The 144,179-nt window shown below is 40.8% G+C and overlaps 2 long non-coding RNA genes across 2 annotated transcripts; both read left to right on the forward strand.

Annotated features, from left to right (window-relative positions):
• Positions 1-3,420: 3,420 nt before the first annotated feature.
• LOC129534667 (uncharacterized) lies at positions 3,421-42,220 on the forward strand. Its single transcript, XR_008681336.2, has 4 exons — positions 3,421-3,525; positions 36,289-36,687; positions 38,186-41,060; positions 41,902-42,220. It is a non-coding gene; the product is annotated as an uncharacterized lncRNA (long non-coding RNA).
• Positions 42,221-50,763: 8,543 nt separating this feature from the next.
• On the forward strand, positions 50,764-116,610 carry LOC134758966 (uncharacterized). The gene is made up of 3 exons (XR_010134786.1): positions 50,764-50,813; positions 57,810-57,919; positions 116,508-116,610. It is a non-coding gene; the product is annotated as an uncharacterized lncRNA (long non-coding RNA).
• The last annotated feature ends 27,569 nt before the right edge of the window (positions 116,611-144,179 follow it).

The following is a 144,179-nucleotide window of genomic DNA, read 5'->3' on the forward strand; positions in this document are numbered from 1 at the left end:
TGACTCATCTCACTGCTTCCCACTGGTGCCCGCATGCAATATGTTCTCCTCACCAGTCAGTGACCTTTTAAAAATGCAAATCCGATGACAGTGCTCTGTGCAATACCCTTTAATAGCTTCCTATTGCAGTCCTAATAAAATCCAAAGTCCTGCCATGGCCTCCAGAGTCCTGCCTATCTGGCCTCATCTTCTACTACCTTTTCTCCCTACTCCAGCCATGCTGGCCCTTTCCGTCCTCTTGGACTGGCCTAAGCTTGTGCTTGCCTTGTGCTTTTGCCTGTTGTGCTCTCCCTCTGGATCTTTGTGTGGCTGGCATCTTCATGTAATTCTGATCTCATCTCCAATATCAACTCTTCAGGAAAGCCTTTGCTGACCCTCCATTCTAAATTTCTGTGCCCACTGCTGCATTGCATTAATCATGTTTTTATTTTCTGTGCTTTATGATGTTTTGACATCTTGGGGCTTTGCTCATCCTAGAGAAACTGCCCCTCCAGGGCTGGCTCCTAGGGATAGGAAACAACTTGCCTGCAAGAATGCTCTTTTCTTTTCTTTTCTTTTTTTTCTTTTCTTTTCCTTTCCTTTTCATTCCATTCCATTCCTTTCCTTTCCTCTTTTCTCTTTTCTTTTCTTTCAGATGGAGTCTTGCTCTGTTGCCCACGCTGGATTGCAAGTGGCACAATCTTGATCTCGGCTCACTGCAACCTCCACCTCCTGGATTCAAGTGAGTCTCGCGCCTCAGACTCCCTAGTAGCTGGAATTACAGGCATGTGCCGCCATGCCCGGCTAATTTTTGTGTTTTTAGTAGTGATGGGGTTTCACCATGTTAAGCATGCCTTTCACATGCAAACCAACCAATCCAAAGCCCATGCCTCAACAACTTCCTTTATCTCACTCACACACCAAGCCAATATTCCTCCTGCCCTAAATCATCCCAGGGCCAGGTACCAGACAACTCAGGACTGTTGCTATAGTCAAAAGCCCACTGAAATTAGCCAAAGTATCCAATCCTAAATTTGCACTGCCTGCCCAGTCTGTCCCCCTCATTCTTTCTTGTGAAATCTAAAATAATGGCTCTTGCCCATGCTTTCTCCTTGCTTGCACTGCCTCCTGGCCAACCCTGGTGCTTCCCCATGTGGCACTGCAGGGCATGGTATCCCCCTCCTGTAGGGAACTGTGAGTATAAACTCTTTTTTCAAGGCAGTTGTCTCCATGTCTGTCATCTTACCACACTGATTAAAACAAAATCCCAAGAACATTTAAACACATACTTTACCCCATGTGGCCTTATCCTCCATCATTTCATCCTAGTTTTGTTTTTTGGGACTCTTAGCCCCTGAAACTTGCAAATATAAGCTGCTTTTCCTTGGATACAGGAAAAATGAGTGCAGGGGTCTTTTCTCTGTTCACCACTACATCCCTAGCACCCAGACCAGAGCCTGGCAAAATGGGAAATCAGCTAATATTTCCTGACTGAATGAAGCTTATAGACACTGAAAGAAGAGCACTAAGAAAATCAAATGAAAGAATGAGAAATCATTTTGAAAGTTCTGAAGTACTACACAATTAAAATGGTTTACTGATATATTCCCCTGGTCTCTAAAATTAAATATTATAAATAACATCACTGCCAGGTTCTGGAAAGGCATTATGGAAGTACTTTTACACATTTTTTCTGCACAGAAGTCCAGGATATCCATAGTGGCCTCAGAAAAATTTACTAGGGAAAATTATACCAAAGTGACCATGTGACTTCTTCTGAGACTGCCTTGAGTTGGCTCCCTCCTTCTGGGCAGTCGGACTACATCTCCCAGAATCCCTTGCAGTTAGGTCTGGTCATATGACTGCTCTCTAGCCAATAGAATGCGAGTGAAATTGACATGCGCCACTTCTGGGCCTGGCCCATCCAGGCATCCCCTGGGCAATTATTCGTGTTCTTTTACCTTCCCAGGTGAATTCTGAAACTGTGGGTGGTAACTGAAAGTGACATAGAATGGAAGGAATCTTGATTTATAAAGTATCACTTCAAGCAACGTCACTCAATGACCGGCAACATTCCTTTTGGACTTTACCTGGGTGAGAAACTTTCAATGAGTTAGACCACTGAAGTTTCATGGGTGAGCTGCTTAGCAGCTGCTGTTGTCTTAATTAACATAGGTACCTCTGGGGCCAGGTGAAATATAACTGGTTCCAAACTCTGGTGATGACAAGGGATTGAAAGCCCTCTTCACACAGGGAGATGTACTTCTTGAAGACCCAAGTTCGTGAAAGTAGAGCAAACTCTTTCTGATTAGGCTTGGCGTCCACTTCGTGTATGGTCCAGGTCCACTGCTCTGTGCTCCTCTCTGCAAATGCTGCGATTCAGGTTCTGCCATGACTCAGCATCTTCCCTTGATTGGGTTAGAAGGGGCAATCCTGAAGAAAAGAAATTCATATCTGTCAATTTGGTGGAGTTTGCAAAAGTCTGCTAAAATGAAATTGTCTGATATTAATTCTCTGGGCCACAGGCAAATGGCCAGAAGGTAGACATCTGATTTCCTCCCAAGACAGGACTTGCTGCCTGAGGCCTGGCTGTCAGCAAAAGGTAAAGGCCTGGAACTCAGCTGTCACTGTGCAGTGTTCATCCCTTTTCTAACTATCTGTTCTCCATCCTGGGAGGGAGGACTTCTGTGCTTTCCCGTCATTGAAGCCACTCTCCTGCATAACCCCTTATCCCTCCCTCTGCCCTCTGGGTAGATGAATTCCCTCCTTCACCCTCAGAATTGCCCCTCTGAGCCCTTCCCTCAGAGCTGTAGTTTGTCCTCAGCTGTTTCAAGGTCTCCATAGTGATCCAGTGATGGAGAAGAATAGGAAAATTTGGGGCTGTTGTCAGGTGGCAGAGGCTTTTCTCCACAGACTCACCGAAGGCAAAGACCAAAGGGAAGGAATGCCTGTAAGTTTCCTTTTCTGTGTCTGGGAGGGTGCGGCAGTAAGAACCCAGGCTGGGTTTCTGGAGACCTTAGAAAAAGACCTGTGGGTGGCCGGGTGCGGTGGCTCATGCCTGTAATCCCAGCACTTTGGGAGGCTGAGGTGGGCAGATCACGACGTCAAGAGTTCAAGACCAGCCTGGCCAAGATGATGAAACCCCGTCTCTGCTAAAAAAAACTACAAAAATTAGCCAGGTGCGGTGGCAAGCGCCTGTAATCCTAGCTACTCAGGAGGCTGAGGCAGAATAATCGCTTGAACCTGGGTGGCAGAGGTTGCAGTGAACCAAGATTGCATCACTGCACTCCAGCCTGGGCGAGAGAGAGAGAGAGAGGGACTCTCTCTCTAAAAAAAAAAAAAAGAAAGAAAAAAGACTTGTGGGTACTTTCCTTTATGGCATGATTCCTCCTTTTATGGTTTCAGCTTTTAGCTAAACTTGGAGAAAGTGACAATGCTGTTTAATGCCCCACAAAGAAAAAAACCTTGATCTCTGGCATGAAGAGTCCATTGAAACAAGGTATTGAGACATCAGATATTTAGGATGAAGGTTTCGTGAGGAACCAGGTAAGTAACTTGGATTCTAATCCTGGTTGTGCCCTAACTAGTCATGTGTCTTTTGGGAGGTCATTATTTCTGGATCCCTTTTCCCATTTACAAAATGGTAGTGGGTTTCTCAGTGCTTCTGGATCTGCCATTGAGAGGTCTTAGGTGCCCCTGGGCTCATACTCCCTTCCCCTCTTCCTGCTTCCCACCACATTTATGTTCCTTACATGTTTGGATTGCAATATAAGCTTCTATTTAAAGAAAAGCTCCTGGGCTAGATGATCTAATTATGATGACAGCTGCCATTTTGAATGTTTGTGCTATTGGTTAAGCCTGTGTCATATACAAATCTTTATTTTTCATTCAAAAGAAAAAAGTTAAGGCAGTCACTGTTTCCCTTGGTTCTTACATTCTGATTGTTTAAAATGAGACAGGAGTTGAGCCTGGCCTTTCCTGGTGCACGCTTTTGCAACACAGCACACATCAGTGGCAACACCAGGAGAAAAACCCATTGCAGCCTCTATCCTAGTAGTCAAAGAAAGGCTGCCTTGAGATCCCCTTCCTCAAGGTGAATGTCATGCTGGGCAGGTGAGCGCCATCTGCGAAGAAGCGCTCTGTAGGGCGATCATGCAGCCACAGGAGGAGACCCGTAAGCCTGGGTATGTGTAGTTACGGGATTCCCCTGCGTTCGGGGCCTCTCAGCTATCTCCCACCCTTCTGGTGGTTCATCAATCACAAAGAATAAGCCAGTGATTACTATCCAAACTAGTTTTCCTCTTGGAAGCAGTTGTAGGAGATGAATGTCCCAAGGGTAGACAGTGTGGTGCGTCGATCATTCCTGGAGAGGAGCTTGGGTGAGGACACACCAGGTGTTTTCCAAGCGTGAGCCTGCTTTCCGCAGGGTCCTGCTGAGCTCACAGGGCCCGCAAGGTGGCGCGTGAGCCGCAGAGATGGAGAGGAGCCCCGCGGGCGAAGAGGCTGGGCGGCGGGGTGAGGAGGAACCTTGGAGCCCACCCTGGAGTGTCTCCCTCAGGCCACACCCTCCTCGCAGGTGCTATCCACACCTCACAGTTCTGTGCTTGAATATCCTTGGTCTAATGTCTGTCTCTAGATTTTGCTTCTGTGAAAGCCAGGCCCTGGCTTTCTGCTGGTTCCCTGATGAAGTGCACGGTGAGTGTTTACATTCCTGGTACATTTAATTCCATGAGCTACAACATGATGGAATTTCATTTTTAAAGCCCTTACCAGCTCCAAGTATTACAGACAAGTATCCAAGTCTGTGGGTAATCACGTGTTCTACAAAGGACTTGAATCTAGAATATATAGGAAACTCTCCACTCTCAAAAAATTAACATTCTATTAGAAAATGGACAAAACACAGACTGATATTTCATGACGGGAGAAGATATCCAACTTCATTAGTCATTAGGGAATGCAAACTAAAACCACAATGAGGCTGGACCCCGTGGCTCACGCCTGTAATCCCAGCACTTTGGGAGGCCAAGGCAAGTGGATGACCTGAGGTCAGGTGTTCGAAACCAGCCTGGCCATCATGGCGAAACCCCAACTCTACTAAAAATACAAAAATTAGCCAGCCATGGTGGTGGGTGCCTGTAACCTCAGCTACTCAGGAGGCTGAGGCAGGAGAATCGCTTGAACCTGGGAGGTGGAGGTTGCAGTGAGCCAAGATTGCGCCACTGCACTCCAGTCTGGGCAACACAGTGAGACTCCGTCTCAAAAAAAAAAAAAAAAAAAAAAGAACAAAAAACCACAGTGAGACGTTACCACATACCTGTTAGAAAGGATAAAGTGAAAAATAATGAAAACACCAAATGCTGGTCAAGGGTGCAGAGAAACTGGGTCATTTGCACATTGCTGCTAGGAATGTAAGCTGGTACAGCTGCTCTGAAAATCGTTTGGCAGTTCTTCATAAACCTTCATAAAATGGACTTGCCATACAACCTAGCAGTTGCACACTTGGCCATTTATTTCAGAGAAATGAAAACTTATTTTCATGGAGAAACTTGTACCTGAATGTTGATAGCCGCTTTATCTTCAAGAGCCCCCAGCTAAAAACCACCAAATGTTCTTTAATGGATGTATGGCTAAACAAACTGGCACAACCACACCATGAAATGCTATTCAGCAATAAATGGGAGTGAGCTATTGATCCCTGCAGTAACTTGGATTAATTTCCAGGGAATGATGCTGGGTGAAAAATGTCAACCTCAAAAGAATATATGCTACATGATATTTAAAATATGACATTGGTCATATAATTATGAATATTGAAATGAATTACAAATACTGAGAAACATAATTACAGAAACAGAGCAAATTAGTGGTTGTCAGGGGTTAGGGATGAAGGGGAGGGAGTAGGTGTGGCTATAAAAGGGCTAGCTGAGGAAGCATTGTGATGATGTTGGAAATCCTGATTGTGGTGGTGGCCACATGGAGCCACACGTGTCATAAAATGTCATTGAGTTATGTGAACACACACGAATGAGTGCATGCATAACTGGTGAAATCTGAAAAAGCTCTGTGGATTATATCAATGTCAGCTTCCTGGTTTTGGTATTCTGGGGTAGTTAGGCAAGATGTTACCCTTGGGGGAAACTGGGTGAAGGGTACGTAGGATTCCCCTGTATGTTTCTTGGAACTGCCCATGAATCTTTTCTTCAGTTGTATATATTCAAGTCATACAACATGATGTTTTGATATATATACATATACACACACACACATAGTGAAATGATTATTACACTCAAGCCAATTAACATATTTATTATTTCACATAGTTAATTTGTGTTTCTGTGTGGTAAGAACACCTAAAAGCTACTCTCTTAGCTTTTCAGTCTACAATACTATTAACTACCATCCTCATGCTGTGCATTAGATGTTTAGACTTATTCATTGAATATAACTCAACTTTGTACCATTTGACCTGTGAATCTTTTTTTAAAATAGAAAGTTAAAAAAATAGTGTACTCTGAAGTACAATTGAGACAAAAATGGAAATAAGTAATGTTTACCAAAAAAATTATGGGACAGTGGAAAGAACACTGGTCTAGACCTAAAAGGCTGGATTCAGGTCTTGTTTTGTCCTTGCTAGCATGGCAATCCTGGGTCAATGCACTCAAGACTCATGAGTTTTGATTGCCTATTGATACTGTGGGAATTATAAGAACTTATCTGCTTATTTCAAAAGGCTATTGTAAAGATTCAATGAGATGTTATATATAAAACATCTTTCGTAGTGCCTAGAACATAGTAAGTGCTCAATAAATGTTAGTTGTTTTAATAGTATACTTTATAATAATTATATTAAGTATGTGCAAATAGAATGGAAAGTACTGATTGTCTTTGCAGAGAAGCTGGCTGTGTTTTCAGGTTTTATAGTTGACAGACTGTTTGGAAGACCCCTACGCACGTGTAATTGTGTTCCTAGAGTCTATTGGCAATGGTATTTGTGTGTCTGTATGTGTGTGTACTGCTAAATACAGGAAAAATAATTACTAGTTAGAACTTTACCATATCAGTAGTTAGACCAAAGGCAATTTGCATCTTCCTGTTTCTGATGTCTGTTTTCTGCAGGGAACCCAGCAACATCAGGGATTCTTCCAGGTCACTAAGTGACCATTTTAATAGAACTTATTTGCTTTACCCACAGGCTATCAGTGAACAAATTTCCAGAAAATTCTTAGTTGAGACATAGCATTTAATAACTTTATCATATCATTTGTGATTGTCTTGATAATAATGTTTGAACAATTAGATGGATATGTTGATGGTGTGGTTTCCACTGCATATCAAACATTAACTGGCTACTGTGTTATTGGCCTGTTGTTAAAGAGTTTCTGAAAAATAGCTAGTCAGGTCCCTAACATTGGTTCTCTTTGTCTTTCATGGGAGATACAGAAATGACTTACATTTTGTGGATCCAAACTCAGTTTTCATTAGTTCTACCTTTCTAGTTATTCAGACAGATAGTGGGTCAGTGGTTGGATGGATATTTCTTTGGCATTTAATTTTCCTGCTTCATTGACTTACCTGATCTAGTTGTAGCATAGTTTCTCTTACATTTCTTATTTAAACCTGCATTCTCATTTTGAATTTGTCTTTGGAATTCTAGACTTATGCAGGGTCTCAGAATTATAGAAGCTTCCATGTATTTGTAGAACAGCCTTCCATTCTAAGGAAGGGCAGAGGGAAGGAAGATCTGCCTTGTTACTGCATCTTCACTGACCAAGGATGTGGACGTGGACACAAAGTCTGCTCCATTATGTGTGGACCCCTATTCCCAGTATTCTTTGTGGAAAGCACTGTACTTGGGATGCTTGATTACTACAATCCCTCTCCCCTACTCATAGATGTCTGTAACTACCTGTAGTTGTGAAATTCTCTATTTCCACACCTGTGGCATGGTGGCCATCCCAATTCTTTCTTCGTATTTTTGAATCCAACCTCCTCTGAGACACAAAGCTATTACACTTCCCCCCTGCTCACTGGAAACATTTGCTGGTTGTAAAAGATTTTGAAAATCATAGATTCCAAACAAAGACAATTGATTTGCTCTTTATTTTCTAGAATTCCCTCCAATTCTCTACTGTTCCTTTTTACATCTCCATGCTCATTTGCATCAAAATTTTTACTTTCTCTGCTTGACCCTGATTCCAACGCTAATACTTTGCAGAAGTGTGTGCACATATCTGTGGAGCAGATTGTGCGATGGGTGGGATTTGTGGGCTATTTACCCAGTGAGACAACAAAGCTCCATTCAGACAGAGAGCTCTACCCACGAATTATTCACATAATGTGAAGAATAAATGGGGCTGTTAAAGTTGATGCTATTAGCATGTTAACTCACTTTAAAACCATTTTATTCATGATTAAGTAACAATTGGATGCCGCATTATCAAGGGATCTGTAAATTGCTGTGTATGTTGGCTGGTTCTTCAATTGGCTGATTTCTGAGGGTAGGGCAGGAAGGCCGGAGATGGTGAGGTTTAGCTTCTGAAGAGTTGTTAACAGAGTCGTTTTTAACATTGTATAACTACATCTATAAGAAGTAACTTTTAAAAGATTATTGGGCCTTATGAACTGATTCCCTTAACATAAATAATTCAACTAGTCTTAATTAAATATTCTAATTGAGGTTTTTTTAAAATTTAGTTTTTAGTGTACCAGATTGCAAAGTTAATAAGCATTTTTTAAAAAATACAGCTGATATCTCTTATCTGTCAGATAGCTTTTTAAGTTATACTAGAAGTAGAGACTTCCTAACTTAAATTGATATTGGACTTGGATTAACTGTTTCTATTCTGTATCAACTCAAGAAATTTGGGACACATTCTGAGTCCAGATCTGCATCACCAATATTAATATCCCAAGACATAAAAATATGTTGTTAAAATAAGAATATCAAAGAATGATGCTTGTCTTGAATACTCAGCAGAAATTAATGTGTAGGATGCATGCAACCCCTTTCTCTTTTGCTATCCTTACCCTGCATAGACCAGATGCTTTATAATATAGGAGGCTTTTTAATCCTATGGCATATTTTTGAGGTTGTTGTATCCATTCCTATGTGACAGATGGGGAAGCTGAGGCCAAGAACATTGAAATAACCTTCTGGAGATCACTGATCATATTGAGTTTCTCAGCACGTAGTCCATGGAATACGTGTGTCAGAATCACTTGTTGTACTGAAATGCAGATTAGGGGCCTCACCTAGAACTTCTAAATGTTTGAAGTCGGAGCACATACATTTTATTTTTTTAAACTGGCCCCCTAGGTTATTTGTGTAAACCCCAAAGTTAGATGATTGTGTCTTACTGCATTGCTACTTCTTGACACACGTGACTTGGCTTATTATGCACAAGGACTGCATTGTGTAAGTGAATCCGTCTAGAAATGGAGACAGTGGAAGCAATATTTTCTATCTGAAGAATTCGGCCTGAAAGTATTTTGATAATTTTTGTCTTTAGTCATCTACTTTTGCAGTTGGAGCTACTTATGTGCCCCTGTGAAGTTCTACTTACTTTTGACTCTAATGATAGCTGTTTTGGATATCTGGGCCTGATTCTATTACATTCATGTTTTTGAGAGGGAATTTAGTACCATGTATTAGTTCAAACCCACGGAAGCAGAAACCACTCTATACCTTTGAACAGAGGGAATTCAATATAGGGAACTGTCCATCAATGACAAAAGACTGGAAAAGTCAAGTAGGACACTAAGGCAATAGATGGATTAGGAACAGCAGGAAAACATTGCCTTGTCTGTGAGTGAAGGAACAATTGAAGGAGGTAGTGTGACCACAATAGAGGATCTGGGGCCTTTTGTCAGGTTCTGCAAGATCTAGGGAGAAGATTTTGGTGAGAGCTATTGATGGAGAAGTTGGAAATCGGCCTGAGGCAGTGGAGGGACATAATAAATCCTGGCTCCCTTCCTCCTTTTCCTTCCTCCTCAGTCTTCCACATGCACCTCTCATTGGCCAAAATCACCAGAAAGCCAGTTGGCATGGGAGCCTGGAAAATGGAATGTCCTGAACACACAGCAAATAGGGGAAGTGGAGGTAATGGATGTGAGAGCAAGGAGGCAAGTGATCAATGAATGCTTCCCTGGGGGAAGGACTGTCTGGTCTGATTGGCCACTAGTTCACTCCCTACCCATGCAAGGAAGAGTAACTAGTTTGTTAAGTATGGCTAAACTGGTTTCATCTGGCACCTGTTGAACTCTGGTTAGCAGGAGCAGGGCCCTTTGCTTCCCACCTCTCTTGCCTCTTAAGTCTTTTCATGCCTGTGTAGCAAGTGAGCATGCAAGCTCTGAGTTCATATGCCCAGGCGGGGCACCCTCGTGATCTCATGCAGCGGGGGACAGGCAGCCCTGGACTTCTAGCTTCAGAGAGGGAGGTGACAGGTCCAGTCATATACTCTGTGGTAGCAAGATAACATCCATGTCCTTACTCTTGGAACCTGTGGATATATTAGGTTGCATGGAAAAGGGGAATTAAGGATGCAGATGGAATTGAGTTGTTTATTAGCTGATTTTAAAATAGAGATTATCCTGTAGTTGTCAAGCCACAGATAGAAGAATGAAACGATCCTCATCTCTCAGCTTATACAAAAATCAAGTTTAGATGGATCAAGGACTTAAATCTAAGACCTGAAACCATAAAAGCTCTAGGAGATAACATCAGAAAAACCCTTCTAGACATTGGCTTAGGCAAAGGCTTCATGACCAAGAACCCAAAAGCAAATGCAACAAAAACAAAGATAAATAGATGGGACTTAATTAAACTAAAAAGCTTCTGTATAGCAAAAGAAACAATCAGCAGAATAAACAGACAACCCACAGAGTGGGAGAAAATCTTCACAATCTATACATCCAACAAAGGACTAATATCCAGAATCTAGAAGGAACTCAAACAAATTAGCAAAAAAAAAATCAAACAATTCGATCAAAAAGTGGGCTAACGACATGAATAGACAATTCTCAAAAGAAGATACACAAATGGCCAACAAACATATGAAAAAATGCTCAACATCACTAATCATCAGGGAAATGCAAATCAAAACCACAATGTGATACCACCTCACTCCCCTGCAGGAATGGCCGTAATCAAAAAATAATAGATGTTGGCATGGATGCGGTGAAAAGAGAACACTTCTACACTGCCAGTGGGAATGTAAACTAGTACAACCACTATGAAAAACAGTGTGGAGTTTCTTTAAAGAACTAAAAGTAGATCTACCATTTGATCCAGCAACCCCACTCCTGGGTATCTACCCAGAGGAAAATGAGTAATTATATGAAAAAGATTCTTGCACACACATGTTTATAGCAGCACAACTTGCAATTGCAAAAATATGATACCAGCCCAAATGTGCATCAATCAATGAGTGAATAAAGAAATTGTGGTTTATATATATATATATATACCATGGAATACTACTCAGCCATAAAAAGGATGAAATAACGGCATTCACAGTGACCTGGATGGAATTGGAGACCATTATTCCAAGGGAAGAAACTCAGGAATGGAAAACCAAACATCATATGTTCTCACTCATAAGTGGGAGCTAAGCTATGAGGATGCAAAGGCATAAGAATGATACAATGGACTTTGAGGACTCGGGGAGAAAGATGGGAGGGGTGAGGGATAAAAGACTACACATTGGGTACAGTGCATACTGCTCAGGTGATAGTGCACCAAAATCTCAGAAATCACCACTAAAGAACTTATTCATGTAACCAAACACCACCTGTTCCCCAAAAACCTATGGAAATAAAAAGTAAAAAATAAAGAATAAAGAATAAATGATGCCCCTACTACTAATGACAACAATAAGTAAATAAATAAACACATACATACATACGTACGTACATTCATACATAAAACAGATAAAATAGAGATGATCCTGGATTACCTGAGTGGACCCAGTGTAATTACAAGAGTCCTTAAAAGTGGATGACAGCCAGGTGTGGTGGCTTACGCCTGTAATCCCAGCATTTTGGGAGGCTGAGGTGGGCAGATCACCTGAGGTCGGGAGTTCTAGACCAGCCTGACCAACTAAAGCTGATCTTTTAGTAGAGACCAGCCCGTCTCTACTAAAAATACAAAATTAGCTGGGTGTGGTGGTGCATGCCTGTAATTCCGGCTACTCGGGAGGCTGAGGCAGGAGAATCGATTAAACCTGGGAGGTGGAGGTTGCAGCGAGCTGAGATCATGCCACTGCACTCCAGCCTGGGCAACAAGAGCAAAACTCCATCTCAAAAAAAAAAAAAAAAAAAAAAAAAAAAAAGGACAAGGGAGGGAGAATGAGCCAGAGGGAACTGTCACTACAGAATTAAATACGCTATCAAGATTGCTGTCCACACCAAAGGGGAAAGGAACCCCACTTGATCGATCTGGCATAACTGGCTTCTTAGAGGAAGCAACTAGACCTCTTATACCAATCATACACAAAATAAATTTCAAACATACTAAAGATAAAAATATAAGTGACTTAAAACAAGAAATTTGAGGATAATAGTTTGGTAATGTGGGCTGAGGAGGAGTATCTGCTTGAGTAAGACAGAAACATAGAAAGAAAAAGACTGACAGTCCTAGCCACATAAAAATTTAAAATCTCTGTATGTGTAAAGACACCAGAAAAGAAAATTAACATAGGAGCAAAAATCTGAAAGAAAGCGCGGGCAACACAGATAACAAAGAGTGGATTTCCCTCCATGTATAGATGAGAAGGCAACAACTGGGTAGAAAAGGGATACAGGCAATTAACTGTCAGGCAAGTTATAGACAAATGCACACAGTCGTCCAATGTGGAAAGCTGTTGATTTTGGCCTGTAAGCCTCTTTTTTCTTTAAACTCACCTGAGGTTTGCAATTTTTATTTTGATTTCTTCTTTTGTCCAAAAGATTTGAGTATTTTATATTTTCTATATGCTTAGATTTATTTTGACTATCCTATTCTTCACTCTTCTAGTTTCGTTGAGTAATGCTCAAAAAGCATGTTCTGTGTGATTTCTACTTTAGGAAGAACATATGAAGATTACGTGTATTAACTAATAAAATTCTTATTTAATATCCTGTTAGTCCTTTAAAATGCTTATTCTGGTTTTGGGTGTAAAATTTTATAGTTAGTCAATATTATACCAAATTTGTTAGTCTTGTTAATCAAATTCTAAAATCTCATTTTAAAAATTGAATTTATTTTTGAGAAATGTGTTTCTGCTTTTCCAGTTTCTCCTTGAATTTATGTATCTTTTGCTGTAGATATTTTGGTGGTTTGTTATATGCCTGAAGATTCATGACTGTTGTATTTTCTTTGTGAATTATCTCTTTAATCAATATGAAATTATTTCTTTCTGTCATTTAAGAATGTTTGCTTTGAAATCATATTAGTACTGCTACACGTGATTCCTTTGTTAGCATTTTCTCCGTGTATCTCATCTATTACTTTATTTATTTTTTTCTTGTGCCATCTGATTTTGGATAAGTCTGTTGTAAACAGCATGCACTTATACTCTCATAATATGCCTTTTAATAGGAAATTTAACCTATTAAGATTACTGATATATCTCAAGTTATTGCAATGATCATCTTTTTAGGTCTCTCTTTAAATTGTCAAGGAAAACCACTTGTCAATAGAAATAAGATATAAAACTAAATTACTACAGGAAAAAAAGAGAAAGGTTTCTACCAACCAAAGAAGGCTAGAGAGAGGCAATCACCTACACAGAAGGCAGCTTATGCACAAAATCTCCAGCTACCTCCTCATGGCCTTCTGCACGCTCTCCATTCTCCCCAGTCATTCTGTAAAGATTTTTATGACTCCTTTTGAATTTTAGTTATTGATGATTTTTCCTTTTATTAACCTTAGTTAGAAGTCAATTCTTCAATATTGCATTAAAGGTAATGATGATATTCACTTAACTGAAAATTTGCTGGCTCTGCCTAAAAAGTAAAAGGCAGCAGACATGGCCATGAAATTGCTTGCTGTGCTATTGCCGTGAGGTTGCAGGATTTATACTGCCATCATAGTGGACTTCTATATTTCTCAGTTTTCTAGGAGATGGAAGCAAATTGTCTTGGTGATGAAGAAATTTTTTGGAATTTGTAAAATTTTTGAAATTAGTTCCCTGTTTGTGGCTGTTTATTCTAATAGCTGGTGATTACTCATTGCCTGTTAATATTTCTTTACACTTTATGGCAGGTCCTGATTAATCAATGGGAGTGAAGTATCTGAGAACTCTAAGGCTCAGCATTCATTTCCTTAGGGTACCCCTCACCCTGCCAGGGAGGAGGTACCTATAAGAGGCCTTCCTCTCGAGAACGGTTGGGTAATGATTCCTGTTGAGGATTCGAGGGTCCATGCCTCCTTTTATCCTGCCTAGGTCTTAGCTGATGCACCTTATGTGCAGAGAAAAAGCTAGTAGAACAGAGAGAACTTTATCTAAAGCAACAAGAGTGTCCTGTAAGCCCTAAAAGGCAAGTCCTGCCTATTAAAACTGTTTTGAAGTATGTACTTTTCTGAATAATTATATTTCCATTAAGAAAAAAACTGGATTGAAGATTGGCACTTGCCTTCAAGGTAGCTGGGATCTGCCTCAAACTCAAGACTTAATCTGATGAATCCATCCTTAGAATTGATGCATCCTGAGTGGTAAATCTGTCTTTGTTACAAGCAGAGATGCTGGAAGAGAGAAATGCTCCCTTCAGATGGCCTGTGTACCTGGGCAGAAGCAGAGGGAGCAAGGAGTGAAGGTGGCAGAGGCATAGGCATCTGTCACACCTGCACAGGGGACAAGCACTTGGCCCATTCTTGCTTTTGAGACCCAGTGAAATAGGAGCCTCAGGTCCTAACCAGTTACACGATTGCATCTTCCTTCCTTGGAGAGGAAACAGAAAAGACTTAAGTAAGCTCTTGCTGGAGAGAGAGGGAAGAATGGGAATCTCACCTGAGAGGGGCAAGGAAAAAGCGCTGGAAGGGCAGAGCACTTCTCACTTCACTCACCCCTTCTGCCACTGTTGTCCTGGCCACTTTGTCTACATCCTCGTAGCTGCTATTGTGCTGGGGCTGGTTTGTCTTCATTCTCATTGTGGGAGTCAGTTGCCTATTCACTCCCAGTTGTCCACATCCATTGTCTCTCTACTACACAGAAGTTCCCCAAATATTATTTTTCCTGTTTGCACCCTTTTTGTTTTCTAATGACCTATAGATTGTTCTTGTCTCTTTTGTTTCTGTGGAAATTTAGGGAGGAGGAGATATAAACATGCGGACTTTGTCCACCTTCTTGAAATAAAAAGGTGACGGGTGAGGAGAGGGATTCCAGGGAGAGGTCAAGGGGAGACAAGGGATGTGAAACCAAGTGCTGAACACCACCTTGAGAACTGAGAGGCTTGGGACAAGATGAAGTAGAGCCATTCCTACCTTCAAAGATTTTATAATGTTGAGGTAGAGACAACATCAGCTCCGGAGTAATTAGAGAGACCCAGAGCATGAGTGGTGTGCAGAGGCAAGCCATGCTCTGGCACAAGGTTATGTCTCTGTTCTTCATTTCAGCCTCTACACGCCTGTGGCTGCCATTCTAGAATTTCTGTATTCTCCTTTTCAGTTTAATTATTCTCCTCTTTCAAAAGCAGGAACGCATTCATGTGCTCTGTGGAAACCCTTTCAGACCATTCTTGTCAACAATGGAAATCAGTCCAGTCCGTGTCTTTTGAATCAACACCTTTTGTGTGCTGAGATGCAGAAGTGAATGCTCCAGCCTGTCTTCTGAGGAGCATATGCATCTCTCCTTCTTGGGAATGGCTTCAGAGCTTACTGTTTCTACTGCTCTTTCACCCTTACAGCACCCTTTAAAGCATGTGTATCTCATGCATTCCTTGATGCTATCACTAATTCATACTAATTAATTCCTTGGGAAATTGTCACATGCTCTTTATATCTTAAGGAGTATTTGTGGGAGTCAGTTGCCTATTCACCATCTTTGTGTGCTCTGCTGTGGATAACAGCTACATCTCTTAGCCTCCCCTGCCCTCTGCCAACGCACACTCTAGTGTAAGACAGGAGGGTGGAATGAGGGAAGTCAGGGCTTTTTCACCTGCTTTCTATCGCAGGCAGCACCTCCTCGGTGCTCTGGCTCTTGTAGGGGCAGCCCTTTCCCTTCTCTCTGTACTCCTGACTGTGGCCAGGCAGCCCCCCTGTGCTTATCCAGCTCGTAGCCCTGGGAGACCTGCCTCATACCCAGGACTCGGAATGGCACCTGCTGTTGCTAGAATCTAGCTTGCCTCATTGTCTCTTTAGGCATCCCCATCTTCTGATACCTGCATAAGCTGTTCCCCATATTAAATTCCCTTTGTGTGAAATCCTAGCCTGGTTTCTGTTTTCTGACCAGACCCTGACTGATAGAGTATTCCTCTAATCTCTCAATACTTGATTTATTGATTAAAAGAATTGTGCTGCTTCTACATGCCAGGCACTGTGCTAGATGCCACGGATTGAAAAATCAAAAGAGAAATCACTGAATAAACATCTGTTGTCTTGAAATTTGATGATTGGAAAAAAAAGTGTGTGAGAGGCATCATCCCTGCCTTGAGCCCCTGCCATGCCCTTGGGCACTGAATATTTTGTACATTTGTATGTTTTGACTGAAGATTGAAAGAGTACTCCCAAGGAAGGATATTTCAGAATATAGACAGCTGTGTTTCCACTAGTAGTTAAATGTCATGTTCCTGATTGGAAGTGAGCTCTGACTCTGTAGTGACCAAATATGGTGGTGGCAGCTGAGGAGTTAAACTTGAATTTTAGATGAGGTTGAAATTTCACATCCGACCCATTCACGGTGGCTTGCAAGGAGTGCACTGCTGCTCGGCGGGTAAAGAGAACCAATTTATGCTTCACCTCTGGCACTTTGAAGAGCACAAATGTCCTAAAATTCCTTTATATTCTTGGAACAAGCATATTCACTATCATTGCTGAACATTTCTAGCAGCCTTTGCCCAAGTATTCATAGTGGAATGAAACCCTTGAGATAGCACTGACCCAATCAGAATGCCGAGTACCACTTATAAGCCAGCCACCATATCTTACCCACAGCAGGAGTTCTTGATGGGAACTGATTTCAGAAATTGAATTAGGAGGACCCTCGTCAGATAGTGCTTTGTGCTTGAGCTACAATTCTTTAGGTATAGCACAGTGTGGCTTCCCACTCAAGCTCTGCACTATCTTCATACAATTTGATGGATCATTTAGCATTTATCAGCCTCTGAAGCTCCATGCCCAGAAGTGACATTTCCCTGGATTCAAAGCCTTTAAAAACTTAGAGGAGTGCTAGATGAGATGGATGGGTGATTTATTAGGCTGCTGGGCTATTTGGAGTTTCTTTGACTGTGGAGCAAATGTTGCTTAGTGCCCTGGATGATGATAAATGTTGCTCTCATAGGAGCTTGATCTCAGAGAAAGTCTCTCTCAGTTTGGTAAGCTGTATAATTTCTTTGGTGTAGGGCAAAGTTCTTAATATTTCAGTTTTTGAGGGGGAGTCATGGGCCCCTTGATAATTTGTTAAAAGCTTTAGACTTTCAATAGAAAAATGTATTTGCACATAATTTTGGATATAGTCTCATATAGTCCCTCTTAAATCCTTAAGTCCAGGGGCTCTAGATTAATACTTATGAACATAGAATATGAACAATAATGCATGTTAGAGAAACTGGTAGGCACCCTGTGCCTAAGAGGCTTGTCATATGATGCAGTTCCGTGCCCGGCTTCTGGCCTTTTGGAGCATATATTCCACTGATACTGGAGAGGTGGCAAAGGCTGTGTATTCATGGTCACAGCAAGTCAAAGTCTGTGCTTGGGCAAAAGGCCTGAGAATTTTCTCCTCTCTGGTATAGCTAGGTGATATCTGGTGTTTTTTATTTTGTTGCAAACATTTCCCTGTGGCTTCTATTTCTGTCACTGTATAGAAACCAGTCTTGTCAAATTTATCCACAACCTCAGTCTTTCCAAACCTGACATTTTATTCTTCCTCTCACTTGGCAGCTTAGCAGCGTCTGATATGGTTCCTTCCTTGAAAATCTTCTCATTCTTGGCTTCAAATAGGGTTTCCTGCTACTTCTCTGGCCTCTTCTCCTCAGTCTCCTCTGTAGGCTTCTCCCAAACTGCCTGCATCATAAATGCTGGGGTGTCCCAGGGCTTTGACCTGAGATCTTATTTCATCTCTGTCTTCATTTATTCTTTCAATGGTTCTATCCAGTTCTATTGCCGTGAAAATCTCCTGGATGCTGGTGCTTCCAGTCCTGACCACTAAGCTGAGTTCTGACTCATGTGTCCAACCACTTACTTGAAACCACTACTTGGGTGAATACACATCTCAAAATTCATTTGTCCAAATAAAGTTCATGGCTGCCATTTTTCTGAAGTGGGGGAGGCTGGAAGAGAACCATTTGGGGTTCAAGTGGAGAGGTGACAGGTTACTGGCTAAACATTTACAGAACACCCTTCACTTGATATCTTTTACCTTACCTTGACCGTCTGGTTCATCTGCAAATGCAGTCAGACCTTCATCTCCAACATAGATCACCATTGCATTGGCTTTCTCCATTTTTGTTACTGTAGACCACATTGCCTTTGCTTTTCTTCTGGTGTAAGACAAAAACTTCCTTGAAGGTCTCTCTGCTTCCTCTTTCACCCATTCCAGTCATTCTTCCACTGGCAACTACAGCGACTTTTCAAGCTTTCATTTGCCTCCTAAGACCTATCAGGGGAGTCTGATTGTCAGAATGAATAGGCTCCTTGTCATCTGTGGCCCGTCATTGACTCCCTGTCTCTTACCCTCACACTCTGCACTATGTTGTAGCTAGGCTCAATGATTTTCTTTCTATTTTTTAAACATGTGAGGCTCTTCTCCTTCTTTGGGATTATAGAGAAAATATGACACAAATTAATTAATTTTCACATTATGATGCCTTATCTGAATCAGATTTCAAGCTCCTTGAGAGCAAAGACCCAATGTAATGCTGTCTCCAACATCCCTGCCTTTCCCTCTGGCCTTTTCCCTTTGTCTGTGTCTAGGACAGTGATTTGTACCATTTCATTTGACAGTTTGTTTTAAGGGCATCTACTATGTGTCAGGTTACGATTACGTGCTCGGAGTTTAGTAGGTGTTAGATGTTGAGGTTGTTTCTCTCTTACTTTAGAACACACGCCATTGCAGGATGAGGATGGGAGTAAGGAGACACCCATGGTGATAAATAAGGGGAGTGTCAGTGCAGATTTTCAACTTCGGTAGAACTTCATTATTCTAATGAATTTTGAAAACTATCATGAGCTAACTTTATTGCTTTGGATCAGTAATTGACTAAATAGTGCCTTAGTTGCTTGCGAGAGTAAATATAATTTCCCAAAGTGCTAAATTCACTCCTAGGCTGTAGCTGACAGACTCACACTTAATGGAAAATAATGATATCCCTAACTAGAGTAGACAACAGGCAAGGTAAACCCTTGCTTATCTTCCTTTCCTCTGATAAACATCTTCTACTAACAGTTTTGTCTGAAACACAGCAGAACAGTAAATCAAAGCACGTTAAAGAGGGAAATATTACTCTTTCAGCAAAAGACTACCTTCAGATGTAAACACAACAACTACAAAATGTTAGGTGTAAGGCCATGTCTGTTCAGGTGTTATACTTGGATGTGGAGAATGTACCTTATATCTTTGCTTCAAGGCTTTGTCTTAAAACAAATACATTTAAAGCAAGTCTTGCTAGGTCATCACCAAAAGCTTCCTTGCTAATGCAAGTGGAATTAGCTACCAGGTATAAACATTGCATAGAAGCTTAGCTCTCGGAGTTTAGTAAGCGAGCTTAAGCATTTCCCGTAAATTATAAGCTGTTAGTTATAAAAGAGCAGAGCAGCTTGGCATCTTAGGTGGAATGAGGATATTCCATTCTGGTTAAAAATCATAAGGGGCTTATGGAAATGAGTGGCGTGGTGTTAGTTATCTTGAAAAATGTAAGTATATATTTTCATTTTCTGCTCAAATAAAATTGGAATCAGAGAAGAGGAAACTTAGGCAAACACGAGGGTTTTTTTTCTTCTTTTCTGTCAGAAGAGTGAAGTCTGCGGTGTAAGCCTGCATCCAGGACCTTTTATTCCCCACAATTTTTTTTATTGTGGTAAAATATCACATAACATAAAGTTTATTATCTTAGCCATTTTAAATTTACAGTTCATTGGCATTAAATACATTTATAATGTTGCACAACCATCACCACCATCTGTCTCCACGTCTCTTTTCATCTCACCGAACTGAAACTCTGTACCCGTTAAACAATAGCTCCCCATTCCCTTCTACCCCAGCCCCTGGTAACCACCATTCTACTTTGTCTCTGATTCTAATGTAAATATCTCATGTAAGTGGAATCATAAAGCATTTGTCTTTTTGTGATTGGATTATTGCACGTAGCATAATGTCTTCAAGTTTCATCCGTGTAGTACATGTGGCAGGCGTTTCTTTCTTTGTAGGGCTAACAATCCATTCTCTGTGTAGACCGCATTTTGCTTATCCATTCATCTGTTAATGGACACTTGCGTTACTTCCACATTTAGATATTGGGAGTAATACAGCTGTAAACAAGGTTGTACACGTGTCTTTTGGAGATGCTGTTTTCCATTCTTTTAAGTATATACCCAGAAGTGTAATTGCTGGATCACATAGTAATTATATTTTTAATTTTTTTGGGAAACAACATACTGTTTTCTACAGTGGCTGCAACAGTTTACATTCCCACCAACCATGCAAAAGGGTTCCAATTTCCCCACATCCTTGCCAATACTTGTTATTTTCTGTTTTTATTTTACTTTATAGAAGCCGTCCTAATGGGTGTGAAGTAGTATCTCATTGTAGTTTTGATTTACATTTCCCTAATAATTAGTGATGATGAACATTTTATCATGTGCTTATTGGCCATTTTGTATATTCTATGGAGAAATGTCTATTTAAGTCCTTTGCCCATTTTTGAATTGAATTGTTGTTTATTGTTGTTGAGTTTTAGGAGTTCTTTATATATTCTGGATATTAATCCCTTAATAAATATATTATTTGCAAATATTTTCTCCCATTCTGTGGGTTGCCTTTTTACTTTGTTGATATTGCATTTAGATGCACAAAATTTGTAATTTTCATGAAGTCCAATTTGTCTATTTTTTATTTCATTGCCTGTGTTTTTAGTGTCATAATCAAGAAATCATTGCCAAGTGCAATGTCACGAAGCTTTTGTCCTATGTTTTCTTCTATGAGTTTTATACTTTTAGGTCTTACATTTAAGTCTTTGATCCATTCTGACTTGTATATGGTGTTAAGTAAAGAGCCAACTTTATTCTTTTGCATGTGGATATTTAGTTTTCCAAGCACTATATGTTGAAAAAATCATCTTTTCCCCATTATATGGTCTTGGCACTCTTGTTGAAAGTCATTTGATCATATTATATAAGTATGTATTTCTGGGCTTTCTATTCTATTCCAGTGGTCAATATGTCTGTCTTTATGCCAGTATCACACTGTTTTGATTATTGTAACTCTGTAGTAAGTTTTGAGATCAGAAAATGTGAATCTTACAACTTTGTTTTCTTTGCAAGATTGTTGTGGTTACTTAGGGTTCCTTGAGATTCCATATTAATTTTAGAATAGATTTTTCTACCTCTGCAAACAATCATTGTGGTTTTGATAGGAACAGCATAAATCTGTAAATTGCTTTCAATAGTTTTGTCATCTTAACAGTATTGTCTTCCAATCCATGAACATGGGGTATGTTTCCATTTGTTTGTGTCCTCTTTAGTTTCTCTGTATTAGCAATGTTTTATTGTGTTCATTATACAAGTCTTTCACCTCCTTGGTCAAATTAATTTCTAATTATTTTATTCTTTTAGATGTTATTTTAAATGGAATTGTTTTTGTAAATTCCCATTCATATTGTTAATTGTTAGTGAATACAAATGCAACTGATTTTTATGTGTTGACTGTGTACCTTGCTTCTTTGCTAAACCTATTAATTCTAACAGTTTTTTTTTTGTGGGGGGGGTGGTGGGAATCTTTAGAGTTTCCAATATGTAAGATCATACCATCTCTGAATAGAGATCATTTTACTTCTTCCTTCTCAATTTAAATGCATTTTATATATTTTTCATGTCTAATTTCTCTGGCTAGAATATCCAGTATGATGTTAAATAGAAATGATGCAAGTGAGCATCTTTGCCTTGTCCCTGATCTTGGAGGAAAAGCTTTCAGTCTTTCCTCCATTGAGTATACAATGTTTGCTGTGAGTTTTTCATATGTGGCTTTTTATTATGTTGAGGTAATTTCCTTCTATTTCTGGTTTCTTGAGTGTAATTTTGTCAAGTGCTTTTTCTGCATCTCTTAGGATAATCACTTGGCTTTTCCCCTTCATTCTATTAATGGATTGTATTACACTGATCAGTTTTTGTATGTTGCACCATACTTGCAACTTAGGAATAAATCCTACTTTGTCATAGTGTATGATTCTTTTAATATGCTGTTGAATTTGATTTGCTAGTAGTTGCTTGAGAATTTTTGCATCAATGTGCATAAGAGATATAGTTTTCTTTTCAATGGTATCTTTGTTTGGCTTTGATTTCAGGGTAATGCTGGCCTAACAGAATGAGTTAGGAAGTGTTCCTTCCTCTTCAATTTTTTGGAAAAGTTTGAGAAAAATTGGTATTAGTTCTTTAAATGTTTGTTAAAATTCACCAGTTAAGCCATTAGTTCCAGGGCGTTTCTTTTTTAGGAGATTTTTGATTACTGAATCAATCTCTTTATTAGTTATAGGTCTATTCAGATTTTCCATTTCTTTGCAATTTAGTCTCGGTAGGTCTTGTTATTCTAGAAATTTGTCCAAATTAGGTTATTCAATTTTTGTTGTACTATTGCACATAGTACTCTCTTATAATTCTTTTTATTTCTGTAGAACCAGTAGCAATGTCCCTGCTTTCATTTCTGATTTTGATAATTTGAGTCTTCTCTCTTTTTAAATTTGAATTCATCTAGCTAAAAGTTTCTCAATTTTGTTGATCTTTTCAAAGAACCAACTTTGGTTTTATTGATTTTCTCTATTGTTTTTGTATTCTCTATTTCACTTACCTCTGTTCTAATCTTTATTATTACCTTCCTTCTGCTAGGTTTGGGTTTAGTTTGTTGTTCTTTTTCTGGTTTCTAAAGTTGTCAAGTTAAGTTGTTAATTTGAAATCTTTTTTTTAAATGTAAGTGTTTATAGCTATAAAATTTCTTCTTAGTAGTGCTTTCATTGCATTCCATAAATTTTGGTATGCTGTGTTTTTGTTTTCATTTATGTCTAAGTATTATTTTCTAGTTTCCCTTGTAATATCTTCTTTGAGCTATTGGTTGTTTAAGAGTGTGTTATTTAATTTCCACAAATTTGTGAGTGTTTAGTTTTATTCCTGTTATTTATTTTTAACTTCATCTGTTGTGGTTGGAGAAGATATGTTGCATGAAATCTATCTTTTAAAATCTACAGAGGCTTAATTGGTGGGCCAGCATATGGCATATCCTGGAAAATGTCCCATGCGCATTTACGAGGAATGTGTATGTTGTCACTATTGGGCAGAGTGTTCTGTATATGTGTGTCATATTTAGTTGGTTTATTGTATTGTTTAAGTCCTCTCTTTCCTTATTTATCCTCTGTATGTTGTTCTGTCCATTACTGAGGGGGGGCATTGAAGTCTTCAACTATTATTATAGAACTATTTTGCCTTCAATTATGTCAGTTTTGTTTTGTCTGTTTTAATGGTCTGTAATTAAGTGTTTAAATATTTATAATTGTTATAATTTCTTGTTTTTTTGAGATAGGGTCTCACTCTGTTGCCCAGGCTGGAGTGCAGTGGCACAATCATAGCTCACTGCAGTCTCTACTTCAAGGCTCAAACAATCCTCCCTCCTCAGTCTCCCAAATAGCTGTGACTACTGGCACACACTACCACACCTGGATTTTTTTTTAAATTTTTAGTAGAGATGGGGCCTCACTATGTTGTCCAGAGTGGTCTGGAACTTCTGAGCGCAAGTGATTCTCTCACGTTGGCCTCCCAAAGTGCTGAGATTACAGGCTTGAGCCACCATGCCTGGCCTATAATTATAACTTCTTACTCTATTGACATTTTTATTAATATATGTCTTTCCTTGTCTTTTGTAAATTTTTAAAAATCTGCAACTTTTTGGGCAATCATATGATGCCCAAAGGAAATGCTCATTGGAGCATTTTAGATTCTGAACTTTTGAATTTGGGATGCTGAATCAGTAACTGTAATGCAAATATTTTAAAATAAAAAATCTAAAATTTAAAACGCTTCTGGTCCCAAGTATTTTAGATAAGAGACATTGAACCTTTATAGCCATCCCTGCTCTCTTTTGGTGAGTATTTGCATGAGTTCTTCAACCTTTTTCCATCCCTTCACTTTCACCCTATTTGTGTCTTTGGATCTAAAGTGAGCCTCTTGTAGTCCTCATATAATTAGATCATGTATTTTTATGCATTCTGCTACTCTTTGTCTTTTAATTGGACAACGATAAGAAAGGACTTACTTTTGTCATTTTACTACCTGTTTTCCATACATCTTATGGCTTTTTTGTTTCTCATTTCTTACATCACTGTCTTTTTTTGTGTTTGGTTGATATTTTTGGTATTGAAATGTTTTATCATTTCCTTTTGTGTATGTTCTATAGCTATTTTCTTTACGGATATCATAGGGATTACATTTAACATCCTAAGGTTGTAATACTCTAATTTAAATTTATATTAGTTTAGGCCAGGTGCAGTGGCTCACACCTGTAATCCCAGCACTTTGGGAGGCTGAGGGGGCGGATCACAAGTTCAGAAGATCGAGACCATCCTGGCTAACACGGTAAAACCCCATCTCTACTAAAAATACAAAAAATTAGTCGGGTGTGGTGGCAGACGCTTATAGTCTCCCAGCTACTTGGGAGGCTGAGGCAGGAGAATGGTGTGAACCCAGGAGGCAGAGCTTGCAGTGAGCTGAGATCGTGCCACTGCACTCCAGCCTGGGTGACAGAGCAAGACTCCATCTCAAAAAAAAGATAATAATAAATTTATATTAGTTTAACTTTAACAACATACAAATACTCTGCTTTTTTACAGCTCCATCCCCACTCCTTTTAGTTGTTGATGTCACAAAATTAAATCCTTTTATAAGCATACCTAATTTTTTTGTCTTTATTGACCTTCTTTATTGCCCTTTGTCTTGAATTTTTTACAAATTGATGGTTTGCAGGAACCCTGTGTTGAGGAAGTCTATTGGCATGATTTTTTTTCAACAGCATGTGCTTACCTCATTAGCATTTTAAGAAATACAGTATTTTTAAATTGAAGTATGTGCATTTTAAAGACATAATGCTATTATATAAATAATAGACAACAGAATGGTATTAACATAACTTTTATATGCACTTGGAAACCAAAAAATTTGTGTGACTTTCTTTATTACGATATTTGCTTTATTGTGGTAGTCTGGACCTGAACCCATGATATTTCTGATGTAGGTTTATACATAGTGTGTCTCAAAACATAAGCTAATAATTCTTGAAAATGCATTAGTCTCTTAAATTATGTAGAAAACAAAATGTGGAGTTACAAAACAAAGTTATAATCATACTAGCTTTTAGATTAATAATTGTTATTCTTTCAATGTATTAGTCTATGCTCTAATCTTTATTTCCTTCTGCTGTTTGGGCTTACTTTGATCTTTTTCTACTTCCTTGAGGTTTAACTTTAGGTTGTTTATTTGAGATAGTCTTCTTTTTGATGTAAGTGTTTATTACTATAAAATTCCCTCTCAGAATTGCTTTTGCTGCATCCCATAAATTTCTGTATGTTGCATTTTCATTTTAGCTTGTCTCAAGATATTTTTACATTTCTCTTTTAATTTCTTGCTTGACCCATTGGTTTTTCAGAAGCAAGCTGTTTAATTTCCATTTATTTGCGAGTTTCCCAATATTTCTCCTGTTACTGATTTCTCTTAAATCACATAGAAAATAGACTGTTGTTATAACAAAACTAGCTTTTAAAATCGTCCATGTACTTACCACTGTTGGGATCTTTACTTTTTCTCAAACTCCTGATCTTGTGATCCACCCGTCTCGGCCTTCTGAAGTGTTGGGATTACAGGCATGAGCCACTGCACCCAGTCTTATTTTTTTATACAGCTTTGAATTACTGTCTAATGTCCTTTCATTTCACCCTGCAGGACTCTGTTGAGTATTTCTTGTAGGGAAGGTCTAGTAGTTATGAACCCCTCAGCCTTTTTTCATCTGTGAATGTCTTAATTTCTCCCTGACTTTTGAAAACACGGTTTTGCTGGATATAGGATTCTTGGTTGACAAGTTTTTTTGTGTTTTTTTGTTTTTAAACACTTTGCAGGTATTGGTCCACTGCCTCATGGCTTCCAAAGTTTCGCATGATAAATCTATTGTTAATCTTAGTGACAGTCATTTATATGTGATGAGTTTCTTGTCTCTTGCTGTTTTTGAGACTCTGCTTTTAAATGTTTGATTATATTGTGTGGATCTTTTTGAATTTTTCTTACTTGAAATTTGTTGAGCTTCTTGAATTTTATATTCATGTCTTCCATCAAGTTTGGGAAGTTTTCAGTGATTATTTTAAAAATATTTTCTCTTCCCCTTTCTCTCTCTCTTCTCCTTCTGGTATTCCCACAATGCATGTGTTGGTTCCCATGATGAAGTCTCACATGTCTCTTTGGCTCGATTTGCTTTTATCCAATTATTTTTTCTTTCTATTCCTCAGGTTTGATAATTCCTATTGTCCTATTTTCAAGTTCTCTGATTCTTTCTTATCCTTGCTCAAATCTGCCTTTGAATCCCTCTCTAGTAAATGTTAAATTTTAGTTATTGTACTTTTCAGCTCCAAGATTTCTTTTTGTTTGTTTTTAAGCTTCCTTTCTCTTTATTGATATTTCCATTTTGTTCATACATCATTTTACTGACTTTTTCTTTATCTTCCTTTAGTTCTTCAAACATCTCTAAGATGGTTATTTAAAACTTTTTGTCTAGCAGATCAGTCATCAGATCTTTTTCAGGGACAGTTTCTGTTGGATAATTTTTTCCTTTGAATGTGCCATGTTTTGCTGTTTCTTCATGTGCTTTACAGTTTTTGTTGTTGTTGTTAAATGCTGGACATTTGAATCTAATAATGTGGGAGCTCTGGAAAACAGATTCTCCCCCTTCCCTAGAGTTTGCTGTTTTTGTTATTGTTTTTGTTTATTGTTTTCATTTTTTGACTATTGTAATCTTTCTCTGTGCCAAGGATCAGCCTGAAGTATAAACTTAAAGTTTTCTCAGGTCTTTCCTGAGCCTACGTCTTTCCCTGGGCATGTATTTTTTCCTGTATATGTGGTTGCTTTTGAATGTCCTGGTCTTTAATGGTTGGCTCTTACAGGGGAAAAAGAAAAACATTAATCAAGGGGGAAAGGGCACTGGCTGTTTCAATTCGCTGGAAGTCACTTCAGTCAGAGGGAGGGGGGCTAGCAACACCAGTGGGGGGAGGTAAAACAACAATGGCTTCTAGACCCTCTGACTGCATCTCTGTGATCAGAAGTAGTAATTAGTGATCAAAGCACAGATCTCTGATATTTGGAGGACAGGATTCTTCTTGCCCACCCACAAGCTGTGTGCATGCTCCTCCAAGAACACATGCCCAGCTGCCAGCCATGGGGCTGGGGGTGAAGGATGGGTAACTGCTAGTATGCTAAAAGCTGAAATTGACCAAAATTATGGGCAGTTTACCATCCAAGCCTTCCCCTGGAGCCTCCAAGGGGAGCCTCCAAGTTATTCCAGTTTTCTAAGATAGTTACACGAGACAGATTCTTCCATTGCAGTTGTTGTCTAGGTGAGGAGATGGATTCTTGATGCTTTCTACTTTACCATCTTCCCAGAATCCCCAAGAGCCTTTTGATGGAAGCTGCCCTGAACATGAGAACTGTAGAATATGGAGCTTATGCATGGTTGAAGACATTATGCTAACACTAGTGAGAAGACATGAAGTAACAGGTTTACTAGCTGCCTATCAGAACTATGCACTAAAATAAATGATAGTTTTAAAAGTGTTCTCTTGGTGGGGGGAGGGCATTACATTTCCAAACTTATGGCAGAAAAAGGCATTACCTTTTAAAAACTCTAGGAATTCTCTTAAGAAGCAATTTAAGCTAAATTATTTGTACTAGGTTAGCTATTGACCAAAAATGGTAGTAGTTTACCTTAAAACTGGACTCATAATGACTTTGGCTACTTCTAAATATTAAAGTTGCCCTCCAAGCTTGGGGACGTAGCACCTGGAAAGATGCTAAAGATAAAAGATGCTGGAGTGGATTGATGGCTCTTCCAAAAGAGAAGTTTAAAAAGTGACGTCTGCTACAGTAGCATCAAAGACACATGTGTAAAGTCTTTCAGAGGGCTTACCCTCAATTGACCAAAACTCAGTTATATGAATTCAAGTATCAGTCAAGCTAATTTACTGTCATATGTTCCATATGGATTCAGCAGGCAACTGATGCTAACATTTTGTTTAAGCCTGCTGTGAAAACTGAGTGGAATTCAATGAGTAAAGCTTGAATTTAAGGGTAAGATAGGCGAATACCTAAATATTTCTATTTGACCTGTATTTTTCTCATGAAGTCCACTTAGATCTTTTTATTATTAAATTACTTTAGTGAATTCTTCAGGTCAGAACAGCACGACTGTATGAAAAGTGTTCTAATTGACCGGGCGCAGTGGCTCACGCCTGTAATCCCGGCACTTTGGGAGGCTGAGGCAGGCGAATCACCTGAGGTTGGGAGTTCGAGGCAAGCCTGACCAACATGGAGAAACCCCGTCTCTACTAAAAATACAAATATATATATATATCCGGGCGTGGTGGTGGGTGCCTGTAATCCCAGCTACCCGGGAGACTGAGGCAGGAGAATTGCTTGAACCCAGGAGGCAGAGGTTGCGGTAAGCAGAGATCATGCCACTGCACTCCAGCCTGGGCAATAAGAGCAAAACCCCATCTCAAAAAAAAAAAAAAAAGAAAAAAAAAGAAAAAAGAGAAAGTGTTCTAATTTCTAGCCCTTTGTCTGTGCTTTCTTCATTGTTCTTTCCTCTATGCCCAACAAGGTATAAACTACACTTCTCACAGGGTATGCTAATTTTTTACTTGAAATTCAACTCAAACATTTATTCTTGAGCATCTTCTAAGGGCCAGAAGACCATGACTCCTATTTCATGCTTTGCCACTTCCAATTGTGAGTAATTATTTACTCTTCATGAGGTTTGCTTCTGTAAAATTGGATAACGTCCTAATTATTTCCTGGCATTATTAGGATTAATTGTGCATTAAAGTTCCCTGTACATTTTAAACAGCATGTGAATAGGGTATATTATTGTTACTATTATTATTTTTTACCATGACCACCTCCTCTATTACTCATCTAGTAACGACTCACTTCATACGTACCCAGAATATCCAGAAAAAAATACTGATTCCAGCTTTGACAACTGTAAGATGATCCCAGTGTCATGCCAGGTCCTTCCATATTTCTTACGCTACAGAAAACATCATGATGAGAGTGAGTCAGCCATTAAAAACAAAACGAGGAACATCGAGCTGGCACCTTGCCGAGTTGTTGGCAAACCCTGTGCTTTCCTGCCCCGCTGCTCTGTGTGCGGCCACATCGCCCTTTTTCTTTCTATCATATTATGATTCCAGTGTGTGGGCAGATCATCTCAATTGGGGGAACATTCCACCTGCAAGCTAAATCAGTGTGGATTTGCTTTCCCTCAGTATCCATCTTTCAGTTCAATCATTTAGCAGTAAGAATATCAATAATGAACATATTATGGGGAGGACTTGGCAATCTGCTGTCAGTGCGAGGCCTTCAGAAGCTGGATGCCACCCCTCGGCCGGCTCGTAAATCCTGCTTTGGTGCGTTCCCTGTCCAGCCTCCTGAGTGAGTGCTGACATTACTAGCACTGCACCTCACCAGTGACTAAGGGGTGTCATTTTAAGTAAAAAAGCCCTCTGGGTGCGGTGGCTCATGCGTGTAATCTCAGCACTTTGGGAGGCCAAGGAGGGCGGATCACCTGAGGTCAGGAGTTTGATACCAGCGTGGCCAACGTGGCAAAACCCCGTCTGTACTAAAAATATAAAAATTAGCCAGGTGTCGTGGCCAGCAAATGTAATCCCAGCTACTCGGGAGGCTGAGGCGGGAGAATGGCTTGAACCCAGGAGGTGGAGGTTGCAGTGAGCCAAGATCGCACCACGGCACTCCAGCCTGGGTGACAGAGCAAGACCCTGTCTCAAAAAATAAAATAACATTAAAATAAAAACAAAAAAGTAAAAAAGCCAGGCAAGCTTTCCGAACTGCAAGCTCCCTCCTGCTTGGCCATCTGTCTTTCCCTCCCTGCACCCAACTCTTCTCACTCTGCGCCTAATGGTTTCTCATCTGGATGGAAGTTGGCTCTTGGCAGCTCTCATGCACGGTTACCTGTGGAGCCAGCCTTCTGCACCGCTGATGAAACGTCATGAGCTGATGATGAAACATCACGAGCGGCTGCATCCACAGCGAAGGGGGTTCTCTCTGTCCTGGACTCGCTCTCAGTGTGGTGCTGATAGCCTACTCCAGTTCATCACAAGGGGGCTGGCTTCACAAGTCCAGTTTTAAATTTTTACGAAACCTGTAACTCATGAAGATTTTTCTGCCCACAATGTTGGAAGTCCCTTGTGATTGTAACTGGAAAGTTTCAATATTGGTGATGATTTAAGATACAAATGTTAGGGGGTTGTAAGCAATACATAAATAAGTTATTACATGTGAATGGCTTCAAACAGTGCCTGATCCGTGGTAAGCACTACATGTGTGTTTGTAATGTACCACTGTTTGCATCCAGAATCATCACTAATGGGGGAACTCTGCAGTCACAACACAGGCAGACAGGTTCCACACACTCCCTATCTAAAGCCCTTCAGACCAGATGTGGTTTGAATAAATCTTTTCCTATCTTTTTATGCTGCCTATACCACATATAGTGTTACATCCTCAGCAGCACCTTAATATTAAACATGTTACCATTTTCTCAAAGCAGTATATGAATATTTATGATTAGTTGGGAAAACCTAGACTATAAATTGCCTAATTTTAGTTCAGGTCAAAGTGATGCTGAAAAGTTATAAAACCACATTTCTCGAGCTTCTTGTGTTTTGGAATTGTGAATATGGGATTATGGACCTGTGTTAGTCAAGGTTCTCCAGAGAAACATCACACAGACACACACACACACACACACACACACACGCACACACACACAAAATGGAAATTGGATCATGTGATTGTGGAGGCCAAGAAGTCCCACAACCTGCTTTCTGCAAACTGGATAACCATGCCAGGTGTGGTGGCTCATGCCTGTAATCCAAGCACTTTGGGAGGCTGAGACCAGCAGATTGCTTGAGTCCAGAAGTTCGTGACCAGCCTGGGCAACATGGCAAAACCCCGTCTCTACCAAAAATACAAAAGTTAGCCAGGCACAGTGGCACACACCTGTAGTCCCAGCAACTCGAGAGAGGGTGTCCCACTGAGATGGGAGCATCACTTGAACCTGGGAGACAGAGGTTGCAGTGAGCCGAGATTGCAACACTGCATCCCAGCCTGAGCAACAGAGCCATACCTTGTCTTAAAACAAACAAAAAACAAACAACAAAAATACCTGGAGAACCAGAACAGCCAGTGGCTTCAGACTCAGTTTGAGTCTGAAGACTTGAGAACAGGAGTGCCGGTGTCCGAGGGCAGGAGAAGATGGATGTATGTCCTGGGTCCAGAAGAGAGAGCACATTCATGCTTCTGCTGCCGTTTGGTTCTATTTGAGCCTTTGAGGGATGGGCTGGTGCCCACCCACGTTGGTGAGGGGAGATCTCCCTTACACAGTCTGCTGATTCAAATGCTAATCTCTTGTGCAAACACCTTCACAGGCACACCCAGAAATAATGTCTCACCAGCTACCTGGGCATCCTTTCATCCAGTCAGACTGACACTTAAAATTAACCATCATAGGACCTGTGTTAGTGTCCCTGGTCTACAGAAGAGGAACCTGAAGCAACCAGAGGTACCAAACCTCACCCAAAGTCAGAGCAGGACTTTGGATGCAGACAGTGGTCCCAGGCTTCCGCTCTTACCTAATGTGCAGCAGAAGCTGTCTGGTAAGACTGTGTTGATATGGAGCTCAACTAGGGCTTATGCCTTTGTTGTTTTCTTTGTATTGAAGATGGAATTGTGGAAGTATTGAGATTGTTTGCAGAGGGGCTGTGTGCAGAAGGAGAGCAACCTCTAGGGGACCCTTGAATTTGATTGCCTTATTTGAGACAGAGGCAGCCTCAGCTTTGCCCTTTCTTGTGATTCTTTTCCTCTTTCTCTGTCTTCTTCCCAATTTGTCTTGCCACATGTCTGTGCCCTGACTGCCACTTGGTGTCCTACTCAGATCCCCTGTCCTGTCCCCAGAGACCCAGGGAATGGCCCTGCATGACAAAGACTCCCTGTGCCTCTGCCTCCTTTCGACCTATGAGGGATGGGAGATTATGGACAAATATGCCAGCAGCTTCAGCCCTCAATAGGAAGGTTCAGAGGGGCGTTGGATCCTCACCTTCTCACAGCAATAAACCACTCATGAATGCACTGTTATTGCCTTTGCTGCCTTCCCTGTCTCACTTCCCTGCTCCTAGTAGGCATTGCTTGCTGTGACCATGCGTCATCAAATGCCATGTGGCTGGAGCTGCCCGTCAAGAAGTGGACATTGTCAGATCCACCGAGTCCTGAGGTTTAGCAGGCACCACAACAGGACCACTTTCTTCCTTCCCAGCAGTAAAGGATGTTCTTTGTCATCTTTCATTACCTCTGCAATAAAACCACCTTCATACAGAATTTTGGCTCCTGTTACTCAGAATTTCATGCCTGGTGATGAGTAATTGTCAGGGGTCCATCTGGGACAGTTCTATTGAATTTCAAAGGCAAGCTTTACTGATGATTTTTTCCTCATCTCACCTGTGAAAGGATGCTCCACTGCAGTGGTGATGATTGTCCCTGTGTGGGAACAATTTTGCGTTCTCTCCTTTTTCATCAGTGTATTTTACACATACAGCAAAATGATGTTTTACAATATTGATTTATGACTCATTCCTTTTTCCTCCCACAATTTCCCCTTATCCATTCACCCATATGAGCAAGGAGCAGGCTTAATATTTCGTGTCAAGAAAGTAAGTGTGTGGGAGAGTTTAAGGTAAAGTGGTGTGTATGACCCATGCTCCCTGCTGAGAGCTTACGAGAATTTGGGGCAAATTAGGAAAATCTTGCAGAAGCAAGGTAGTGACCAGTACTGAGACCAAAACTGACTTTTGGCTCCTGTTACTCAGAATTTCTGCTAGAGATGCAGCCAGAGACCAGAGGGATCCATAGCCAGAGCCCAGAGGGAGCCGTAGCCAGAGACCAGAGGGAGCCGTAGCCAGAGACCAGAGGGAGCTGTAGCCAGAGACCAGAGGGAGCTGTAGCCAGAGACCAGAGGGAGCTGTAGCCAGAGACCAGAGGGAGCTGTAGCCAGAGCCCAGAGGAAGCTGTAGCCAGAGCCCAGAGGAAGCTGGTTGCACAGAACCTCTGGAAGGACGGGACTGACAGTGTTTCTGAAGATGCTGGTGGTCCACTTACAGGAGGGAGGGGCCCTGTGGACACCTCGGGAGCAAGCTGTGTGGGCTGGTGGCTGAGGACTGATTCTCCTCCACAAATGCCTGGGCACTTTGGAGATGGGAAAATCCTAATCAGAACAGAGTTCTGGTGGAATGGGGACCTCAGTAACTAATGAAGATGGTGGACAAAAGGAATATTTTTGTTGCTGTTGTTTATCTCTCTTGAATTTTTGGGCTGAGCATCACAGCTACTATAGGAGGTAACCAAGTCTAGAATCAACAAACATACTTGTGAATTGCTTATAACATGGATAGAGTACAGCCCTTTGAATCCAAGCCAATTCTTTTTCAAAACAATACCAGTAATACTCTTGCAAAATAGGTGGAGAGAGATGAGTTGTCTTCTCAAAATTCCTGTTGAATTAGGAAATGCCAGTAGCCTCTGATGGCACTGTGAAAAGAAAATAAAAACTTGGGATTTCCAATTCACTCTGCCAAAAGAAAAAATTAAGCTGAAAGCCGAGTCATGCAAGAAACTGCCTTTCCTTTTGTTCTTAAGCAAAGAGCTACAAACAAAAAGTTAAATTTCCCTCCAAGTACCTACTATATGTTCACCTTATCTTGTGTAAAGTGCCGATGTGCTGAGTGTGAGAAGAAGAATGCATAAAGTTCCCCTACCTCCTCCTTTTTTTCTTGCATCACGTGGATTCAGTAATGTGACCATACCCTCTCTCTTTCCTCTCCAGCCTGCTTTGCCCCATTGGTCATTGAAGTTCTCAGAATCATCTTTAAAGAAAGGCAATAAGTTCCCTCTCAGGCATGTCTTTAACCTTGTCTAAAACTTCTGCATTGATTGAGACCTGTCTCAGATGCTTTTTGATTTACAGCAGTGAGTTGAAGAGTACTTCTATGTGCTGGCCAGCTCCTGGACAGACACCTGGTGATCAACACAGGAGAAGAGAGAGGGAGAAAGAGGGCAGGTGCAGCTTTGTTAGCATTGGCTGATAAGATTAGATTATCTACAGATTTCACGAGAAGCTTATCATGATGTTTAAGACCCTTACGTTGGACTCTGAGTTTGTGAGATGGAAACTATTCCTAGAGAGTGAAGGTGAATCCACTAGCTCTAACCCAAACTCTGCTGTCCATCCAGGATAAACAAGGACCATCACAGCAGCTTCAAGGCACAGCTGATGCATTGTAGGCTTTTGGGAAGACAAACGAGTCATTTCTGCAGGCTCTGAGACAAGGCAAAGGATGCTGGAGCCCCTCCAGATGGGCATGCCCCTCAATAGAGACACAGACGCAGAAGAGTTGTGCCTTGGAGTACTGCAGACTCCATAAGAGCTGGGGGAGCTCTTTTGAGCCTTGTTGTGGGACCATTTCTAAAGTTGCCACTAAAAGATTACACAAGCTCACATATTCAGTATTTTGGTTTTTCTTTGAGGCAATATGACTGTTTCATGATAGATTAACCCCCAAAGAAACCACACTCCTAGTAATGCAGAATCCAAGGTGTATTGGAGGCTTGGTAGGTTGAGTATGGAGGTAGGATGGGTACAGACATCACAGGAGACAGAGGAATGAGAGAATGGAGTCCATTTGGTTTTGCAAGAGTCAGCATTTGCTTTTATCCAAAAGACAGGTAATAACAAGTCCTGGAGAGGATGTGGAAAAAACGGAACTATTGTATACAGTTGGTGAGAATGTAAATTAGTATGATCACTATGGAGAACAGTTTGGTGGTTTCTCCAGAACAAAAAATAGAGCTACCATAGGATCCAGCAATCCCACTGCTGGGTATATACCAGGAAAATAGCAGGGGAAAGAAGGGAAATTACTATATTGAAGAGATATCTCCACTCCCATGTTTATTGTAGCACTGTTCACAATAGCCAAGATTTGGAAGTAACTTAAGTGTCCATCAGCAGATGAATGGATAAAAAAAATGTGGTACATGCACACAATGGAGTACTATTCAGCCATAAAAAGAATGAGAGCCTGTCATTTGGAACGACATGGATGGAACTGGAGGTCATTATGTTAAGTGAAATAAGCCAGGCACAGGAAAACATTGCATGTTCTCACTTATTTGTGGGGTGTAAAAACCAGAACAATTGAATTCATGGAGATAGAGGGAAAAATAATGGTTAACAGAGGCTGGGAAGGGTATAGTGGATGTTGGGGAGGTGGAGATGGTTAAATGAGTACAAAAAAAGTTAAAAAGAATGAATAAAACTAGTATTTGATAGCAAAACAGGGTTACTATAGTCAAAATAATTTACTTATACATGAAAAAATAACTAAAAGAGTGTAATTGGTTAGTTTGTAACACACAGGATAAATGCTTGAGGGGATGGATATTCCCATTCTCCATGATGTGATTATTATGCCCTGCATGCCCGTAACAAGTATCTCATATATACTCCATAAATACATACACGTACTATGTACCCACGAAATTTAAAAACAAAATGTTTTTTAAAAAAAGAGTTGATGTTTATTCCACTGCAGGGTTCCAAGAACAGAGGAGCCTGCCCTGCTTCCTGGCGTGGAGGCCAAGACACAGCATGTGGTGGAAGCAGCACTCCTGTGATAACAGAGTTAATCCACTCACCAGGGTGGGCCCTCAAGACCCAAAGCCTCGCCGCTCCACACCGCCACAACGGCAACCAAGTTTCCAACACACGAACCTTCAGGGACCACATTTAAACCCAAGCAGAGGGTGATGTGATTGATATGAAGGTGCCTATAGACAATCTTAGGATGCAAGATGACTTGAATGAAAAGGTTACAGAAATGTGTGAAGATAACTGGGGAAATGTTATGAATTAATGGCTTCTTTTATCTTCAGACCTCACCACTTAGAGGGCAATAAATAATGCCCCTCATGTGGAAAGAGGATTGCATCAGGTAAAAAATTCAGCCTTTATAATGAGAGTTTAATGTCCTCTAGGTCTTATGTTGCTTCTGGATGAAGTGGCAATGGTCAGTTTCCAAATAGCATCCCTTAGTAGGCCAATTTCAGACTGATCTGAGTTCTTTTTTATTTTTAATTATTATTATTATTTTTGAGACAGAGTCTCTTACTCTGTCACCCAGGCTGGAGTGCAGTGGCATGATCTCTGCCTACTGCAACATCCGCCTCCGGGTTCAAGCCATTCTCCTGCCTCAGCCTCCCAAGTAGCCAGGATTACAGATGCCTGCCACCATGTCCAGCTAATTTTTGTATTTTTAGTAGAGGATGGGGTTTCACCGTATTGGCCAGGCTGGTCTTGAACTCCTGACCTCAGATGATCCGCCCGCCTCGGCCTCCCAAAGTGCTGGGATTGCAGGCGTGAGTCACCGTGTCTGGCCCTGTTCTGAGTTCTATTTCTGCCCTAGTCGAACTGGCACCTCTGCGTTTTATTTTTACATTAAAAGGGTCACAGACGATACTCAAGTTTCAGGAATATTGCTGAATATGATATCTGCAGTTTGAAGATTCATTATGCAAACCAGCTTACTGGCACTCAGAGTGTTTTTACATAGGGAAATTATGTTAGCTTTACTGAATATTATCATTCCAAATGTATATAGACTCAGAACACATTTTTATTAGAGCATATTGTTGATTTTATCTGGTCCAGTTTCTCCAGTAGCTCTGGATTAGATAAATCCTAAGTCCTCCAACTCATTCAATTCCATCCACAATCAGGCACACAAATCAATCCAATCTTCTCCACCACTGCTTTTCCAAAATAAATCATCAGATGGAGGAAAGGATTGTCTCATTTTCCTGCAGCTCCCCCGTCACCATCTTTTGCACATGTACCAGGCCCACAGATCACTCCTACATCTTTACTCATGCTGTAACTCTCCTAGGAACCCCTTTCAGCATTATCACCTGGGTTTTAATGTACACATTAAGCCCTGATACTCTATGAAGCCCTTCCTAATTTCTTTCATTATTTTGTTAATAATAATGGCTAATACTTTGTGAACATTTGCTATGCATCATAAACTCTAATGAAAGCCCTTTTATGCATTATTTCACATAGCTATTAGTATTCAGTGAGAGTGGGTATGTGATTAACTCTCTAGACCTCAGCTTCCTGATCTGTAAAATGAGCATAAAAATCCTTACTGAGACAGCACAGCTGGTGAGTAGCAGGGCTATGATTCAAACTCACTGCTGACCGACTCCAGAGCCTGCCTTCTTAAACACTATGCCGTAGCCTGTCTCTCAAAATTCATTCTCATATCCAAATTCCTGTAAAGTTTTTTATTAGACCAGTTTTAGAATTTAGTTATTTATCATCTATTTTAACATTCACTGCTGTATAAATGGCTTCTTTTTAATTAAGTTGTAAATTTAGAGCATAAGTTAAGACTATACAGATCTCTAAAAAAAGTACTTGTTTTCTTCTAGGTACTTGAGGACAATGATAGCTGCCTAAATCCACCACACCACAATACAGAAGAGTGCACAAGGGAAGAACCTTGAGAACCACATAAAACTCAGGCTCTGCTGCAAGCCTTTCTTGCAGGCAAAGGCAGTCTAATAAAAATTTTAAAAAAATCTTGCATAGAAGAGAGAAGAAGGGAGTGAGCAGCAGATCTAAAATCTTTCTGAAACCACCACCAGGATGATAAAGTTATCCTAACTGTGAAAATATGGAAAAAAAGTGCATTACTGCATCACAGTGCTGATTACAGGGAAGAGACTTATAATACATGTGCTTTGAAGTGGCAGTCTTCAAAAGGTACAGCTTCTGAGAGAAAAAGATGAAAAACTAAGAGGGAGGCACTCCAGTGACTGGGTGGTAAAAAATAAAAGACGTGGAAGGAAAAGTTACAGTCTTACAAGGCAAAGGGTAACATGAAAGTCAGAGGGTACATAACCACTTCCTGCATCAACAGAAATCTCATCCCTGAAAAAATCTAGACTGTGCTATACAGACAGAGGACGATGACAAGCCATTAAACTAGAAATCTTGTAAGCCACCACACGTATGCAAAATGAATAGTATTGAGAGGTGAAGCTAGCGGGGCTTCTTGGTCGAGTGGGGACTTGGAGAACTTTTCTGTCTAGCTAGAGGATTGTGAACGCACCAATCAGCACTCTGCATCTAACTAAAGGATTGTAAATGCACCAATCAGCACACTGTAAAAATGCACCAATCAGCACTCTGTAAAATGGACCAATCAGCAGGATGTGGGTGGGGCCAAATAAGGGTATAAAAGCTGGCCACCGGAGCCTGCAGGAACAACACAATTGGGTCCTTTTCCATCCTGTGGAAGCTTTCTTCTTTCACTCTTCACAATAAATCTTGCTGATGCTCACTCTTTATGAGCTGTAACACTCACCAGAGGTTCTGTGGCTTCATTCCTGAAGTCAGTGAGACCACGAACCCACCAACCCACGGGGAGGAACAAACAACTCCAGATGCACCGCCTTTAAGCGCTGTAACACTCACTGCGAATGTCTGCGGCTTCACTCCTGAAGTAAGTGAGACCACGAACCCACTGGAAGGAAGAAACTCGAGACACATCTGAACGTCTGAAGGAACAAACTCCAGACACACCATCTTTAAGAACTGTAACAGCTCACCGCGAGGGTCCATGGCTTCGTTCTTGAAGTCAGCGAGACCAAGAACCCACCAGAAGGAACCAATTCCGGACACAGGATGAAATGGAATAAGTCTATGCAAAGTTACCACAAAGACACAAAAAGTGAGAATTAACACATTTCAGCTGGATGAAACTTCTCACCAGAAACAACCATGAGGAAAAATAAACATGTAAGAAATGATTCAAAATGAGTTAAATATACTAAAACAAATCTCAAATCTGAAGAACCACTTTGAATTAGAAATCTGAAAACTGAAAGCAAAAATAGAAAAAGCAGAAAAAAATGAACAGAGTTGATTGAACTTAGCAAAGAAATGATAAAAAAAGACAAAATCATCTCAGAGTGAAGAAGACTGAAATGGAAGATAATAAAGTGAATTGACGAAACGCAAGAAAATAATCTGCAAATGAAAATAAGGTAAAGGAAGATGTAAAAAGGCCCAGTAGAGACTGGTTGACTGGAGGATAAATAAGAAACAACATACATAAAATTGAAGTTATTGATGTAGAAAACCAAACAATAGAACAGAATTAATATTTAAATCTAATCCAGAAAACTTTCCAGTAATAAAATAACACAAATTTACGTAATGAAGGAGATCACTGAATACCTGGGAAAATAAAGCAGGAATGACTGACGAACTTCAAGACATACTCTAGTAAAACCATTAGACTTCCAAGATAAAACAAGCACTTGTTTTATTAGACCAGTTTTAGAATTTAGTTATTTATTGTCTTTTAAAATTCACTGCTATATAAATGTCTTCTTTTTAACTAAGTTTTAAATTTAGAGCACAAGTCTAATCCCAATACTTTCAGGTAAAAACATTAAGTAACATATGAGAGAAAAATAAGCTGTAATTAGAATTCTTAGAAACAACATAAAAAGAAAGGCAAAGCAAAAATGGAACAGAATAAAAAAAATCCATGTGAAAGGAAATGTGGAAAAGGATCTTTATTTCCAGTCAAACTGTCTAAGTGCCAAGGTTACAGAAAGCCATTTTAGACATACAGCAACACAGGGAATTGTATGTCTAACAGGGGGTGAGCTTCATTGGAATAAGAGATGATTATAAAAATTTCAGCAAAACGACCAGTCATCTGCATAGCAATATAAGTGTACATACAAGGCTAAAACAAAGGCAGAGGCAAGGGAGAAAGACTAGCATACAAATGTTACATGTTATGAAAAATAGAAATAATATGACTTTAACAATGAGAGGAAAAGATAGAGGGAAAGGAAAAATGAACCATTCGTTGTCTTTTAGAAAGTAGGTGGGGGTTGTAGTATATCACTAAATATTGATATATCAGATAGGAAAAAGTTAAATAAGAAAACAGCTGGTGCTACTGAAAAAAAAAGCATAGGTACAAAGACAAACACTACGACAAAAATACAAAATTCCTAAGTACAAAAGAATAAAGGTTTTAAAAATAAAGAGCAAAACACAAATGTCATGCAGAGAAAAGAACAAAGCAAAAATAACATGATACTTAAAATATTATGACCAAGTTACTATTTGGAGTAGTAGTCATATTGACAATTATGAATGCACTGTTAAAATACAAAGATTTTAATTTGTTATGCAAAGGAAGACTTATCTAACAAGAGATACACCTACAATGAAATACTTCAGAAAGGTTAAATATAAAGAGATGAAGAAGTATACCAGGTGAGTGAAAACAATGTGAGAAGAGATTGCTAATCCAAATATTACAATTGAAGTCTAAAAGTATTAAATGTGACAAATAAGGATGTTTTAAAATGCTAAACATAATTTTTAATGGAGATACAATGGTAATAAACTTGTCTATACCACTTCACACAGTAACCATGTTTATGAAATAAAAATTACAGGAGATGTAACAGAAACACAGAGGAGATATCAACACATCAGTTTCAGTACAGGACAGATCATGTTGACAAAAATCAGTGAGGATATGGAAGACCTAAGTAATATTATAAAGATAATCTGTGGATACATACCAAACTAGATATTCTCATAACAGAGAATATGCCTTATTCTCAAGTTTACATGGAATATTTACAAAAATTAACTGTATATTAACAAATAGAGTTCCAAGGAGTAAAATACTGTAAGCAAATTTTTATTTTACAATACAATAAAACTCGAGATTATTAACAAAATCCTGAAAGAAAAAAGATCCCCTCCATCTAGTAAAATTTTATTAAATAACCCTTGGTAAAAGGGGAAATGCAAATTGATATTAAAGAATTTCTAAAAACTAATGATAGTGGAAACGACCTATCAAATCTATGTGATGCATTTAAAGCAGTGATTAGAAGAAAATTCATAGGACTAAACGCTGATCAATAGAAATGAAAATAAATGAATGAAGTATCAGTTCAAAAAACTAGGGATCCAAAGGAAACAAAGCAAACCGAAAGAAAGCACACAGAAGGAAATACTAACGTGAAAATCAGAGAATAAGAATGTAGAAAAGAGTGTACCAAATACATAAATTGAAACCTTTCCTTTTTTTTTTCGAAAGTTAACAAACATCACAAAGCACCAGCTCCTTTAATTGAGGAAAGAAGAAAGCACGATGTAGAAAATAATGACAAGGGGGACTAACCACTGAAACGGTGAGGAAGTAGGGTACGCAGGATTGGGCAGAGGGAAAAACTGAACTGCAGTGTGGTTGCAACTGTGGCTCCAGCCAGTTCTGCCTGGAGTGCGGATGTATCTTCGTATTTCTCCCAGTTTGAAGCAAAGGGCTCTTCCTTTGTATCCCTGAATTGATAAGTCCTGACAGGTTATAACTGTGGCTGATGCTGTTCCACGTGGCTGAGGGTAATTCCATTGGGAAGTGCAGCTGTGAGCTCTCAGCCCATATTCTCAGCAGCTGGATTTGAGTGCAATGGCCCTGAGAAGCGGGTGTTGGTGAGCACAGTAATGTATGATTATCTTTGTGTTAAAGGACTGAATCTTTGTTCTTTAGTGCTCAAGCACATTAATTTTTTTTACCACATATTTTTTTTATTTTTGACCCTTCACAGCAATACATTTTGAAAATGTAACTTCCAAATGCTGAATGACTGATTTGAGAATTTTCTTTTTTTAAAAAAATGTACTTTAAGTTCTGGAATACGTGTGCAGAACATGTAGGTTTGTTATATAGGTATACATGTGTCATGGAAGTTTGCTGCACCCATCAACCCGTGATCTACATTAGGCATTTCTCCTAATCGTATCCCTCCCCTAGCTCCCCTTCCACCAACAGGCCCCAGTGTGGGATGTTCCCCTCCCTGTGTCCATGTGTTCTCGTTGTTCAGCTCCCACTCATGAATGAGAACATGCAGCGTTTGGTTTACTGTCCCGTGTTAGTTTGCTGAGAATGATGGTTTCCAGCTTCATCCATGTCCCTGCAAAGGAAATGAACTCATCCTTTTTTATGGCTACAGAGTATTCCATGGTGTATATGTGCCACATTTTCTTTATCCAGTCTGTCATTGATAGGCATTTAGGTTGGTTTCAAGTCTTTGTTATTGTGAATAGTGCCACAATAAACATACATGTGCATGTGTCTTTATAGTAGAATGATTTATAATCCTTTGGGAATATACCCAGTAATGGGATTGCTGGGTCAGATGGTATTTCTGGTTCTAGATCCTTGAGGAATCACCACACTGTCTTCCACAATGGTTGAACTAATTTGTACTCCCACCAACAGTGTAAAAGTGTTCCTGTTTCTCCACATCCTCTCCAGCATCTGTTGTTTCCTGATTTTTTAATGATCCCCATTCTAACTGGTGTGAGATGATATCTTATTGTGGTTTTGATTTGCATTTCTCTGATGACCAGGGATGATGAGCTTTTGTTAATATGTTTCTTGGCCACATAAATGTCTTCTTTTGAGAAGTATCTGTTCATATCCTTCACCCACTTTTTGATGGGGTTGTTTTTTTCTTGTAAATTTAAGTTCCTTGTAGATTCTAGATATTAGCCCTTCATCAGATGGATAGATTGCAAAAATTTTCTTCCATTCTTTAGGTTGCCTGTACTCTCTGGTGATAGTTTCTTTTGCTGTGCAGAAGCTCTTTAGTTTAATTAGATTCCATTTGTCAATTTTGGCTTTTGTTGTCCTTGCTTTTGGTGTTTTAGTCACAAAGTCTTTGCCCATGCCTATGTCCTGAATGGTATTGCCTAGGTTTTCTTCTAGGGTTTTTATGGTTTTAGGTCTTACATTTAAGTCTTTAATCCATCTTGAGCTAATTTTTGTATAAGGTGTAAGGAAGGGGTCCAGTTACAGTTTTCTGTATATGGCTAGCCAGTTTTCCCAACACCATTTATTAAATAGGGAATCCTTTCCCTATTGCTTATTTTTGTCAGTTTTATCAAAGATCAGATGGTTGTGGATGTGTGGCGTTATTTCTGAGGTCTCTGTTCTGTTCCATTGGTCTATATCTCTGTTTTGGTACCAGTACCATGCTGTTTTGGTTACTGTAGCCTTGTAGTATAGTTTGAAGTCAGGTAGTGTGATGCCTCTAGCTTTATTCTTTTTGCTTAGGATCGTCTTGGCTATACAGGCTCTTTTTTGGTTCCATATAAAATTTAAAGTAGTTTTTTCCTAATTCTGTGAATAAAGTCAATGGTAGCTTGATGGGGATAGCATTGAGTCAGTAAATTACTTTGGGCAGTATGGCCATTTTCACGATATCAATTTATCCTATCCATGAGCATGGATTGTTTTTCTATTTGTTTGTGTCTTCTCTTATTTCCTTGAGCAGTGGTTTGTAGTTCTCCTTGAAGAGGTCCCTCATATTGCTTGTAAATTGTATTCCTAGTTTTTTATTCTCTTTGTAGCAGTTGTGAATGGGAGTTCACTCATGATTTGGCTCTTTGTTTGTCTATTATTGGTCTAGGAATGCTAGTGATTTTCGCACATTGATTTTGTATCCTGAGACTTTGCTGAAGTTACCTATCAGCTTAAGGAGATTTGGGGCTGAGATGATGGGATTTTCTAAATACACAATCATGTCATCTGCAAGCAGAGACAGTTGGACTTCCTCTCTTCCTATTCGAATACACTTTATTTCTTTCTCTTGCTTAATTGCCCTGGACAGAACTTCCCATACTATGTTGGATAGGAATGGTGAGAGAGGGCATCCTTGTCTTGTGCCAGTTTTCAAAGGGAATGCTTCCAGCTTTTGCCCATTCAGTATGATATTGGCTGTGGGTTTGTCATAAATAGCTCTTATTATTTCGAGATAGGTTCCATCAATACCTAGTTTATTGAGAGTTTTTAGCATGAAGGGATGTTGAATTGTATCAAAGGCCTTTTCTGCATCTATTGAGATAATCATGTGTTTTTTGTCATTGGTTCTGTTTATATGATGGATTATGTTTATTGATTTGTGTATGTTGAACCATCCTTGCATGCCAGGGATGAAACTGATTTGATAGTGGTGGGTAAGCTTTTTGATGTGCTGCCAGATTCACTTTGCCAGTATTTTATTGAGGATTTTTGCATTGATGTTCATCAGGGATATTGGCCCCAAATTTTCTTTTTTTGTTGTATCTCTGACAGGTTTTGGTATCAGGATGATGTTGGCCTCATAAAATGCGTTAGGAAGGAGGCCCTCTTTTTCTATTGTTTGGAATAGTTTCAGAAGGAATGGTACTAGCTCCTCTTTCTACCTTTGGTAGAATTCAGCTGTGAATCTGTCTGGTCCTGGGCTTTTTTTTTTTGGTTGGTAGGTTGTTAATTACTGCCTCAATTTCAGAACTTGTTATTGGCCTATTCAGGGATTCAATTTCTTCTTGGTTTAGACTTGGGAGGGTGTGTGTGTCCAGGAATTTATCCATTTCTTCTAGATTTTCTAGTTTATTTGCATAGAGGTGTTTATAGTATTTTCTGATGATAGTTTGCATTTCTGTGGGATCAGTGGTGAAATCCCCTTTATCATTTTTATTGTGTCCATTTGATTCTTCCCTCTTTTCTTCTTTATTAGTCTGGCTAGCAGTCTATCTATTTTGTTAATCTTTTCAAAAAAGCAGCTCTTGGATTCATTGATTTTTTGAGGGTTTTTTTTTGTGTCTCTATCTCCTTCAGTTCTGCTCTGATCTTAGTTATTTCTTGTTTTCTGCTGGCTTTTGAATTTGTTTGTTCTTGCTTCTCTAGTTCTTTTAATTGTGATGTTAGGGTGTCAATTTTATCTTTCCTGCTTTCTCCTGTGGGTATTTAGTGCTATAACTTTCCCCGTAAACACTGCTTTAGCTGTTTCCCAGAGATTCTGGTACATTGTGTCTTTGTTCTCACTTGTTTCAAAGAACTTATTTATGTCTTCCTTAATTTTGTTATTTACCCAATAGTCTTTCAGGAGCAGATTGTTTAGTTTCCATGTAATTGTGCAGTTTTGAGTGAGTTTCTTAATCCTGAGTTCTAATTTGATTGCACTGTGGTCTGAGAGACTGTTTGTTATGATTTCTGTTCTTTTGCCTTTGCTGAGGAGTGTTTTACTTCCAATTATATGGTCAAGTTTAGAATAAGTGTGATGTGGTGCTGAGAATAATGTATATTCTGTTGATTTTGGGTGGGGAGTTCTGTAGATGTCTGTTAGGTCCTCTTGGTCCAGAGCTGAGTTCAAATCCTGAATATCCTTGTTAATTTTCTGTCTCATTGATCTGTCTAATATTGACATGGGGTGTTAAAGTCTCCCACTGTTATTGTGTGGGAGTCTAAGTCTCTTTGTAGGTCTCTAGGAACTTGCTGTATGAATCTGGGTGCATGTATATTTAGGATAGTTAGCTCTTCTTGTTGCATTGATCTGTTTATCATTATGTAATGCCCTTCTTTGTCTTTTTTGATCTTTGTTGGTTTAAAGTCTGTTTTATCAGGGACTAGGATTAGAACCCCTGCTTTTTTTTTTTTTTTTTTTTTTTTTGCTTTCCATTTGCTTGGTAAATATTCCACCATCCCTTTATTTTGAGCATATGTGTGTCTTTGCATGTGAGATTGGTCTCCTGAATACAGCACAACAATGGGTCTTGCCTCTTTATCCAATTTGCCAGTCTGTGTCTTTTAATTGGGGCATTTAGCCCATTTTTATTTAAGGTTAATACTGTTATGTGTGAATTTGATCCTGTCATTATGATGCTAGCTGGTTATTTTGCCCATTAGTTGATGCAGTTTCTTCACAGTGTCGATGGTCTTTGCAATTTGGTATCTTTAGTGGTGGGTACTGGTTTTTGCTTTCCATGTTTAGTGCTTCCTTCAGGAGCTCTTGTAAGGCAGGCCTGGTGGTGACAAAATCTCTCAGCATTTGCTGGTCTGTAAAGGATTTTATTTCTCCTTCACTTCTAAGGCTTAGTTTGGCTGGATATGAAATTCTGGGTTGAAAATTCTTTCCTTTAAGAATGTTGAATATTGGCCCTCATTCTCTTCTGGCTTGTGCAGTTTCTGCAGAGAGATCCACTGTTAGTCTGATAGGCTTCCCTTTGTGGGTAGCCTGATGTTTCTCTCTGGCTGCTTTTAACATTTTTTTCCTTCATTTCACCCTTGGCAAATCTGATGATTATGTGTCTTGGGGTTGCTCTCCTTGTGGAATATCTTTGTGGTGTTCTCTGTATTTCCTGAATTTGAATGTTGGCCTGCCTTGCTAGGTTGGGGAATTTCTCCAGGATAATATCCTGATGAGTGTTTTCCAACTTGGTTCCATTCTCCCTGTCACTTTCAGGTTCACCAATCAAATGTAGGTTTGGACTTTTCACACAGTCCCATATTTCTTGGAGGCTTTTTCATTCTTTTTTCTCTAATCTTGTCTTCATGCTTTATTTCATTAAGTTGATCTTCAATCTCTGATATCCTTTCCTCCACTTGATGAATTTGGCTATTGGTACTTGTGTATGCTTCATGAAGTCCTTGTGCTGTATTTTTCAGCTCCATGAGGTCGTTTATGTTCTTCTCTAAACTGGTTATTCTAGTTAGCAGTTCCTGTAACCTTTTATCAAGGTTCTTAGCTTCCTTGTATTGGGTTAGAACGTGATCCTTTAGCTTGGAGGAGTTTGTTACTACCTACCTTCTGAAGCCTACTTCTGCCAATTCGTCAAACTCATTCTCCATCCAGTTTTGTTCCCTTGCTGGCAAGGAGTTGTGATCTTTTAGAGGAGAAGAAGTATTCCGGTTTTGGGAATTTTCAGCCTTTTTGCGATGTTTTTTCCCTATCTTGTGGATTTATCTATTTTTGGTCTTTGATGCTGGTGACCTTTGGATGGGGTTTTTGTGTGGACATTCTTTTTGTTGATGTTGATGCTATTCCTTTCTGTTTGTTAGTTTTCCTTCTAAAAGTCAGGCTCCTCTGCTGCAGGTCTGCTGGAGTTTGCTGGAGATCCACTCGAGATCTGGTTTTCCTGGGTATCACCAGCAGAGGCTGTAGAACAGTAAAGATTGCTGCCTGTTCCTTCCTCTGGTAGCTTCATCCCAGAGGGGCACCTGCTAGTTGCCAGCTGGAGCTCTCCTGTATGAGGTGTCTGTCGACCCCTGCTGGGAGGTGTCTTCCAGTCGGGAGTCATGGGGGTCAGGGACCCACTTGAGGAGGCAGTCTGTCCCTTAGCAGAGCTTGAGTGCTGTGCTGGGAGAGCTACAGCTCTCTTCAGAGCTGGCAGGCACAAATATTTAAGTCTGCTGAGGCTGCCCCTTCCCCTAGGTGCACTGTCCCAGGGAGATGGGACTTTTATCTATAAGCCCCTGGCTGGGCTGCTGCCTTTCTTTCAGAGATGCCCTGACCAGAGAGAAGAAATATAGAGAGGCAGTCTGGCTACAGTGGCTTTGCTGAGCTGTGGTGGGCTCCGCCCAGTTTGAACTTCCCTGCGGCTTTGTTTACACTGTGAGGGGGAAAATGCCTACTCAAGCCTCAGTAATGGTGGACGCCCCTCCACCCACCAAGCTCGAGTGTCCCTGGTCAAATTCAGACTGCTGGATCTTCAGACTGGATCTTCAGACTGCCAGTGGATCTTAGTTTGCTGGGCTCCGTGGGGATGGGATCTGCTGAGCTAGACCACTTGGGTCCCTGGCTTCAGCCCTTTATCCAGAGGAGTGAACAGTTCTGTCTCGCTGGCATTCCAGGTACCACTGGGGTATGAAAAAAAACTCCTGCAGCTAGCTTGGTGTCTGACTAAAAGGCTGCCCAGTTTTGTGCTTGAAACCCAGGGCCCTGATGGTGTAGCCACCAGAGGGAATCTCCTGGTCTGCAGGTTGTGAATACCATAGGAAAAGCATAGCATCTGCACCTGATAGCACTGTTCCTCATGGCACAGTCCCTCAGGGCTTCCCTTGGCTAGGGGAGGGAGTTCCCGACTCCTTGCACTTCCCAGGTGAGGCGATGCCCCACCCTGCTTCAGCTCACCCTCTGTCGGCTGCTCCTACTGTCTAACCAGTCCCAGTGAGATGAGCCGTGTACCTCAGTTGGAAATGCATAAATCACCTGCTTTCTGCATCAGTCTTGCTGGGAGCTGCAGACTGGAGCTGTTCCTATTCAGCTATCTTAAACACATTAATTTTTCACACAACAAACTGCTCTGTTCCCAGTAAAAATGTCCTAACCTTGTACTACCCTCCAAATGAGCTTGTTAATGAGGAATACAGATGAAAATGTCTCAGTCTCTGAAATCCTGAAGGCCATCTGTATTAACTATTGTGGCACTACAGTGTAGCCCAAATCTTAGCAGCTTAAAATTATGAACAGGCTTGCTGGGCACGATGGCTCATGCCTATAATCCCAGCACTTTGGGAGGCCCAGGCGGATGGATCACCTGAGGTCAGTAGTTCAAGACCAGCCTGACCAACATGGTGAAACCCCATCTCTACTAAAAATACAAAAAAATTAGCCAGGCGTGGTGGTGGGCACCTGTAATCCCAGCTACTTGGGAGGCTGAGGCAGAAGAATTGCTTGAACTCAGGAGGTGGAGGTTGCAGTGAGCTGAGATTGTGCCATTGCATGCCAGCCTGGGCAACAAGAGCAAAACTCTGTCTCAAAAAAAAAAAAAAATTATGAACAGGCTTGACTTAGCTAGGTGGATCTGGCTCAAGGTCTGTCTCGAGGTTGCAGTCAAGCTGTTGGCCAGGGCTATGACCATCGCAATGGGGGATGGAGGTCCTGTGCCCAAGCTCACTTATGTGACTTGGCAGGAGGCTTCATTTCCTCACCATGTGGGCCTTTCCATGGGGCTGCTCATGACACAACTTCCCCTAGAATAGATGATCCAAATGGGCAAGAGAGAGACCTAAACAGAAGTGCAGTTCCTGTCAGCCTGGGAACTCCAGAAGGGAAGGAGTTTGCATTAGTGTCCTTGGGTTCTGGTAACAAAGCACTGCAGACTGAGTGGCTCAACCACAGGAAAAGGTTGTCTTATGGTTCTGCAGGCTGGAGGTCTCAGACAGAAATGTTGGCAGGGGGGGGGTTCCTTCTGGGGACTATGAGGGAGAATCTGTTTTGTGCCCCTTCCCTATCTTCTAGTGGTTTTCTATCTCTGGTGTTTTTTGGCATCTAGATGCATCATCCGAATCTCTGCCTTTATCTTCATATGGCGTTCTCCCTGTGTCATGTCTGTTTCTGTGTCCAGATTTCCCCTTTGTATAAGAACAACAGTTATATTGGATTACGGTTCACCATAATGATCTTATTTTGACTTGATTACCTCAGTAAAGACTTTATTTCCAAATAAGGTCACTTTCCCAGGTCTTGGAGATTGGGACTTCAGCATATTTTGTGGGAGACAAAATTAAGCCCAACAACGGAGTGAAAACCTGAGGTCTGAGATTAGGGTGGGTGAGTAGATGCTCTTGAGAAACTTCAGCATCCAGCATCTCTCATATTGCTCATCCTAAAGAAGTGGCCTATTCTATCTTGCTAAAAGATGGCTCCTTGCTTGAAGATTATGCAGAGGTTTCAAAAGAGTCAAGTTTCTTAAAAGACAATGCCTTCCCCTTCAGGGTGTTTCTGGCAGCAATCTTATAACAAGTGTCAAATCCCAGCAGAGCCCAAAGAGAGGGTCATGCTGAGCTGCCAAGTGAGGAGGAGGCTCATAATCCGAAGTCCTCCAGGGTCTGCTAGCAGGCATGGGAGTTGTCCCAAGGGTGCTGGATCAAGGAGGGGCAGAACATAGAATTGGATGAAGGAGAGGTTATGGACGTGGAAGCAATACCTTACAATAGAAGATATAACAACTGGCAAGGACCATGGGAATGGGGCTGATATGTTGCCAGGATGGCTCTTGAAATTCTTGAGAAAATCAATGGCCCAGAGTAAGTGAAGCAGAAATGCCAGAGTTGTCATGACAGATGGTAGAAGAAGGGATCAAAAGGACCAGATAATTGCACATACTAAGCCATGATTAACACAGTTTCCTCTCTTAGGTATGCATCTGATGAGATGGCGAAGACATTTTTAACATCTTTATCAGGTAGGTGGATCAAAAACAGCTTATGTTTATGTGAAAAGCACAACAGTAAATGTTTAGAGTCTTGCTCTGTGGTTATGTTAACTCTCTCACCATCTGTCATTTTCTAGTCTGAAGATCCCTGGACCATCTAGGAATTGTCTATGATACTACATGGGTGCACTCTATCTATGGCATCATGTTAAATCATGCTGGATGAACAAGAAATGGCAAATATGTTAGAGAACTTGATAAGGCATATGTTCACATTCTTCACAGGATGGAAAAATAAATGTTATGAAGGTTCAGGGATCTGTCACAGTCACAAAATTTGTAGGTGTCTGAAAGTCTGGGACTTGCTGGGACATCCCCTCTAAATAAAGGATAAATTGTTGAATCTAGTATTGCCCACAGTCAAGAAAGATGAGAAGAATTTGGCAGGCACCCAGGATTATGGAGTCAACATCTTTGGCACTTGGGAATACTGATTGTACCCATTTAGAGGAGACATGGAGGGTATGCATTTTTGAGTGGAACCTGAGCCCAGGCTGGCATCTACATCATTTCCAGGCTGCAGCACAGCTGGTCCTCCCATTTTTGTCATTTGACCTGACAGATGTATGACCCTGTAGGTATCAAAAAGGTGGGAAAAGATGCTGTGTGGAACATTTGGCAAGCTTCAACTGGATAATCAGAATGTATCTCTTTAGGATCTACTGGGAGCAAGGACATTACCAACCACAGGAGATAACTATAAAGCATTCCAAAAGTAGCTCCTGTCATGCCCTGTCCTGGCTCTGGTAGAGGCACAGTGTTTGACCATGGAGCATCAAGTGACCAACTGACCAGTGCCCCGTCATGAGCTACATCGGGTCACACCCACAAAGACATAGGCAAGTGAGCCCGGAAGAAATTCATCATAAAACAGAAATGGTGCATGTAGGTTTAGGCAAGAACAAATCCAGCAGGTACAAGTAAGCTACATGAGCAGGTGGCCCAGACCACATATCTTCTATTATTGTGTTGGTACCTCTCCCCCAACTCATCCTTCTAGCCACAGTAGCTTAAAGTTGATGCTGCTTATTGGCTGGGAGTCCAACAGGGTGATCAACTGGATCCCTCACTGTGGCTTCTCCATGTGGCTTGGGCTTCTCATAGCCTCATGGCTTATTCCAAGAGGGATGATCCCAAGTGCAAACATTCCAGGCCTAGCTGCAAGGTTTCTTATGACCCAGCCTTGAAAGTCATGTGGTATCACTTCTGTAGCACACTACTAACCACAGAAGTCACAGACCTGGCCCAGATTCAGGAGGAGGGGAAATAGACTTTCCCTCTCAATGACATCTCAGTGGGACCAGTAGCAAAAAAATCTGTAGCCATTTTAAATTTACCACAGGTGCTGTTTTCCAGGGCAGCATAGACAGCCTAAATCAATGACTATTATATGACACAGCTGTGTCTTCATTTGGTGTAAGGAATGGAAAATAGAGATGACACCACGTTCTCCATGGCTCTCTTCGACTCACTTGAAATTTCTGCTCTGGTCCCTGCAATTTCATGCTGTACATGTTAAGAGGTCCTGGCTTCCAGAAGGAAATTACTTCCACCCGTGGACATGATAAGAGTCTCGTTGAACTTTCAGCTATGGCTACTGCTTGATCACTTGGTGCCAATAAACCATCCAGAAGAGAAAAGTCACAACCTGCAGGGAAAATTGACTCATCACCAGTGGGAGGTAGGCCTGCTGCCACACAATGGACATAGGGAAGAAACTCTTTGGTGCTCAGTGATCCCAGTGCTATACTCAAATGAGACAAACTTAATGTAAAAAGCAAGTTGATCTGTGAAGTGGAAGGGATTAACTTTAATGAAGGCTGTGGTGCTTTGCCAAGATCCTTTCTTTAGAGACGATTTACCCATAGCGGGGGCTGGTGGCTCCCAGGTGCACCCTGTTCTATCATCATTATTCACCATGTTGGTGGAGGAAGAATACCCAACCCCTTCAATCACACAAGGTAGCTGAACACATGACACCTTGTGCTGGACAGATGTGATCAACAGCAGTTTATTAGTTACATATACCCACAGCCTGCCTGGGAAGATGATGCCACACACCAGGCAGGGCCACACAAGGGATGCACTCAAGAACAGAGTGGACCAGAGGGGCATGGAGGCAGGCTTTGTAGAAACAAGGGGGTGTGGTGGCCCCTGGTGCCTGTGGGAGGATGTTATTGGCTTGTTTGTTTCATGGAGTAGCAGGGGATGGAGACACGTGAGATTGGAGACTGATGGGGGACACTGGTCCAGCCAACAGGGGAACAAGCAAGGCAGGGAGCAGGGGAACTCATAGGGCTCCTTTGGGGCCTGGAAGCCTCAAAGATGGCAAAATAACACTTGAAATTGTTTCTTCTTCACATTTGCATCCACCTGTGTAGGTGTTTCCAGTATTCAAATCCATCCTAACTAAAGGAAGAATTGCCATTCCAATGAACGCATTCCACAGGTAAATTCTGAGGAGGGCATCCCTAAAATACAATGAACATTGTGTAGTCTCTTAAGGGAACTATAGTCAAATTAAAAAGCCACAAAATCAAGAGGAGACTTTCTACCATGTCACTTTATAATCAGGAAGGAGATTTAGAAGGAAGACAAAGATACATGCAGTAGACATAGAATAAAATAATTCATTAAAATCACCTTTATACATTCATTTATGAAGTTCAGAGTTACGTGATAGACTGGTGTTGGCAAGTTTTTTTTAAAAATACAGAGCTAGATAGTAAATATTTTAGGCTTTGTGGGCCATATGGTCTCTGATGACTCAGCTCTGCTGTTGTGCAAAAGCAGCCATGGATAATAGTAAACAAATGGGCACGGTTGTCCTTCAACAAGACTTTACCTACACAAGCCGGTGGCAGGCTGTGCTGGGCCCAATGGTGTAGTTTATCAACCCATATCACAGCGCATCTGGCCTCAAAAACATATTTCTTAGGTTTGTATATTGCCTTATTTTCCAAGCTTCCCTTGAAATGATCAATTCGTTGAGGTATCCAGGCAATATTCTCTCATTTTACAGACCAGAAAACTGAGGTACAGGAACTTTCCTGGGAAAAACTGCGATGAGTAGCAAGCCAAGACTAGAAATCATATTTCCTGACTATTCTCTCCCACACCCTGACTGTTGCTCAACCCAGCTGATTCACTAGACTCTGGTCACCAATATCAAGTTTCTATCAGATGGGTCAATTTTACTTATTTATTTATTTAATAAAGATTAGCTAAGACATACTTATTTTTTATTTTAGTTAACAATAGCAAGGATTTTTGTCCTGATTAAAATATTAAATAATATTACCTTTTTAAATTTTTTTTTTTATTTCAATAGGTTTTTGGGGAACAGGTGGTGTTTGATTACATGAATAAGTTCTTTAGTGGTGATCTCTGAGTTTTTGGTGCACCCATCACCTGAACAGTGTACACCGTACCCAATGTGTAGTCTTTTGTCCCTTGCCACCCCCCGACCCTTTCTCCCGAGTCCCCAAAGTCCGTACCATTTTTATGCCTTTGCGTCCTCACAGTTTAGCTCCCACTTATGAGTGTGTATTAGTTTGTTCTCACACTGCTGATAAAGACATACCCACGACTGGGTAGTTTATAAAGGAGAGAGTTTAATTGACTCACAGTTCCACATGGCTGGGGAGGCCTCACAATCATGGAAGAAGGCAAAAGGCATGTCTTACATGGTAGCAGGCAAGAGAGAATGAGAACCAAGTGAAAGGGGTTTCCCCTTATAAAACCATCAGATCTTGTGAGACTTATTCACTACCATGAGAACATTATGGGGGAAACAGCCTCCATAATTCAATTATCTCCAACCAGGTCCCTCCCACAACACATGGGAATTATGGGAGCTGCAATTCAAGATGAGATTTTGGTGGGTACACAGCCAAACCATATCAGAGTGAAAACATATGATGTTTGGTTTTCCAGTCCTGAGTTACCTCACTTAGAATAGTAGCCTCCACTTCCATCCAGGTTGCTGCAAATGCCATTATTTCATTCCTTTTTATGGCTGAGTAGTATTCCATGGTATATTACATTTTATTTATCCACTCGTTGATTGATGGGCTTTGGGCTGGTTACATATTTTTGCAATTGCAAATTGTGCTACTAGAAACATGCATGCAAGTATCTTTTTCATATAATGACTTCTTTTCCTCTGGGTTGGAACCTAGGAGTGGGATTGCTGGATCAACAGTAGATCTACTTTAAGTTCTTTAAGGAATCTTCACACTGTTTTTCATTGTGGTTGTACTAGTTTACATTCCCACCAACAGTGTAAAAGTGTTCTTTTTTCACCACATCCATGCCAACATCTATTATTTTTTGATTTTTTGATTTTTTTGATTATGGCCATTCTTGCAGGAGTGAGGTGGTATTGCATTGTCGTTTTGATTTACATTTCCCTGAATAATTAGTGATGTTGAGCATTTTTTCATATGTTTGTTGGCCATTTGTATATTTTCTTTTGAGAACTGTCTATTCATGTCCTTAGCACATTTTTTGATGGGATTGTTGGTTTTATTCTTGCTGATTTGTTTGAGTTCTTTTCAGATTCTGGATATTAGTCCTTTTTTGCATATATAGATTGTGAAGATTCTCTCCCACTCTGTGGGTTGTCTCTTAACTCTGCTAATTATTTCTTTTGCTGTTAATTAAGCTTTTTCGTTAATTAAGTCCCGTCTATTTATCTTTGTTTTTGTTGCATTTGCTTTTGGGTTCTTGGTCGTGAAGTCTTTGCCTAAGCCAATGTCTAGAAGAGTTTTTCTGATGTTATCTTCTAGAATCTTCAGAGTTTTAGGTCTTAGATTTAAGTCTTTGATTGATCTCGAGTTTATTTTTGTATAAGTTGAGAGATGGGGATCTAGTTTTATTCTTCTACATGTAGCTTGCCAATTTTTGCAGCATCATTTATCGAATAGGGTGTCCTTTCCCCACTTTATGTTTTTGTTTGCTTTGTCAAAGATCAGTTGGCTGTAAGTATTTGGCTTAATTTCTGGGTTCTCTATCTGTTACATTGGTGTATGTGCCTATTTTTATACCAGTACCATGCTGTTTTGCTGACTCTGGTCTTATAGTACATGTTGAAGTCAGTTAATGTGATGCTTCCAGATTTGTTCTTTTTGCTTAGTCTTGCTTTGGCTATGTGGGCTCCTTTTTGGTTTCATATGAATTTTAGGATTGCTTTTTTTCAGTTCTGTGAAGAATGATGATGGTATTTTGATGGGAATTGCACTGAGTTCGTAGGTTGCTTTTGGCAATCTGGTCATTTTCACAGTATTGATTCTATATCTATGAGCATGGGGTGTATTTCCATTGGTTTGTGTCGTCGATGATTTCTTTCAGCAGTGTTTTGTAGTTTTCTTTGTAGAGGTCTTTCATGTCCTTGGTTAGGTATATTACTAAGTATTTTATTTTTTTTCAGCTATTGTGAAAGGAGTTGATTTCTTGATTTGATTCTCAGCTTGGTTGCTGTTGGTGTATAGCAGAGCTACTGATTTGTGTACATTAATTTTGTATCCTAAAACTTTTCTGAATTTATTTGCCAGTTCTAGGAGCTTTTTGGATGAGTCTTTGGAGTTTTCTAAGTATATGATCATATCATCAGCAAACAGAGACAGTTTGACTTCCTGTTTACTGATTTGGATGACCTTTATTTCTTTCTCTTGTCTGATTGCTTTGGCTAGGACTTCAGATGTGTCCATTTTAAATAATAGGGAAAAAACAGAAAAGAAAATTAGATAACTACTTTATAGCAAGCTGGATTTTATTCATTGTTAGATGGACCTTTTCTTTGTATTTACTTCTGTCTGTGAATCCTGTTTCTTCCATGTTGCCCTCAGGTGACTTTCAATGCTTTTCCTTTCCTTTTTCTTCATCCCCTTTGCTTTTGTGATCATGTTTAATATGCACCTGGCTGCACACTTCAGTGAGAGGCCTCCACCCCCATAGTTTGGGGATGCCTCACTGCTTTTGATAAGTTTCCAAAGCATTCCACTCGTTTCTCCTTTCTGCATCTTAATTTTCCACAGACCTCTGGGAGAATATTTTTGTTAATTGAGGGGGCAGATGTGACATTTCCTATTCTCTCTTATTTCTTCTCGGGTTGCAGAGTAGTTGTTGACTAGCTATGTAATTGAACAAAAACTTTTATCACAATTCTCTCATGCATTTTGACTTGGAAAAAAGTTCAAATCTCAGGCAAGATTATAAAATTAGTGAACATTGTATATAGCACTTTTTAAAGGGGATCACTTTTCAGAGTTCTCTTTTTAAATTTTTACCTCACTTCCATCTTGCTGGGCCCATATCTCTGTCTTCTTGGGAGATGATAATGGAATCTCATGAAAAGGCAAGGGACATGATTTGTTGGGCCTCCCGTGATTTGTTGTGCTTGTATATTGAAAGTTGCTACAATGAAAAGGCAATAACTAATCCTGTATTTATTTTTTCAACAAATATTCATAGACCATCTATTATGTGCTAGATGCCAGAGATATAAATGCAATAATATTGGACACAATTTTGGAATAAAATTAGACTCATTTTCTGTCTGGGAGGAGATTTAGACATGGAAAGGGCAATTTCAATGAAGGGTAAAACCTATTAAAATACAGAAACAACAGAATATTATGGTAACACAGAGAAGGGCATTGAAATCAGATGTGGGAGAGTCATCAGAGACTTCTTAGAGTACTCAACAAGGTCAGGGAGAGAAGGGGAGAAAAAGTCCAGGGAAGAATAAAATATATTTAGGGAAATGAAAAATGGTCAGTTCAGTATGATTGAAGAGAATGATATAATGAAATTAGGCTGTACAGGTGGACAGGCCAGATCTTGAAGGGTGTTGGAAACCACATGAGCATATTATCTTTTCACTTTATCTTATGATCAATGGAACATCGTTGAAGAGTGTTAATCAGGGTAGTGGCAGAATCTGATTTGCATTTTTACCCACAGGTGGAGGAGAGTGGAGGGGTGTAAGATTAGAAGCAAGGATACCAGTAGGATGCAGTTACAGCAATCCAGGTGGCTGTACTACAATTGTAATAACATCACATCTGTGCTGGGTAAGTATGGAAAGTGAGGTCATCTTGTTCACATCTGTATCCAACAGTGCCTCACCCATTGGGATGCTCTATTGACATTTTGTGAAGGAGTGAATAAATGCATAAGTGGATTTATTGTGGGATCTGGCCAGCAGCCCACAATGCAATGGGGCTCTTTCTTTGTTCCCAGGTGGATCAGCAAGTTGAGAAATAATAGACACGCACAAGACAGTGAAAGCTGGGTCCAGGGTGGTCACCGCCTTCGGTCCCACGGTGCCAACAATGTACTGGATATACCAGCATTTATTATTAAGTTTAGTGAGGGCGGGGGTAGGTTAGTGAGGGATTTAGGGTCATTTGATTATGAGGTGAGATGGTCACATGGGGATGAAGTAATTTTTTAACATAACATCTGTATGCATTAGTACCGTATACAGAGATAAGAATTTACAATATAGTGTGTGCATCAGTAATTTCTAACAGAGCCTTAAAATGGAAACACAGTCTTTCCATAACCTATGATTAGCAAGATATTAATCAGCAGTTAACAGTTGCAGCAAAAGCTGGTTACAAGCAATCCATAGAAACAGGACGTGAAGCTAGACAACCGGTTAGACCAGAAATTCTCAGAAGGGAGTACGCCTTAACCCTAAAGAGGCCTAGAAGAACCGTGGCAAGATGAGGGCGTTTATAGCCCTATCTTATCCATGTGAACAGGCGCCCGTCATGCATCCGTTTATAGGCTCTCTACAAGGGTCGCATTCCATTCCCACAGCTATGAACATCTGCTTTTCTGGGATAGGAGTCTTGGTAATGTGAAACCTCCTTGACTGCACATCTGTTCATAGGCTCTTTGCAGGGGAAAGCAGATCACACGCTGTTGGCTCATTCTGGCAGCCCAACCTGGCATTGTCTTTACACAATCCTGCATGCAATTTTGTGTTTACAATAATCAGGAGCATTTTATCTTTTATTCTGTAGCAATAGTTTCAGGGGGTCTCCCTACATGGATTCACATAGAAGTGGTCAGTTAAGAACAGTATTTCCCCCGGTGGGTTCCACAGAACAGCATGTTATGTGAAAGAAAACAGGCTGAGGTCAAATGAATCAGGGAAACAATAGGCAAAACACTACTAAACTTTCTGTTTAGGACAATCTCTCAAGGCCTTTAACAAGCTAATATGTCGTGTTGCTCTCCAAAATGCAGGAGTAGCAAGCAAGGTGAACTGGGCTTCTGTTTGCCCCTCCAGACCCACTCTCCACCACTCTCCACCCTGCTCTGTTCCCTGGCAGCCTAGTCTTTTCTGATTCCATAACAAGCCCCCTTGCTCTCCTTTCCAGTTGGGTTTGGACAGTGGGGACTTAGTAGGCAAGAGGGAAAGAGTAGAGAATAGTCAAGTATTTCCTCCCCTAGCTCCCGCCTGTGGGTGGCTGACTGCTGATTGTATACCTTGACTGACAGCCACAGCTGTTGTCAGGGCCTTCTTTGCACAGCCTTCTGTCTGTTTTGGTGACTGTTCACTCCCCTTGCAGCAAACTGCAAATACCACCCACAGACTGCACTATCTTGTGATTTTCATGTATGTGGTCTACACCTTATGGCACTCATTTCAAAATACCTAATTTGACCATTCTCTCTGTTTCCTCCTGGGACCTTGAATAATTCACAGTTTCTCAAACTTCATTGATTGTAGAGTCATTTTTCCATGAAGCATTTTACATGACTAAGGTTTCACATAATACAATTTGGCTAATAAGGGTTGAGTGTTAGCACAAGTAAAAGTGAACCCCACTTCTTTAACTCTGCTCACCTTGTAGATCGGCTTCTCATATGGGGTTTAATCACTGGTTCCATAACTAAGTAGTTTCTAATCTTAAATGCACATGGTGGTATCAATCAATACTTGTAAAAATATCCATGCTTATCTCATTCTGTTAGGGAGTTGTATTGGTCCTGCCTCTTAGGCTCTCTGGAGCTAGCAAGCATGCAGCTGCAAAATTTCCTCCAGAGAAACTGGAATTCAGACATTTTCTTTTATATTTCTGCACTTCCGAGATTTCTTGCCTACATAAGGATTAATCGTATCTTGTCTGGGAATAGTTTCCTGGCCACACTGTGGAGCAATTATGTATCTTGCCTAGGTCCTGTGATTTTTGGCAATGTTACCAACATCAGCCTTAATTAAGAAGTCTACTGAGGTCCATAAACTATAAAGTTTTATTAAACATGATGAAATAAAATATCGACTGCTATTTTTAAAGAAGTGCTGATGAAAAAGGGACTAAACATCAAGGCGTTAACAAATGTGGTTGGATATTTTATGACTTTTTTTCTTTACAAATAAAGTGGAACTCTTTGTATCCCCACAAAATGTGTATGTTAGAACCTAATCTCCAATGCAATACTATTAAGAAGTGGGGCTTCAGGAGGTGATTACTTATGAGGCATAGCCCTCATGAATGGGATATGTGCCCTTATAAATGAGGCCTTAGGGATTTCATTCACCCCTTCTGCCATGTGAGGACACAGCTAGAAGGCACCCTCTTTGAAGCAGAGGGCGAGCCCTCACCAGACACTGAATCTGCTGGTGCCCTGCTCTTGGACTTTCCAGTTCTAAATGTAGAATTGTGAGCTATTCATTTATGGTTTTTATAAATTACCCAGTCTAAGGTATTTTGTTACAGCTGCCTGAATGGACTAAGGCACTGACCAGTGACTTCTGTGTGAAATCTTTATAAACGATTGAAATTGTAGGCTTGAGAAGCTGTTAGGCCAGGCATGGTGGCCATGCCTGTAATCCCAGCACTTTGGGAGGTCGAGGTGGGTGAATCGCTTGAGGCCAGGAGTTTGAGACCAGCCTGGTCAATATGGTGAAACTCTGTCTTTACTAAAAATACAAAAATTAGCTGGGTGTGGTGGCACGCTATGTAATCCCAGCTATTCGGGAGGCTGAGGCACGAGAATTGTTTGAACCCAGGAGGCAGAAGTTGTAGTGAGCCCAGATGGTGCCGCTGCACTCCAGCCTGGGTGACAGAGCAAGACTCCATCTCAAAAAAAAAAAAAAAAAAAAAAAAGCTATTAATAATCTTTTTTTTGCTGTGTTTGCATTGGAGAATTTCAAAGAACTTCTCAATATTGGTGCCATTATTGCTGCTGTTACTCTCACTTGCTGTGGATCAATGTTTTGTATGTTGTACTATTTGAATTTATAGATGGGCTTCATAGGCAGCAATGGTGAGCCAGTTGACCTTGATTAAAGAACTGCATGAATATCGGCAAGTGAAAGCTTATGACTTTTATAATGAAGTCTGCCTGTGGCTATCTTTATATCTCTTATATCTGTATATCTCATCTGAAACCTTCTGCCGGCATTCCGACAAAGACCAGTGAGCCACATACATGTTCTTGAATGGGACAAAGGCATTCTGTAAGAAACTTAGAAGACATACTTTGGCTGTCCTTCATACTAAGCAGAATAGCTAGAAAGAATTTATCAGCTCTGTGCCTGCAATAAGTATATGGGTTCATACAGAAGCAATCCTTCATGGCTGAGCCACATTCTTTAAGTCCGCAGTCGTAGCGTTTCTAATCACTCTGAGTTATCTCTTATAAAAGGCCATTGCAATCTTAAGGACATTATCTAGACACTGTGTTTGTCTGCTGCTGGTTAGGCAAATGGCAAACCAAAGTGCCTGCTCAGGGAAATTACCACTCTCATTTGTCACTAGCCTGCACAGCAAAAGCACGGGTTCTGTCTCTTGCTGATTGACTAATGGTTTTGAGAAAGAAAAGTGATAGGTAGAATGCTTCTCCTAGAAGGGAAAACTGATAAAAGGAATTGACTACCCAAATCTTTTCCATTGCAATGAGATGTTCTTTTTGCTCAATTTAAATGAGCTTGTCAAAAAATAAACAAGCAAGCATGGTCACCATGGATGGTGAAGCCAGGTATTCAGTAGAGGAAATCTATCTGGAGGTGGGGGTTGGTTTCTCACTCTGCTCCAGGCAAGCAATTCTCCAATCTCATTCACTTCTTGTTCTTGTTTAGCATGCCCCCATTTTCCTCTGCGTTTGATGCAAAGCATACACATCTTTTGAGGCCAACTTTAATCTCTTCTCCTCTTGGAAGTCAGAGTGTTCTTTTCAGAATTCCTAACATTTTCAGTCTGTGCTGTGCAAGTTGGCACATAGTTAAATTCTTCTTTTTTATACTGTCCTCACACTGTTCCATGAATATTAGCCTTACCATTTAAACAGCCTGAGCTTCTCACAGAGTAGAGAGATGTTCTTGAGAACATCATTGAAACACTAGATCAAGGCATGCTGTGGACTTTGCAATTTCCAGAACCAATAAAAGTATCTTTATTATTTAAGCTGGTTTGAATCATGTTTTTGTTATGAGTAACAAAATGGATATAGGAGATACTTGATAAATGTTTTCATAGAACTTACAGTCATCCCTATTTATCTCAATATTTTATCTCTACTCAGATCAGATGTCATTTCAAACAGAATCATATTTGAACTGCTTCCTTTTTTAAATGCCAATATTCAGTTACTTTTAGATGGAGAATACTGCAACATTCCTTCAACCTGTAGGGAAAACTATGAATTAAGGAGAAGAAGTAAAAAGGAAAATTTTCTACTCCCAAACTTTCTCCCTTTATAGAAGGTTTATTGGAACTTCTGAGGAATATGGAGAAAGAGCAGCAGTTGAGGAGGGGATGACTCCACATTAATTTTCAACCTTTTCAGGTTATTCACCTCACTACTCAACTGCTCCATGGCTTGAGTCTAAGAAGGATCATTTCTAACCTTTTCTTGCCAAGTTTTCCATTCTTTTTTCTGTCTCTACCCTTTACCCCATTCATGTGCCAAATATATACCCTTCACACCATTTCTTAGGACACACAATGATTCTCTGCAACAGCAAGGTTTCTCAGTCGGAGAACTACTGACAATTTTGGTAGATAATTCTTTGTTGTGAGGGACTGTCCTGTGCATTGTACGATGTTTAGCAGCATCACTGGCTCCCACCCACCAGATGCCAGTAGCTCCCCCAGGGTGTGACAACCAAAAATGTTTACAGATAATAGCCATTCTAACAGGTGTGAGGTGATATCTCATTGTGGTTTTAATTTGCATTTCCCCAACGATTAATGATGTTGAACTTTTCTTTATGAAACTGTTGGCCATTTATATGTCTTCTTTTGAGAAATGTCTGTCCAGGTCCTGTGCCTATTTTCAAATTGGGTTATTTGTTTTCTTGCTGTTGAGTTGTTTGAATTCCTTATACATTTTGGACATTACCCCCTTAGTTAATAATTATATATTATATATTTCAAAACTAATGAGAGTAAATTTTGAATGTCTCACCACAAAAAATAAGTGAGGTGATAAATATATTATTTGAGCTTGATTTAATCATTCCACATTGCATACATATAGCAAAACATCACTTCTACCCCATAAATATATGCAATTTAAAAAACAAAATATTTACAGACATTGCCAAATGTCCCCTGGGAGTCAGAATTGATGCCTCCTCCCTTTGAGAACCTTGGCTGGGTCTGTGGGCAGTAGACCAGGTGTAATTTGGGAAAATGACTCACCTCCACTGTTTCCTCTTTGGAGACTCTGATCTATGCCATTAGCTTGCTGAATACATTCACTCAGGATCTCCATCCTGAAGTGACAAAAAAATCAAGATCCTTGGAGCTCTCGGAATAGAACTTGTACTAGTTTCTTTCAACCCAAATCCTCAGCAATCACTGTTCTATCAGATTATCTCACTCTCCAGTAAAAAATTGGGCCAGGTGTGGTGGCTCACACCTGTAATCCCAGCATTTTGGGAGGCTGAGGCAGGCGGATCACGAGGTCAACCTGGCCAACATGGTGAAACCCCATCTCTACTAAAAATACAAAAATTGGCTGGGCATGGTGGCGTGCACCTATAGTCCCAGCTATTTGGGAGGCTGAGGCAGGAGAATCACTTGAACCTGGGAGGTGGAGGTTGCAGTGAGCTGAAATTGTGCTACTGCACTCCAATCCGGCAACAGAGTGAGACTCTGTCTCAAAAAAAAACTTTTTTTCTCAAATATAAACATAAAATAAATGAAAAAAATCAAGATACCTTGCACTCTGATCCCTTGGTTAATCTGTCTTATCTCAGCATTGCCGTGGTTTTTATATCATGTGACCTTTCCTCAATTTGATACTGTGTTTTCATCATGATCAAGTGCCCTTTATTCACTAATAGACATCTTCATTTAACTTTCCCCAATTCAATTATCTCTTATGAGTGTGCAGACCATTTACTGCTGAGTACTGATCTGATACCCTGACCTTCACCTGCTCTCACAATAAATAGTCAACCATGTGAAGCATTACTTATAATAGCTGAGACGTGGAAACAAATGAAGTGTGTGCCCACAGATGAACGGATAAAGACAATGTGGTATATATACACAATGGAATACTATTCAGCCTTAAAAAGGAGATACTGCCAATTGCAACATGGATGAACCTGGAGGGCATTAGGCTAAGTGAAATAAGCCAGCAGAGAAAGACAAACACCTTGTGATCTCACTGATAGGTAGAGTCAAAAAAAGTCGAACTCATAGTAACAGAACAGAACGATGGTTACCAGGATCTAGGGGGTTGGGGAAAGCTGGGAGATGTTGGTCACAGAGTCCAAACCTTCAGTTATAAGATGAGTAAGTTCTAGGAGTCTGATATGCAGCACAGTGACTGTAGTTAATGATAAATGTATGTGTGAAGTTTGCTTAGAGAGTAGCTCTTTAGAGTTCTTATCACACACACAAAAAAAATGGTAACAAGGTTGGGGGTAAATATGGTAATTAGCTAGACTGTGGGAATTGTTTCACAATGTGTAGGTGTATCAAAACATTACATTGTGCACTCTAAATGGAGTCAAGTTTTATTTGCCAATCATAGCTCAACAGAGCTGGAAAACAAAAACAAAATCCCCCAAAACTGATGTGCTGGGGTTGCTACCCGTAGCTTTCCCTGGATTTGCAGGCGGAATCATAGCCTGAATCCCCAGAAGAGCTGGGAAGGGACAAGAGGGTAAAACTTGCCCTCATAATGGGAGTGGAGACGGGCTTCTAGCTGGCTTGGACAGGATCTTCACTCTGATCTGGGTGCTGTCTTGGTTGGCGGGAGGAAGCTTATTGCTGTGTCAGAAAGATGCTGCGCGTTTCTGGAAATGGGCAAAGGCAGCACTTACCTGCACGGAGGTGGGCATTGCAGCCCTAGGCACACACCCCAGCACCACATGAGTGACATCACACACTTTCGCCTTGTAGCCTTGCAGCATTCAATACGTGTTTGTAGACTGTAGTTTTGAAAATTAATTAAAAATGTATCTTTCCAGGTCCTTGCAGTCTAATAGGAAGACCCACAACCCCTAACTCAGTGACTGGCACATGTGACATGCTCAGGTGCATGTGCCGGGTTTCCGTTTATCGAAGAGAATATAATCATATATTAGATAAAATCACACGTGGCAGTGCTGAGGTGAGGCAGATTAACCAAGGGATCAGAGTGCGCATATCTTAATTTCTTTGTTTATTTGGTTATTATATGTTTGCATTTGAGAGCAAAGACATTTTCATCTGGATAATAAGGCCTCATCTGACTAAGGTAGAGAATTATGGAGGATTTTGTCCTAATAGTAATTTCCCAGTGTCTTGATTGATTTATTATCCAAAAGATAGCAAGTAAGAAAATGGAATAAAGCTCTCGAGAGGACCGGTACTGAGCTGGGATCAAGAGATCTGGCTTCCTGTCCTCATCTATGGATGGCCTGGGATAAAGTCTGACTTTACCTTCCCAGGTATCATTCTGTATGTTTATTTATTTCTTATATAAACAGGAAGTGTGGACCAGATAATTCAGATGATTCCTGACATTCTATGTTTGGATTACAGAAGTTCTGACTTTCTGAGCAGCAGGTTTTAAAACCCATTGTTTTCACTCTTCTTCCATCTCTTAGACCCGTGAGTCTCCTGGGGATGGTTATTGATAGACATATTGTACCTTAAATTTTTTTGATGTGTGTGATGGTTAATTGTATATGTCAATTTGATTGGGCCACAGGATGCCCAGGTGGTAGCTGGTTAAACACTGTTTCTGGGTGTTTCTGTGAGGGTGTTTCCAAAAGGGATGAGCATTTGAATTGCTGGACTCGGTAAAACCCATGGCACTCCCCAGCGTGGGTGGGTGTTATCCTGTCTGTTCAAGGCTGGAATACAGCAAAAAGCCAGAGGAAGCTTGAATTCACTCTCCCTCTTTGGGACTGCTTGAACTGAGGTATGAATCTTCTTCCCTGGGAAGTCCTGGTTCCTAGGCCTTCAGGCTTGGACTGGGATGTATACCATTGGCTCTCAGGTTCTCAGGCCTTTGAATGACACTACTGGCCTTCCCAGGTCTCCAGCCTGCAGAGGGCAGATTGTGGGATTTCTCAGTCTCTATAATCATGTGAGCCAATACCTTTTAATACCTTACCCCCCACCCACTCTCTGTGCCTACACACACACACGCACAAAAATACAGACAGACACACCCACACACACACACACACACACATTCACAAAAAGACAGACACACACACACGCACACACACACATTCGTGCATGTATTTGTTTTGCTTTGTTTCTCTGGAGCATACTAACACATGCAGTGTGCTTCTGCAGTCCTCTGCGTGCCTATCCCAGGTAGACAGCCCCTGTGCTCCCTCTCATCCCTGCACTGCCACAGTTTGCTACCCTGCCATACCTCTCAGGGCCTTTCCTTTGATATAAATGTGTAGGCGTGGGCTGCATACAGACCTAGTGGGCAGTTGTGTGTTCTCATTCACTCCCCATTCCCTGGGAGGAGGCTATCATAGCTCCAACTGGAAATCCAGATGGGTCATAGTCCCCCATTGGCCTTAGCTGTTAAAGTTGTTAAAGTCAATTTGTGAAAGTCCTCTGAGGATTCTAGCAACAGAACAGCAGGAAAGGCCTTTGTCTTCTAACTTTATTTCTGGCTTTACCTTCATTTTCTTTTCCTACATTCATTTTCCTTTTCTCTCAATTTCTTTATTAACATTTCTGTTTTATTTTTAAAGTCTTGTTTATAAACACCTCCACTCCTTCTCCTCAAGCTTAATGATAGTACCTGGGATTCTAATGTTTGTTTGTTTATTTTTATTTGTACAAACTTACGGGGTACATTTGCAATTTTGTTACATGCATAGATTTTATAGTAGCCAAATAGAATTTTTAGGGTGTCCATCACAAAAAAAAGGTATATTGTACATTTTTTATAATAAGTAATTTCTTATTATAATGTTTAATTCACACTTCTGGGCTTTAGCAAATATACGTAAACAGTAAATCTGAGTCAATGCAAATAGGCTATCTGGGAGGAACACAGTTAGCACAAATGACCCTATCCATAGCTGTGATTCAGAAAGTAGGATGTCAAGGAAAGGAGACAGGTGCAGGTGACAACTGAAGTGTTTTGGTGTGGAGGGACAGGGAGGGGGTGTGCCGTGGCACAGAAGCAGAGCGGGACAGCCTCTCTGAGAGTGTGCTGCAGATATCTGGGGTGGAGGGTGAGGGGTGGTGCATGGCAGGAGCTGGGTGAGGACGTCACCTCTTACCTCTGAGGTACGACAGCAGGAAGAGGATCAGCGCCAACACAGTGGCAAATTTACCTTGGTCCTGATTCTGCGTGCAAGAGATCTTTTTGCCAGGCCATTGAGTAGACTGGACAGCCTTTAAAGAATCCAGGCCATCGTTAAAAACACAGAAATATTAGTAACTTCAATGCCCAGGGCTGAAAAAAAAACAGCCCAGCTTATTCCATTATGCTGACCTACTGCTACACATACAAGATGATTCTAGAAACAAAAACACAAACCTTTAGCTTCCTGGCTTTAAGATGAGTCATAAGTGATCCCATGTAGGCAACTAAGCTACTCACTGACAAAACTTAATTATGTTACGTATTTTGGAAAATGGAATGATTCAGCCACAGGGACTCAATACCCCTCAGAAGCGATCAGCATTTTAGCAGTCTTTTAGATCTAATTTTCAAATGGAAAGTAATCGTGAGGGGACACATATTATTTAACACTCATCACCATATATAAGTGTGCTTGCTGCTGTTTCTGGATTGAATAAGCCAAGAACTCATCTGGGCATTCTGTGGGACATGAAAATTCACTTGTGGTTTTTCTTTCAAGAATTGCAGCAGGATTGTAGGAACTTAAAATTGATTTGTAATCATTTGAGAGATGATGATCTGGAAAGGAAAATAATCTGTAGGTCAACAGTGATAAATTTAAGCAATTTCATAGCAATTTTCAAGTTCTTGGGACATGCCTTGCTTATTTCCAATTTCAAGTGTTCGTTGTGGCTTAAAAGCCCTGCCTCCCTTCTCTATTTTCCAAGGCTAGGCTGACCATGGTCTGAGCCACCAGCCAAAAGCCACCAGGATTGTATCTGAATTGAATGAGCTGGAATTGACCTTTTGTTAAATGAGCTGAATCTCCCGAAAAGAAGAAGCCCATGATGGAGAACTGTGGCGTGCCAGCATCTCTGTTGGAGAGTGTTAGAAAGGACTTACTACAGGAGCCTGGGTCTCTGTGAGGTGAGCCGGGGGAAGGTCCCAGGAAGTGGAGCTTTGCTGTGGACTGGTTATTATCAGGAAGCAGGGCTAATTCTCTCGTTGGGTAGCTCCATAGATCACACTGAGAAGACAGGAAGACTAGACTGAGGCCAATCATTCTAACTGATGAAGTGACAGGAACTCCCATCAGCTAGGATGGTGGTATGTTTGCTCACAATGATGCTCTGTGTCCAGACATGATTACAGACAGTCTTGTTTTTGCCTTGATCCATCACGATCACAGAGCAGCCTTGTCTAGTGCTGATGTTGTGTACATTGTTGATTTCAGCAGCAGGATACAAGGCTGTCTTCTGGAGGTCAGGAGCTGCTTTTCTGTTTCTCACCATTGAGCTTACATTATCCAAACTGGGACACTTCAAGAGTGGACGGGGGTGCCATTGATAGTGGCAGGAGGCAGACAAATGCCTAGGCAGATGGGGCAGGTGCCCAGTGAAACTCCACCTCCAAGCCGAAGACAGCTTAAAGCCTGAAAGCCAAGCTACAAGTCAAATCCATGGACTGGACTGAGAACCTGTCCTACCATGTGGCGTGCTTTCCTCTGATTGATCCTCACCCTTCACCTATTTTACATATACCTACCCTTTCTTAATTGGTTTTCTACACTGCTGTGCCCACCTTTGAGTGGTGCCTTTGCTTCAGCCTTTCTTTGCATACTCACAAACCAATCATCATGCACTCTCCTATTCTGAGCCTATAAAATCTCAGCCACACCGGGAGAGAAAACAACGGACTGTGGGGGTGGGGGACCACCCCCACGTCCCCTCTCTGCTGAGAGCTCTTCCATCGCTGAATAAAATTCTTCCCTGCCCTCCTCACCCTTCAGTTGTCAGCATATCCTCATTCTTCTTGGACGTGGAATAAGAGCTTGGAAACCACTGAATGTGGGTACAAGATACAACACAGGTGGACTGGGGCTCCACACCTGGCCCAGCCGTGGGCTGAGCTGGTGCACAAGCCAGACTTGACTGGGTGCCTCCTGCAACAGGTAGGGTCCCTCCTGCAGCAGGTAGAGTGCCTGAGTTAGGCCTCAGTCAGGGCATCACCAGCCAGAGGTCCCTAGCTGGCAAAGTGACTGAGAAAAATCCTGCATCACTGTTAATCATTTTGCAGGACTGACAGGTGTAAACTGTGACTGTTCTCAAGAAACGGGCTGGGGCAATGTTCACACTGAAATCTTGCCCTTCCAATTCAGCTGTCCCTTCCAAAGGTCCCCTTTGCACTGTTTTTATCATATTAATTAGTATCATTGGAGCTCCCAGTACAATGTTTCTCTTTCATACTACATTTTGTGTTTCATCAGGTAGGATCTTGTCAGGAAACAGAATTGTACCCAGAGGTTGTAGCTGCAGAAACCCAACAAAGGCATTGATTACAGAGGACTGTGCTTTAAGGTTTAGGGATGCAGCAGGGAGAGCTGAAGCTAGCCACACACTGCAGAAGGCTTTGCTGCTGGGCAAGAAGGAAATGGTGGTGGGGCTGCAGCCCTGAAGGGGCCTCTGGCAGGAGCTGTGGTTAGGAGGGCAGCAGTCTCTCTGCCTGGGGCAGGGGGAAGCTGGGAGGGAGCAGTCAACCAGACCCGGCTAGCAAGGGAGGTGGGCAGGACAGGATGGCGAGGAAGGGGTAGGGGAGTAGTCCGCAGCTCAGCACAGGAGACTCTGTGCACTTACGAGTACACCACTTCTGCATTGTTCTAACAACCTTTAGAGGGAGGCCTAGTAGGTCGAGTGTACTCATTTTACAGAGAAGGAGAGTGGGCCCAGGGTCAGATGTGTCCATGGTGATGTGGCTGGACAGCCACAGGGACTGGCAATATAGCCCCTGACTTCCAGTTCAGTTGATAGCAAAACAGGGGGCAGGGAGTGTGGAAAAGACCTCACAACTGCCAGGGTGTGAGTGGAGCAGGAGACCTGGTCAGAGAGGAAGGAGGTGGTTTGTGTGGTGTGTTCTCACTCGGCTATATGCAGCTGCAATGAAGGGAAGGTTTTCTGAGAGTCATAGTGGCATTCGGGAGAATCCAGATGGTTTTGACAAGCAGCAGAGCAGGACGCAGTCACTGTTACCAGCACCTGATGGTTTTCTCCCTTGCTTGCTTGCTTTCCACTCTATTAATTTGTTTGGATGTTGAAGACCAAGGGCCTCTAATTCTATAACATTTGTTGAAATCTCCTAGAGCTCTCTGAGTGAAATCAAATGAAGATGGATAAAGGGAATGGGGGTGGGATTGACTTGATCTACTGTGAGGAGTGAGGGAAATTTGGATTGGGTCAGATGGGAGAACACAGAACTCCAGAGGAAGAATGGAAGACTCTAGAGTCAGAAGGATGTGCCTTGCACCCATGCTTGTGTGTGCATGTGCTTGTGTGTGCATGTGTGCACATTATGTGTGAGTGTGCATGTGTGCCCCTGCATGTGTTCCGTGCGTATGTGTGAGTATGTGTGCATGTTTTTGGCAGGCTGGGAAAACCAGGTGTAGGTAGCTCTCAGGACTAGTAGATGACCAGCCTGAGAAGTGATCATATTGAGGACACAGCATGTGAGGTGAGTTGGTGTCAGATCCTGAATGACAAGAAAAGTGATTTGGATATGATCAAACAGTAGGGCAACATGTGTCCAGATTTGTCCTGGACAGGTTTTGTTCTGCGATAATTAGTATCACCAGCATGCCCTTTGGCCTGCAGAAGTGTCTCCAACAAATTATTTGGTCATCCTTTCTAATAGGAAGTGAGAAACCATTGTAGGCTCAAATGTTCCAAGCTGGACTACGGATTCTAGTTAATTATCCTTGTCTTCTGTTCCTGGTCCTATCCACAAGTGCAAGGCTGGACATGACTCTTCACTCTGTCTTTGACTCTGAGTTCAATTCTTGATTTTGACAGAAGGTGTTTTTTGTATCTCTTTCCCAGACCTTCTGCTGAGGATATATGGCTCTGAGTTTGCAGAATATCAGAACTTTAAATAAAAATCGGTAACTATGTGAGGTGATGGATATGCTGATTTGCTTGACTGTAGTAATCATTTCCCAATGTATATGTATACCAAACCATCAAATTGTATACATTGTATTTCAATAAAACCATTTTTGTTTTGTTTTGTTTGAGATGGAGTTTTTCGCTCTTGTTGCCCAGGCTGGAGTACAATGGCATGATCTTGGCTTACCGCAACCTCCACCTCCCGGGTTCAAGCGATTCTCCTGCCTCAGCCTCCCGAGTAGCCGGAATTACAGGCATGTGCCACCACGCCTGGCTAATTTTGTATTTTTAGTAGAGACAGGGTTTCACCATCTTGGCCAGGCTGGTCTCAAACTCCTGACCTCAGGTGATCTGTACATCTTGGCCTCCCAGAGTGCTGGGATTACAGGCATGAGCCACCACACCCATCCAAAACTTTTCTTTTTTAAAAAAATCCAAACTTTTCTCTGGCCCAGTTTTCAGGGCATGGGTGTTTCCTGTGATTTAATTGTTCATTATCTTTACTTGTGGCTCCAAAGGGCACACGCGTCTCCTCCTTCAGAGCACGTACAATAAGCGACCTTAGCAGAAGGAGAGAACTAGCAGGAGAACAAGGGAGGGAGTTAAGGTCGTTTTCCAGCAATTGTGTATTCAGGAAGTGTGAGGGCACATTGTTGTTTTACATTCATATGCAAATAGCTCTGTGTCTTGACTGGCTTCAAGGAAAGCTTTGAAAACATCAAAACAGAACTCTGTCTGAAAATGTTCTTACAGCACTGTCTCCAAAACATTCATGCCTTAAGTGATGAATACCTAAACATCTCTCAATCAGAACCGCTTTCTTTCCTCTCTTCCCTGATATGCATAACAATGACTAAGTGTGGACTTCTGATTTCTTTTTCACACAACGGTAGCCCATGCAGTGACCCTCATACTTCTACAAACTTAGGACACTCTTGGAGTAGGTACTTTGGTGACTGGCTTCCAATACTGCACGTCGCAATCTGAGGGCATTGAATGAGGCCTCTATGATCATGAGGATATTAGAAGGCCAGCCATCCAGGATCCTGGAGACTTGAGATGGAATCAAAGAGGCATAAAAGGTGATTAAAGCGAGAAAACCTGAGAGGCACATCTACCGTACAGCTACTCTCAGAGTTTTTCCATACAATGTGCTATAAGAAAAAAATGACTAACATGTGCATTGAAACTTTGTTCAAAATACAAAATTCAAGCTGGCATTTTATATTTGCCAAATTCTGACCCATGTGTCTTTCCAGCTTTATCCTCTGCTATTCCTCTATGCAAATATGATGGTGTATCTAAACTAACCTTGTGTCTCCTGCATATGTACACTTGCTTCTAGAAAATGTATGCACACTGCTTCATCTGCAGTGCCCTCTTTCACCTCTTTTTTTTGTTTTTTTTGAGACGGAGTCTTGCTCTGTTGCCAGACTGGAGTGCAGTGATGCGATCTCAGCTCACTACAACCTCCGCCTCCTGGGTTAAAGTGATTCTCCTGCTTCAGCCTCTTGAGTAGCTGGGATGACAAGTGTGTGCCACCACACCTGGCTAATTTTTTGTATTTTAGTGGAGATGGGGTTTCATCATATTTGCCAGGATGGTCTTGATCTCCTGACCTCATGATCTGCCTGCCTTGGCCTCCCAAAGTGCTGGGATTACAGGCATGAGCCACTGTACCCAGCCACCTCTTTTCATATCTAGGTTGCACCTCCTTTTCTCTATGAGCCATTGTGTCTGCTCCAGTCTGGAGTGATTTGCTATACCTCTGAGCACCCACCTACTTGCACTGGTGTTGCTTATTTAGTAATTGCTAGTAGCAAGACCATAACCCTGTTGTCCTAGTCCATTTTCTGTTGTTATAACTGAGTATCTGAGACTGGGTAATTTATATAGAAAATACATTTACATTACTTCCTACATTGCTGGAGGCTGGGAAGTTTAAGGTTGAGGGTTGCATCTGGTGAGGGCCATCTTGCTGGTGGAGTCCCAAGGTGGGACAGGGCATCACATGGTGAGCGTGCTCATGAGAGACAGCCAAACTAGATTTTATAGTAGACTAGCTCTTATGATAAGTAACCCCCACCATGATAATTCATTAATCCATTAATCCATGAATGAATTAATCCATTCATGGCAGAGACCTCTTGACTCAGTTATTTCCTAAAAGTCCCACCTCTCAACACTACTGCATTGGAGATAAAGTTTCCAACAGATGAACTTATGGGGGACACATTCAGACCATAGCACCTGCATTCAGAGTTGAGTCTTCCTTCATACTCATCTTCCATGTAGCAGTTGGATAGTCTTGGGTGAAAACTTCATATGTTTGAACCTAGTTTTTTCATGTGTAAATTGTTGGGGAAGGAGCAAGGAATGTGGCTTATGGCCAAGTTTACCGGCTGCCTGGTAGGTTGGGTCCCCAAGGCACACAGGTCAGAGAAATTGCTCAGAATCCCAGTTTGGTTGAGGTGTTCCCTTTGGATTGATGCATTCTTCTTGTCCTCCTTGCTCCACCCCAAGTCCATGTCTCCAGTGTTTCACTGGCCAACGTTCATCAACATGACCCCTTATCAGGGAGCCTGGATTCCTTTGCTCTTTTAGAAACCAAGATGCCAGTAGCTTGCTCCTGTATGAGTTTTTCATTGCTTTCTCTGGCTCCAGGGTTTTTTCCTACAAGATTTATTTCTGAGTTAAGGAGTGTTTTACAGCTATATTTCTGGAAAACAAACAGAAAAATAAACCACTCAAAGATGTGCACTTGGTCCTGTTGACTGTCTAGAAAACTCCTATTAGCCTTTCTTAATGGGTTATATATGCTTTATTTGAGAGATTTTTCTGCCCATTGTCCTGGCCTGGCCCATTCTTCTGCTGAGGGATTGCAACTGAATATTGTGCTAGTTTAGGGGAGTTTGTGACATCATTGATTTTAAGGGGTGAAGCCCTACAGTTTTCCAGAGACTTACTTGAGGGGGGACATTGCAAAATTATAGGCAGTGAATGCTGTTCCTACAGTAGGCTATAAGGAGCAATTGTACTATCATGTCCTTTAATTTCTGTCTTTCAGAGTAGAATAGACCATTCTGGGAGGTCCAGGGGAGTTCTTCCAAAAAATCAAGGCATACCCCATATTTGATAGAACTCAATATCCAGCACCTAAAACCTGATCACAGTCACTTTTTACTTTATACACCTTCACATTTTTAAAATTTGGTAAAGATACATTACTTTCTCTAATAAAGTAAGTGACAAACCCTAGTTTCCAGGGAAAATCACTGTAAACAGTTTTCATGTGCTTTGAAAAAGCATGGGTGAAAAGATAGATACCAAAATGAAGATGATTATTTTATATATATATATATATATATATATATATATATATATATATATATGTATTATGCAATTTGTTTTTTTCTGGCAATTTGCTGTAACAGTATATCATAAAAATGTACCTGATACATTTGCTGGATCTTCTTAGATTTCCTTGTTTGCTTCCTGAATCCACAAATGCTTACCACACTTCACTGCCCACAATTGCTTGGACCTGCATGGTTCTGCTGTGTGGGCTGACCAGTTACCCTCCCCATGGGAGCCGCCAGGGAGCTGGGCCAAATTCTTCATGCCCAGAATTTCTGGCTGTTCCTGTCATTTCTAGTATCTTGAGTGTATGCAGAAGGCACCAGATAATGAACAAGTGTACGCGGAGGTATTAACTCCCCAGTAAATCAGATTCCACCAATTGGAAACAGAGGATGGAAGGAAACAAAGAGGACAGGCTTCTCCTTCCTCCTTTCCTGCTCTAAGACGTGGTGTCTGTGGCCTGCTTGTCCCAGCAGCATGACCTGCGGCTGGCCGAACTGTCATGGCAAGTGACCTGCTGTGTCATCCCATCACTCATTATAAAACAATGCCCAGTGAAGTAATGTCTCACCTGGCATAGTTTCCCATCCTCTGTTACCTGTAGAGGGTCCAAGGTATTTGGGAGCCTAACATAAAAGAAAATGTGATCACAAGGTGACACATGCAACTTTATTTGAGTGATGCTTTCATAGGTTCACATGAAAAGGAAGGAAGTCCTCTATTGCAGGAGACCTTCCAGAGCTACAGGATGCAGCCACTCCTCAGAAGGAAAGGCTGGAAGGGAATCCCAGGGGGTGAGGGGACTAGAGGGGGGCTCAGATGTGTGGGTGAAGTTGCTCAGCAGCCTGGTGGGGAGTCTGGGTCAGAGAACTCCAAAGGGCAGCAGTAGTTGGCATCTTTATAGCCCTGAGTTTATCTTATATGTGGTTAGCACATATTGGGCACAGTTTTGTGGGCATACAACGGAGGTAGGCTCTAAATGGCTAAAAATATGCATATTTGATCTGTGTCTAAAACAGTTAATATGGAACATTTTGAGTTTGGTGCTAGGAGGATTTTGAACAAATAGGTCTCAGCCTTCTGTGAAGAAGTAAACAACCTAGAGGCCAATTTACAGGGGCAGTCCTTGGCTCATTTATACAACACTATTTCACAGCTTCTTTCCCTCACTCTTGCTGCCCTTGGCTCATTTATACAACACTATCTCACGTCCCCTTCCCACCCAGGCTAAAGTGACATCAATGAAAATCAGTACAATTGAGCCTTGAACAACATGGGTTTGAACTGTGTAGCTTCACTGATACATAGATTTTTTTTTATAAAAGTTGCACCAATTGTGCCTGCCTCTCCTTCCACCTCCACCTCTTCTGCCTCTGCCACCTGTGAGACAGCATGACCAACTCCTCCTTTTCTTTCTCCTCCTCCCCAGCCTACTCAGTGTGAAGAGGGCAAGGATGAAGACCATGATAATTCACTTCTAATTAAGGAATAGTAAATATATTTTCTCTTCCTTATGATTTTTTAGTAACATTTCTTTACTCCAGCTTACTTTATTGTAAAAATATAGTACATAATACATAGAAGATACAAAATATATGTTAACTGTTTGTTATTAGTAAGGCTTCTGGTCAACAGTAGGCTATTAGTAGTTGAGTTTTGGAAGAGTCGAAAGTTATACTTGGATTATGGACTGCATACAAGTTGGGGCCCTTAACCCCTGCATTGTTTAGGGATCACCTGTACATGCAAAGTTAGCCTATTTTTTTGAAATGGCAATTATGTATTGTATTTGTGAATTAGTCTGTTCTCACACTGCCAATAAAGATGTACCCGAGACTGAGTAACTTATAAAGGAAAGAGGTTTAATGGACTCACAGTTCCACATGGCTAGGGAGGCCTCACAATCATGGCAGAAGGTGAATGAGAAGCAAAGTCACGTCTTACTTAGCAGCAGGCAGGAGAGAGTGTGTGCAAGGGAACTCCCCTTTCTAAAACCATCGTATCTCATGAGACTTATTCACTATCATAAGAACAGCATAGGAATGACCCACTTCCATGATTCAATTACCTCCCACTGGGTCCCTCCCACCACACATGGGAATTATGGGAGCTAGCATTCAAGATAAGATTTGGGTGGGGAGACAGCCAAACCATATCATCCCACCTCTGGCCCCTCCCAAATGCCATGTCTTCTCATTTTAAAACCAATCATGCCTTCTCAACAGTCCCCCAAAGTCTTAACTTATTTCAGCATTAACTTAAAAGTCCACAGTCCAAAGTCTCATCTGAGACAAGGCAAGTCCCTTCTGCCTATGACCCTGTAAAATCAAAAGCAAGTTAGTTAATTCCTAGATACAATGGGGGTACAGGCATTGGGTAAATACACCTGTTCCAAATGGGAGAAATTGGCCAAAATGAGAGGACTACAGGCCCCATACAAGTCCAAAATCCAGTGGGGCAGTCAAATCTTAAAGCTCAAAAATGATCTCCTTTTTTTTTCATGTGTCACATCCAAGTCATGCTGATGCAAGAGGTGGGTTTGCATGGTCTTGGGCAGCTCTACCTCTGTGGCTTTGCAGGGTATAGCCTCCCTCCTTGCTGCTTTCATGGGCTGGCGTTGAGTGTCTGTGACTTTTCCAGGCACACAGTGTAAGCTGTTGGTGGATCTACCATTCTGGGGTCTAGAGGATGGTGGTCGTCTTCTCATGCCTGCACTAGGCAATGTCCCAGTGAGGATTCTGGCAGGGGCTCCAACCCCACATTTTCCTTCTGCACTGCCCTAGCAGAGATTCTCCATGTGGGCCCACCACTGCTGCAAACTTATGCCTGGACTTCCAGGTGTTGCCGTACATCCTCTGAAATTTAGGAAGGGGTTCCCAAACCTCAATTCTTGACTTCTGTGCACCCACACGCTCAACACGATGTGGAAGCTGCTAAGGCTTGGGGCTTGCGCCCTCTGAAGCCACAGCCTGAGCTGTACCTTGGGCCCTTTTATCCATGATCGGAGCAGCTGGAATGCAGGGCACCAAGTCCCTAGGCTGCACACAGCAGGGGGATCCTGGACCTGGCCCAAAAAGCCATTCTTTCCTCCTAGGCCTCCAGGCCTGTGATGGGAGGAGCTGCCTTGAAGCATGCCTCTGACATGCCCTGGGGACATTTTCCCCATTGTCTTGGTGATTAACATTGGGCTTCTTGTTACTTATGCAGATTACTGCAACTGGCTTGAATTTCTTCCCAGAAAATAGGTTTTTTTCTATCACATCGTCAGCTGCAAATTTTCTAAACTTTTATGCTCTGCTTCCTCTTGAATGCTTTGCCACTTAGATATTTCTTCTTCCAGATACCCCAAAGCATCTTGGTCAAGTTCAGATTTCCACATGCCTCTATAACAGGGGCAAAAAGCCACCAGTCTCTTTGCTAAAGCACAGCAGGAGTCAACTTTGCTCCAGTTCTCAACAAGTTCCTAATTTCCATCTGTGACTACCTCAGCCTGGAGTTCATTGTCCATATCACTATCAGCATTTTGGTCAAAGCTATTCAATGAGTCTCTAGGGAGTTCCAAACTTTCCCATATCTTTCTGTCTTCTGAGCCCTCCAAGTCTCTAGGAAGTTCCAAATGTTTCCACATTTTCCTATTTTCTTCTGAGCCCTCCAAATTGTTCCAACCTCTACCTGTTACCCAGTTCCAAAGTCACTTCCACATTTTTGGGTATCTTTTCAGGAGCACACCACTCTGCTGATACCCATTTACTATATTAGTCTGTTCTCATGTTGCTAATAAAGACATACCTGAGATGGGGTAATTTATAAAGGAAAGAGGTTTAACTGACTCACAGTTCCACATGGCTGGGGAGGCCTCAAAATCATTGCTGAAGGCAAAGAAGGAGCAAAGGCACATCTTACATGGTGGCAGGCAAGAAAGAGTGTGCAGGGGAACTCCCCTTTATAAAACCATCAGATCTTGTGAGACTTATTCACAATCACGACAACAGCATGGGAAACACCTGCCTCCATGATTCAATTACTTGCCACTGGGTTCCTCCCACCACACATGGGAATTATGGGAGCTGCAACTCAGGATAAGATTTGGGTGGGGACACTGCCAAACTATATCAATTTGCATGGATTTTCTCTAATTTCTGTGATGATTCTCTTGTTTATGAACTTTTACTTTGTTCTTTAACTTTTCTTATCAGAAAGCAGTACTTTGTTGACCATCTTTGTCTATGTATCATTACATACCTCTGGAAGCTGAATTTAGGATTAAAAGTCTTTGATTTTTAGTTTCTGATATTACTGTCAATTCCCTTTAAAAACATTATTTCAGTTTACATTTCCACCAGTAATGATATCAAATCACTTCTGTCTTCATATTCTGGGTATTATCATTCAACTCCTTAACAACCTAATAGGTTAAAATTTGATAGCCTGTATGTTTTTCTGATCTTTGATGAGGTTGGTTTTTTGGTATGCTAATTATATGGAGCTCCCACTCCAGTTTCCAGAAAGATGCCCATTACGACATCTCTCAGATCTTTAGGAAAGTTCCCTGTGGGCCTGTCTCACATGTATTCAAACCAGCATCTTGGGATTTTCTGCTCCTTGTTTGGTCATTTATCCCTAGGCTGCCTCTCCCACTGATGATCTTGCAGTTCATGCAGCTGTCCTCTGCTAGTGACTATAATTATTATTGTCTTCTGGTATCAGGGAGGGGCACCTTGCTACCTTGTGGCTCTGTTGTATCACTCATAGGTTCTCCTTTAATTTCCTACAGCAAAGTTGAATCTTAGTTATAAGTGTTAACAAAAATTAACTAAAGATTTGAAGATAATTGAAGAAGTGTACCAAATAGAAACTAAAATAAAATTTTCATGCAAGGGCAGAGCTGAGCTTTGGTCCCTTTCTGGCCTGAAAATGAAAAGAAATCTTAACCTCCCACCAGGATACCTCAGTGAAACTTAGGGCCATAAAACCATTGACATGGCAAATAGATCCTTACTATTTGTCTTTTTATGTCTTGTTACTGATGCATTGCTATTTAATAGGCAATTTAACATATTATCTCTCTTGCTTTATGCATACACACACAGATTTTTAAAATTATCATGGTAAGAACACTTCATAATACTGCAGAATATGGTATTTTTGACTGTACAATGTTGTACAACAGATCTCTAGAACTTATGTATCTTGCATAAGTGAGCCTTTTTGCCCATTGAACCCTATTTCCCCTTCCCCCTAGTCCCTAGCACCACCATTGTATTCTCTGCTTCTCTAAGTTTGACTATTTTACATACTTCATATAAGTGGAGTCATGAAATATTTGTCCTACTTGTTACTGGTTTGTTTCACTCAGCATAATGCCTTCAAGGTTTATCCATGTTGTTGCATAAGGCAGGACATTTTTTTAAGGCTGAATACTATTCCAGTGTATCTATATAGCATATTTTCTGTATCCACTCATCCACTGATGGACTTTTAGGTTGTTTCCATACGTTGGCTGCTGTGAATAAGCTGCAGTGAACATAGGAGGGCAAATATCTCTTTGAAATGCTGATCTCTATTCTTTTGGATAAACACCCAAGAGAAGGATTGCTGGATTATATAGTAGTTCTAATGTCAATTTTTTTGAGGAATCCTAATACTATTTTCTATAGCAGCTGCATCATTCTACATTCCCACCATCAGCATACAAGGGGTTCGAATTTCTCCACATCTTCACCAACACTTGTCATTTATTTTATTTGTTTGATAATGGTTTTTTTAAACAGCAGGCCACTATTTCAACTTTCTTTCAGGTTTTGTTCTCTGATTTTCCCCATTTTAAAAAACCTTCCACAACAAAACAATTGGGGTGAGCTGCAGTCCTACCCTGAGACAAGAGGGTCCTCTGCCCTGGTCCCCATGTCTGGGAGCACTTGGCTCTGGTCCTCCAGTTGCTCTGTCCATGGAGGTGAGGGGTCCCTGGGCCCAGGGTATGTGTCCACTCAGAGCCTGTACCCCATCTGCCTATTTTCATACCATGTTCCAGGCACCCAGGGCCTTGGCATTCTCTGCACACCTGCCCCAAGGCAGGGTTCAGCACCTGCAAGGGTCTCCTTTCCAGGTGATTCTCTTGAAGACAGATGATGCCTCTGGAGTGAACAACCCTAGACATAAGTGGTGGCCAGGCAGGTGCTGTATGCTATGGGGTTGTGGAAGGAGTATGGACTGAGCTGGGACGTGCAGCTTGCGACTGCTACACAGATGAACTTGAGACTCTCCTTGTGAGGAGAATTTTAATGCCAGCACAGAATTTTAATGATTTTGATAACTCTAAATTTAAACCTGGACTTCTAAGCCATTATGGAGATATATTTGCTAATGAAAATGATGAAATGAAATTTGAAGTTGCCGATAAAATGAAATTTCAGTTTGCCAATGAGATGAAAATATAAATCAACCAAATTTATTTGTAAAGACATTACCTTGGGGCATGTGATATATGGGTCTCCATTTTTACTTATTCCTGGGTCCTGGAAATGTTAGTGGCAGCCTGGTAAGCTATACCTGATATGAAGTTTAAGGGACATAGGTCTGAAGTTACTGGATATGTTAAATACAATTGTTTTGTATTCTTGCGTCTTACAATTTCCCACAATCCTGATTTACTCATTTATGGCAAGGATTCTATGGACAGTGATATCTTCCCTGCCCTTTAGCATAGTCCTTGGTTCCTGGTATATGCACAATAAAGATTGGACAAATTAATACATGTTATATGAAATCTTCTGGTCTTCTTTTGCACTTGGTTTTACATCTTAACCATTATTTGCAATGCAATATTTTTAGCATTTCTTTTGTCTTGGATTTCTTTTGTGTGTTTGTGCTGTCCTGAATGTAAAGCTGTAGCATGGGCATTTGACAATTTGATTCTCTTACAACTCATACATTAGTTACAAAGGAATTTCAAATTCCAGGTGTAGATCAGAAACGAGAAGATTTGGCCAATGGGTTTTTTTTCCATACACTGCAAATTATGCCATGTTCGATTAAAGTGGAATTGCACAATCAACTTATACCTAGGAAGGTCCTAAAGGAGACTGTGTACTCTTGTCAGGATCCCCACTCTGGTCTGTGTTGGCCTAAAGCAAGTTCTACCTACACTCTTCCTCTGAAAGTGACAATAGTGAGACTTCCCTGTGGGCTCCAAGCAGACACTGGAGTTCCTGCTTCCTGTCTGACCCTTTGCCTCCTCCACCCATCAAATATAAATGAATTAAGGACTAACTGTGGCACTATTTAAAAATTTCAAAAAGAAAGTATGTAATGTCTTTTTGAAAGAGGAAGACATATCCTTGAGGAAGGATTTTTTTTTTTTAAACAAAGAAAAAAATGTTCACCGTAAAATAAAATAATAGTACATTTAATTATTTTAACATATAGTGTTTATCCAGAAAAAGATAACTATAAAAGATGATGAATATGATCATTTGTTTGACAGTAGTAATAATTTCCTTATGTATATGCATATGAAAACATTATGTTCTATATTTTAAATTTATACAATAAAAATAATTTAAAAAGAATTTTTATTCATGTAAAGACATCATAAAAATACAAATTCAGAGGAGCCAAGATGGCCGAATAGGAACAGCTCCGGTCTACAGCTCCCAGCGTGAGCGACGCAGAAGACGGGTGATTTCTGCATTTCCATCTGAGGTACCGGGTTCATCTCACTAGGGAGTGCCAGACAGTGGGCGCAGGCCAGTGGGTGCGCGCACCGTGCGCGAGCCGAAGCAGGGCGAGGCACTGCCTCACCTGGGAAGCGCAAGGGGTCAGGGAGTTCCCTTTCCGAGTCAAAGAAAGGGGTGACGGATGCACCTGGAAAATCGGGTCACTCCCACCCTAATACTGCGCTTTTCAGACCGGCTTAAAAAACGGCGCACCACGAGACTATATCCCACACCTGACTCGGAGGGTCCTACGCCCACGGAATCTCGCTGATTGCTAGCACAGCAGTCTGAGATCAAACTGCAAGGCGGCAGCGAGGCTGGGGGAGGGGCGACCGCCATTGTCCAGGCTTGCTTAGGTAAACAAAGCAGCCGGGAAGCTCGAACTGGGTGGAGCCCACCACAGCTCAAGGAGGCTTGCCTGCCTCTGTAGGCTCCACCTCTGGGGGCAGGGCACAGACAAACAAAAAGACAGCAGTAACCTCTGCAGACTTAAATGTCCCTGTCTGACAGCTTTGAAGAGAGCAGTGGTTCTCCCAGCACGCAGCTGGAGATCTGAGAACGGGCAGACTGCCTCCTCAAGTGGGTCCCTGACCCCTGACCCCCGAGCAGCCTAACTGGGAGGCACCCCCCAGCAGGGGCACACTGACACCTCACACGGCAGGGTATTCCAACAGACCTGCAGCTGAGGGTCCTGTCTGTTAGAAGGAAAACTAACAAACAGAAAGGACATCGACACTGAAAACCCATCTGTACATCACCATCATCAAAGACCAAAAGTAGATAAAACCACAAAGATGGGGAAAAAACAGAACAGAAAAACTGGAAACTCTAAAACGCAGAGCACCTCTCCTCCTCCAAAGGAACGCAGTCCCTCACCAGCAACGGAACAAAGCTGGATGGAGAATGATTTTGACGAGCTGAGAGAAGAAGGCTTCAGACGATCAAATTACTCTGAGCTACGGGAGGACATTCAAACCAAAGGCAAAGAAGTTGAAAACTTTGAAAAAAATTTAGACGAATGTATAACTAGAATAACCAATACAGACAAGTGCTTAAAGGAGCTGATGGAGCTGAAAACCAAGGCTCGAGAACTACGTGAAGAATGCAGAAGCCTCAGGAGCCGATGCGATCAACTGGAAGAAAGGGTATCAGCAATGGAAGATGAAATGAATGAAATGAAGCGAGAAGGGAAGTCTAGAGAAAAAAGAATAAAAAGAAATGAGCAAAGCCTCCAAGAAATATGGGACTATGTGAAAAGACCAAATCTACGTCTGATTGGTGTAGCTGAAAGTGATGCGGAGAATGGAACCAAGTTGGAAAACACTCTGCAGGATATTATCCAGGAGAACTTCCCCAATCTAGCAAGGCAGGCCAACATTCAGATTCAGGAAATACAGAGAACGCCACAAAGATACTCCTCGAGAAGAGCAACTCCAAGACACATAATTGTCAGAGTCACCAAAGTTGAAATGAAGGAAAAAATGTTAAGGGCAGCCAGAGAGAAAGGTCGGGTTACCCTCAAAGGGAAGCCCATCAGACTAACAGCGGATTTCTCGGCAGAAACCCTACAAGCCAGAAGAGAGTGGGGGCCAATATTCAACATTCTTAAAGAAAAGAATTTTCAACCCAGAATTTCATATCCAGCAAAACTAAGCTTCATAAGTGAAGGAGGAATAAAATACTTTACAGACAAGCAAATGCTGAGAGATTTTGTCACCACCAGGCCTGCCCTAAAAGAGCTCCTGAAGGAAGCGCTAAACATGGAAAGGAACAACCAGTACCAGCCGCTGCAAAATCATGCCAAAATGTAAAGACCATCGAGACTAGGAAGAAACTGCATCAACTAACGAGCAAAATCACCAGCTAACATCATAATGACAGGATCAAATTCACACATAACAATATTAACTTTAAATGTAAATGGACTAAATTCTCCAATTAAAAGACACAGACTGGCAAGTTGGATAAAGAGTCAAGACCCATCAGTGTGCTGTATTCAGGAAACCCATCTGACGTGCAGAGACACACATAGGCTCAAAATAAAAGGATGGAGGAAGATCTACCAAGCAAATGGAAAACAAAAAAAGGCAGGGGTTGCAATCCTAGTCTCTGACAAAACAGACTTTAAACCAACACAGATCAAAAGAGACAAAGAAGGCCATTACATAATGGTAAAGGGATCAATTCAACAAGAGGAGCTAACTATCCTAAATATATATGCACCCAATACAGGAGCACCCAGATTCATAAAGCAAGTCCTGAGTGACCTACAAAGAGACTTAGACTCCCACACATTAATAATGGGAGACTTTAACACCCCACTGTCAACATTAGACAGATCAACGAGACAGAAAGTCAACAAGGATACCCAGGAATTGAACTCAGCTCTGCACCAAGCGGACCTAATAGACATCTACAGAACTCTCCACCCCAAATCAACAGAATATACATTTTTTTCAGCACCACACCACACCTATTCCAAAATTGACCACATAGTTGGAAGTAAAGCTCTCCTCAGCAAATGTAAAAGAACAGAAATTATAACAAACTATCTCTCAGACCACAGTGCAATCAAACTAGAACTCAGGATTAAAAATCTCACTCAAAGCCGCTCAACTACATGGAAACTGAACAACCTGCTCCTGAATGACTACTGGGTACATAACGAAATGAAGGCAGAAATAAAAATGTTCTTTGAAACCAACGAGAACAAAGACACAACATACCAGAATCTCTGGGATGCATTCAAAGCAGTGTGTAGAGGGAAATTTATAGCACTAAATGCCCACAAGAGAAAGCAGGAAAGATCCAAAATTGACATCCTAACATCACAATTAAAAGAACTAGAAAAGCAAGAGCAAACACATTCAAAAGCTAGCAGAAGGCAAGAAATAACTAAAATCAGAGCAGAACTGAAGGAAATAGAGACACAAAAAACCCTTCAAAAAATCAATGAATCCAGGAGCTGGTTTTTTGAAAGGATCAACAAAATTGATAGACCGCTAGCAAGACTAATAAAGAAAAAAAGAGAGAAGAATCAAATAGACACAATAAAAAATGATAAAGGGGATATCACCACCGATCCCACAGAAATACAAACTACCATCAGAGAATACTACAAACACCTCTACGCAAATAAACTAGAAAATCTAGAAGAAATGGATACATTCCTCGACACATACACTCTCCCAAGACTAAACCAGGAAGAAGTTGAATCTCTGAATAGACCAATAACAGGAGCTGAAATTGTGGCAATAATCAATAGTTTACCAACCAAAAAGAGTCCAGGACCAGATGGATTCACAGCCGAATTCTACCAGAGGTACAAGGAGGAACTGGTACCATTCCTTCTGAAACTATTCCAATCAATAGAAAAAGAGGGAATCCTCCCTAACTCATTTTATGAGGCCAGCATCATTCTGATACCAAAGCCAGGCAGAGACACAACCAAAAAAGAGAATTTTAGACCAATATCCTTGATGAACATTGATGCAAAAATCCTCAATAAAATACTGGCAAACCGAATCCAGCAGCGCATCAAAAAGCTTATCCACCATGATCAAGTGGGCTTCATCCCTGGGATGCAAGGCTGGTTCAATATACGCAAATCAATAAATGTAATCCAGCATATAAACAGAGCCAAAGACAAAAACCACATGATTATCTCAATAGATGCAGAAAAAGCCTTTGACAAAATTCAACAACCCTTCATGCTAAAAACTCTCAATAAATTAGGTATTGATGGGACGTATTTCAAAATAATAAGAGCTATCTATGACAAACCCACAGCCAATATCATACTGAATGGGCAAAAACTGGAAGCATTCCCTTTGAAAACTGGCACAAGACAGGGATGCCCTCTCTCACCGCTCCTATTCAACATGGTGTTGGAAGTTCTGGCCAGGGCAATCAGGCAGGAGAAGGAAATAAAGGGTATTCAATTAGGAAAAGAGGAAGTCAAATTGTCCTTGTTTGCAGATGACATGATTGTCTATCTAGAAAACCCCATTGTCTCAGCCCAAAATCTCCTTAAGCTGACAGGCAACTTCAGCAAAGTCTCAGGATACAAAATCAATGTGCAAGTATCACAAGCATTCTTATACACCAATAACAGACAAACAGAGAGCCAAATCGTGAGTGAACTCCCACGCACAATTGCTTCAAAGAGAATAAAATACCTAGGAATCCAACTTACAAGGGATGTGAAGGACCTCTTCAAGCAGAACTACAAACCACTGCTCAATGAAATAAAAGAGGATACAAACAAATGGAAGAACATTCCATGCTTATGGGTAGGAAGAATCAATATCATGAAAATGGCCATACTGTCCAAGGTAATTTATAGATTCAATGCCATCCCCATCAAGCTACCAATGACTTTCTTCAAAGAACTGGAAAAAACTACTTTAAAGTTCATATGGAACCAAAAAGGAGCCCACATTGCCAAGTCAATCCTAAGCCAAAAGAACAAAGCTGGAGGCATCAAGCTACCTGACTTCAAACTATACTACAAGGCTACAGTAACCAAAACAGCATGGTACTGGTACCAAAACAGAGATATAAACCAATGGAACAGAACAGAGCCCTCAGAAATAATGCCACATGTCTATAACCGTCTGATCTTTGACAAACCTGACAAAAACAAGAAATGGGGAAAGGATTCCCTATTTAATAAATGGTGCTGGGAAAACTGGCTAGCCATATATAGAAAGCTGAAACTGGATCCCTTCCTTACACCTTATACAAAAATTAATTCAAGATGGATTAAAGACTTAAATGTTAGACCTCATACCACAAAAATCCTAGAAGAAAACCTAGGCAATACCATTCAGGACATAGGCATGGCCAAGGACATCATGTCTAAAACACCAAAAGCAATGGCAACAAAAGCCAAAATTGACAAATGGGATCTAATTAAACTAAAGAGCTTCTGCACAGCAAAAGAAACTCCCATAAGATGGGATGGGAACCTATAGAATGGGAGAAAATTTTTGCAACCTACTTATCTGATAAAGGGCTAATATCCAGAATCTACAATGAACTCAAACAAATTTACAAGAAAAAAACAACCCCATCAAAAAGTGGGCGAAGGATATGAACAGACACTTCTCAAAAGAAGACATTTATGCAGCCAAAAGACACATGAAAATATACTCATCATCACTGGCCATCAGAGGAATGCAAATCAAAACCACAATGAGATACCATCTCACACCAGTTAGAATGGCGATCATTAAAAAGAAACAACAGGTGCTGGAGAGGATGTGGAGAAATAGGAACACTTTTACACTGTTGGTGGGACTGTAAACTAGTTCAACCATTGTGGAAGTCAGTGTGGGTGATTCCTCAAGGATCTAGAACTAGAAATACCATTTGACCCAGCCATCCCATTACTGGGTATATACCCAAAGGATTATAAATCATGCTGCTATAAAGACACATGGACACGTATGTTTACTGCGGCACTATTCACAATAGCAAAGACTTAGAACCAACCCAAATGTCCAACAATGATAGACTGGATTAAGAAAATGTGGCACATATACACCATGGAATACTATGCAGCCATAAAAAATGAGTTCATGTCCCTTGTAGGGACATGGATGAAGCTGGAAACCATCATTCTCAGCAAACTATCACAAGGACCAAAAACCAAACACCACATGTTCTTACTCATAGGTGGGAATTGAACAATGAGAACACATGGACACAGGAAGGGGAACATCACACACGGGGGCCTGTTGTGGGATGGGGGGAGGGGGGAGGAATAGCATTAGGAGATATACCTAATGTAAATGACGTGTTAATGGGTGCAGCACACCAACATGGCACATGTATACATATGGAACAAACCTGCACTTTGTGCACATGTACCCTAAAACTTAAAGTATAATTAAAAAAATGAAAAAAAATTCATGTTTTCGTGTAAGTTGAACATTTGCATATCTTGAGATCAAGACGTATCCCACTCCTAGGTATGTATACAAGAAAAATTATTTGACATGTGCACCAGGAGAGATGTACAATAATATTTATAGCACTCTACTTATAATATGAAAAAACTGGAAACAATCCAAATTCCTATTGATAAAAGAATAGAGTATTATTTGACCTGCAGAGAGAGAATTCATGCTTTGAGAGAGGGTTTCAAGAATGGGAATCACACCTCTATGGTAGCTATGATTTTAGATGCCGTATGTTAAAGGGATGAATGATCTTTTCCACTGTCAAATCCCTGAAAAGACCATCAGTAAAACATGTTGAGCAAGAAAAGCTAAGTTTATTAGATTTATGGAAGTAAGGAAAAGCACCGCCATGACAGAATATTAGTAGTGTCTCAGAAGGAAAAAGTCAAGAGAGGCTATTTATGAAGTTTTAGTACCTTTCTAGTCACCTTGGCTAGATGACTTTAAGGTGGGTCTACTATGCAGGATGATAACTGGCTTTGGGAAAAGTTTGTATTATAGTAGTTTTAATTGGTGGGCACAGAGAGAGGAAGATCTTGAAGAGGGTATTAATGAGTCAGTTGTGAGTCTTCAGAAGTAGAGATTTTTTTTTCTTTTGTTGGTTTATGGTGTTAGCTTTCTGGAGCGACGATTCCTTGGAGCAAGTATCTGAGATATTTTTGCTTGCCCCTGACAAATTATTTAGCAAAAACCAGGAAAAGATGTTTGTTCCAGAGTTTTGAGGCCATGGAAAGTAAGATACGTTTGATTTTGGAATTAACACAAGAATAGGAAAGCATGTTGGTTTCAGTTATTGCCAACTTCCCTTGATAATTCTTCAATCACATTTAAAGGATAGACCATTGCCTTCTGGGGACATGATCAATTCTGATCTTCACCACTGTTTACCATCTTTGGTCACATGTGGAGTTTCTGATGTTTGTTGTCCCAACTTTTATACGTGTCAGAGTTTGTTGTGCTTTTTGTTGAAAGATTATTTTTTGGGTCCTTTGATGGAACAGGGGCTAAACAGCAGCACTAAAGACTGCGGATGACACATCTGAGCAGTACAACACATAAAATACTATGAGAAGAATTATGGTCCAAGTTTATAGTCCACAGCTAAGCCAAATTAAATAAAAACATGCATATTAAACAAAAATAAAATGTATCACCCCCAATCTGAAGAGATACATAACTGTATTAGCTCAATTATCTAATTTCATGTTATCTTTGTTTCCCAGATTTTTTTTGTCATATTAAACATCCAAGAGAGATCTGTAGATGTTTGAGTACAATATTCTTCCCATGAGGCAGCACATGCTCCACCTTGTAAAGGATATACCTTTGCAAGGTCAGTTTAGAATAGAGATCATCAGGTGGATTTAAAGCAAGAGAGCTTAGCATTGAGCCTAAGCAGTTCTTCTTTCTTACAATGTCTGTAAAAATGAGACAACTTCCAAATAGCAACTTACAATGTCTGTAAAAATGAGACAACTTCCAAATAGCAACTGTTTTTCTAACTCTTTTGGAAACTTTCTTACCATAAAAGTTCTGTTACAAAAGGCATTTCCTGTGAAAGGCACTTGAATACTGTTTCTGTGGAGATAGAAAACCCTCTTAGTATATACAATCCGATAGGGGATTTTTGATTTCTGGCTGGCTCTCCTGTTGAGTGGTTTTCAACCTAAAAAATGCTTTCTACTAGAGTCTAATTACCAAGGAATCCAACTGACTTGTTAAAAGAATGTGTTATCAAAGAAAGCAAAGTGGCACACAAAGAAAAATGAATGCAAAAAATGGTTCATTTGTTTATATATTTTGCCAAGCCATTAATAATAAGTTACATTTTGGTATTGGACTCATACCAAGCAGTGGCTAAGAATAAAAAAAATATGTTTATCATGAGGACAGTATGAGTACCATAACTAATAGATAAAAATATTTCTTAATAACCCAGAACCTTACAGTAAGTAAAGAGAAAAGAAGCTACCTAAGAATATAGCAAACAAAGCATGAAAATTAAAGCATGAGAATCTGTGACTCCAATTATCTAGATGATGTTCTATGGGTTGTGGGTTGAATTTCTCTACTTCATGCAGATGTCTACTTGCTCTGAAAGCCTTTGATGGGAACTGTTGTCTTCCAATAACTGTTCACTCTTGGAGAATACCAATTTTTAGCTTCATGTCTCCATCTAGGACAAATTTTCAATGGCTGAAAAATGCCTTTATGTCTTTGGGGTCCTGGCTGGAGTAGTGGGGAGAGTGTGTATTGAAGGACAAAACTCTTGAGATTTTCTTACTGTGCAACTTAACAGTATCTGATAAGATCATGCCCATCAGGTTTTGGGGGCCATCTTTCTCAGAAGTCTCTTTAGGAGAATTATTTTTCCAGGTTTTAGGTTATGCAAGGTTGCTTAGGAGGATGTTGAGCAAACGGTGCTCATGCCAGTGGATGCTCAGGCTGTTATCTCTTGTATTAGTCCCTTGTAGTATTTTTCCAACTCCACTTACCAGAGGACACAATCTAGAATCAGAGATGCAATTACTACAGCCATGGGATGACCTGCTACTAACTTCTAGTGGGAGAGTTAGTGAATCCCAGAAGAAGTTGATTGCATTGTGATTAAAACTAAGATAATACCTTAGGTGATAGAAGCAAAGGGTCATTGAAAACTATGCTAATTTTAACTGAAGAATACTATTTGTTCTTTCAATATTTTCTTAAGATTAGGGGTAGTATGGGCCGTGAAATATCTGAGTAAGTGGTAAGGGTTTGCAAAACATTTCTGGTGACAGGGTCACACATTTTAAAGGATTTTCGTTAGCACCAGTTTGGAATTCCCCAGATTGAAAACAAAGAATTAAGCAATACTTCTGCTACTATCAGAGGTATAGCTCTTTGGTAAGGAAAAGCATCAATCCATTCCACTAATAAGTAAGTAATCACTAGAGAATAGTTAAGACCGACTGAGGAAGATGGCCATATGAAAGGCGTTTAAACATACTCAGACACCCTGATTCTTGGACCCTTGTCCTGTTTTTCATAGATTTGTCTGGTTAATGGTGGTGATAAGTGAGACAGACACCACAGATGATCGCCAATCTTGGCTGAACACAGTGGCTAATTTGTCCTTGCTGTGATTTTATATGATTTAAGCCAGTTGCTTACCAAATAAATAAGATCAAACAACAATACCAAGCACTGGAGAGGAATAAAGGAACAAGAATCCTGAGTTGCTGCAATATATTATTTAAATGCTCATTTTTAATTAAAAAAAATCCACAAAACTGTGAGACATGCAGAGAAAAAGGAATACATGTCCCATACCTGGTGGGGGATGGTGGGGTGACACGGGTAACAGAAACTGCCTGTGAAAGGGACCAGATGTCAGATTTAACAAAGATTTTAAAGCAGCCATTACAAATATATTTAAAGAACTGAAGGAAATAATGTATGATGACAATGCTTAATCAAATAGAGAATATCAATAGCCAGAAATTATAAAAGAAAACCAAATAAAAATTCAGTATTTGAAATGTACAATGACTGAAATGAAGAATTCACAAATGGGCTCAACAATCTATTATAATCTATTTCAACTGACAGAAGAAAGAATTACCAAAGTTGAAGATAGGCTGCTAGCAATGATACAATCTGAAGGACAAGAGGAAAAAAAAAACAATAATTTACAAACAGAGCCTCAGAGACATGTAGAATATCACAAGTGCACCAACATATTCATAATAAAAATGCCAGAAGGAGGAGAGAGAGAGAGTGGAACAAAAATTTATTCAGAGAAATAATGGCAAAAAATTCCCCAATTTGATGAAAAACATGCATCTATACCCTCAAGAAACTCAACAAACTCTAAGCAGGAAAAACTCAAAAAGATCTACACCTTGACATATGACAGTCAAATTTTCCAAAGCCAAATTAAAAAAAAAAAAATCTTGAAAACAACAAAAGAAGAATGACTTGTCACTTACAAGGGAACCCCAATAAGATGAACATCTGTGTTATCATTAGAAACAATGGAGGCCAGAAAACAATGGAATGACAAATTGAAAGTGGTGGAAGAACAATCTGCCAACCAAGAATCCTATATTTAGCAAAACCATCTTTCAATAAGGAAGGTAAAATAAATGACATTCCCAGATTTTTAAAAAATGGATAGAATTTGTTGTTAGTAGACTTACTTTAGAAGCAATAAAACTGGAGTTTTTCAGGTTAAAAGCAAGTGACCCTAGGCAGTAATTCAAACACATGGATACATACACACACACACACACACACACACACACACACACCCCCCCCCAATGGTAAAAGCAGTTATGTAATTATAAATGACACTATAAATACATGTCTCTTTCCTCCTTTTAACTGGATTTAAAAAGCAATCATATAATACAAATGCATGTAATTGTATTGTTGAGCCTGTAACATATAGAAATGTAATAAATTTGCCAATAGTAGCAGAACAAAAGTGGGTGGGAGCAAAGCTATATTAGAGTAAGAAAATGACACCAGATGGTAATTCTAAACCTCAGGGACAGATGAAGAAAACCAGAGATTGTAAACAAAATTAATACAAGAAGCTGTTTACATATGTTCTGCTTTCTTTTCTCAGCTTCTTAAATATACATAAAATTATATGAAATAATATTTATAACAATGAATTATTGGGATATACCTATATATGTATGTTAATATATATTTGTATATTACATAAATGTATATATGTATTATATATTTGCTGATGAGAATATATATTATATAATATATACATTTATATATTATATATTTATTTTTGGCATATAACAACATATCCCAATAAATATTATATATTTATTGTTGAGATATAAAATATTTCCCCCAATATATCTAACATAAATTCGTATCTATTGATAACATATAAAATATATATTAATATATGTTAGGCATAATGTTAGGTTCAACAATAGTAGCACAGAAAAGGGAAAACAGAAATAGAGCTGTATAGCAGTGACATTTCTGTATCTCATCGGAATTAAGTTAGTAGAAATTTGAAGTAGATTCTGCCCAGTTAAGATGTACATGGTAAACCCTAAAGTAAGTAACCACTAAGAAAATAATTCAAACAGTATAGTTAAAAATTATTGAAGGAATTACAATGTTACACTAGAATATATTCACTTTACATAAAAGAAATACCTGAAAGAAGTATATAGAAACAAAAAGACATGAGACATATCAAAAAAAGTTAATTGGATATAAATCCAATTACACCCATAATAACATTATGTGTAAGTGGATTAAGCAATCCAATCCAAAGACAGAGACTGTCACACCGACTATAAAGACAAAATTGAATTATATGCTGTGCACAGGAGACATTCTTAATTCAAAGAGACAAATAGGCTAAAATTAAGGGGTAAGAAAAGATAGATCATGCAAACAGCAATGATAGGAAAGCAGAATGGCTATACTAATGTGAGATGAAATGGATTTTAAGATAAAATGTGTTACTAGAGATAAAAACGGATATTTTATAATGAAAAAGGAATAAAATCTATCAGGAAGGTATAACAATTATGTTATACCTTCCTGATAGATTTTATTCCTTTTTCATTATACATATATCTCTAACAACAGAACCCCCAAAATACATAAGTTAAAAATTCACAATTGCCTGTAATCCCAGCAGTTTGGGAGGCTGAGGCGGGCGGATCACCTGAGGTCAGGAGTTCAAGATCAGCCTGGCCAAAATGATGAAACCCCATCTCTACTAAAAATACAAAAATAAGCCGGGTGTGGTGGCGGGTGCCTGTAGTCCCAGCTACTTGGGAGGCTGAGGCAGGAGAATCACTTGAACCTGGGAGGCGGAGGCTGCAGTGAGCCGGGATCACACCACTGGACTCCAGCCTGGTGACAGAGCGAGACTCCATCTCAAAAAACAAAACGAAACAAAAAACAAAAAAAAACCCCTCACAATTGAAGGAAGAAATAGACATTTTGACAATAATGGTTGAAATCTTCAATACCTCAGTTTCAAAAATGAAGAGAACAACTAGGCAGAAGATCAATAAGAAAATAGAAGACTCGAACAAAACTATAAACCAGCTAGGCCTAGCAGATAGCTGCGGAATACCCAATGATATCAGAGTATACATTCTTCTCAAGTGCACATAAAATGTTCTCTGTGACATACTATAAGCTAGGTCATATAGAAAGCCACAATAAATTCAAAAGAATTGAAATCATACAAAGTATGTTCCAACAACAATAAAATGTAATGAGAAATTAATAACAGAAAGTTTAAAAATGTAGAAATTAAAAACACAGATCTAAATAACTAACAGACTACCACAAAAATATAAAATAATTTCAAATAAATGAAAGTAAGTGGGACGCAGCATGACAAAACTTATGGCATGCAACTAAAGCAGCACTTACAGAGACTTTCATAGCTGTAGGGGAGAGGTCTATATTACATTAGAAGAAAGACCGCAAATCAATAACTTGGATATACAACTTAAGACAATTATAAAAGAACAAACTAAACCTAATTAAGCAGAAGGAAATAAATATCAGTTAGAATGGAAATTAATAACATGGAGAAGAGAAAAACAGAGAAAAATTAACAAAAACACACCTGGCTTTTTGAAATCAATAAAGTTGACAAATACTTAGCCAGACTGACAAAGAAAAAAGAAAGAAAACTCAAATTAATAAACATGAATGAAGAGGGGACGTTATTATAGACCTTACAGAAATAGAGAAGTATAAGGAATACTATGAACAATTGTATGCCAGTAGTAGAAAAATATCCTAGAAAGGCTCAGACTATAGAAACTGACTCAGAAGAATTAAATCTGTAAAGATCTATAATAAAAAAAGATTAAATTCATAATTTAAAACTTGAAAAGCCTAGTCCCAGAATTCTACAAAACATATAGGAAATTAATGTCAATTCTTCACAAACTCTCTAAAAAATAGAAGAGGAGAGAACACTCCTCAATTTATTTTATGAGGCCAGGATTACCCTGATTCCAAAACCAGACAAATATATCACATGAAAAGACGACTACAAACCAATATTTCTTATTAATATAGACTAATATAGGTGACCTGAGTAATCTGTTGAAGTTTTTCTGTAAGATTGTGCCAACCTTCTATACCAGCCTTGGAGCCAATAGCAAAGGTAAATTTATCACCCCATGCCTTATAAATTTCTCTTCCCCATAAATTTCCCCTTACAGACTTACAATAGAAGTAACAAAAATAGAGAGACAGAGACAAGAACAGATTAACAAGACATGCTCTGCCAAAAATAAGAGTTTTAAATTTTGACGAGGTAATCTAAGGATTCCAAAAGAGGGTTACCCATCCCTAGGGAACAAAGTAAACTTGGTGTTTGGGAGCTTGACAAAAAGAGATCACAGCTCAGGCCCCTGAGTGTGCAGTTCAGGAGGCCTCAGAGGAGCTCTGTGCAGTTGAGTTGTGTTTATTGAGCCACAGTAGCAAGAGGGTCTTGAATCCTGGCACAATCTGCAAGATTATCAGTTGTCAATTTCTGCAAAAGACCACCGTGCAATGTGTTGAATAAGCAGAACTAAATTTATTAGACTTAAGGAAGAGAGAACACCATGTTTACAGAGTCTTCATAGTATCTCAGCAGAGAGAAGCTGGGTGTATATTTACAAGGCTGAGACCTGGGCTGAATGATTTAAGGAGGGCGACTGTTTGGTATTGGAGAGGCTATGATAGCTTTGGATAGGTGGGCATGGTAGGATGGAATTCTTGAACTGAATATCGATGAGTGAGGTGTTTGTTTCAATTAGTAAGTGATCTAAGTTGGTTCTGAGCCTTAGCTATTTTTCTCAGAAAATACTTGCTTCTGGAAGACAAGTTATTTTTGCCTCATCTAAGTATTGCTTAACACAGAGTAAGAAAAGATGCATTTTCCTAGAATTGTTTGGCACATTGCAGAAATAAACAAAGACCGCCCACCCAAATGAGAACAAACAGAGGCTATTTATTCAGGGCTTGGTACAGCAAGGAAGTCAATCGTCATCACCTCCGCCTGTCTAATACTCAAGGGCAGGCAGTGGAGCAGGACAGATTTATGGTAAAAGAAGAGACGGCTTCAGAAATGCTCTGACTGGAGGTTGTTGGCCTGGGAAAGCTGAAAGTCCACTCACTTAGAAACATGGTATCTTATGTAATTGGTTTTGGCGCCATATTTGGCTTTCTCTGGTTGGTCTGGAGTAGGAAGCAGGAGAAAAAATAGGGAAGCTAACAGTCACCTAGCAAGTCCTGACCATTCTGGACCAATTGCTGCAGAGTTTGTGGGTAAAACTTCTAAAACCATAAATCCTGGCCATTGTCATTTGTGTATTAAATCCTGTAACATGGACAGGAAAGCATGTTGGCCTCAGCTCTCAATTGAAATTGGCCCCAAAATGTCTACCTGTAATGAAAACTATGTTTTGAAATTGTGAAACTATTAATAGAAGTGGTCTGAGGCTCTGAATCTCTGAGAATGATTACAGTGTTTTATGAAGCAAACTTAGAGAAGATGAACTTCTTAGCCAGAATTCTTTAAAAGTTTGTAGGATTTTTCATATATAAGAGAGAAGCAGGTGAGTAGGTAGGCTTAATTATATGCAAGCGGGAGACTGCATTATCTTCAGGTGGTGTTAGGTTAGCCATCTGCAAGTGAAGAGATTATTTTCCAAATCTCCTTAGATTTCCAGATGGAAGTTAGCAATAGAGAGGAAGGTGAGGTGTAGTTAAGCATCCTTGATTAGGTGTGTCCTGATGACTCCATGAGTCCAGACGATGATTTCCCCCTGATTTTAGTTCCCTTAATCATAGGCTTCTGTGTTGTTGCACAGTTTCTCCCCCTGCATTTGGCTTTCCTAAGTTAAAATACAATTAGCCCCCTTATTCACCCTGCAAGTTCTCAGAAGTTTTAGTAAAGCCTGTCCTCTTACTCTCTCTAAACTATTAAAGATTAAGCTTCTTTTCTGGATTATACAAATTGAAGGAGCAGATCAAGATTTTCTATTTATTTTCAGATTGCTGAACTCAGACTCATTCATTAAAAAATGAAATATTTCTTCAAAAGGTTTTTACACTGTGAAATTTTGTTCAACTTAAGTCTTGGTTCAATGACAGTGTTACAAATATGCATGACTTATAACTGAAAATTATGAAGACATCAAAAATTATATCTTTACATGATGAGGCTTCTGACTGGCCTAGGATGGTCTTGGAATCCTTTCTGTGCACCCCCAATAATGTGGGATGTACGGGGAATTGCTGCATCATTTCTAGCCTGAGTTTTCTCCCTGTACTGTTTCAATCTTCACTGTCCTCAGAACTGCACTATGTCTGGCTTCAGTGGAAGCCTTCAGTCGACGTTTGCATGAGGCAGTTTATACTGTGTGAATTTTCCACACTGCACAGGCATACCTGCTTGTCTTATATCCCAATGGGTTTTTGAATCTCCAACGGGTCCTTCCTCCTCCTCACTGGCTCCTCCCCAGTATGGACTTACCTTTGTCTGTGAGAGATATTTCCAAGCTGTCTTCTTCCATTACAAGGAGTGTTATTTGTCATGCCTGGGTATGCGTGTGGGGCCATTGCGCAGCTTAGACTGCTGTGTATCATCCAGTCTGCTTGTGGGTGGCTGCTTTTCATCTATTTTTCATCCAGTTCTCTTCAAAAGAGGGAACCGCCATTTCCCTGATGACATGGAGCCTCCTTGGCTGTCGTCTTATGCTTGACTCACTCTTCTTTTTTAGGCTGTCAGAGGGTATTCACACTCTACAACAGTATTTATGCCTTCATCAAAACAGAATCTCTGCTTCAAAAAAGTTACCATTTGGATACACACATATATATATATATATATATATATTTTTTTTTTTTTTTGAGACGGGGTCTCGCTCTGTTGCCTAGGCTGGAGTGCAGTGGCGCAATCTCGGCTCACTGCAAACTCCACCTCCTGGGTTCACGCCGTTCTCCTGCCTCAGCCTCCCAAGTAGCTGGGACTACAGGCACCTGCCATTACGCCTGGTTAATTTTTTTGTATTTTTAGTAGAGACGGGGTTTCACTGTGTGTTAGCCAGGATGGTCGCGATCTCCTGATCTCGTGATCCGCCCGTCTTGGCCTCCCAAAGTGCTGGGATTATAGGTGTGAGCCACCGTACCCGGCCTGGATATATTTTCTTTCTGGATCTTTGATTATACTTATGTTAGAGATTTTGATCATGTCCAATATATATCATATGGCCATTTATGTCTTTTCAATTCCTTTCTTCCCACAGCTTTAATGAGGTAAAATTGACAAATAAAAATTATATATATTCATAGTGTGCAAGGTGATGATTTGATATATATACACATTGTGAAGTGTTGACCATGATCAAGCTAATTAAACATATCCATCACTTCACATAGTATTTTTTTTTTCTGGTAAGAACATTTAAGATCTACTCTCTTACAAATTTCATGTATTCAATAGAGGATAATTAACTATAGCCACCATGCTGTACATCAGATCTGCAGAATTTATTCGCCCTGCCTAAATGAAATTTTCTACCCTTTGACCAACATCTCCCCATTTTCCCCAATCCCTTTGTCTTTTTGTGCTTTAGTTTGTATATTTTCCAGTGAAAGTAGAACATATACTTTTCTACTATATATATAGATAAGTATATATACTCATTATCTATATCTATATATACATATATACTATATATAATCTATATCTGTATATAATTTATAGCTATATTATAGATATAGATTATATATATAAAATCTATATATACACAATCTGTCTATATATCATCTATTGAGTTTTAATTAATTAATTTTAAAATTAATTAATTAAATTAATTAATTAGTACCTTTCAGTGCTAGAGTTTCCATTAGACTATTTCTTTACCTAATTAATTTTAGACCCCAAGTTTCTGGTGAAATTTTGCATCCTTTCCTCTAATTTATTGAACATGATAGTTTTGTTTACATGAAATAACCTGTTTGAGAACTCTGGTATCTGTATCACCTGTGGGTCTGTTGCTGCTGTCATGGTTTTATACCTGGTTTTTAGTTTTGTAATCGAATACCATAAATGGGTGACTGATGTGAGACATTGTGAAATAAAATTAGCAGAGATCCAGAATAATACTATTTTTTTCTCTGAAGAAAGTTAAGTTTCCCTTCATTACGCGCAGATAGTGTATGGACTGATTTATTTCAGTTTTTTCTTTTGCTTGCTTTTAAATTTCCAGAGCTGTCCTAATACAGGGTTCTTACTCCTGGGGTGTGGCTCTTCTGGTCTCAGCTGAGCCTGAGACAATCAACAGGGCTTCTCCACTTAGGGGCTTAGTGTCTGCAGCGTTGTCCAGCTCTCCACTCTGTGGCCATCCATTGTTTCTTCCAAGAAGTCAGCTGCCAATCTTATTGCTGTTCCATTGAAGGAAATGCACTTATTTGTTCTCCTGCTGCTTTAATTTTTTTATCTTTGATTTTCAGGTGTTTACTATAATGGAACTAAGCATTGTAGAGATGTATCTATATCTACATCTGTATCCTGCTTGAGATCTGTAGTGCTTCTTAAGTCAGTTGGAGTATTTTGTTAGTTTCTAAAAATTCTTGTTGATCTCTCCTCTAATATTGTGTCCCCATCTCTCCTTTTTGAATTGAGACCCTAATTACAAGTATGATGTCATTTTTTACCATGTACTATACATTACTTATGCTTTACATCTGTATTTGCCCTCCTTTTATTTTCTCCAACCTTCATTCTCCACACTAAAATTCTACTGACCTGTCCTTCAGCTAGATAAACTCCTCCCTATGTCTAATCCCTTATTACACCCATTTGTATGCTTCTTAATTTATATTATTGCAATGTTCAATTGTATAATTCCAATTTGAACTCCTTTCCTCTGGTGAAGATTAAAGTAGGTGAATTATTTTCTTAATAATTCAAGTTATACAGACAATCCACTGAAATTCCAGGCTGTCTTTGGTAAAACTTTAGCCAAATCTTCAATATGTGGTATCACTGGCACCATAACATTTGTACATATAAAAAGTTGGAAAATGACCTGGGGCTTCACCGGCTCATTGGTGATCACCAGATCACATATTCAAATGATGAGGACAAACAATAGAAAAAAATCAGCCCCTAAGAATCTCAGCACTAAACCTCTACCTCATCTCTCAGAAACCAATGTTTCTCACTGAGGAAAGGTGAATGGCTTACGTGTCCCTTCAGTATAAGGGAACAGAGAATTGAATTGGTCATATCGGACTCACTTGGCTGACCAATCACTGGGACTCTGGGGAGGTGAGATGTCAGAGGCTCTTTAGGGTGCTGGATACTTGAAAGCAGCCCGGTCTGAGCAGCAGGGGGTTCCATCCCGATCTGAGTCGTGGTACCAAAAGCTGTTCAGAAAATCCACCAGAACATCATTATTCATAAGTCTTGATTTAGAATTTTGCATATGGGACACAAGAACAATTCTGATGAAGTATTCTAAGTTGGGGTGGGTTGGGGGAGGTGGAGTTTTTATAGAGCTTTAATAAGAGATGCCAGCCAAAGTTCTGCAACTTTTAGGACAGTAGTTGGTTAAAAACAGTTATTCAGAGGAGGAACCCATTGTTCTTGTGAGTTAGCAGCCGCTGGCCAGGTAGGTTAGGGTTAGGGAGAGGGGTGGGAGGAGCAGTTGGTTGGGCTAGTGGGGTAGGGGGAGGAACAGGGGAGCCACCGCAGTTACCTGAGCACCTTGGCAGGGACCGTCTGTCGTCCTCCGCATCTCTCACATCTTCCTTTCCAGTACCTACCACCACCTCATGCATGATGCATTTCATTTTTGTTTAATTTATTACCTGCTTCCTCTGCCCCATAAAAATGTCGGCTAGAGAGGGTAGAGGTCTTTATCCATTTGGGTCATTGCTGCATCCCCAGCCCCTGTTCCATGCCCAGAACATCACAGATATACAATCCTATTGAATGAATAAAGGAGGAAGAACGGCAGTGCATGGGGAATCTTGTAACGTGGGGGACTCACAATGCTTCCTCCAGAAAGCCTGCCGCATTCTCCCCTCCCCATTATAATATCACATCTATGCTCTGTGGTCAGGGCAGACGCAGGCCAAGCTGCTCATCAGAAGCTGTGTTATTAGGTTGTTCTAAGCTCTCTATAAAAGGCCGTTTTCATTTATGTCAGTAGAATTAGGCTACAGGTTATACTTGCAAATGAGATAAAATCACTAGAGAAATCCAAATTTCAACTTGGTATTATTTTAATATATGTAAGAGTTGTATGATTCCAACAATAAAAAAGTATAATTTCCTTCAAATTCAAAGACCTTGAGAAGATATTTTCATATGAGCAGCCAATGGAATGCAAAATGGAACTAAATGATAAACTTAGATGGAAAGGGCAGCCTTCTGTGAGTAGACAAGTGGACAGGCATCTCCTTTCTACAACGAATCAGTTCCTGAACATCAGAGTTTCTGTGCAAAAATGTCAAATAATGAGAAATAAGCTCCCAATAAATGTACAAAATTAAAACACATTGTTAGTCAACTCCCGTAGCTAAAACACAGTCAAATAATTATATATAGGGAACAAACTATTATGTAGAAAGAAAAACGTTGCTACCGGATTATGAATTCATACAGTTGTCTTCAGAGAACCGCTTATTAGAACTTCTCATAGTAACATAAAAATCGGAAGCATGTATTCCTTTCCAAAACATCTATATGTGATTCCAGTCTTCTAACCACTGTATTTGGAGTGAAACTTGAGACTGTTCCCAAACTCATTTGATAAAAATATCGTATTGGGTTTTGGTTACGTATGTGGCAATGTTTCTTATGTCAGTCTAGGCCCCCAAACTTTGTATTGTGAGATATCGTTGAGCAAGTAACACAGGTTACCACCTCCAGGGCAGAAGTCCCAGGTTGAGCCCACTATGTGATTTGCTGGTGTCAGGGTCACCAAGAAAGACACAACTCACACAGGCACTGGATGGAACAGCATTTTGCTCACAGAGGGAAAAGACAGAGCAAGATCAGCTTTGATAGTCAGTATTGGTCCCCCGAGGCCTGCAAGTCTCACCCCACAGCCTGAGCAGGAGCTGGTCGGCATGCACCACACCCATCTTGTGCAAGAGGCCCAAGACCCGTCCCCCGTCCCCCACCCCCAACGCTGTATGACACATGCATGTTTAAACAGAGCAAAGTACACATCGCTCGTGGAACAGGGAAAGTCATTCCCAGACAAGGCCATGTGCACAGCATGGGCTGAGGCCTCTTGCTCTCCACGTAAGGAAATGTTCCAGGCCCACGGCACACCCTCATGCAGTTGTGTCAGGTCTGCAGGCTGTGCACGACTGTCTTTCTCAACAGGCACTTTACATTCTATGATGCCCACGTATTAGGAGCCAAAGGTTAGCTGTTGGGAAATGTTAAGCAGGAAGAAGCTCTGTAGTATTGAATTACGTCTCCCTCTTGAAGTAATGGAGTCGTTAATATAACCACTCCAAACAGATAAGAATTAAATTGACCTTTTCTCAAATCCCTTTGTCCTTATGCAACCTTGAGAAGGTCATGGTCATCCTCTATGGCTCAACATCTTTCATGTCTCGAAGATTTGGAATTAAGTATAATAATATTTTAAATATTATGAACTAATTATACTATTTTATGTTAAGGTAACTTCATGTTTAAATTTGTTTTTACTTGTACTGTTTTGGAGAAGTTGGTCTTTAGAGTGGTAGTCTAAAGTATCCTATTGAAAATCTCACAAGAACATAAATCATATTAGGATAATTAGGAAAATATTATGTTCATTGTGGTTTTAAGCTTAATTGAAATTTTAAGAATTACTTAAGAACCGGGAGGTTTGTCAGACACCTGGAATCCTCAAAAATTTATGAATGCACTTTTAAATGTTCGAAGGTGTTAATTAATGTTTGCAAATAGGAATGAATGTTATTCAGAGGCCCTCTTGGGAGTAATTTTTAGCATTTGTAGACTTAGAATGACAAGATGTAGAAGTTAAATGTAAAAAACTTAAGAACTAGAATTCTGAAATGGTAACTCCTGTAAATTAAATAAGTCAAAGCAAACGCTGGATGACTGTTAGGTGTGCAACCCCCCTGAGGCCGTTTGTTTACTGTGATTCTCCTCCCCTTCACTCCCCTTGGATTCTATGCCATCGAGATCTGTTGCCACCTCCTTGAGAATCCTGAGGGGAATGAGTGGGATATGGGCCCAGTGAGAAGATGATTGCTCTGTTGACCTCTTGGGCCTCTTATTGCCTGCAACCCTGCCACCAAATGGAATACATGCAATGTTTAGAAGTTCTCTGTTCTTTAGCCTCTGTGGCTTGAGATGAGGAAGAATAACTTTAACTGTACTAAGTCATTTTCCTTGTTTTGTTTTTGTTTTCTTTGTATTTGGAGGCAGAAGTTTGTTATATGTTTAATTTTTTCCAGTGATGTCAGAGGCCCTGCTCCCTGATGTCATGCTTTGCGAGAGCTTGCTTCCCTGGCTGTATTAAGGGATTTGAATCTCTTGATTGTTACATATTTGACTTTGAATGTATAACCATGGCATTTTTTTTTAGAAAAATACTTACACATAAGATAATTGTTTTGAAGAACACTGCAGGTTGTTATTCTGTTATGACTGCAGACTTTGTTTTGCTCAAAGCAAATCTACTTGGGCATTACAGAAAAAGAAGAGCATGATGAATGTCCTGTAAGAATCTGTGATATCTGCCTCTGTGTGAATGCAAAACAACTTGCTTTCCTACCAGGGCTTGTACTTATTCATTGGATTCTTCCTCATTACCTGAGCTGCTAGGTGAATGTTTGGCTGTTGCTTATTTATTTTATAGGATTTTCGTTAAGTCTTTGTATATTTCTTAATACAACAATAGAGATTGTAGGTGAGTTTAAAATTATCTGTAATGTTATTTAACAGAATGCATTAAGTTTGAGACAATGACATTATGTAAATATATTGAATGAGTTCTAATCTAGAGTGTGAGGTGCTAATCTCTATGGCGAGCAAAATGGAATTTCATGTTGACAGCAGCAGTGCGTTTCCTTTACTTTTATGTGCTGAATTCTGGCAATTTCCAGAATGAGTGCAAAGCAGGTAATTAAAGTTAAAGGTAAAGGTTTGACAATGATGCAAGGATTTTTATGAAACCTCTATACAGTGGCAAGAATCTTCCCTGTAAAGTTTGTATGTTTTGGCACTAGATAAACCTTATTTTTAAAATATTTTAAATTAATTTTAATCTCCCCCCTTTTGTTTTAGTGAATATGTTGGGCATCAGATTAAAATGACATTCTGAAAAATATTCCTTCAGCCGTAAGACCCTCGCTGGTTCTAAGAAACCCTCAATGTGTTGTTAAATAAAAACTGCACTGGCCAAGATGAGCAAATAGAAGTTGGTTTTATTCCCACACTATGAAGAGCAGCAGGGGAGAGAACACAGACCAAGCCCAGATACTCAGATTTGCTGAAACAAAGGGCAGGGAAATTTTTAAGAGCTGGGGTGGTGCTTGTAGGCCATCTGTGTTTCTAGTTTGCTTCACTCCAAGGGAAAGTAAACTTTCTCCTGTCTTCATGACAGCAGGTAGTTTTACAACTCGGAGCACATTAGGCACCCACCTCCTATGGAGACTGGGAGACAGAGCACCATCTTCCTTGATAATTGCATCTCAAAGGGACAGCTCCTAGGTCCTTGAAAAAGACAGTTCTGGGTTTAGAACTGGCAAGAGGACTTTTGAAAAGATTCACATCTCAAAAGGGAAGAGAAATAACTTACAATTATGACTTCTCTAAAGTAAATGCTCTCAGTAAAGGAAGGTCAGGGGCAAGGGTCAGGAAGAAGTCTTCTGAAGTCGTGACCAGCTGAGGGACTGTGAGGGCCACCTTGGTGGGAAGTTTTACTTCTGAACCTCCAGGTTGGTCCTCGACACCCCTAATTTCAGTGTTGCAGACACCAGATGCGAGACAACAGGAAGAGCTGACTGGGTGGTTCAGGACCTGCCACTGGGGACAGTTTCTTCGTCCACCTTTGGTCTTGGGTCCCTGCTTCCATGTCCTTCTTGCTCACGGCTGTGACAGGCCACCTGCACTGCTTATGAGGTGATACTCTCCCAGCTGTGCACTCTCCCAGTGTCTTCCCTGATGCTGGGTCTGGGATTCTGCGAGCCACGTTTCTACATTTCTGCTTTGTCAGTGAGTTCCCAGCGAATGGGGAAGTATCTTCCAGTGGGAGGCCTGGAGGGAGACCGCAGTCCTGAGGAGGAGTGGGGGAGGGGGAGGAGGGGGATGGGGGAGGGGGAGGAGGGGGAGGAAGGGGGAGGGGGAGGGGGAGGAGGAGGGGGAGGAGGAGGGGGAGGAGGAGGAGGGGGAGGAGGAAGGGCAGCACTGGCTGCACTCTTCCTGGGGGCTTTCTGTCTGGCTCCCACTCCTGTGAGCATCCACCATCAACACTTTCTCACCCTGGCCACACCAGGAGAACAGATTCCCTCCCTCATCCCCAGTTCAGCAGAAACAGGAAATATCAGTGCAAGGACTGTGCTGTTATCTCGAAAATAGATTTTTGTTGTTGTTGTTGTTACATTAACCTAAAATCTCATCATGTAGAACAGAGCAGTTTCTTTGAGATTCTGCTCAGGTTTCCCTTGAGATTCTGCCTCTTTTACAGATTGCATAAAAAACATCCAGCCATTTGAAAGGGTAAATTTGCCAACTGGAGGGAAGATGATATCTAGTGTGTCCAGGGCACCGCTCCTTGTGACCTGTCAGTCAAGAAATTGTGTGTGTTTTGACACTTCTAACCTCAGCCTTATATTTTGTTTATTAAACTAAATTCATCATAGCATCTTTTTATACCAAAAAGATTTAAAACTAAGCATGAAAGTGTTGGAGACCGTTTTTCACTTAGTCAAGCTCAATACATGCCAATGTCAGCCCCTAAAGAGGAGAGCATTTGCCATCAGCAGACAAACACTTGGGTAGAATACCAAGCGACTGCAAGTAGATTCTTCTAATTTATAGATGGTTGGTAGACAATTTCTGACAGTCCCCCCACCTCTAAATATATTACTGTTTGTCTATACTTGGAAACGATTCTGTTCTGATTAGTTGGGGGACAACTTAGCCCTCTTGCATCTAAATTCTTGGAATACCAAATGCGAGTTGAAATTTTAAAAACTGGTTCAAATAAGACATATCCTTCCTGTCACATCAAATTGTGTGAGCTCAAATATATTTCTGTGATTCACTTATGTTTTCTGTCTATCAAATCAAACTCCCAACTGCTTCATTATCAAGCGTTTTTGACCTCTTTAGGAAATGGTTCCATATAACCCTCTAGATTTTTTTTAATGTGAGATGTGGTCGTAGATTTCTGACATTTTATAAGATGGATATGAGTTTGAAAAGGAAGGAAGCTAAAAATGAAAAATGCTGTTTTCTAGTGCTGGGACTGAATCATTATTGACGATCATTCCCTTGCATAACATTTCTAAAATGGTACCAAACCAGGAGGCACATATATCAAATGTTAGGGCTAAAATGGATGTTAAAGACTAATCAGTGGCTTTGTAAATGATAAAGGTCATTTTGGATGAAATGATAATTTCGTGTGTGGGCGTTGCAGTGTGGGTTAGAATTATAGAGCTGTTGGCTGCAGCAGCTCTGCAATGTGGCGGAAGGAGAAACAAGCTCAAAGGGAGAGCCCTTGGGCTTGAGTCCTGGCTCTGCCATTGGTAGCTGCGGGAGCCCAGGCAGATATTTAACTTGGCCACTTGTGCTTCTTCTGTTAAATGAGGGTAATGACATCTACTGGATTTGTTATGAGCATGACCAATAAGAGATTCAAAGCACCTGGTACAATTGGTGTCTGGACTATGCAAGTGCTCTAGAAATGGAATTAGGTAAAGTGAAGGAATCACTACTAAGAAATAGCTATGAGGCTTCAAAAAAAATACAGAAAATGGTTTCAAGTATATATATATAAAGAATCAACTAATAAAAGAGGAGTTCGAAGAATGATTGTATCAGGAGACTTAAGCAAAAGAAAAACAATTGAAATAAATTTTATCTTTATGGATACCAAGTAAAAGTTATAGATTTCTTACTATTTAATAAAAGTGTAATAAGACATAGCCAAGAGACTAAAAAATCCTCAAATTTCAAAATAAAGAGTAGTTTTGAGTCTTTATGTTAAAGCAATTGAAAATCCAAATTAAGGACAAGCAACGGTTAAGGGAATGTGAAAAATAAACCATGTACTAGACTCAAAATGAGTTTCCACAGGAAAGATTTGAGTCTCAGCCTCCTAAGAAAAAGAATAGGAGGCCAGGTGCAGTGGCTCACTCCGGTAATCCCAGCACTTTGGGAGGCCGAGGAGGGCAGATCACGAGGTTGGGAGTTCGAGACCAGCCTGGCCAACATAGTGGAACCCCCGTCTCTACTAAAAATACAAAAAAATTAGCCATGCATGGTGGCATGTGCCTGTAATCCCAGCTACTCTTGAGGCTGAGGCAGGAGAATTGCTTGAACCCAGGAGGCGGAGGGTGCAGTGAGCTGAGATCGCACCATTGCACTCCAGCCTGGGAAACAAGAGTGAAACTCCATCTCAAAAAAAAAAAAAAAGAATAGGAATACGGAAATGAAAGTCCTCTACAGACATCTATTAGCCTCTGCTTGCCTTTTCTTCCCAAATGTCATGGGGTCTGAATGAGGGCAGTAATTTTAATTGTCTTAGCCTATATAGGCAGTAATTTTAATTGTCTTACCCTATATGGCACTATTCTTCTCTTAAAGAACGCGAACTGTAGCACAGAGCAGCTCAATCTTTCAAGCTTTTTGGTTAACCTAATTATTCTAAACCTACTCCTATAGTTGTTGAAAGGACTAAGATTTTATCTGAGTGACATTCTCTGTAGTGTTCCAATGGGACTGACACTTAAGGGTTTTAGTTAAAGGGACAGATTTGACAAAATGGACCTTGTGAAACATATACATCTAAAACGCCATTGTTACTTTTAAAAACATTTTGATATATAGAATTTCATTTTATTCTTACATCCTACCCATTTTGTAGATGAGGGATATAAAAAGGAAAGGACAGAGAGGTTGGTTCTGTGATTTGAGTTTCTGCCAGTTTTCTCCACACCGATGAGCTATTTTCTTAACTTCTATATGACCAAGAATTCCCACTCCTAGGTATGTGACCAAATTTACTGAAAGTATTTATTCAGACAACACTTGTATGTGAATGTTCATAGCAGAACTATTCACAATGGCCAAAAAAGTGGAAATAACCCAATATCCATCAATAGAGGAGTAAATCTGATCTTAGCCAAGGTCCTTATTTGCTTTCTTTTCTCCAGAGACCACTGTCTTCCTTTTTCTCTCAATGCCCAATGCCTGGAAAAGGTTGTGTCCTGTGTCTTATTCATTCATTACCTGCCCCAGTGTTAACTAAGATACCAGCAGAAAAAGGCTGCAAGTGGTTATAACTCCAAGATATGTTTGCATTTTTGTATGAACTTGAACTTCCTAGAGTTCCTAGGACAGGTGTTGACATCTCAACCTCAAGTGTTCTTTAGTGTTTCTTATTCATGATGGCCACTTGAGTTCACGTCTTTATCTCCCTTCTCCATCAAAATTACTTTAAAGTTACCATAAAGAAGTACAAAAATAACTTCTAATCAGAGCCTTATCAGAAGATCAGAAGTTTGGGGAAATTCCTTAAAGATGGGAAGAGGATGGGATCCTACTTGTAGGTAAACAAAGCCAAGGAAGCTCCAGTATGAGCAAGCTGGAGAAAGCCACAGGGAAGAAGGGAGCTGGTCTCGCTGGGAGGACTCTGGGAACGTTACAAGCATGGAGTCAACAGGTCTATAGAGGTGAGTGGGAAGGGGAAATTCACACTGAATAGTTAGACTTCCTCCTGCAGAGCAGCTGTGCCACTGACTTACCCCAAACCCATTGAGACCTGGTAGTAAGCACTTAGACCCAGGCACAAACCAGTGACACCATTTCTGAAGACGTGGGACCTCTTCCTAGAGTTCCTAGGATGGGTGTTGGCATCTCAATGTAAAGTGTCCTTATTTTGCCATTGACAGTGAGATTGTCCTAATTGCCCGGTGCCCTAAAGTGGAATCTGCCATATAATACACCTCACCGGTAACACACAAAGCTCAGTCACTCTCATTAAGGCAAGGATCAGTAGCAGATGGAATCCGCTCCGGTTACCTATATGAACTGTCTTAGTCTATTTAGTGTTGCTATAAAGGAACATCTGAGGCTGGGTAATTTATAAGGAAAAGAGGTTTATTCGGCTCATGATTCTGCAGGCTGTACAAGAAGCGTGGCACCAGCTTCTGCTTCAGGTGAGGGCCTCAGGAAGCTCACAATCACGGTAGAAGATGAAGAGGAAGCAGCATGTACAGAGATCACGTGGTGAGAGAGGACGCAGAGGGGAAGGTGCCAGGCTCTTTTTAACAACAAGCTCTTGCAAGAACTAATGAGTGAGAACCCACTAATTACTTGGAAAGCACCAAGACATTGATGAGTGATCCACCCTCATGACCCAAACACCTGTTATTAAGACCCACGACCAACACTGAGAGTCAAAATTTCAATGTGAGGTTTTGGTGGAGGACAAACATCCAAACTGTAGCACTAACTGATCAGATCAGTAGTTAATACATATGAACAGACAATCTTCATTTATTTTGTGATGTTTATTTTACTCAGAGAACAATTAACTAGGGGCAAAAATTAATCTTTTGGAGGACACTATCGACAATATATTTTTAAATGTTTTCTATTGCCTGAATTTGCTTTGAGAAAATATTGCATTTGGAACAAAAGACTCCCTATGAAAAAGGAAAAATGTCTTGTCTTGTATAAATATGATTGCCAAAATGAGCAATTCAGAGCAAGAGGTGAAAGAAAATGCGATGAACAATTTTCAGAGCATAGAGTAGAAAAGGCTGAGAGATGGAGGATATGATAGCAAAGTCAAGGTCCTGGTAAACTAATCCATGAGATCAATCATATAATGGGAGTTCAAGAAAGAGAGAAGAGAATGAATATGGGAGAGGAAATGTAAAACAGTAAAACTTCCCTACATTGAGAAAAGGTGAAAGGCTTCTATTAAAAGGACCCAGGATGCTGACAATGTGAATGGAAAGGAATCTGATAGCTAGATATATCATAATTAAAATGTAAGAAACCAGGCACAAATAAAACATCCTAAAATCTCCAGAGAGAATCAAATTAAGCACGCACACCATTTTCTGCAAAGAATAAGAATATGATTATCAGAACTGTTGTGAAGAAATGAGACAAGTACTTTTTTTTTTTTTTTTTTTTTGAGACGGAGTCTTGCTCTCTCACCCAGGCCGTAGTGCACACTTTTTTTGATACAATACAACTTTATTTACAACAGACAGAGGGCCACATTTGGCCCATAGGCTGTTGGTTTCTGGCCTCTGCTCTTGGCTGTGAACATTCTTTTAAAAAAAATTTTAGTTGACTCATAATAATTGTACTGATTTATGAGATACAGAGTGATATTTTGATACATGTATATAGTGTGTAATGATCTAATTAAGGTAGTTAGCATATCCTTCACCTTGAACACTTAACATTTCTTTGTGTTGTGAACATTCAAAATCCTCTCTTCTAGCTTTTTGGAAATATCCATTAAATTATTATTAATCATATTCCTCATACAGTGCTACAGAACACTAGAATTTATGCCTCACGTCTAGCTGTAACTTGAGACAAATACTTTCAAACCTAGGGGAAATGATTTAAAATACAGAATTCTTTACCAGTCAAAACAGCCAGTGATAAGGCAAAATACAGGCATTTCCCATATGTAAAGATTCGGAAAAGTTATTTCTCATCTTTGTCCTCTGGGAAACAAACCAACTGACCAAGAGTGTGCTCATGCAAAATGCCAAGTGATACAACAGTAAATCTAACTGAGGTCTGCAGAGGGAGAGAGGTCCCAGGAACAGGGGAGTGAAGTGGACCTAGAAGATGCCTAGTCCAGATTAGAGCAGGAAGACAAGGGATTTGGAGGGAAAAGGTAAAAGAGTGAAGCAAAGAGTTTGGTTAGGAAAGCGGTGATCTATGGAATGGGGATGTCATATCTTCTTTTCTACCAAAAATCCTAGAAAAAAAATAACAGCTTTCTAAGGAAGTTAGAGCCTATGTTAAAGCAAACTAAAACATGGCAAGATTTTGAGCAGGTTGTGGGTGTAAGAAAATAAAATCTCTTTTATCTGTGTTTTTGGAACAATTTATTTTGTATGACGCTTTTAATAGCACAGATTACATTTCCTCCTTGATAAGGCCAGTTTAACTACTTGATTCTATGGTAGCCAGTCTTTGCACTATCAATATTATAAATAATATAATCAATATTATAAATAGTGCTGTGTTGATTTTTCATAATTGGAAACAATTTACAGAGAAAGCCTGAGAGATTTAACATTTACACATTATTTTGTATCTCCAGTTGTTCATCTTTACACTAAATATAGTTATAACACTGTATGTTTTTGGGAAGTAAAATGAATGAAGGGAGCTGGAAGAGCCTGCACATGCACTGAGTTTCTTATTTTATGTAACAGAGAATCAAGAGACAATCAAATTGAGGGCCCCGAAATAGAAGTTTAAGTGTTTTTTAAAGCTCTATAAATAATCAGTGATAGAATTGAAACTAATAAGATGTGAAAATTAGAAGGAACAGGAAGGGGAAAATGAGGAGTAGCGGGGAGTAAATAGATGTTACTAAAATGCATAAATCATAAGTATATGATGGCCACATATTGAGAGGGTGTAGACAAAGTGGTTCCAGACACAGACTCTGGAGCCAGACTTCCTGAGTTCGAGTCCTACCCTACCCACTGATTATTGTGCCACCTTACGGAGTTTTTGTGAGAACTAATATACTACTGTATATAAATGCACGTGTTATGTAATACACATAATATATGTAATAAATGTTCACTATTATTAAGTAGCATTGTAAAGATTATGCCAGAGGCAGTCTAATGGTACATAATCTTTATAATATCAAATAGTAATTATTTGAGCAATTACTTTGAAAATATGAAAGGCAGATGGGAAAGTGGGGTCTATGGCAGAGGATATCAATCCTTTAACTTTTCTCTCCTGTCTGAATTTTCATTATATGCGCGTATTATTGTAACGAAAATATTTCTTTGGGTCTTAAGGACATTCATCTATAATATTGTGGGTATTGCAAAAGTCAGTATTCACTGATACTGGATATTTAGAAGCAGAAAGAGATTACTCATCTTGCAAGAAATAACTGGCAAGGCAGTAGAGGGCCTGTGAAAAAGAAGCATTTTATTTCTCTGAGACCAGACAAATGACAAGACAAAGAGAGAGGTCAAGATGGCAGAGTGTCTGGCTTCTTTACTCATGAATGTGAGGCATTTTCTCCGTCATGCACTGAACGTGGAGAGAATGGCCCTGGGCAGAAATCAAAACACGTGGCAGTTCTGGTAGCTCCAGGCTTTGGCAGTCTGGATGATGACACATCCTTTGAAGTACCTGTAACCATACACTTGGCTTGACCTGAGAGTTGCAGGACTGGGGCTTGTTTGAGAATCAAATGTATGAGATACCCTGAGAACTACCCGAAATACTTGTGCAGGTTGACCAGAGAGCTCCGACATTGCTGAGCTCTCACATAATCTAAGTAGTGCCATGGACCATGGGTGTAAATGCTCATATGATCTTCAGTGGACCTGCAGGTTTGTGAGGCCAGGGAAAATGCATGTTCCTTTCCTAACACCATCACTGTCTCCTCTTGGATTATTCCTGAGGGCGATTAATCTGTCTTTCTCTCTCCAGACTCATCCAACAGATCCTGTCCTCAGAATTGGAGCGAGAGCATCTTCCTAAAATGCACCTCTGAAAATGCACCTCTGCATCATTTTCAGAGGTGCATTTTTTAGAAGTGCATTTCAGAGGTGCATATATATATTAGAAGATGCTATGTTTTTAGTATTTGCAGGAAAATTCCTTTAATGAAAAAGACTGATCTTAGTTGAGAATATGTCTTGATAAGTCCACTGTGTGGAAGCAGTACCTTTGTGTGTGTGTGTGTGTGCATGTGAGTGTGTGTTTGTGTGTGAGTGTATGTGTATGTGAGTGTGTGTATGTGTGAGAGTGTGTGAGTGTAGGTGTGTGTGCATGTTTGTGCGTGTGTGTGTGTGTGTGTATAAGAGAAGGAATGAATGAAGAAGGAGTAGGGAAAGTGAGCATGGGGTGGGAGAGTGGAACTACCACTCTTTAGGTTTCACAGTAGGAGAAATTTTTCTTTTCTCCAAAATTTTCTCAGTATTTGTTGAAAAATGATAAAAATCAATATTTTGATCACAAGATTCTTGCTGACTGGCTTTTCGATAAATGAAATATAATTGTCAGTCACCCCTTGTTCTTCGTTATAAGGCTGGTCCTTCTGGGAAGACAGGTGGTCACATTCCTGCACTCACAGCGCCATTCATGAGATTAGTAGCAACACTGTTTCCTCTGCAAATGCCCCTGGTGCTTCCCACGGAGCCCCTGTTGACTTGGGCAGAGATTCTCTAGTAGGAGAAGTGAGGGGAGGGGAAGTCAAACATACCATCGCAGCAGATGGGCACCTTTGTGTCCAGACCTGGTGTCCTGTAAGGTTGATGTTGAGGACACTGAGTTGCACCCCACCTGTACAAGGTGCTTCAGAGATTTTCTTCTATCCCATTTCACTTACGTCACCCTGGCTCCGGAAGGCATGCTAATCTGAGTGTGGTGACCTCAGTTACACTTTTGCCCTCTAACAGCTTAGTTGAGAAACTAATTAGTTTTTCAGGTTAGTGAACTTGCAGCTTGCTGACTGTCATGAAATATGACACAGAATAAGTAAATGGAGAGGGAAGAGGATGAAATGTGAGCTGCAACTTTCCTTACAGCGGCTTTAGTAAGGGGACCAGAAGTATTGCAATGATGCGGAAATTTGTAGTTACCAAGTCCTTCTGTCTTCTATTTTATCCTGAATCACCTGATTTCAACCCCACTAACAAATAGCCCAGGGCCTTTAAGATTGAAACCAGGAGTCTTCAATTCAATCCAGTTCAATTCAATTCAATTCAGCACAATCTTAGAACAAACAAAATCTGTTTTTGACCTCCAGCTCAAAGCCAGTCAGTGAGAAACTCAGGGACCTCTGGTGGGTTACTATGCATGGTGTCTGCATGTGGCAATAACTGGGTAACCTAGAGCACAGGTCTTGGGTCTGAGACCTCAGCAACCTGGCTGGTGTGGAGTAGAATGGGGATGGGGAGACCAACCCAGTTGCAAGTCTAATCCCATTATGCACAGTTAGGCAATCCGGTGAACAGCATTTGATGTATTGGCAAACTCAGCTATGATCCAGGTAGGTGCTAATATCAGAGACAGCCGAATCCACAGGCAGAACATGGCAACAGGGAGAACCTCAGCATCGGGGGGAACCTGAGCAGGAGGGAGATCCCGGGCAGGGGGAGAACCCGAGCAGGAGGGGAACCCAAGCAGTGGGGACAGCCTGAGCAGCAGGGAGAACCTGAGCAGGGCGGAGAACCCGGGCAGCAGGGAGAAACCAGGCAGCCGGGAGAACCCAGGAAGCGGGGAGAACCCAGGAAGGGGGGAGAACCTGGGCATGGGGGAGAACCGGAGCACTGGGGAGAACTCAGGCAGGGGGTAGAACCTGGGCAAGGGGGTAGAACACAGGCAGCGGAGAGAAGCTGAAGTCAGGTGGCCAGGGCTCGATGCTGCCAGGTGGTCAGCAGGCTCCTGGTACAGTCCTGGTCTGGCCCTCGAGCTGTGAGAGCACTGTCTTTTGAAAAGGCTTATACACTGGGCTGGGCATGGTGGCTCACGTCTGTAATCCCAGCACTTTGGGATGCTGAGGCAGGTGGATCACCTGAGGTCAGGAGTTCAAGACCAGCCTGGCCAACATGGTGAAATCCTGTCTCTACTAAAAACACAAAAAACCAGCTGGGTGTGGTGGCACACACCTGTAGTCCCAGCTACTCAGGAGGCTGAGGTAGGAGAATCACTTGAACCTCGGAGGTGGTGGTTGCAGTGAGCTGAGATCGTGCCATTGCACTCCAGCCTGGCGACAGAGCAAGACTCCAACTCAAAAAAAAAAAAAAAAAAAAAAGCAAAGGCTTATACTCTGCTCCCAGGCATTGTGGGTTGTCTTTGCAGTAGACAGAAACAAAAGTACCAACCCCCAAACCTTTGTTTTTATAGAGGAGATCTATTAGACTTACTGAAATAATATATAGCAGATATAAATGTTTATAATGTGGTAATATGGACATTTTTGGATGTCCCCCTCCCTTGTCTTTGAGGCATTGGAAAAATGGAATGCAAACATTTCCTTTTGCCTCATGAGAGGTGGCCTGAACCCTGAGTCCTTTCTGATTTGGAGAAAAAATAGCCTAGATTTTTTTTTCTAGTTCCAGGGTTGATGAGCCATCAGAGTCTACTGTGAAAGAATAGGCATAGAGAGGCTAGGGTTTAATGGATACAAATACGCTTGGAAAAGCAGGAGATAGAGAGAGCTGGAGTCCTGAGACAAGGGGAAAGGCCAGCGCTGTGACTGGACTCTGCCTTCCGAGAAGAGGAGGAGGAGGAAACACCAAAGGTGCCGGCTGGCCATTCTTGTCACAGACTTCCGTGCCCAGACATGACACAGGAGCAGGTCCATGTTAGGGGAGCTTGAGCCATCATTAAGGGGCAAGAAAAGTCAGCCACCGGCTGCCATTATAATGACTATTTTGTGCCGGCAGGAGCAGTGGACATCTCCGGAGGGGGCCACCTGAACAGATGCTGGCTGTCTCGTGCCGAGGCCCCGCGCCAGATCACGGAACTGTGAAGTGATCCTGGGCAGAGGTGAGCAAGAATGGCTGAAGTTGACTTGTGTTTCATACCATTTCAGAAAGATGGGAGCTCATCATTGAAATTAAGTTAAATTGTAGAAAATAAGGAATTTTGGAACTTCTTAGACAAGATGCAATGATTATACTGTTTCCTGGTGGAGGTCTTGCCCTTCTCCTCCCTTCCTTTATTTTTATTGCTGTAGCGTGGATTTGGACCTATTTTTCTTTTAGTCTGTGGTCACAGAGGGTTCAGAAGTGTAACTGTGCTTGTGAAGACACATGCATTCCAGACTTCCTAATTAGATGCTTTCTTGTCACACTTTAAAACCCCTGCACTATTGGGAAGTGCCTGCCGAAAGGTCAGCCCATCACTCCTTGGTTACCTTCTGCAGTGACATGATATTTCTTTCACTGGCAACAAATGAGAAAGGGGTGGTACAGTCGGATATTAAGGGAACCAGAGCTATCTTCAAGGAGCAGGAAAAGTCAGCCACTGGCTGCCGTTATAGCTTGAGAAATGACTGGACGAGGAAAGTCTATTTCAAACAGATGATTACAAAACCTCACTAAAGCCAGTGCACGCTGGTGTGCGTCACAAATTGGCCTAGGAACAGCACCGGGGCATATACATTGTGGAAGTCAAGAAGTGAAGATTGCACGTGATCTGATTTCCCATAAAAAGACTCTCTTAGTTCTACACATTTAGAACCAAGGTCTGTTTTCCTCACCTGCTCTTTTGCCAGATGCAAAGACCCCTCGGCCACTCCCCAGCCTCTGTGTGTGTGTGTTTAGCATTTGTGAACCTCTCTGACCTCTTATCTTTTCAGGCTAATGAATTGGATACCTCTTTGAGGGCAGGATAGAGAAGAAGGCTGAGTTGGGGAGCCTTGTAAACTGAAGGGAGACAGCTGGGTCTGGAAGGAAAACGGGTATTAAAATGTCAACCAGTATCCAGTGTCCGATGGGCAGGGGCTGGGTCTTGCCTGCTTTTGTGTCATGCATGGGTAAAGTCGTATCTAAATATTTAATCTCTTTTGGCTTTTACTCCTTTCCCCTCCAATCCCACTTCCTTTAATTTAATTTTTATTTATTTAGTTTTTAGCTTTTAGGATCCCAGGGTAAATAAGTATTGTACCTTGGGAAATTGCATAACAGAAAGAACATACTTAGCGTGATCACTGTTTAATGTGTTCAGTTGTATTTAGGACCAAGACATCTGACAGCATCACTGGGCCTTCTTTCAGAGAACAATTGGCACACTTGAATGCAACGGAGTGGATAGGTGACAGCTCCTTCCCACGGCAGCTGTGGCAGCTCCAGCTTTCTATCTAATCAAATTAGTTCCTCTCTGCACTCAAACAAGTCAGAAGCAATCATCTCCTAATCCACGCCCAATAAGCAAATGCAAGCACTGTCACGGTGTGATGCTAATAGGACAAGAGGTGAAGGCTGCTAATAAATACAGACATATCATGTGGCTATCATAAGCCACTTAGAAAAATAGTGGATATAGATTTTCTGTCTTTTACTTAATCTATTTTCTTTCCCACAAGGGAGAGACCAGGCAGCTATCGAGGGAGGATAAATGCACTCGCTTTGTGGACGCTCTGCTTCTCTGCTATTCCCATTGTTTTCCCAGTGGAGATGGCACCAGTCTCTAGCCATTACTGGGCCTATTGTCTCCCCATAGGTTTCCTAGAGTCACTAGCTCTGGATAGCCTATTTAGCAGTGTCACCAATGCCACCTGGCTTCTGTATGATGAGAGCAGGGAGTCAGCTACGATAAATGAAGCCTGTTTTGAGAGACTTCTCCTAATATTAACAAGTACAAAGGAATAATGGATTTGAGAAGCAGAAACATGACCTATTGGAATTTGACCTTGAATGCAATTTAGGGTTAGTTGGAACTAGTCTTATTTAAAAATAAACTATTCTTTCTCCAAGGTAGTATGAGAAAAGTTAGGTTGGAATTTGGAAATAAAGCAAGGCATTTTTTTAATTAAAAAAAGCTTTATTGAGATATAAGTCATATATCATACAATTTGCCCTTTTAAATCAATATTCAATGGTTTTTAGTGTGTCCAGAGTTGTACAATCATTACCACAAGCAATTTTAGATCATTTTCATCACCCAAAACAGTAATTCCATAACCATTAGTATTATTCCCCATTTCTCTTCTCCTACCCTACCTATCCCACTACTGGGTATATATCCAAAGGAAAGGAAATCAGTATGTTAAAGAGATGTTTGCACTCCTGTGTTTATTGTAGTACTATTCACCATAGCCAAGAAATGGGGTCAACATACGTGTCCATCAATGGATGGGTGAATAAAGAAAATGTGGTGGCGGGGTTCGGTGGCTCACGCCGGTAATCCCAGCACTTTGGGAGGCCAAGGCAGGCAGATCATGAGGTCAAGAGATCGAGACTATCCTGGCCAACATGGTAAAACCCAGTCTCTACTAAAAATACAAAAATTAGCTGGGTTTGGTGGCACATGCCTGTAGTTGCAGCTACTCGGGAGGGTGAAGCAGGAGAATTGCTTGAACCCAGGAGGCAGAGGTTGCAGTGAGCCGAGATTGGGCCATTGCACTCCAGCCTGGGTGACAGAGTGAGACTCCATCTCAAAAAAAAAAAAAAAAAAAAGAACAAAATCCTTTATTGTAGAAATCATTTGTAACAACATGGGTAAACATGGAGGACATTAAGTAATATAAGCCAGACACAGAAAGCAGGGCATTTTTGAAATAAGAAAACCAAATAAGAGGAAGCAAAGAAACACTGGAAAAAATAAAATCAGTGATAGTTTTCTCTAATACTTTTATTTATTTAACAAACCTTAATTTATTAAGTGAGTCTATGCCAAGCGAGGCACTTTAAATGAATAAATCAATGGCCAAGTTAGCAAGCAGTGCTTTAGAAAAAAGGAGTAATGAAAACAATTGTTTCTATTTCCATTGAAGTAGTAAATGTTAATTAGATGTTGTGCAGCAGATTATCTTATACTAATTTCTTCACTCTCTTATCCTGGCAAGTAGCCTTCTGTGAGCTGGAATGGGGAGAGTTTATTTCTTTGCCCTGTAAAGGTTGGGCTTGGCCATGTGACTTGGCTTGGCGAATACAATTTTAATGAACTTGGTGTGAGAGCTTAAATGTGTTTGAGTAGGATTTTTTTTTTTTTTTGCTTCTCTCTGTCTCTATTTATAGAATTTTTTGACATAAATATATCATGTTATGTTATGATCTACTACCTAGAAAACCCAAAAGACCCCTTGAAAAGACTCCTAGAATTGATAAATGAATTCAGTAAAATTTCAGGATCCAAAATCAACATACTTCAGTAGTTTGACTTGGCCTCTTGCACTCCTGTGATCCATCATTACAAGAACATGACCCAGATAACTGCTGGTCCAAAGAGAATGTGGAGACAAGTGGGATGTAACAGGACTCAATAAAAAGCCTAGAGCCATGTCCAGTTGACTCATGGCCAAAAACAGAGTTGCTCTAGGTGGCCAATTGTCTCATGAGCAAGAAAAAATATAAATGCATGTTGCAAGCACTTAAGTTTTGCAGTGGTTTGTTACACAGCACTAGTGCAGTGACAGCTGACTAATACACCTTTCAAATTAAAGTTAATCAAATGGTCAGCATAATATTAAAAAGATTAAGTTTTGAGACAAGCATGTGGCTGATGCATTGCTGGTCTTTACTGACAAAAACCGTAATTTTAATTTTGAAATAATTTGAAAGCCTTTTATAGCTATTAGGTTGGTGCAAATGTAATTGCAGTTTTTGCCATTAAAGATCAAAAAAGACAAAGAAGAGCATTACATAATGGAAAGGGGTCAATTCAACAAGGAGAAAGAAGAGCTAACTATCCTAAATATATATGCACCCAATACAGGAGAACCCAGATTCATAAAGCAAGTCCATAGAGACCTACAAAGAGACTTAGACTCCCACACAATAATACTGGGAGACTTTAACATCCCATTGTCAATATTAGATCAATGAGACAGAAGGTTAACAAAGATATCCAGGACTTCAGCTCAGCTTTGCACCAAGTGAACCTAATAGACATCTACAGAACTCTCCATGCCAAATCAATAGAGTATACATTCTTCTCAGCACCACATTGCACTTATTCTAAAATTGACCACATAATTGGAAGTAAAGCACTCCTCAGGAAATGTAAAAGAACAGAAATCACAACAAATTGTCTCTCAGACCACAGTGCAATCAAATTAGAACTCGGGATTAAGAAACTCACTGAAAACCAGACAACTACATGGAAACTGAACAACCTGCTCCTGAGTGACTACTGGGTACATAACGAAATGAAGGCAGAAATAAAGATGTCCTTTGAAACCAATGAGAACAAAGACACAATGTACCAGAATCTCTGGGACACATTTAAAGCAGTGTGCAGATGAAAATTTATAGCACTAAATGCCCACAGGAGAAAGCAGGAAAGATCTAAAATCAACACCCTAATGTCACAATGAAAAGAACTAGAGAAGCAAGAGCAAACACATTCAAAAGCTAGCAGAAGGCAAGAAATAACTAAGATCAGAGTGGAACTGAAGGAGATAGAGACACAAAAAACCCTTCAAAAAATCAATGAATACAGGAGCTGGTTTTTTGAAAAGATCAGCAAAATTGATAGACCACTAGCAAGACTAATAAAGAAGAAAAGAGAGAAGAATCAAATAGACACAATAAAAAATGATAAAGGGGTTATCACCACTGATCCCACAGAAATACGAACTACCATCAGAGAATAGCATAAACACCTCTATGCAAATAAACTAGAAAATCTAGAAGAAATGGATAAATTCATGGACACATACACCCTCCCACGACTAAACCAGGAAGAAGTTGAATCTCTGAATAGACCAATAACAGGCTGTGAAATTGAGGCAACAATTAATAGCCTACCAACCAAAAAAAGTCCAGGACCAGATGGATTCACAGCCGAATTCTACCAGAGGTACAAAGAGGAGCTGGTACCATTCCTTCTGCAACTATTCCAATGAATAGAAAAAGAGGGAATCCTCCCTAACTTATTTTATGAGGCCAGCATCATCCTGATACCAAAGCCTGGCAGAGACACAACAAAAAAAGAGAATTTTAGACCAATATCCCTGATGAACATTGATGCGAAAATCCTCAATAAAATACTGGCAAACCAAATCTAGCAGCACATCAAAAAGCTTGTCTACCACGATCAAGTCGGCTTCATCCCTGGGATGCAAGGGTGGTTCAAGGATACGCAAATCAATAAACGTAATCCATCACATAAACAGATCCAATGACAAAACCACATGATTGTCTCAATAGATGCAGAAAAAGCCTTTGGCAAAATTCAACAGCCCTTCATGCTAAAAACTCTTAATAAACTAAGTATTGATGGAATGTATATAAAAATAATAAGAGCTATTTATGACAGACCCACAGCCAATATCATACTGAATGGGGAAAAACTGGAAGCATTCCCTTTGAAAACTGGCACAAGACAAGGGCACCCTCTCTCACCACTCCTATTCAACATAGTGGTGGAAGCTCTGGCCAGGACAATCAGGCAGGAGAAAGGAATACACGGTATTCAATTAGGAAAAGAGGAAGTCAAATTGTCCCTATTTGCAAATGACATGATTGAATATTTAGAAAACACCATCATCTCAGCCCAAAACCTCCTTAAGCTGATAAGCAACTTCAGAAAAGTCTCAGGATACAAAATCAATGTGCAAAAATCACAAGCATTCTTATACACCAATAACAGACAAACAGAGAGCCAAATCGTGAGTGAACTCCCAGTCACAATTGCTTCAAAGAGAAGAAAATACCTAGGAATCCAACTTACAAGGGATGTGAAGGACCTCTTCAAGGAGAACTACAAACCACTGCTCAATGAAATAAAAGAGGATACAAAGAAATGGAAGAACATTCCATGCTCATGGGTAGGAAGAATCAATATCATGAAAATGGCCATACTGCCCAAGGTAATTTATAGATTCAAGGCCATCCCCATCAAGCTACCAATGACTTTCTTCACAGAATTGGAGAATACTTTAAAGTTCATATGGAACCAAAAAGAACCCGCATTGCCAAGAAAATCTAAGCCAAAAGAACAGAGCTGGAGGCATCACGCTACCTGACTTCAAACTATACTACAAGGCTACAGTAACCAAAACAGCATGGTACTGGTACCAAAACAGAGATATAAACCAATGGAACAGAACAGAGGCCTCAGAAATAACACCATACATCTACAACCATCTGATCTTTGACAAACCTGACAAAAACAAGAAATGGGGAAAGGATTCCCTGTTTAATAAATGGTGCTGGGAAAACTGGCTAGCCATATGTAGAAAGCTGAAACTGGATCCCTTCCTTACACCTTATACAAAAATTAATTCAAGATGGATTAAAGACTTACGTGTTAGACCTCATACCACAAAAACCCTAGAAGAAAACCTAGGCAATACCATTCAGGACATAGGCATGGCCAAGGACTTCAAGTCTAAAACACCAAAAGCAATGGCAACAAAAGCCAAAATTGACAAATGGGATCTAATTAAACTAAAGAGCTTCTGCACAGCAAAAGAAACTACCATCAGAGAGAACAGGCAACCTACAGAATGGGAGAAAATTTTTGCAATCTACCCATATGACAAAGGGCTAATATCCAGAATCTACAAATAACTTAAACAAATTTACAAGAAAAGAAAAACCCATCAAAAAGTGGGCAAAGGATAGGAACAGATACTTCTCAAAAGAAGACATTTATGCAGCCAACAGACCCGTGAAAAAATGCTCATCATCACTGGCCATCAGAGAAATGCAAATCAAAACCGCAATGAGATACCATCTCATGCCAGTTAGAATGGTGATCATTAAAAAGTCAGGAAACAACAGATGCTGGAGAGGATGTGGAGAAATAGGAACACTTTTACACTGTTGGTGGGACTGTCAACTAGTTCAACCATTGTGGAAGACAGAGTGGCGATTCCTCAAGGATCTAGAACTAGAAATACCATTTGACCCAGCCATCCCATTACTGGGTATATACCCAAAGGATTATAAATCAAGCTAGTATAAAGACACATGCACACGTATGTTTATTGTGGCACTATTCACAATAGGAAAGACTTGGAACCAACCCAAATGTCCAACAATGATAGACTGGATTAAGAAAATGTGGCACATATACACCATGGAATACTATGCAGCCATAAAAAATGATGAGTTCATGTCCTTTGTAGGGACATGGATGAAGCTGGAAACCATCATTCTCAGCAAAGTATCACAAGGACAGAAAACCAAACACCATGTTTTCTCACTCATAGGTGGGAATCGAACAATGAGAACACTTGGACACGGGGTGGGGAACATCACACACTGGAGCCTGTCGGGGGGTGGGGGGCTGGGAGAGGGATAGCATTAGGAGAAATACCTAATGTAAATGATGAGCTGATGGGTGCAGCACAGCAACATGGTACATGTATACATACGTAACCTGCACGTTGTGCACACATACCCTAGAACTTAAAGTATAATAATTAAAAATAAATAAATAAGTAGCAAAACCACAATTACTTTTGCACCAACCTAATAAAAAATATAGGAACAAAGAAGAAACTTCTCTAAAGAGGCCAGTTTCACCTGTCCAAGAGATGTTACAACAGGAATCAGTTATGTATCCCTGGGATTCTCATGTGTTTCACAAAGTTTCCTTGGCTGTCCTACATCATTCCCAATTCTCCCTTTGCTGCTCTGGCTTGCTGTGGTAATACTTCCCATTGCTGCATTGCCAGGTCAGCGTCTGTGCCACCAATTGTCATTGGAGGTGCTGCTGCCATCATTCAAAGGAGCTGCCTATGCCAGATGCCAAGGGGTTCATGTCTACACTGAGGGCACTTCCTCATGTCATTGCCAAACCTGCTACAATCAATTCTGCAGACATCCTTTGCTTTTTTAGCAAACTGCTCTTCCAGTTCTCTGTTGGATGTTTCTGGCAGTCATTTCATCCTGGGATGCTTTATGTCAATCGGGGCTGTGATGAATAATTGAAGAGATAGACATTGCATTGTAGTCGGATTCTTTTTCCCGTTTCTGGCAATGCCCACTGTCTGCGTACTCAACTTGAGAATTCTGACTTTGTTCTCAAGATCAGTTCTCTACTAGGAATCTCCTTAGTACACCTCTGGGAAGTGTGAGGACACCTCTGGAAGGCTACTTCAATAGCATCTAGCTATGCCAAGGGCTCTCAGAGTGCCAGCCCCAAGCTGCAATCCCAGCTGTATGTGGGTTTCTACACATTTTGATTTTCTGTAATAGAGGACAAAACTAGGACACGCTGATGGCGATTTAATGGCCTAGAATAATGAACATCAAAACAAGGAAAGGACCGAAGAGATATGGGAGAAATGCTGGAAGGCCTAGGATATTTTGAGATTGTTCTGAGATATCTCAGATAATCAGATGCCTCCTTGGCAGGAGACTCCTGCTTTAAATCCCATAACTATATGGAGCAAATTGTGAGTTTGGTTTGTGCTGAGAGTGAAGGGGGGAGTCTGAAGTCAATACCAAATGGCCCAGAGTTTTTAAAAAGCTGACCAACTGGGACCCAGAAGGAAGCAGGGCCACAGGTCACAGGAGGACAGCAACCTGGGGAGCAGCACTGGGATCTGGAGCTGTGAAATGCATGAGAGAACAGTGATATTGGCAGAAACTGTTGAGGCTCTGAATCCTCTGGTTAATGCTCCTAGTACATAGTTTAATGAGATGGTTTCTAAGAATCCTGTACCTCTTACTTTACATGACTCTCTCTACACGTTTAATGGAAACTTTCCATTGCTCTCCTAAAGCTGCTGCCACGTGTCTGCTTTTTTAATGGGCTTGTGTTATGTCCTGGGGATGCAGAGGAGACAGAAACAAATTATCCTGACTTCCTTGAAGTCCATCGGTTGAGGAAGAAAGAAAGTGACATGAAATCACGAGAGAGAGTTTGGAAAATTTTCCTACTCTATGGGAAAGGAAGGGCGACTGAACTAAAATAACGAGCAGGGACTGTCTTTCTGTAGCTCTGGAATACATGCAAGAAGCAGGGAGGAAGAGCTTCTGGAGAGACCCGTGTATCTGGGGTGTGAAAAAATGTGGACTCGGATTTCGCATATTTTGCCTATATTAGCGATCATTATTGAATCTGCCCCACTTTGCTAAATTCCAATATTTGTTTTATTCACAGAGCTCATCCTCCCATTATTTTTAGAGAGTAAAGCTGATTATAAAAACTTTATTCTTCATTGTTTGACTTAATTCCCTCGTGTTAAAAAATACAGTATAATCTCATCAATTCAGACCAGTTGCTTTAAATCATTTTGCAAGCAAGTAAGTTCCCTTATTCTTCAGAATCTCTTAATTTGTGATTCATGGACTAGAAGCTAGTCTATGAATCTTTGTTTCTTCTGAAGAAGGAGCTGTGAAAAGCCAGTTAATACTCAAATTGAGACTACAAAGGGCCTGCTCAGTCTACTTGATAAGGTAAATTGAAAGGGTCATGGTAAATTTCTTTTTTTTTTATTACACTTTAAGTTTTAGGGTACATGTGCACAATGTGCAGGTTAGTTACATATGTATACATGTGCCATGTTGGTGTGCTGCACCCACTAACTCGTCATTTAACATTAGGTATATCTCCTAATGCTATCCCTCCCCCTTCCCCCCACCCCACGACAGGCCCCAGTGTGTGATGTTCCCCTTCCTGTGTCCATGTGTTCTCATTGTTCAATTCCCACCTATGAGTGAGAACATGCGGTGTTTGGTTTTTTGTCCTTGTGATAGTTTGCTGAGAATGATGGTTTCCAGCTTCATCCATGTCCCTACAAAGGACATGAACTCATCATTTTTTATGGCTGCATAGTATTCCATGGTGTATATGTGCCACATTTTCTTAATCCAGTCTATCATTGTTGGACATTTGGGTTGGCTCCAAGTCTTTGCTATTGTGAATAGTGCCGCTATAAACATACATGTGCCTGTGTCTTTATAGCAGCATGATTTATAATCCTTTGGGTATATACCCAGTAATGGGATGGCCGGGTCAAATGGTATTTCTAGTTCTAGATCCTTGAGGAATCACCACACTGTCTTCCACAATGGTTGAATTAGTTGACAGTCCCACCAACAGTGTAAAAGTGTTCCTATTTCTCCACATCCTCTCCAGCACCTGTTGTTTCCTGACTTTTTAATGATCACCATTCTAACTGGCGTGAGATGGTATCTCATTGTGGTTTTGATTTGCATTTCTCTGATGGCCAGTGATGATGAGCATTTTTTCATGTGTCTGTTGGCTGCATAAATGTCTCCTTTTGAGAAGTATCTGTTCCTATCCTTTGCCCACTTGTTGATGGAGTTGTTTGTTTTTTTCTTGTAAATTTGTTTGAGTTCATTGTAGATTCTGGATATTAGCCCTTTGTCTGATGAGTAGACTGCAAAAATTTTCTCCCATTCTGTAGGTTGCCTGTTCACTCTGATGGTAGTTTCTTTTGCTGTGCAGAAGCTCTTTAGTTTAATTAGATCCCATTTGTCAATTTTGGCTTTTGTTGCCATTGCTTTTGGTGTTTTAGACTTGAAGTCCTTGGCCATGCCTATGTCCTGAATGGTATTGCCTAGGTTTTCTTCTAGGGTTTTTGTGGTATGAGGTCTAACACGTAAGTCTTTAATCCATCTTGAATTAATTTTTGTATAAGGTGTAAGGAAGGGATCCAGTTTCAGCTTTCTACATATGGCTAGCCAGTTTTCCCAGCACCATTTATTAAACAGGGAATCCTTTCCCCATTTCTTGTTTTTGTCAGGTTTGTCAAAGATCAGATGGTTGTAGATATGTGGCATTATTTCTGAGGCCTCTGTTCTGTTCCATTGGTCTATATCTCTGTTTTGGTACCAGTACCATGCTGTTTTGGTTACTGTAGCCTTGTAGTATAGTTTGAAGTCAGGTAGCGTGATGCCTCCAGCTTTGCTCTTTTGGCTTAGGATTGACTTGGCGATGCGGGCTCTTTTTTGGTTCCATATGAACTTTAAAGTTGTTTTTTCCAATTCTTTGAAGAAAGTCATTGGTATCTTGATGGGGGTGGCCTTGAATCTATAAATTACCTTGGGCAGTATGGCCATTTTCATGATATTGATTCTTCCTACCCATGAGCATGGAATGTTCTTCCATTTCTTTGTATCCTCTTTTATTTCATTGAGCAGTGGTTTGTAGTTCTGCTTGAAGAGGTCCTTCACATCCCTTGTAAGTTGGATTCCTAGGTATTTTCTTCCCTTTGAAGCAATTGTGACTGGGAGTTCACTCACGATTTGGCTCTCTGTTTGTCTGTTATTGGTGTATAAGAGTGCTTGTGATTTTTGCACATTGATTTTGTATCCTGAGACTTTTCTGAAGTTGCTTATCAGCTTAAGGAGGTTTTGGGCTGAGATGATGGCATTTTCTAAATATTCAATCATGTCATTTGCAAATAGGGACAATTTGACTTCCTCTTTTCCTAATTGAATACCGTTTATTCCTTTCTCCTGCCTGATTGTCCTGGCCAGAGCTTCCACCACTATGTTGAATAGGAGTGGTGAGAGAGGGTGCCCTTGTCTTGTGCCAGTTTTCAAAGGGAATGCTTCCAGTTTTTCCCCATTCAGTATGATATTGGCTGTGGGTTTGTCATAAATAGCTCTTATTATTTTTATATATATTCCATCAATACTTAGTTTATTAAGAGTTTTTAGCATGAAGGGCTGTTGAATTTTGCTGAAGGCCTTTTCTGCATCTATTGAGATAATCATGTGGCTTTTGTTGTTGGCTCTGTTCGTATGCTGGATTATGTTTATTGATTTGTGTATGTTGAAGCAGCCTTGCATCCCGGGGATGAAGCACACTTGATCATGGTGGATAAGCTTTTTGAGGTGCTGCTGGATTCAGTTTGCCAGTATTTTATTGAGGATTTTCGCATCAATGTTCATCAGGGATATTGGTCTAAAATTCTCTTTTTTTGTTGTGTCTCTGCCAGGCTTTGGTATCAGGATGATGCTGGCCTCATAAAATGAGTTAGTGAGGATTCCTTCTTTTTCTATTGATTGGAATAGTTTCAGAAGGAATGGTACCAGCTCCTTCTTGTACCTCTGGTAGAATTCGGCTGTGAATCCATCTGGTCTTGGACTTTTTTCGGTTGGTAAGCTATTAATTATTGCCTCAATTTCAGAGCCTGTTATTGGTCTATTCAGAGATTCAACTTCTTCCTGGTTTAGTCGTGGGAGGGTGTATGTGTCCAGGAATTTATCCATTTCTTCTAGATTTTCTAGTTTATTTGCATAGAGGTGTTTATAGTATTCTCTGATGGTAGTTCGTATTTCTGTGGGATCGGTGGTGATATCCCCTTTATCATTTTTTATTATGTCTATTTGAGTCTTCTCTCTTTTCTTCTTTATTAGTCTTGCTAGTGGTCTATCAATTTTGCTGATCTTTTAAAAAAACCAGCTCCTGGATTCATTGATTTTTTGAAGGGCTTTTTGTGTCTCTATTTCCTTCAGTTCCGCTCTGATCTTAGTTATTTCTTGCCTTCTGCTAGCTTTTGAATGTGTTTGCTCTTGCTTCTCTAGTTCTTTTAATTGTGATGTTAGAGTGTCAATTTTAGATCTTTCCTGCTTTCTCTTGTGGGCATTTAGTGCTATAAATTTCCCTCTACACACTGCTTTCAGTATGTCCCAGAGATTGTGGTATGTTGTGTCTTTGTTCTCATTGGTTTAAAAGGACATCTTTATTTCTGCCTTCATTTCGTTATGTACCCAGTAGTCATTCAGGAGCAGGTTGTTCAGTTTCCATGTAGTTGAGTGGTTTTCAGTGAGTTTCTTAATCCTGAGTTCTAGTTTGATTGCACTGTGGTCTGAGAGACAGTTTGTTATAATTTCTGTTCTTTTACATTTGCTGAGGAGTGCTTTACTTCCAACTATGTGGTCAGTTTTGGAATAGGTGTGGTGTGGTGCTGAAAAGAATGTATATTCTTTTGATTTGGGGTGGAGATTTCTGTAGATGTCTATTAGGTCCGCTTGGTGCAGAGCTGAGTTCGATTCCTGGATATCCTTGTTAGCTTTCTGTCTTGTTGATCTGTCTAATGTTGACAGTGGGATGTTAAAGTCTCCCATTATTACTGTGCGGGAGTCTAAGTTTCTTTGTAGCTTTCTAAGGACTTGATTTATGAATCTGGGTGCTCCTGTATTGGGTGCATATATATTTAGGATAGTTAGCTCTTCTTGTTGAATTGATCCCTTTAGCATTATGTAATGGCCTGGTTTGTCTCTTTTGATCTTTGTTGGTTTAAAGTCTGCTTTATCAGAGACTAGGATTGCAACCCCTGCCTTTTTTTGTTTTCCATTTGCTTGGTAGGTCTTCCTCCATCCCTTTATTTTGAGCCTATGTGTGTCTCTGCACATGAGATGGGTTTCCTGAGTACAGCACACTGATGGGTCTTGACTCTTTATCCAATTTGCCAGTCTGTGTCTTTTAATTGGAGCATTTAGCCCATTTACATTTAAGGTTAATATTGTTATATGTGAATTTGATCCTGTCATTATGATGTTAGCTGGTTATTTTGCTTGTTAGTTGATGCAGTTTCTTCCTACCCTTGATGGTCTTTACAATTTGGCATGTTTTTGCAGTGGCTGGTACCAGTTATTCCTTTCCATGTTTAGTGCTTCCTTCAGGAGCTCCTGTAGGGCAGGCCTGGTGGTGACAAAATCTCTCAGCATTTGCTTGTCTGTACAGTATTTTATTTCTCCTTCCCTTATGAAGCTTAGTTTGGCTGGATATGAAATTCTGGGTTGAAAATTCTTTTCTTTAAGAATGTTGAATATTGGCCCCCACTCTCTTCTGGCTTGTAGAGTTTCTGCCAAGAGATCAGCTGTTAGTCTGATGGACTTCCTTGGTGGGTAACCCGACCTTTCTCTCTGGCTGCCCTTAATATTTTTTCCTTCATTTCAACTTTGGTGAATCTGACAATTATGTGTCTTGGAGTTGCTCTTCTCGAGGAGTATCTTTGTGGCATTCTCTGTATTTCCTGAATTTGAATGTTGGCCTGCCTTGCTAGGTTGGGGAAGTTCTCCTGGATAATATCCTGCAGAGTGTTTTCCAGCTTGGTTCCATTCTCCCTGTCACTTTCAGGTACACCAATCAGACATAGATTTGGTCTTTTCACATAGTCCCATATTTCTTGGAGGCTTTGTTCGTTTCTTTTTATTCTTTTTTCTCTAAACTTCTCTTCTTGCTTCATTTCATTGATTTGATCTTCCATCACTGATACCCTTTCTTCCAGTTGATCAAATCGGCTACTGAGGCTTCTGCATTTGCCACGTAGTTCTCGTGCCACGGTGTTCAGCTCCATCAGGTCCTTTAAGGACTTCTCTGCATTGGTTATTCTAGTTAGCCATTCATCTAATCTTTTTTCAAGGTTTTTAACTTCTTTGCCATGTGTTCGAACTTCCTCCTTTACCTCAGAGTAGTTTGATCATCTGAAGCCTTCTTCTCTCAACTCATCAACGTCATTCTCCATCCAGCTTTGTTCTGTTGCTGGTGAGGAGCTGTGTTCCTTTGGAGAAGGAGAGGCATTCTGATTTTTAGAATTTTCAGTTTTTCTGCTCTGTTTTTTTCCCCATCTTTGTGGTTTTATCTACCTTTGGTCTTTGATGATGGTGATGTACAGATGGGGTTTTGGTGTGGATGTCCTTTCTGTTTTTTAGTTTTCCTTCTAATAGTCAGGACTCTCAGCTGCAGGTCTGTTGGAGTTTGCTGGCGGTCCACTCCATACCCTGTTTGCCTGGGTATCAGCAGCAGAGTCTGCAGAACAGCGGATATTGGTGAACAGCAAATGTTGCTGCCTGATCATCCCTCTGAAAGTTTTGTCTCAGAGGAGTACCTGGCCGTGTGAGGTGTCAGTCTGCCCCTACTTGGGGGGTGCCTCCCAGTTAGGCTACTCAGGGGTCAGGGACCCACTTGGGGAGGCAGTCTGTCTGTTCTCAGATCTCCAGCTGTGTGCTGGGAGAACCGCTACTCTCTTCAAAGCTGTCAGACAGGGACATTTAAGTCTGCAGAGGTTTCTGCTGCCTTTTGTTTGGCTATGCCCTGCCCCCAGACGTTGAGTCTACAGAGGCAGGCAGGCCTCCTTGAGCTGCAGTGGGCTCCGCCCAGTTCAAGCTTCCCAGCCACTTTATTTACCTACTCAAGCCTCAGCAATGGCGGGTGCCCCTCTGCCAGCTTCGCTGCTGCCTTGCAGTTTGATCTCAGACTGCTGTGCTAGCAATGCACGAGGCTCCGTGGGCATAGGACCCTCCAAGCCATGCGCGGGATACAATCTCCTGGTGTGCCGTTTGCTAAGACTGTTGGAAAAGCGCAGTATTAGGGTGGGAGTGACCCAATTTTCCAAGTGCCATCTGTCACCCCTTTCCTTGGCTAGGAAAGGGAATTCCCTGACCCCTTGCGCTTCCCGGGTGAGGCAATGCCTCACCCTGCTTCAGCTCATGCTCAGTGCACTGCATCCGCTGTCCTGCTCCCACTCTCTGACATTCCCCAGTGAGATGAACCCAGTACCTCAGTTGGAAATGCAGAAATCATTCATCTTCTGCATCACTCATGCTGGGAGCTGTAGACTGGAGCTGTTCCTATTCGGCCATCTTGGCTGCATCCCCGGGTCATGGTAAATTTCTTAAACATTCTCTTTGGCACACCAAAAGAATGTCCACACATTATTATTTTTTTTAAACCCAAAAACTATAGAAACCCCCAAACTCTTATCTCCTCCAAATTGCAGGCACAGAAACTCTCTAAATTGTCACTTTCCTTAATAATGGGTTACCTTATTCAATGTGGTAAAATGTAATATTACTTCTCCTTTAAAATGGTTCATAGCTTGTTGTTGTTGTTGTTATTTAGAATGACACTTGCTCTTCACCCCTTAATCAATGAGTCAATATTTATTGAGATGAAGTTCTGCCAGAATTGTACTCATTGGGGAATAAAAGAGGTACAACAAGGTTTGTCCTGAAGAGATTAAAATATGGCTGAAGAAAAGTTACTTCATACTTATTTACATGTGAAAATGTGGCTACCAATAAAAGACAGTATAAAGGAAAATGAGTCCTTGGTTTCCACCCTGCTTAGGAGGGACAAAGTAAATAATAAATTTCCTCCCTGCAAACAACTGAAAGAAAATACAGAATCCAGGTGCCTTCTCCCAACAGTGCTCTTTTTACAAGCACTGAAATGTGAATGACAGGCGGGAAGACCAGCCTTCCTGGTTCCCAGGTGAGGCTCTTCCCACCTGGAAGTCTGCAAGGTTTCTCTTTTATCATTATTATTATTATTATTTATCTTACTTTAAGTTATGGGATACATGTGTAGAACGTGCAGGTTTGTTACATAGGTACACATGTGCCATGGTGGTTTGCTGTGACCATCAACCTGTCATCTAGGTTTTAAGCCCTGCATGCATTAGGTATTCGTCCTAATACTCTCCCCTGCCTTGCCCCCATTCCCTGACAGGCCATGTACAACCCAGTGTGTGATGTTCCCCTCCCTGTGCCCACGTGTTGTCATTGTTCAACTCCCACTTATGAATGAGAACATGTGGTATTTTGTTTTCTGTTCCTGTGTTAGTTTGCTGAGAATAATGGTTTCCAGCTTCATCCGTGTCCCTGCAAAGGACATGGACTCATTCTTTCTATGACTGCATAGTATTCCATGGTGTATATGTGTCATATTTTCTTTTCCAGTCTATTATTGATGGGTATTTGGGTTGGTTCCAAGTCTTTGCTATTGTAAATAGGGCTGTAAGATTTCTTTTTCATCATTCCTCAGGGGTCCTGCCTTGTAATTCCCTTGCAGGGCCTGCCCTCTCTGGCATTGGACCAGTATCAATCTCTTTGCTGCAGGTCTTCTCTTTCTAGCTCCCTGTGCTGCTCGTTGAGGGCTAATCAGTCTAAGAGTAAAAAGCCCTTGGAAAGAGAGCAGAGGTAGGAGGAGGCTGAGGTCAGGCTATGTATTCCATTGGCTCCCTCTGTGTGGGTCTAGCTGTGCCCCTGTACTAAAATATCCAATCTTTTCATGAAGGTTTGCCCTGCAGGATTTCTTGCCTTCTAGAACTCAGTAACCTCTTCTTCAACTTGTTCCAACTGGCTCAGGACGAGGACTGATACACAGCTGCTAGCCCTGGGTTCCTTCCTCTTCTGCTTTCCTTACACTCTGTCCATGCCTTTGTAATTAGTCCCTTTGCAAATAAACACTCTACACATTTTCCAAGATTCATTTCCAAGATTTTGACAGGGACCCTGCCAGGTACAAGGATCTCCTTGTTAAATTCTTTAACCTAAAGAAACAACACAAATTGTGGGATTTCAGGCAGCACGGCAGTCAGGGCAGAGTCATATTTTTGATGAATCCCCTTTTGTTTATGTCATTAGGCAATCATCTGACTTATTTATTCCTTACTGCAAACTTTGAATTGTTGAAATCCAGTGCAATGCTTAAATAAAAAATAATTTGTGTCCAGCAAATGGAATAGATTTTAAAAGGAGCTGCTCAAGGTGATTTAGTGAATTGTCAGGTTTCTATTTCACAAATAACAAAATAGAAATTAAGAGCATGTCAGAATGAATTAGGACTGGAACATACATAAAAGTGATTTTATTAGAACATACATAAAAGTGATTTTATTATGCTTAATTCACATTGTCATGAATGGCACTTTGCTGTATATTCTGTGGATTTTTCACTCTCTACTTGTGTTATCGTTCAGTAAGACAAACACATTGGGCAAGTGATATAATAGGAATGGAATTACGAGTGAATCAATCTTGTTTTGCTGTTTCATACACTAGTGTTTGGCTCTCCTTCTGCTGACATATTAGGGCAGGGCTTAGTGGAAATGGGCAATGAATGCACGCGCTCTCTCTCTTCCTCTCTCTCTCTCTCTCTTTAAGGTCAAGTGTGAAAAAGAAAACTAGGAGTCTTTCAATGAACTTTAGAGGCTAGACTAAAGGCAACTTGCCCTTTAGCTAGATGGTTTTGGCCCGCCTGATATCTTAGCTTCTGGGCAGAGGAAGTCTTTGATCCTGCTCTGCACATTGCAGAGATGGCCACCGGGAATCTGGTCATGTCACGCCGGCCAAGTCTCGAGGCCCTGCAAGCAAGCATTGGCCAGGAAGCGAACGTGAATCGACCCCATTCCCGTTAATGTGTAATCTAGATTGGGGGATTAGACCAACACACATATGAAATTGCAAATAACACTAAAGGTCACACGAGACCAGAGGCAAAGCCGGGCAGGAGGTGTCTGAGAAGCTCAGACCTGCAGAGTGAACTCGAGTTGGGTCCTAGAAGGGCATGCCCAAATGGAAATCTTTATCTGCCTCTTCTGCTTGATAAGGACAGTCCCTAACAACTTCATGGCCCCCCACCCAAATGCTGGGTTATCTTCCACTCTTGACACAAAGTTCTCCAGGTCAGGACTCAGTGACCTTCCTGAGGTTTCTTCACCTGCTGATCCTCCATTCATCCGATGGTGTCTCAGGATGCTTCATCTTTCCTCTTCTCCCTCAAAAACACCTCTATTTTGTTCTGTTGTATAGTCTTCTGTCTGCTAGGTGATAATGGGATAAAAATAATCCATATGCAATAAAGTTACTTCTTCCAGGGGGTGTAACGCCTCAACCCAGCAAGAATGCTCTGAAGCAGGGGCCTCCAGCCATTGGGAAGTGGGGAAATGACTGCTTTGGAACCCTTCAAGCCCTCGCATGTGGGTGTGAGCCCCCCACCCAGGAATGCCATGCCTTCCCGAGACTTCAAGATCTCTGTTCTGAAGGCTATTCTGAGCCCATGCTCTCTCCTTACCTCCAGACTTGGCTGTGTCTGCCAGGGCAGTGGTATAGGAACCCCCTTTAATCACACTTTGGAAAGCACATACCTATCTAAGTATTTTACATTTGATCCCCAAAATTTCAAAGGAAGAATTTTTTTCATTGACAGTTGGGGGAAATGAGGCTAAGAGGAGGAGTGACTTGCCCAAGGTCAACAGTAACAGAACAGAGCCTAGGACTCGGGCGCCCCGACACTCAGCACAGCATTTTTCTTGCTCCCTGCTGCGTTCCAAAGGTATGGCTCAAGTGTGTTTGATTTTTCCAGATATCTGGGTATGAAGCTCTGAAATACAGAGAGGAGAGGGTCGAGCTCTGGTGAATGGGCCAAGTGTGGTAGTTATTCCAGTGTCATTTACTGGAAGAGCCAGAAGTCCACTTCTTGGGGTAGTAATGAATGAGAGCCAATGTTTGGTGCTTTATTAAAATTTAGTAAACCCATTTTCCATATATTTGTTTAATTATTTCCACTTTACAAATGAGGAAATTGTGGTTTAAAGGCACCAAGTCACGTGTTCAAATTGAGTCTACTGGTCTTATGCGGCCAGCTTTTCTGACCTGTTTCTGATTCTGACATGCAATGCTCCCTGTCTGGCTTGGATGACAAAGGAAAAAAGGAATTCAAATGATAACAGCACGTCCATGTAATATGTAATTACTACATCTTTTAGAAATTTAAAATCATATATAGGAAAAGCCATTATACATGTTTGTCAGGTGAGTCTGGTATTAATACCACAGTGCATCTCCATACTTAAGCATAGTTGGTTGCTTTGAAAATGTGGCAAATACACCAAGAATTACTTTCTGGGTCAGTGAGGGTGGCCTCCTCACCTGAGAAGGATTGATGCATTTAGAGGCAGTGCATAAGAAAACCTGGGCAGTGTATACAGAGGCCCTTGTCTTGGTGTAGATATTTAGACATTTCAGGGACTTTTGTTTTGTTTCGTTTTCCCACTCATTCAGCAAACTTGATTGGGCGTTTGATCCGGGTAGACGCTGAGCTAAAGGACACAAGATGAGCAGCAGCCTCTTGCTCTCCCAGACTGCGTGTCATTTGGAAAACATATTAGACTACTCCCATGCTGCCACAGAGCCCTGCACAGTGTTGGGGAGGCCACTTCTCAGGGGACTCACTGAGGAGGGAAAGGAATGAAGCGCAAATCCAAATAGCCTCAGGCGTCCCAGTTGAGTGTTCCCGGATCCCTCTGATTGAGGGATTGCCCCCTCCCTCAGCCCACGTGTTCTCCGTTGAGGGTTCCTGCCATAGTGAGCTGTGCCTGTTGAGTGTGACCAGCCAGATAAAAAGGCTGGGAATCATTAGCGTAGATGGAAAAATGAAAGATGAGCTAATTTAAATGGAAGAAGTCCTACTTAAGCTTCATTCACGTATTGGAAATTGGTACTGCCATTTATCCTCAAATAATACCCTGGGCATTATCTGCTCACAATAACTTTGGGAAAGTGTTGACTCAATGCCCTTAGGTGAAATAAGCTTCTAGCCACTGCCTGAGAGCTTATCGTCAATGAATTCTGCTTGGTGTATACTGACAGTCTGCACGAAGCAGACCAAATAAGTCTATTAATATTCAGCCAAATACCAATAAAGTCAATGTGATTTATTTATCATATTGATCTACCCTTCCAAAGCCAAGACAAGATTAAATGAGCATTGGCTTGTGTTGTCTTGAAAATGCAGGACAGATAAAAATCAAAGTGTTATCTTCCATGCGCTCGGAAGATTAATTGGCAACTCTATTCTTTTGGTGCTCAATGTAATGTGCTAACCAGTTCTTTGGGGGAAATCATAGCCTTTGTATAGCACAGCAGCATTTCTCAGAAGGTGTCTCTGCATTCACAAAATGTCTAATTAACAATTCTGCTTGAGTTTTTTTCTTCATCTAAAAATAATGTCAACAAATTGGCACCATTTCCCAAATATCTGCTTATGTCTTATTTTACCAGCCAATTCATGTATTACTGGGAGTTTACGATATGCATACCTCAAAAATAAATGCCTCTCCTGCAAACTGGAGAAGAGATTCACACACAATAGCACGAGGCCAGAGGTTTGTATAGAGCTGAGTTGTGTAAAAGTCTCATGAAAACTCACCAATCCATATTTCTGGGCTGAAAACCTTAGAGTTTCTTTAACCTTTCCATCCACCATATATTTTTACGGACTTTGAAAAATTGCTGTCTTAATGGTCAAGTGTGGGGCTGTAAGGAGATGATAGCCTCAGAGAAGTGGCAGCAGGAGATGACTCCAGAGTTCGCTGTCCAGCACTGTCTCACCGCGGTGAAGAAAACTGCATGCAGAGAAGCAAGCGAATGACTGAGTGACAGGGCTGCAAGCTCAGTGTGCTGAGCACCAGGGCAGGGCTGCTGAAGCGTCCCAGCTCATGTGACCTGAACACCTGCTTCATCCAGGTGCTGTCTAGGTACAGTGGGCATCAGAGACAAAAACACACCGACCCACCTGCCTGCCTCCCTCCCCCTCCATGGAGCTCTGTATATTAGATCGTAGCCCAGGAATGAATTAAAGGTAAAATAGCTCTTTTCTGTTCATTTTCTTATTTATTCAGGGAAACTGTGAAGCAGGTGAAGTTTGGCACTAGGCCCTTGCACTTTCATTTTTGTGTTTCTTTCACATTTGCTGGAAAACTATGTCTCCTATTGCTGGTGCCCATGGACCCCAGAAAACCATGTCTCCTGTCCCTGGTGCCCAGAGCTCCCCAGAAAACCATGTCTCCTGTCCCTGGTGCCCACAGCCCCCCCAGAAAACCATGTCTCCTGTCGCTGGTGCCTATGCCCCCCCAGAAAACCATGTCTCCTGTCCCTGGTGCCCACGGCCCCCCAGAAAACCATGTCTCCTGTCCCTGGTGCCCACGGTCCCCCAGGCTTCACATTGTGTGGGCTTCACATTGTGCAGCCTCCCCTCCACACACACACACTCGCATACATACACACACTCACACCCTTGCACACACTCACACCAACACACGCACACCTGCCCTCTCTTGCTCTGTTCCAAACTCAGTCATTAATTTCTTCTCTCTTAAAGTGACAACTTGGAGATGAAGGAAAACCCATCAATCTTAAGTCTTCATGTCACTTAGGGCTATTCCTATGTTTTAGAGAATATGCTTTAGCTTATGTCACTTATAAATCCAAATTTGAGAGGCAACTGGTGGCCTGGTACCCTGGTGGTCTAAGAAGTCCCCGGGTACCTGGGGAGACTGAGAGGACTCAGAGGTGGGTGGGAAGGTGGCTACATCCTTGGGATTTGGCCTTCAAGGCTTTTCACTGATTTGGGTAACAAGGTGTTGGCCTCACTGCAAAGCATAGTAGGGCAGAAAGATACGGGGCCAAGTTGGGATGTGGACTCATTCCACCACCAAGGTAGGTAAAGTTATTTTAGGGTGTGAAAGGCAGACACTTCCGTGTGATTTATTTAGCAGCAGAAAGATTCCTCTCCATGAATTTTAAAGCTCCTACTCTGCCTGCTACCAGCCTGGGATTGGAGGGGAGGGCAATATACAACTGGATTCCAAATTCATGGTGCTGTAGAATACTGATTCTTTGGTATTTTCTAAGAGTTGCTTCTTTGCCTCCCCAGTACATGATCACTTTTAAAACTGTTCTATGCATGCCGGGAAATAACTTTTAGGTGCGGCATTCCACACTTGTCCTTTACAACAACCTTCAAATATTCCTGTTCAAATCCTCTGCATCCTTAACAACTTAAATTGACTCATTATTGAAATAGGTATAAAATCAGTATCACTTTAGATTTATCACATTTCCCTTCCAATTTTTTTTGGCAATTTCTTTTTATCATTATTATTATTATACTTTAAGTTTTAGGGTATATGTGCAAAACGTGCAGGTTTGTTACATATGTGTACATGTGCCATGTTTGTGTGCTGCACCCATTAACTCATCATTTAACATTAGGTATATCGCCTAATGCTATCCCTTCCCCCTCCCTCCACCCCACAACAGTCCCCGGTGTGTGATGTTCCCCTTCCTGTGTCCATGTGTTCTCATTGTTCAATTCCCACCTATGAGTGAGAACATGCGGTGTTTGGTTTTTTGTCCTTGTGATAGTTTGCTGAGAATGATGGTTTCCAGCTTCATCCATGTCCCTACAAAGGAAATGAACTCATCGTTTTTTATGGCTGCATAGTATTCCATGGTGTATATGTGCCACATTTTCTTAATCCAGTCTATCATTGTTGGACATTTGGGTTGGTTCCAAGTCTTTGCTATTGTGAATAGTGCCACAATAAACATACGTGTGCATGTGTCTTTATAGCCGCATGATTTATAATCCTTTGAGTATATACCCAGTAATGGGATGGCTGGGTCAAATGGTATTTCTAGTTCTAGATCCCTGAGGAATCGCCACACCAACTTCCACAATGGTTGAACTAGTTGACAGTTCCACCAACAGTGTAAAAGTGTTCCTATTTCTCCACATCCTCTCCAGCACCTGTTGTTTCCTGACTTTTTAATGATCGCCATTCTACCTGGTGTGAGATGGTATCTCATTGTGGTTTTGATTTACATTTCTCTGATGGCCAGTGATGATTAGCATTTTTTCATGTGTTTTTTTCTTCCAATTTTTAATAGATTCAATTTGAAGCCATATTAGCTTATACCAGTTCCAAACTGTTGTAGCTGAATGGCAACTTGTCTGTTTTATAGTTTCGTCGTGTACACACACTACTCCAGGCATACTTCGCCGATACTAATGGTGCAGCAGCAACTCTCTCCGTTAGTCTCTGTCTGCTACAGATTTTCCTCTTCTATTATTTCCAACCTCAGAATTTAGAAATGACTCTTCATATTATCACCTAGCTAAATGTTAGTTGTTTCATACCAAGTTAAAATATATCTGATATCTGGGAAGCTTAATCCAATGACGTTGCTTGTGTGTACTTATTTATACAATTACATTTCTTGTGCATATTGATTTATTTATATCTACAACCTAATTTTGCGCCTGTTTGCTATATTTTGCTTGTTTGTTTTGCTTTCCTCCTCTTCTTTACTATTTTCTTGAAAACCCGTGAAGCAATAATCTGTGATTTATCTCTACTGGTTTGGAAGTTATAAATTGTATTTCTATTCATTTTAGTGGTTAAGCTTAATTTGTAGTTAAGAGAAATTTGAAACAATCTCAAACTTACTGAAAAGTTGCAATTAGAGTACAAAGAACATTGATGCAACCTCTCTGTCTGATACTTTCTTTCTTTTTTTTTTGAGAAGGAGTCTCCCTCTGTCTCCTAGGCTGGAGGGCTGCAGCGCAGTGGCGCGATCTCGGCTCACTGCAAGCTCCACCTCCTGGGTTCACGCTATTCTCCTGCCTCAGCCTCCCAAGTAACTGGGACTACAGGCGCCCGCCACCATGCCCGGCTAATTTTTTATGTATTTTTAGTAGAGATGGGGTTTCACCATGTTAGCCAGGATGGTCTCTATCTCCTGACCTCGTGATCCGCCCGCCTCGGCCTCCCAAAGTGCTGGGATTACAGGCGTGAGCCACCACGCCCAACTCTTGTCTGATACTTTCATGTGTATTTCCTACAAACAAGAACGTGCTCCTACCTAACCGCAATGCAACCATCAAATCCTGGAAGCACCGTTCCTCCTGCATTAGCGCCATCTCATGCGAAGGCCTCATTCTCATCTCAACAAATGTTCCAATAATTTCCTTTAGAAAGAAGGGTCCAACTTAGAATCACACATTCTTTATGTTGCCATATTTCTTTAACCTTTTTACATCTGGAAAAATTCTACATTCTGTCCTTGACTTTTATGTCCTTTGACACTTTTGAAGATCATAGGCCAGTTATTTCCCGAAATGTCCTTCGGTGTGGGTTTGCACGGCGTTTTCCTAATTCCTGTCAGGATTCACACTCTGGATCTAACCCTATCACGGTGATGCCTTGTGTTCACTTCATTGTACCCTCTCAGGAGAGGCACAGTTTTGTTTTGTCTCTTATGAATGCTGTTCAGCTTGATCACGTGATGAAGGCTGATGTGCCAGATTCTCCACTGTAAAGTTGCTTGTATTCTCTTTATAATTAAGGAGCACTTTGTGACGAGGGACTTTGAAACTATGAAAATATCTTGTTTTTCTACAAATTTTCAATGTATTATGTTCATGTAGGCCCATGGTTTCCTGTTTTATTTGATAAGTCATAAACTCGCACTACCATTATTTATTTTTATGTTCAAATTGTTCCAAATTTTGTCAGTGGGAGCCTCTTTAAGCAGGCTCCTGTCTTGTGACATGTCCCATCATGTTTTTGCTCACTTACTTGTGTTTTGGGAGATGGCAAAAGATGTTATCTGTGATGGTTAATACTAAGTGCCAACTTGATTGGATTGAAGGATTCAAAGTATTAATCCTGAGTGTGTCTGTGTAGGTGTTGCCAAAAGAGATTCACATTTGAGTCAGTGGGCTGGGGAAGGTAGATCCACCCTTAATCTGGTGGGCACAATCTAATCAGCTTCCAGAGAATATAAAGCAGGCAGAAAAATGTGAGAAGGAGAGATGGGCCTAGACTCCCAGCCTACATCTTTCTCCCAAGCTGGATCCTTCCTGCCCTCGAACGTTGGACTCCAAGTTCTTCAGTTTTGGGATTTGGACTGACTCTCCTTGCTCTTCAGCTTGCAGGCAGCCTATTGTGGGACCTTGTGGTAGTGTAAGTTAATACTTAATAAACTTATATATATATATATCCCATCTCTCCTTTTCACATTTTCTGCCTATTTTATATATATATATATAATATATAGGAGATATACATACATATATGTAGGATATATATGATATATACATATATATCCTATAGTTCTGTCCCTCTAAAAGAACTCTGACTAATACATCATCTTAAACTTTTCTGCTGAAACCTGGACTCTGTCACATGTGCAAGGAATCCCGACTTCTTCTGGTGGAGAATATTTAGAAGCCAAGGCCTGGGCACTAGGTGTACTGCTTGGTACTGGGTCATCACACATGCATGTGCAAACACACACACAAAATACACATTTATGTCTGTATTTTTATCTGTATTGATCTATAGACACATTGAAAACCATGAGTTCACGCTGATTCCTCCAATTCTAAGCCAATATTTTCAGAGAGTTTGTTTTAGTATCTTTCCCTTCGCAGATTTCTCTCTTCCTCAGTGGTGGGAAACCTGACTCCACTGGGTCTACACAATACCGCATGGAGCCTGCTGCACCCACCACATGCCATGTCCCCATGGCGCCCAGGCCACATGCCCTGCAGGACTCCCTTCCTTCATGGTCCCCTCTCTCTGCATGCACCCCATCCTTACATGGGGTGCTATGACCTCCTCGGCCTGAGCAGACACAGCTCACAGTCCAGTTGCCACCTTCCACTTCTCTGTGTTTTAGGTCCTTGAGATTCAGAATATATATATATATGTGTATATATATATATATATTTTAAAGACAGGGTCTCCCTCTGTCCCCCAGGCTGGAGTACAGTGGTGCAATCTTGGCTCACTGCAACCTTGACCTCCTGGACTGAAGTGATTCTGTTGCCTCAGCCTCCCGAGCAGCTGGGATTACAGGTGCCCGCCACCATGCCTGGCTAAGTTTTGTATTTTTAGTACAGAGGGCGTTTCACCATGTTGGCCAGGCTGGTCTTGAACTCATGGCCTCAAGCAATCTGCCTGCCTCAGACTCCCAAAGTGCTAGGATTATAGGCATGAGCCACTGAGCCCGGCTGAGATTCAGCTTTATTTTTTTTAAATGTACTTGCACCTGCATATTTCTGGCCTATTTGTTATCATTTTATCTAGTATTTCTAAATGTTTGTAGAAGGAGGCTTTTCATATTATTTACCCATAATATTTTTGAAAACAAGATTCCATTTGGATCATTCTAAAATGTGCCCATATTATAAGTCTTCCCATAAGGACTTCCTTCAGGTCTACGTCATAAATGCCTAAAAGCCTTCCTTAAAGTTACCTTCTTCACCCAGGGCAAGCTGGACCTGTGACCATAGACTATGAAGTCAAGAGAGGAGGGGGTCTGGGACTCGCTGAATTAGGCTGAGTTTTTTTTTTTAATGACAGTAGAGCTTAACATAATTTTGAGATTTAAAAATAAGACAAAAATAAAACATACATGTAAGAGAATATAATTTTTGAAGAATATTTTAGAACTTTTAAACTTGCAGAATTTTAGGATGTAGAGACTTCCAAAGCAACCTGATGATACAGATCATCAGCCACCGAGCTGGGATGAAATCCTGGATGTCCCAGCTCCCATCCAGGGCCAGCCCCTTGGAGCAAACACCTTGGCAGCTCTATGTCTGCCGTCATGACACGTTGCCCTCACCTGGAACCCTCACGATCCTTCTTTTGAAGCCAATGGTCACATGTCCCCTTTTCTGTGAATATCCCTCTGGACAACCACCTTGCTTTGTTGCTCTTATGACTGCTACTCTAATTATTTACCTGCCTCTGTGGTATCCATGCCAAGTGCAGGTATGGTGACAATGTCAGTGAGGCAGCCTGGGGCTTGTGTGTGTGTTGGGGAGCTGGCTCAGGGAGCTCTGGGGGTGGCCCACACAGAGACACACGGGGAGTC

This window comes from Gorilla gorilla, chromosome 6, assembly GCF_029281585.2.
Source record: "Gorilla gorilla gorilla isolate KB3781 chromosome 6, NHGRI_mGorGor1-v2.1_pri, whole genome shotgun sequence".
In the NCBI taxonomy this organism is placed as follows: Eukaryota; Metazoa; Chordata; class Mammalia; order Primates; family Hominidae; genus Gorilla; species Gorilla gorilla.